At 41.8% G+C, this 144,179-nt stretch overlaps 1 protein-coding gene across 4 annotated transcripts; it reads right to left on the reverse strand.

Moving 5' to 3' along the window:
- Positions 1–7,424: 7,424 nt before the first annotated feature.
- IKZF2 (IKAROS family zinc finger 2) lies at positions 7,425–117,061 on the reverse strand. Of its 4 annotated transcripts, XM_086465010.1 has the most exons (9): positions 116,943–117,061; positions 116,625–116,708; positions 114,828–114,876; positions 114,000–114,104; positions 55,122–55,388; positions 45,331–45,498; positions 21,480–21,617; positions 14,049–14,192; positions 7,425–8,149 (listed from the first exon to the last, which is right to left on the reverse strand). In XM_086465010.1, exons 3-9 carry the CDS (start codon positions 114,859–114,861, stop codon positions 7,425–7,427), a joined length of 1,581 nt encoding a protein of 526 aa, XP_086321136.1. In that variant the 5' UTR covers positions 114,862–114,876; positions 116,625–116,708; positions 116,943–117,061. The 4 variants fall into 4 exon arrangements, with proteins under 4 accessions (XP_086321136.1, XP_086321138.1, XP_086321137.1 ...); XM_086465012.1 differs by lacking the exons at positions 116,625–116,708; positions 116,943–117,061 and having other exon boundaries at positions 55,200–55,388; positions 114,828–114,861; XM_086465011.1 differs by lacking the exons at positions 116,625–116,708; positions 116,943–117,061 and having other exon boundaries at positions 114,000–114,107; positions 114,828–114,861.
- Between the last annotated feature and the right edge of the window lie 27,118 nt (positions 117,062–144,179).

Genomic DNA, 144,179 nt, shown 5'->3' on the forward strand with positions numbered 1-144,179 from the left:
GAAGCAAATTTGGGGCTGGTAACCCCCACCCTGGAATACAACAGTAGTAAAACTTTTTTTAAAGCATTTTCTTCCAACAGGAAAAAAAAAATTATATGACTTTTTTTACTTTACAATTTTACATCTTTCTAACATTTGCATTAAAGTTTCCAGTTTCTCATAAAAAGATATACATTTTAGGGAAAAAAAAAATACAACCAGAAAATAAAATCAACTAAAAAGGAAGGCAAATATACAGTATTATAATTACATCACTGTGGAGTCATCTCGGAAGGTACCCTAGATCTTTAAAGTGTTATAAAGAGTATGTACCTTAATTTTTTTATCTCAAATCAACTATCTTTTTTTCTTTTTCCTGTTTTTAATACAAAACTACACTTGAGTACAAAAATATGTAAACAGACTGTACAGCCAATGAACAACAAGAAAAAAAAAAACACAACACAAAAAACAACCCCCCAAACCCCTAGACAGCTCAAAGCTACAGGAGATAAGAGCAAGCCCAGACTTAAAGCTTGGAGAAGGAAAAAGGGGAGAGAGAAAGAGAAAACAACTGAAAGCCAGAGGAGACTGCTACATGGCAGAAATGAACATGTTCAAGCTCTGAGGACACTTGACAATTCGTCAAATAATTGATCACAGTTTCAGAATCTGAACGACTACAGAAATAACCAAAAAAGTTCTTCCCTTATTACAGTGTGTTGGGGAACAAACATCCATTTCCAGTAAGCAATGTCAAATCCCAGTAAGTGCATAGTAGGGGATTCAGTGACCTCTACCCCTTCAAGAAGCTTTTCTTATTTGATATCACTTGAGGTAAAACTAAATGGCCTGATTTACTGCAAACTGGCCTCCTTGTGCCAATAATGGAGTTGTGCTCTCCACCATGCCTTGCAGGAGGCGTCCATATTTTATCCATGATTGATAATACAGACTGGAGGCTACCAGTATTCACGTACTGCCAAGTGTGAGGGATTAAGGCTACTACACAAAGGTAAGCGAACACATCTTCACCACAGAGCCCCATCACCGAGTGCTGATGACAGGGACCTAACCAGAGCTGCTGCACTGCTCCAATTAGCAAATAATTCCCTGATCTCACAAATAATGCTAATTATTAAGCACATGGTTAACTGCAAAGCTCCTTTGCACTTCCAGATCTAATCAAAGGGATGGCAGGAGGCTAATCATGTGCTCAAACATTTTCTTGGTCTGCAGAACTGTAAAAAATACTAGGTTTTACTACAGCAATGTAAGTCTTTGTCGAAACGGTCATTTCTGTCCACTGATCGATTAGGTCCCATGATCTGTATGTAAAGGAAAAGTTTTTATAGAAGGAGAGAGTACGGGCAGTTGTCCTCCAAAATGAGGATCCACATAAGCATACCAATAACCACTTTTCCGAAGGCTTGAAGCAAACAGGAACTCTGAATGCTTGTCTGCATGATCACCTGAAAAGCTAGGTGATTTAAATAGCTACCAGTTTTATTGGTATCTTGGCCTGTTAAGCATGCAGCATGGCAAAATGTCAGCACATCATCTCCTTCTGACTGTCCTCTATTCACTTCAGAACCTCAGTGGAGGAGGAGGACAGAAATCACACACTTCCAGGCATGGTTCTAGGAGGCTAAATTAGAAACCAGTGATCTTCTTGGCATGTACTTCAGGACAACTTAATGGGATAAAAAGGAATATATTTACTATAAAGCAAATTCTGCCTCTTTTCTACCTAATTGCTAATTCCTCCTCCCACATACTCTCTGGGAGTCCCACAGGCCCAGACTCCAGCAGACGGATGCTGAGGAGCTGGCACCGGGCCACCATTGGGCTCAGGGTCTAACGGAAAGCATGCTGGCCTAGCCCTGTCCCCCTGCTGGCGGGCTTCATGCCGTGCCCACACCAGCACACGTAGATGCTGCACACACGCAGGATAAGTAACTACATCTGAAACTAGGTCACCAACCTGTCAGGAAAGTACCGAAACAAACACTGCACTTTTCAGCTAATAAACCCCCATAACACCTACAGATGGGCTTCTCTCACCTCTATGTCGATTATTAGGGTGGCAGCAGTGTGACAGTCAAACTTTCAAACCATTTCCAAAGGACTTTTGTTCTTGCTGGATTTCTTTTTCTAGGTTGAAGCAGATGCTTTAAAGTCTGCTCCCATTTCTAAGTGGGAACTTAAAAGCACAGCAAAGTCCATTTTCAAGTGTACTTTACTTAAAGCTCTAGAGGGGGACAGAACAGGAGACAGCTGCCCTGGCACTCTGTAGGGCTCCATGCAGCTGGGGGCTTTTGCAGCAAGTCTTGGTGCCACTCTGGGAACGCTGTGTTGGTTGAGACCAGCTCCGAGACCAGCTCTAGCTGGACAGCTGGAATGCACTTTGCTAGGGTAATTTTGAGCCCTTACCACTCCCAAAAGCCAGCCGACTCCAGGAAATCTCACAGCAAAGTGCTAAGATGGTCCTCTCTCTCTGGGTCAAGCTGCCAAGGAGGTTGCAGAAGGGGAGAGGGATCTGCCTCGCTGTGCCGTGGAATGGATGTTTACTTTGGATTGGTTTTTGTCGTGCATTCTGAAAGGGTATGATATCATGAACGACATCACAAACTTCCAAAATGCATTTGAAAAAGGCACGTATACAATAAAGCATATATCTAATTATATGATACCATATATCTATAAATATACTTTCTCATAATCTCCAGCTGCCCTAGACCGCAGGCCATTACTACCATCCATGTTTGTTTTTAAATGATACTAAGCCAAGCTAAGATGCGAATTTATAGTGTCAAAGCCAATTTAATCCCATTTTTCCTAAAATCCCACACTGAGTTTAGGCAACTCAGTGCAGCATCCCTTCTCCCTCCTCATTACATTATAATGCACAGTGAAGAGTTAAAGAAAGGAATATTATCTAGCAAAGAAACTATGTTTTGCAGCTCCTGTCCTTGGCTGAAATAATCACCTTTCCCTAAATTATCTTCAAAGTTTCTTTCTGGTGGAAGGAATGTCTATTTTCTGGATTCTTTCAAATAATAAAAAGCTAGCTCAGGATGTAGACAATAGTAATAATGTCCTATTAAAGGCCAGATTTGAAGGACTTGGTTTAATCCCTGGCCTCCTCTTCTGCCTATCAGCCCCAATTTAGGAATACCATTGTAAACAAAGATATTTGGAAACTCTTAAAACTAAGACTTTCTTCTCCTTTTACTAAACATACTTCAGTTCCACATGGCTATCTTGTGAGCTGTGTCCTCACATTGTAGAAACTACTACTATTAAAAATCAGTCAACAAATTTAGATTCTTTCTGCCTAATACAGACCATAGAGGTTAATGCCTAGACACCTTTCACATCACATCATAGATGGAAGCACTTTTTAAGGAGAATAAAATTGGTTTAATCCCATAAGTTACTGAGTAAAGAGCTGGCTTTACTGAAAAATGCTATATATTTTGATGTGCACTCCTAACTGATTGCAAAGAGAGGTGGCTGTAAAATTTATCTGCCATAATAGCAGATATATAGATAACGCCCTTTGCTCCAACAATATACGGATCATACCAAGAGCAGAATAAGCAGTCACACTTCTTCAATTAATAGGCTTGTAATTCTCTAAATTGAGTCAGAATCTTGCCATATTTGACGTAAAAAGAAGTGAAAGGGTTTACTGGCAGGGATGTGTGCAGAAATGGCTTTTTTTTTTTTTTTAAATGAAAATGGGGAATGCTCACAAGAAGCCAGTTCTAAATTTGCAAATGTATGTTTTTAACTGGAAACACAATTCCAAGAATTTCAAGAGAGTCAAATAAAAATCAGGTAGGTTTGATTTCAAACACCAAATACTTAGAACAAATGGATCCGCAGGCCAAGGATTATCTACTGAAATTCCTAGTACACTGTGAATGACTAATGAACTTGACAAAACTCAAGAGTTTTTCTTAGAAATCTGCAGAGAGCAAGCAAGGAAAAAAACGTCTCTGAGGCCAAATTTTGCACACTTCCATGTAGGGGCAAACTACTTTATATAATACCCTCCAATATTTTCAGTAGGAAGTGAATGCTAAAATAAATGCTAGTCCAAAACTTCGTTCAAAATTTGAACTAGAATTTAAGTTTTCTCCTTTCCCTGGCTTAGGATGAAAAACTTCAGGGAGTGTTCAGAAAAGGACATTCACAATAAAAATTAATGCATCCCCTCAGCCTCTTGCTCTCCAAAAAATGCAGTTTTGGGAAGATAACTAAACCATCATGTCTCCCCACTGCCTCGCCAGTTCTCTGTGCCTGTGATACCAGGACATAACAGTGCTCACATACAGATCTCGCATGCTACCATTGGAACAAGAAGTTGGGCTTAACTGAAGCCAGGTACAAAACCACTTCACCTCCTGTCTGATCATTTAAACATCTACAGAATATACACCACAGGAGGTATCAATGAATCATCAATGAATGAAAGTGCACACTAACGAACTGCAGATATAATCGCAGCCAACTTATTTGTAGATACACAAGAGATTCTCTGCCTTTCCCGTATTCCAGTGCTTTCCTAAACACAGGCAGAATTTTTTGACACTTTTTCCCTGGTGCTAACTATTCCAATAAACCACAGCCCCTTTTCTTTCTACTGACCACAGCGGGGAGAATGGAGTGTTGTCCCCCAGAGACTAAAAGGGATTGCCGGCAACCCTTTTCTCTGGCCCATGCAAGCCTAGTGACCTTCAGGCCCAGCACCTTTATCTTTGCACATTCTTCTTAAAAGACCTTTCCTGCCTCAGCTGAAATCACAGAAATCATAACCTTTTTTTTTTTTTTTTTTTTTGGTGGCATGCTGTAAAAGCAAACCCCATTTTCTGAATTTCCAAGCACATCCTGATGCAGAACATGGCTGGCCGCCTCCTAAGCCAACCTTCATAGCTACAGAGAATCAGCCATACGGAATAAAAGTGATGCCCCCCAGCATCTCCCTGTTTTTGTCCTGCACAAACTCCTTTGATTGCAGAAAGCACAAGAAAATGAGAATGGTCTGGAGGACAGCAGCAGTTCATTTGCCTGGGTTTCCTCTACATTAGGACGAAGAAAGAAGGAGGGGGAGGAACCCAATGACATTAAGAACAATGTTGGGAATAGGTCTTTAAATCTGTCTCTCCAAAGCCCATATATTCCCAGCCTTAATAGCTCTCACATTACACGAGATGACATTTCTCTCCATATTGTAGTATAATTAATAGGTTACTGCAGGACTTTACCAGCTCCTACTTAATAGCATTTCAGTGCTGGGAAGTAGTCATCAGGTAATCTGGCCATGATCTACTGTATCCTTTCTAAACACAGGTTCTAGCTGCCAAGAATGTCACCATAAAAAGATTTCAATCAATACCACTCAACTCCTACTTTCAAATGCTCCAGGTCTAGGAAGAGAAGAAGAAAAAAACCCAGCACCCTCAAAACGAACAGCAAACTGGCATATGCATTGAGTACGCAGATTGAAGTGAGCAGATGGGAATTCATTATGGCCTCATCTTGCTCTCTCTTTTATACTTTAGTAACTTTATACTTTGGAAAAGGTCTCACCAAGCGCATGGAGACCACGTGCACAGAGGGGGTTAAACTCATGCAGATCTTTCCATTCTCAAGCTATGCTCTTGTTGCCAAACAACAACATTTCAATTGTGATTGGTACAAACAGTTGGGTTTCAATGGCAATCTGTCACATAGGTTTTAGCCCAGTTTTTACTGATGCAACCTGCAACTTACTGGGTGGTTGCTAGCTTATTGGGAGGAAAGAAACAAAACAGATTTGGTGGGTTTTTTTTCTTGTCCAGTCTGTAGTTCAAGGACTTGCTCTGGAGTTTGTTTCTCCATTTGTTCTCCCTACAGTGAAACTAATAAATTAGGAATAAAAATGAAATCTACAAATCCAAACCAAAGCACAGCACCTGTATCTCCATGTATCACTTTCTGAAGAAGTAGGGAAGGTTATATGGAAGCTGTTTGTTTGCAGGGCTTCTGCACTCTCTAAGAGCAAAGGCTATTCAGCAAAACCTGCAAACACTTCTATCCCTAAATTAAAGCAGGATTAATGACTTAAAACCAAAAGGAAGTCACTGGTTCGGTTCAGCAAATTAGCCAATAAGATGTCAACAGAAGAAAAACAGTCAAGGCTCGGATCCTGATGTAGCTGAAGTAATTGGGGTAGCCCCATTAAATTCAATGGAGCTAATAGGATTAATGCTGGCTAAGGACCTGGCTCCTAGCATTCTCCCAGCTGCAAGTCTCAGTTTAGGCTGTTGTCTAGAGGTTAACACTGTGGTAATAGAATGAGAAATTATTTATATAATTATATATCTATATATACCTATATTTAAAGAACACTTTGCTATTAGTACTTTTGTCATTTTAAAATTCATAATTTTTAAACAAAATTATTTCAGGAGAGCAGCAGAACCTCTTGAGTAAACTACAGACTCTCTCACCCACTCCTAGGCCACTTACTGTCCTAGAAGCAAGTTTAAATATTATTTCTAATTGCTATTTCTTAAAACATAGGGTGCAACTAAATAAGCAAGGCTCACAAGGGTCTCTAAGAAGCCAGTGAGTCAACACATTGTCATGGAGTAATAGTAAATCAACAATTCTAAAAAAAGGTGCTTCATAAGTTAAGGAAAATAAAAATACAAAGCCTCAGACTTACCACAGAAGGCCCTCAGACTTATGAAACTAAACTGCTGTAATGTGGTACAGTGTTAAGACATACTTTTTTTTTTTTTTTTTTTTTAACATTCTGAAGGGGCAATACACACTGAACCCAGGAAAACAGCTCACCCTAGAAAGTAATTTTGAAAGGAATACTGACTTTAATTCGTGCTAAATCCCTAACAGTTTTGCTTTAAAAATAATTGTTCATTCTGCAGAATAAAGTTCCCCGCCTCTCCTCCAGCCACTGAAACCCTGCACTGTATCTAGATGTTTGAAAAAGGCTCTCCTCTGAAACATTTCTACCTATTCATCTGAAACTGTAAACGAGTGGCATCTTGTCAGGACTTTAAAGGACCTAGCAGGGTTGAGCAATATCCCAAAACAAGACACGATGTACAGCTTGAGACTGAGACAGAAACAGACTGTCTTTCAATTCCCACAGAAAGCGAGGAGGGTCAATCATCAAAAAATGGTGGCAACAACAAACCCCTCTTATATCCCTTCCCTTCCTTCTTTCCATTTATAAGCTGGGCAGAGCAAATGAGGTTAGGTCCACAAAAAACAAGGTTAATAATAATAATTAAACAACAGCAACAACAACAACAACAGCAACAACAACAAAATAGGCGTCCCAACGTCTGAGGAAAAGTAGGATTGTAAGTGCAGTATTTCTTCATGTGCAGTTCTTCTACTTCATACAAGTCCCCTTTGGATGAGAAGGCCTAATGGAATGTGTGCTCCCCTCGGACTATGTGCGACGAGAACTCATAGCGGTCCTGGCTTCGGTAGCCACAGATGTTGCACTCTAGTGGGTCCCGGTAGCCATGGCAGCCCATGTGGATAGTGTACATGACATGGTCCAGGAAAAGGACACGACAGTGCTCACACTTGAAAGCCCTAATCTGCTCCCCTTCTCCGTTGATGACCTTGTAGATATCCTTTAAAGAGCCCTTAGAAGCTTTTGTGGCATCCAAAGCCTTGGCGTCCTCCTTCATATAAGCCGGGCTTGGCTTCCTCTTGGGATTTAAGGCAGAGTTTCCTTGGTAGGACTGACGGTCTTCGTGGCTGCTCTCTGAGTCAGTAGAATCCAGGCAGCTATTGCTGGGTGAGCCCTCTCTATCCTGGGTTTGACTCTTTGGTCTGATGAGGGAGATTGGGCCATCCATGTTGTTCTCGTGACTGTCAGCCGTTTCCCTGCTAATGGGCCTTTCTATCCTGTTAGGATGATAGACCTGAGCGTAAGCTGAGCTGATGACCGGGGCCACCTCTGCAATTGTGCTTGGTTTGTGCTGCATCAGGGGGTGAAGTGCCTCAGCTCCAAGGTAGGTGATTGCATTGTTGATGGCTTGGTCCATCATGTGAGACTGCATCAGCTCAGCCTCCTTCTCATAGGTTAGGTTCATATCAAAGGGAATATCTGGATAGCCAAATCTCATGAGCTTTTCACCTAAGGGACAAGAGCAAATTAATGAGAAAAAAATCAACATAATCACTCCAAGGCTTCACTGTAAAAGAGGTGGAGAGGGACAGAAAACCCCTGACTTGGGGTGAAATTCATTCCAGAGTCCAAAGTTAGCCTCCTTCAACTTCTTTACTGACCTCCTACAAAGTTTCTGTCCTGAGATGGGTAAAACCGCAACCTCACCAACAGCATTTTCTTTTATTCCAGGTGAAGCATATGGCCGCAGCAACCTCCAGACTAATTCCAAACCTTCCACTGTGCCTCATTGCCCATGCTTCAAGTTAGGAAACACATGTTAACTGGTAAAAAATGGGATTGAACTGAGGTCCATGAATCTTCACCGGTTTATACCATTAGAAAACTCCCCCCAAATTAAATGAGCCAGTACTGCATGTCCCTTGCACTCGGAGATGCCTCATACATACCTTACCAACAGGGCTTAGCAAGAAACCTAAGCAACGTGTACAGGGGGATGGTACTTAGAGACACAATAGGTAAATGCTTCAACCAGCATAAAAAATGTAAAATAACCACACGCGGCCACAGAATGGAGCAAGTAACAGAAGCACTGTGGGCTCACCTGCCATTGCCATCTCACGCTCAGGCTATAGTATCTTTGCAGTTCTCCCGCTCAAAAAAAAAAAAAAATAAATCCTATCCCAATGTTTTGGGCTGAGAAAAAAAAAAAGACACACCCCCACCCCCCACCCCACACACACCCCTCCCAGTGTCTATTTAGGCAAGAAAACAAAATAGAGAAACTGCATTTATAGCTTAGCTTCATTTGGTAAAAGGCAAAAGCAACTTTCATTGACACAGGATAAATAAGTACATAATGATGATGAACCTGGCTGATTCATCACTATGTGAATCCAAATTCACATTCTTGTAACCTTTTTAAGTCAATATCATTACAGATATGCAAAACCAGAAACACACGCTTGTAAATCACACTAGTGACTGAGCATGTTACATATCACAGCTCTCCTTTGAAGTTAACAGACTTAGCACTACTTACATCAGGGCTCAGCTCAGCAGCACTGCTTTTCCACTGATGGCTTTACAGTGTCAGTACAAGGAAAGTTCATATAATAACTCTTCTTTTTAAATAGAAAAGGTTATAACTATATGTGTAAGACACAAGATACACACATTCATACATGTTCGCACACACGAATATTAGCTAGTTGTTGACAGTTCACTTTTTAAGCTGATTTTACGAAATCCGACAAATAATTTTGGTTGGTTTTCATTGTCTTCGTTACTTTTCACTGCCTTGGTACACAAAACCAGACTTTTCTTCACTAGTGTAAGCTAATAAATTCAAGGAGTCACTATATACAACTAGTCTGGCTATCCAAGAATTAAAGAACTCAAGAGTCTTCTATCACCTTTTTCCAAAATTGCTTGGAACAAAATGTGTATAAACCACCATAAGAAAGAAACAGAATTGTAATCCCAAATCTCTTCCAAATAGCATTAGTACATTTCAACACAGCTATCACTCAGTATTTTGTTTTTGACTACAATAATTCTCTAGTGTGGCTTAAAGTGATGCATAAAGCGAGAAATAATTTTACACTTCCCATGGAACAATCAGGTTATCCTTGGAAATGATGCATCACTTTTGGTTGGGAACTTAGCCCTAATTAGCAAGGTAATTAAATGCAAGTCTAAAGTGAAGCACATGAATATTCCTACTTTCTTCAGCAGTACTGCTTACACGCTTCTGATTAGACCCCATGTTCATGTACCTCACTACACTTCCCTATAGCCAGCTGTGTTACACTCACAGCTTACTGAAGGTGAAATGTAGAAAACTGTTCGTTACACATTAGATATCTGGAGAAAATGAGGGAAGGAAGAAGCAAATGGTGCTACAATGATGGCCTTTGTAATCTAACGCGACCTAAGGATGATTCTTGCCATCAAACATCCTCTTTTCAGTGTTTCTGCTGTGGGTTGGCAGTCTTGCTGTCTGTGATGTCTGTCCTGCTGCTGATAGGATGGACAACTCTGTAACAGGAGGTGGCTCCAGCCTCACTTGAAATTGAGCAGCTCCTTCCCAGGTGGGACCAAAGCGGGACTGGAGGACAGCCCTAGGAGGCACATGGTGTCTTTGGCACAGTGTGAAGAAAGAAATGAAAATTTAAAAGTTCATTGGTCCCTCCTGTCACGTGCTCTGGCCACCTATATCATTCCTGTGTTTGATTAAAGAACTGGATCTGATGAGAGTCTGATCAAGCCTCCAATGTCCATCCTTTGTATGCTAAATAGATCAAGAAATAATACCTCTCCTTTATGGATTACTTGGATGAATGATGCAAATCTTATTTTGATTCCTTTTATCTTCCACATTTAGTTACTCCACCGCAGACAGCAGAGTACAGAAAACTGTAAATTGCCAGTGACCTGAATTATTCATTCCTTTAATTACAAACCAGTTCCAAAGATGTCAGAGCCTTAGAAATGGACCGTGACATAAAGAAAGTAAAATAACATGGGAAGGAGAGGATGTAAAACACAGAGCTTAGAAGATACATTAACAAACCAATCCAACATGGTTTTCAATTTTAATTCTTCTTTAGCCAAATCTGTACTTTAACTAATCAGATTCATAATTTTGATTTTTCAAGCAAAATCATGCTTAAATTCTATTTATTCTTGCCCTACATTAGTGAAGTAGAAGAGGAAACATTCTCCACTGTGGTCATCTTATCATATGACATTCAAAAACCTCCTTAAAACAAGTATTTGAAGCTAGATCAAAGTACACAGACACAGCTATCCTGTGACACCTGTAGACCATCTCGTCAAGTACCTAAAGCAACTGCAATGCCAGACACATAGAAAAAAGCTGCAAGAAATCTTGGAGAATGCAGTTACAGAAATTACCACCGGGTAAATTTCTTCCCAACCCCCATTAACTAGAATTGACTCTAATTTTGAAGCCGGATGATCTTCATCTGTTCTGAGACACGTGTGTATTTTTAATTCTTACTATAACAACCGTGTTTTACCATGAGCCACATAAATGTCTCCTTTTGTATCCTGACAAATCTTAACCTCAGTAAGAGTAAGCAGCACGTTCAAACCAAAAATATGTGAATCTGCTTCGTGTGATCAGCTTGAAGATGGTTGCTTTCAATTTCACTAGTGTCTGCTTCTCCCTTCATTGAAGGGGAAACAAACAGAAGTACTTAGACTCCTGCACACCATAAGTTATAATTTCTGCCTCCACTATTTCAACAGGTTTGTTAAGACTAGTACTTCAATAACAGGTATATGACCTAGTCTCTCACTCAGAAATTAACTCAATTTGCTCCAGGCTGCTTCCTTTCCCCCTGAAATTTCTGCCAGAGTAGAGACTGTGGTCCACAACCAAGGTCCCTTGGAGACTGCTGATCAGAAAGAGCAGTAAAGCATTGATAGATGTAGCACACAAAGATTTTAGCTTATGCTTACATGACCTTCTCATAAACACCATTAAGTTGTTTTGGACAGGTGCCACAGTTGCAGTATGCACAAGAAAATTTCCTGCAAGCAAGAGAACCATTACAAGATCTTCCTGACAGAGTTTAACAATATTTCACTGGGGAGAAAACAGGAAGAAAAGTAAGGTCATGGTGAAAAAAAGAAAAGTAGCAAAGCGGAGACTGCTGGTTTTGAATTCAAACACTATGATGTCATGAAAGATCAGAAAAGGCAGAAAAATAAGATTCAGTAAATAAGAAACAGGAGACATTTTCCCTACAGTTGGATCTGGATAAAAAGCTGCATGTCACATAAAGCCCTGAATTCTTATCCCCAGAAAAATGAAATACCAAAATGATCTGTTACACCTATAGAAGAAACAGTTTATCTAACAACAAAGTAGTATACTGTACTGAAGAGAATAATTATCTGCTACAGCATATCTCAGGAAAGGATTTCCAATCTGTAAATTTGCCTTTGAAGACAATAAGAACACACAGTTAATTGCATGTGAGTGAACAAGTAAGATAACCTGCCTGGTCTAAAAAAGAAACCATAATCTACAGCTTCCAAGAATGGATTCAGTTTGTACTATCCAAAAAGCGGGTTGCCTCAGTTGCGAGGTATACTTATAATCAGTAAACTATACTGCTTTGAGAGCAGGCATGCGAACATCAGAATTTAAAGGAAGGGAGCACGGTCTCCAGCACTCTCAGATAAGTCTCTAGCCCCTGAAAAGATACCCTTTGGAGGTATTGCAAATACAATACTTTTCAAGTCTGTGGACAACCTGGGGGAAAAAAAGAGTGAGAGATGTGAACTGCCTTTCTTCCTTTTAAGGCTTTAATGTTTCTGAGGTCTAAACACACCAGTTTAAGTGTCAGCATGGTTAACTATTTCACTGTTGATCACAACCTGCAAGAACATACAGCACTTGCTGACACAACACTAGGGAAATCTGCTATGATGGGGCTATGTTTACAATCTCATAAAGCTGTATTTGGCTTGTCAGTAGAAAGTCCTGCTTCCATTTCCACCCTCTTCAACCCCACCTGTTGTCACAGCAGTAAATTAAATCAGAGTATAAATCCTCCAGTTCTTATCAGCTATGCAGTAATTCATATCAGACTACTCTAAAAGACAACAGCCTAAGAATTAAGCTTTTATCTCAGAAGGACTAATAACCATATAGGAAATACTGATGCCTTCTAGAGTTCCTCCTGTGGGTTGGATTGTTCCTGACCTAACCTTGGCTTAGCACTGATATTTGGGAACGGTCAGATAACTGAGAGCAGTCAGGTCAGTGTGTCAGTGCACCCCAGGTGAGCTGCTGCATGTTGCTAGCCCCCTACTATTCAAAACCATGTGGGTTAGCTTAAAAACACCTTCAGTGGTGATTTAACATATCTATCTGAATCTGCATTTAGCTGAGGGGCAATGACTTTTCTAAATGGCTGTGTTAATTGCTTACAGTCCTCTGATCCTCTTTCCGTAAGCATCCTCAGCATAGGCAGAATGAGTATATGACATCCTTAAATTCTGTACAACTGTCCTTCCAGGGAGTGAGTGTGGAAAACACGTATTACATGACTTTGTAATCTAGTAGCATACACTTACCTCAAATAATTCTCTGTCCCAGCTCCCCTCCTAAGAAGTTTAGCACTGACTCAATAGCAGTAAGAAGAATTTTTAAGCTACAGCCCAATGAACCTAGTAAAAATTCCCCATACTGTTTCCTGTTAGGAGCTGAACAATTTTAAGATGTCAATGCACAAAGCAAGATAGGAATTCTAGACCTAGAATTCTGAATTTGGTAACCAAAAGTCATCCAATGCTGTTTTATATTAACGTGTTCATAAGTTTATTGTGTGCAGAACGCTGCACTTGGAGCAAGCACTCTTCCAATAGAAATGATGTGATTTTACTTCCTCATGCTGGTATTATCAGACCAGTTGTTGCCAACTCTCAAGAACTGAATACAAGTTACAAGTCTTGAGATACTTGTTGTTTGTTTTTTAACACACATACATATGGACACAGATAATTATATGAGAGTCTTAGTTTATATTTGCTAGGGCCAGGAGAGAGAAAATTACAAGTCTAAATCTCAAAAGTGCCAGAGAAAAGTTAAAAAAAAACAACAAGACAGCCTTAAGGCAAAAAAGCTCAAGATTTTCTAAGCAATTTTCATGATTCTGGGAACCTCACTTTTGAGTTCCCTGGGTTGGTAAAACTAATTCAATAATTTTCAGAATTTCTTGCTGTGATTTAGCCATCTCCATTGTTGTCCCTCCCCATCGCAACCAAGTTCTCAGAGTACTACTTTTCCCCTAGTTCTTTTGGCTCTTACAAATAACAAGTAACCTACACCTACACACCAAGAATAATGAAAGGCATATTTCAAGCTTACCCACAAACTTCTGTGGGGTGGAGCTTTTACGCTTTCCCATGTTGCTTGTCAGCTTCTCTATAACAGCAGGTCTCTCAAAAGGCACCAGAGAAATATTGTTGTCCATCACAGGCTCTTGTTCCTTACAATCTTCCATAGGAGGTACTACATAAAACCAAAAAATTGTATCAGACAAGTCTGGTCTATGCTTTACAGACAACACAAATCATTTGAGACCTGCTGATTGTGCAACAAGTGCAACACAAAATAAAGCAAGGTGCAAGAACACACTGGGCATCAAGACAGCAATCACCTTTAAGCAGAGCCACACTTACAAAATGCCTCTCTTTGGGATCATCTTATTTAGCAGCTGCCCAACTTTAAGCATTTATTAAAGAACTTGTTTTGTTCTGCATACTCAAGATCCTCAGTGGGGAGGGGACACTTTTGAAAACTCTCTCTGTAGATGAGGTTTTCTGTTATTCTCCCTTCAATACGGTCACCTGTTGCCAATGTAACTTTTTAGTTATTCATTGTGTATTCCCTTAACTACATGGTTATCATATGACATGCTTACTGTTCTTATTTTTTTCTTGTGATAATCTCAATGACTCAAAAACATACAACGCATTGATGACTTGTGTTTCCTGGGCCTGGCTGTGTGTTCTCCAAGATAAAAGCTTCCTGAATGAAGGATCTGTTTGTTAAAGCACGTTTCCTCTCTCTGTACATGAGACTATAAAGTCAACAAACAGTGTACTGGAATTACAGGATTAACAACATATGGAAATTCCCTTCAGAATCAGTCACAGAAACTATCCGTTTTTTGATTAATATTTTATCCCTTGAAACACAGACCTAACAACATGTGAATGCAAGTCTTCTGCATCTGTCTTCCCATTTTTTTGGATCATCAGGGAGCTCTCTTGTGCTAACCATGTTAGGGGAATGCTCATACGTTGTCTTTGAGGCAATAACAAGAAATCAATGACCCCTTCTGTCTTCACTCCCTCCACTTTTCATCACTTTTTGGGTGAAGGAATAAGGTGCTAGAGCAAAAGAAGTATAGGAATTGCATGGGCTTCCAACCAGGGTGGTGCCCAATTCACACAGAGCTTTACGTCACTTGCTGATATAGCTATTCACCAAATACCTACAAAGTACTCAGTTTTTGTTGAGCATCTTCTTATAAACACCAAGAAGGGTCAGGGTCTCAGCGCCAGAGAGTCCTAGTCATTTGGTATATATGTCAAGTATGATTCCACATGTAGCTCTGATCTGTTGCCATGAATTTAATACATGGCGTAGTTGTCCCACATTCACCTTCAGAAGGTAGCAAGAGAAACATGAGAAGGATCAGCCACTAGTCCATGTGCTAATGGGATGGTTGAGGTGTTAATAATTATTTGAGGACAAGAACGTATGGCAGAGAAATAGAAACTGAGATGATCTTGCACAGAGTTCCTACAATTTGGAAACTGTGAGCAACCCATTACATTCTCTGTGTTAGATAAATCTCCCAGTGAAGTCACAGGTGGTATTGCAGAGGTAGCAGAGAAGGACTGAAACCTGCACCTTCTGCTAGTCCTGCTCTGGTCCCTGAATACAGCAGCCTTTAATGTCGCAGACACCTTCTCCCTAGACTGTGCCATAAATGAACACCACCAGACTACTTTCCCCCCAAGTAACTTTACTACCTTCAGGATCCTAATATGGAATAATGACTCCCCTGTTCTTAAACATGCAGCTGTTTGTTAGCACATACTATATGAAAAATGGGGTGATAAAAGCCTTGTCTTTGACTTCTTTCTAGTAAGAAAGAGCAAATACCAGGCAATTACAAAACAGAGTATCTGCTCAGGTGAACTTCTCAATTCAGACATTCATAATAAGAAAACATGGCAATTTATTAATTTGATTCCATTTGTGCCTCTGCCGCTATGGAAAGTTGGGTACTTTGAGGCTTAGAATCTACCATATGCTATAATTTTATATGATTTACTCTGCTGCTTTTTTATTTGTACAGGATGCTCCCTCTGAGAAACGCAATGGTTTCTCACTTACAAGGCAGTCCTGCTGGCATCAGTGAAAGAGGGAAAGAAAGCATAAATATGAAATTAATCGAATGCTGCAACAAAATGGGATGCAGTGTTCAAGTGACCTAGTTAATGCCCAGTGTAGACTGGGAGGTCTAGAATACTTCAATAGTTAAGGTTAAATTTTTAAGATTATTTAAATACTGTATTTGGTCAGGAGCTATCCGCACTGGTTCTACTCAAGTATCTACTGAGGAGATTCTGGAAGAAAGGAGAGATTATGTCTGTTGATTTTCACTGGGAACTGGCATTTGACTGTCGTTTTGGCTCACCAAAAATCAGCGTATGCATGCACATGCACACGCACTCTGTGTGAAACCCTGGACCCCTGCTCAGCGGCAATACCCATCCTCACTGCAATAGGCCAGGTTTTCACCTGAGTCCCACTTCAAGAATTTCCAGCTGTTGGTGTACAGGACACATAAGTCCGGTGTTGGGGACCTAGGGAGGTGCACAGGGCTCTAAAGCCCTCCTAGGAAGACTTCCTAAAGGTATGCTGGCTTTATAAGACTGTACTTGCCCTCAAAATTGGTTGAAAACCTCCTGATTACTTTCATAGCCACCTGATTAAGCCCCAAATGTAGTGACATTTGTATGTCTTATAACAATTAAGTAATAATTAAATAATTCTACTGTTGGGCGTACGTGTGTAGAATTTCCTAGACAGAATTTGAAACCTTTCTTCCATGAAAAATGAATAGTGCTAAAAAAGACATCTGCTCCTCTCTAAGTCAGGCAAAAATTCTGCTTGGACTCCTTTTAGAAGTAAAATCATCACTAATAAAAGCATTTTCTTTTCTATCTTTCATGCTGCACACACTTTTTCTCACCTCAGAACTCAACTCTATAATCCAGAGCATGGCCCTTTTGCAACAGAATCACTGAATCACGACAATATTTGTGTTGCAGTGGGAATAAGTTACCAGAATGTGTTTTGTTATGTAGATTTCCTGGGAGAAGGGAGGGATGGAAATATTCTAGTTTCTGAAATCATTTAAATTCATGCAAAACTGGACCAAAAAGGTGAGATGTCACATTTTATAAATCCAAAGAGTTAAGCTAAAGATCACATTGTCAATTCTAGATACATGAATTTTCATTTCAATTTAAAAATATACAAATGAATGACAAATAGCCCAGCCTGCATAGTTTTGGGGTTGATTTTTTTTTGAGAAAAACAAAATTAAAAGGGGGAAAAGCAAACCTATCACACACAACCAAGAGTTATCACAAACCAGCTGCTCTGTGGTAGAAGCTCATGTGTACACATTCACCCTGTGGTAAATGCCATGGCTTTTTTTGTTGTTTTTCATTGTACTTCATTCCCTTGGTAGTAAGAGCTACTGAAGAACAGCTGACATGTTATAACTAGCTTTGATACAGCAATACATTTTAGGCTGTGAACCTGCAGTCTCAGCTCAGGAAAGCTTTTAAAGTCTAAAAGCTCACATTTTAGTACGTTTCTGTTCAGGGATGCTCTTAGTCAGCTACCAGGGTATGCTCCTGGATTGCCCATGCAAACGTTCACCACCTCTGACACTGTTATGTCTTCAACCGCAGTTAACACCAAACGTTGTTTCTAAGCCCAAACTCTCAATACACAAACATGGATGGTCTTCTTCCCTGAAGACGTTTGTCTTTCAGTCATAGTGCTCAAAGTGACTGTCTTTTAGTTTTTGCTTTGTAGTTTGTAAGAAACCACACATACGATTTAAAAAGTTTACGCTGTTCCAGTGAGGAAAGAATAGGGAAAAAAGAAGTAGTGAAAAAACTACCCAGTGAGCATTTTGCTGATAAATACTTCTATGTGCAGACAACAGACACTGGGCTAAGTCTCAGCTGCTATAAATTAGTATTACTCCATCAACCTCAATTTCCTTTCCTAAGCTCGCAATATTGCTATTTAAAAAAAGTGTGTGTGTGCAGAGAAATTACAGGAAATATTCCCACAGACCCTGGTGTGAAGTCTCCTGTGGGACCAGCATTTTAACGATGTTTTAAGCAACTATGTAAGAGGGAAGGACATAGGGCCATTGTGTGTTTTATGTGGAGCTGCCCTTTGAGCTTCGCACAGCCTAAGGCTAGGCTTCTTCCTCCTCCTCCTATAAAAAGTATCCTTCTCCATTCCACTTTAAGGATTTCCCTGGACTTTTTGCCTTGTGGAGATAGAGAACAACATATAACCAGGTGTAAACCATAGCTAGCCTTCAACATTTCTCCGTGTTTGTTCCTGCAAAGGCCATGTTCTTGGCATTCAGAGACTATCACTTTTGTCACCCCCAACACACTGCTAGTAGGAGACCGCAGACTAATTTCCACCTCTGAGGCCAGCACTGCTTAGCTGAAAATTGCCGACAACGAAGTCATGGGAGCTCTCGTGCAGCAGCCATCGGGCTGAGCAGGGAACAGGACCTTAGCCACAAGGACGGGCAGTTCAGTAAGCAAGTGGCACCCTGTAAGAGGATGGAGAGAGACCTGGAGACTTGCACATTCCTACCCACACATTGAAACTAGACCTCCTTCCCCTCCTCTTGCTTCCTCTCGCGGCTTTAGTCAAGTGATCTAGCCATCAAAGATAACTGAAATTAAGGCCTCATCAGGCCATGGCAAAAGCACTCAAGTAGATGTCTGTAGCATGCCTATAAACTGATCGACTTGAGCACAAAATTAATCCAAACTCTCTAGGGGCTGCCTCCAGTTATCTGGAACAATTAATCTGTGCAGAAATAATTTAGACTAATGTTAAATATTGGCCATATTGGTTAAGACCCAGTATAGCTGCCTGCATCCTTAAAGCAGGATGTCAGTAGGGATAAGAAAATCGTCACACCTCTACCTAATTTGTGCATAATGGTGAGGTTATGACCAGGAGTCACACCAAAATGCATTGAGAGGCTTCAAAACACTCAGGAAGAACAAAATATTTAAAAAGTATTTGGAAAGAGAGTCAGGAAAACATAAACCCAATGTGAAGCAAAATAAACCAATGACAAAATCTCCAAAGCATACACTCACTCATCCTCAGGAATATCCTTCCCATGTGTGACAAGAGACAGAAGGAAATTAATACATTTTTCAAGGTTAAACTAAGACCCAACTTTAAGCTGAGAAATCATTTGTATACTCTTTCCTGGAGTCTTTATAGTCCCAGGAGAAAGGACTTTGCTGCAGACCTCTACAGGTTGGTGCTCATGACCCTCATGACGATGCTGAGCTTCACAGGTGGGAGTGATGCTGGGATGTGAGATGCAATTTATTACTCAGCTGAATTTGGAGCTCCCTGTCGCTACCTGTCCTTGCTGTGCCCTCACTAAACAGCTAAACGAAGACAGTGGATCAAACATCCCCTTAAACATTCACCAGGGGAGATTTAGACATATTTGCCCAGAGCAGAAAAAGACACTAGTTGAATTCAAAGTGCCGTTTTAAGCTAATTTTGTTGAGAAAAGTGGGGTGGTTGTGTGAACACTTCTATTTTAAGCCCAAGTAAAGTCAGTCAGGCTGTAAATAAAAGAACTGTCCACCTAGGGTTTGCACTGGTTTAACTTCAGTTGGTAGAAAAATCAATGCAAGGTCAACCATTACAACTTCTTTGAGGAAACAAGGTTAAGGACTTACCGTTCTTGTCATAGCATTAAGCAGCTTAGAAAAAGCTTTACATTTCCTCAGAAGTACACTATCGGCAAGAGTAAACCCAATTTTAATAAACAACTGAAGAATAAACCCAGATGTGGAGTGGAATTTGGGAAGATCTCTGAAACATCCTGTCTGTCCTAATTACTTCAGCCTACTGTTATTCCTCTGGGTCAGGGAAAGGCTGACCAAAATCATCACCTCGCTGGTTAGTAAGACAGGCACACTCTTGTAAAGTGGAGTGTGCATTCTGTTGGGAATGGAGTCTGTGGTTAAACTCTTGCTGTCACCTAAACACTCTGCCTAACAGACTGAGCACACAACAGGTACCGGCAAAAAGCAAAGCCCTGAAATCAGCCTTTCCACTGACTTTTACAAGCATAAAGTCAAGCCCAAAGTAGATAATGACCAACTTCAATGTCTTTAAAGTCATCCAAAATTTTTAAATGTTGATTTCAGTCTCTAGGGTGTCTACAAAGATAGTTATTACTTAATAGTGCTGTACGAACATTTTGGCAATATATATTAAATACATTTAGAATGCCTTTATAGGATTAAATTGTTCATGGAAAAGTACTCTAACATTTTTTTGGCATTTTTTTCCACTAAATAGCCCGTATTAGAAATGCTGAGTAGATTTTACTTCAGCTTGTATTTTGTAAGTTTTTAGAAATGACCTTTCAGAACTTCTACATAATTAATTTCCAAATGAAGCCATATGACTCCACTCAACAATGAAAAGCAAAATGAAAAAAAAAAAAAGAAGAGGAAATGTTCTTTTGTCTTTTCATTTACCTACAATCGAACTTTTTGTTATTCTTAGGTATATGGTAATTTTTAATAAAAATGGAAATTGTATAATTTTTATATGTTCTGATTAGTAAGAAATTTTAAATACTTGAAGTATCAAAACCTAAAGACAACTTTTCAAAGTTAAAAGACATTCAGTTTTAGAAGAGTTTCTAAAACACTAATTCTGAATGAAATTGTAACAACTTTTGGACAGCTACCATTTAGTATTTACTGCTACAGATAAGCCTATAACCCTGCAGTCTGAGACATTATGCTCATTATCCATACTAATAGCTACAGAAATTTTTGAAAACAAATTCACAGAGTTTGACATTTCTTGCTTTCAACAATCTTTTGGCAACCTTCACATGCAGTGTTATTTAACATATTAATACTAACACATGTAAATGGATATAAACATTGGTTTTTTGGTTATAACTACTTTCATCAACACTGTTGAATTCCATTCTGCTCTGGAGATTTTCATATCTATTCCCCTCCTTTTTTGGGATATAAAATAATATTACACGGTGTAGAAATAATGACTTCTTAATAACTCCACCACCTCTATCTCTTATATTTATCAGACACTATCAGAAAGGAAGGGGAGAGGAATCATACATTTATACATGGCTTAGTCAATTTTTAGGGTAACTCTGCACAGGTGACTTTGCTTTACTTTCATGTCTGCATATTTATACATACTAAAAAGTGAAATACTGACTTAAAAAAATAACCAGCAAAACCAGTACTGTTAATTTGGACACAGTTCGGATTTTAGCCCGTCTTTTCTCCTCCTGCCTATCTGAGTATAAGCAATCTGTAAGATGGAAGTGATGCAAAGCTGAAAGGAAGGAAGAAAAACAGATGGAAAAAAACCCGCAAGAGATGCTCCAAGTCCAAGAGACCTCAAAAGGCAGTTTCCACCCACCGTGGTGACTCATGACCTGCCCAGCAGCCTCCATACTGACATTCTGCAGATAGTTGTGGCAGCGTTCTTTGTGCTCCTCCAGCGAACTGCGCTGCTTGTAACTTCGGCCGCAGTAGTTGCACTTGTGAGGCTTCCCCACTGTGGAAAGAACGAGAGCATCAGGTCAAATCCACTGCAACCCACTTTGCCATCAAAAAATCAAACCTTTGCAACAAACAACTCTTGTGAGGAAAGACATCTAAGAAAGGTTACTCAAGTTCCAAACCTCTCTCCCAGCCCCATTTTCCCACCGCACACACCTCCTCCCACCCGCTGGGTACTTTGCCCCATCCATTTTTCACACTAATGCACAGTATCAGCAGAAGGAAAAAGAGGCAGACTTGTTGCTCGCAAAACAAATAAACAGACAAGAGGGGAAAACAAACCAAACAGCTGAATCACATCTCAGCACTGCCTGTGTGTCACCAAGTCTCGTGGGAAAGAAACTTCTGAGACATTTTGCCCATAGCACAAACAGTTGTGTTCCCAAAAATGAGCTGCCCCAGTGGCCTAATTCTGCTCCCAGCTGTGGGGAAACCTGTTATGTGGCCCAGAGGAATAGTTCTTTCATTGAAGAAACTTTGCCAAAATTACTAAGGGAAGGTTGGGAAATAAAAGACAACAGAAAGTAACTTTGGTACCAGCACTGCTAGAATTGAGCTGCCACCAGTAATTCACTGAGACCAGATAGTATTAAATTATAAATATATATGTATTAAAAAAATATAAAAGGTCATGTACAATGAAAATCAAGCCAGATTAATGCAATACGTAACTCCAATTTTTAATTTTTAATTTTTTTCCCCACTCGGCAGCTTTGTGAGCAAATGGCAAATGCCTCTTAATACATGCAAAACCTGGCACCAGATCACTATAAAGAATATCCTTTTCATAGCACGTTATTGAGAAACCACAAGAACGGCCTAACCCAAGGCCAGAAAGCTAGCCAGAAGTGTATTTTGCCAAGCCATGCTAATAAAGGCTTTTAATATAATTTAAACTTGTAGAACATGAGCATTTATTCTCTAATAACTAAAGAGCTATTAAGTCAGTACTCTAAGTCTAGTAAAACACCATTGGCTGCAATTTTCAGAGCTGGCTGAGGGATGGGGAAGGTCAAACTTGTTTCAGAGTTTAGAATATCTTAGGTAAAAATTTTAGTTTCCTGCCAAAGAAATTAACATCCTCTATTGGATAACATACATGTTTCTGTTGGGTTTGTGTCATTATTGAAAGCTCTTCACAGTCATTTACTTAATGAAATCCAAGCTGTACTCATTGGAGCCAAAATGCACCATCACCACTGGGATGGGAAAATGCAGGGGAAACCCACAGCTAACAAAGGGGCTGGGTAGAGGGCTCCTTGTGTTGGGGCTGAAGCCCTAAACACGAAAGACCCAGAGTCAGGGAAATTCTCTGGGGTCTCTGCACAGCTAGCACATACCACAGTGTGTGCCCCACATCACCCATATGATGGAAGATGAAAAAGCCTGAGCCTCCAATATTGGAACTGGTCAAAAAGTTTCAAATGTTTCTGTCTCAGAGAAATGGGATTTGATGAAAAGAACACGTTCACAGAAAGTTTCTATTTTTCTCAAAATGTTTGTGTGTGCAGTTCAGTGACACAACCAAATTTTCCACCAGGGGAAAAAAAAAAAAAAAAAAAAGAAAAGCTGCTTTTAATAAGCGTTCAAACAGTGGATTTGTTTTTCTTTATTTAGAGATAAGGCTTATCCTCAGGAAAGTATTGTGTCTTAGACCAAACAGTTGTTGTGGTCTTTATTTTATTTTGCTCACCAGCTGACACTGTTGCTGTAACTGGTGCTGGTACTGGAAATCTCAGTGGAGGCCAAGCGTGAGGCTCATTATCATTCCCAGAGTATTTGCCCTTGATGGGGATGATGTGATGATCTGGATCAAGCCTCAGCTTTTAAACATAAACCAGACATCTCATTCTGGAAGCACCTTTAGGAAAACACACTGGTGGCTCCCTAGTTTGGAAAGACTTTTATCATCACCATTACAATGCTTCATCATGCATCTAGATGGCATCAACGTCTGTCAGTCTGACACCTTTATTAGAGGTTAACTCTGTGTCTAATCAAAAAAATCCTATGCAAGGTAACTGAGCTGAGGCAGGGATGAATTAGCCTACCCAGTTTGGCCACACCAGGTTATCAAGCAACTTAGATAAATTGTAAGACACAAGGGAAAGGCATTATCTCTTTCAGCTATTCAAGAGGCAACTACAATTACATATATTATCATTTAGCACAGAGAAACATATTCTGCTACATTACAGCACAAGAAAAAAAAAATTGATTCAACAATCAAAAAAAGTCGTATTACACCTCTTCAAATATTGTTCCCTGCATTGCAACAATTTCAGAAACTATTCATACACAACAAGGATGAGCTTTTCCAATGGTATCTAGGACAGTCAGCTACCTAAATTCCATCAAATTTCAAGGTTCATAGAGATGATAAAAACTAATGATAAAGGCATGATTTCTACAGGCAATATGGGATTTGAGGAAAGTAACTCCCCAAGGAAAGGAATACTCCAGCACACGCACTCCTTCCTCTGAGAAGATAAGAGAATAAACAACACATGACAAATATTAAGTCATGTTGCATAATACACAACTGGAAGCTGCTCAGACACAACCATGAAGAATGAAGTTTGTGAGCTCCAGTTGAGCAGAATTGAATACAACTGTCTTGGGTTCATTTCTAAATTCTGTCCCCCCTGCTCTACAGATACAAGCACATCATAGCCCCACACGTGTAAAATCTGATTTATACTAGGAAATTACACAAAGTGACTGTGACTTGGGTTGCAGCATAATTGATCAGGTCAGACCACAATGGAATCAGTTCTGATAGCAGCACTTTGCGTCACCAGCAATTCTCACAACCTGTTTGTTAGCCGAAGTAGCAATTTCGGTCTGGATTTTAGAAACCTTGTCGTTGTGACACATGTCAAGTCACTGAAATAGCTGCAAATTTCCCCTCGTATTCTCAAAGTAACTAATGACAAAATATGTATATATTTGTGGACATGGACATTGCCAGTGGGTGTACCTTTTTCCATATTTCATACTACCCAATTCCAGTGATCTTTGTTCCACATAACAAGCCACTATATGAAACCGCATGACTGCCAAGAGAGATTTCAGCCTTTGACAAATACTGAATAGTAGGTAAACATTAATAGTCAACATTTGCCCCCAAAACATGTGGCTTGTACTACTGGGCACAAGCAGTCTTGGATGATAGGCCATTCACTTGAAGGCAGAGAGTTCAACAGTGCTATAGCCTATCAAAACCTCCTCCAAACCCCCACTGAAGGCTCTTGCCACCATGGAGCCATTTCCATTGTGAAGCCACACAAAGTTTGGCTCAACTTGCTTGGTACGAAGCTGCCTTCTCCAAGATCCTCACTGAAGACCAAGTACACGGACATAACATTCGGCATTGTATGTAACCACTGCTGCCAATGGTAGTGGCACCTAAGCAAAGCCACTTTGGAAATCCCTAGTTTAGAGTAATTATTCCTTTACCACCTTTTCGGGGTAAGCAACCAGATGAAAAATTACCTTCACTCATTCTCATAGAAATGACACAATACAGTGGATGCAAACAAGCTCAAAAATCTTGAGAAATCGTCAGTCTGTTCTTGAACTGGGAAAGACCAGGGCACTGGGCAAAACCCAGCGGCCATGCCTATGAAACAGCTAACTTGAAGAACACAAAAACCCACTTTATATTTCTTACTGAAATGTCAGAATTTCCATGCATTTAAGCCCGGATTTGTAGAGATGACAATGTGGCACAGAAAACCCACAGTGGAGTCTCAGCCTCAAATGGAAAATATTATGACAGCCACAGTGAAAAAGACATTTAAATTTACAGTACAATTGTTACCGTGAAACAGGTAAACCACTTAACGAAATTCACAGAGAAACAGAGTTTGCTTGTGAAATTAAAACACTTATGTGGAGGGAGGAGGGGGAAGAGGAGGAGGACATAAAAGGCAAAGTGTTTCTGAGTTAGGAATACTTTGAGTCCTGTGGGTGAACTTTGATAGCTGAGAAGTCTGCGTGCAGCGACAATGAGATGGTGTAACTCTAAGGTCAATATTCAAGACAGAGAGCAGATTTGAGCCTAGGGAAACTTCTTTAAAGCCATAAAAAAGGTCAGTGAAAGAGAAAGAGCCCGTAAGGCATTCGTGCAGCATTTTGTTCTCAAAAGAGGTGGGAGCGCATAGCAGAATATAAAGTAAGTCAAAAGGAAATAACAAGGCATCCCAGGTAATACCTTGCCATAAGCATATAACATGAGAAAGGCTGGCAGAACAGGTTAAGAGCAACGACACACTTCGCTGAGCTAAATCCTGCCTCTATTAAGACCAATGATAAAACATGCAGTGGTTTCAGCAGTCAGGACTAACTACTCCCACATTTCTCTACTTCGAGTACCACATTCTCCTCTGCAGCAATGCAGAGCAGAACTTCCTGTCCACCTGCCCATGTCCTGAGTCCCTGTGACAGCTCAACCACTAACGCAACCAGCTCATACAGGAAAGGGCTTTACTATGGCTGTGCGACGTACGTCAGCCCAAGTACTAGAGACTTTGCACTGAGCTTTGTACCAGCCTTTTATTATTTTTGCATTATTGCCCCACCAGGGCCTTGGAAGGGAAGCCAGCCAAGATTTCTGAACTAAGTGGCCATCTGACGTAGCTACTTTCAGTCTGAGGAAGTCCCTCTGATATCAGTGCAACTTATTTCTGTAAAATCTGAACTACCACTCAGGCCCTAGCACTCCAGAGCTCGAGGAAACTCCAGTACTCTCCAATTGAAGCTTTGTGAAGCAGCATCAAAGAAATTAAAATGTTCTTTTGGGATGATACTTATCAGTGAGATTGCAGAATTGTCTGTCATGATCATAACCAGTATTAATTCATTATTTCTTCTTTCTTCCCTAAAACTGGAAGCTATCCGGGAAAGGGGAGCTGTTCTGCAGTTACATGGTGCCTACCACAAAGCAGCCCTTTGCCTTGAACAGGACTTATCACAATAAGATCAGTTTTAACACAGAGGTAGGAAATACGATTAAGGTGCTGCGTTGGGACTAGGGAGTGTAGGGTTCAGCTTAGTTAGGCTACAGATTTTGTGACTGCAGGCAAGTTATCCCGATTTCCTGTGCTTCAATTATTCATACTTATGATTAAGGTAATAATTCCCTTTTTCACAGCATGTAAATGAATTCATGCACTTTGCGAGATGCACAGAGGCTAATTTGGTGAAGCTCACACAAGTAGGTAGACACAGAAAAATATGGTCTATATCTCTACTGAGAAATTAAGGACTTAATAACACACTGTGATTTTATTAGGTATGGGAGTGAACATTAAAGAGCGGGAGGAGATATTTAGGATGGTGCAGAGCAGAGGATCAAGCAGGAATAAGAAAATCAAATAAGAAAAAAAAAATAGGTGGCATATAAGGTAATTTGCAGGCACAGTGTCCTTTCAGGTCGTGAAATGGTCATCCCAGGGAAATATAAAATGCCCCTGAGCTTGGTGACATTTAACACCACGCAGGACAAAAAGAGAGTGTGCAATAGTCACAAAAATGTGGATAAAATAGCTGCTGCAGTCCTTCCCACCTTCAGCTTTCCCGAGCCAAGGAAGCAATTGTCAGAACAGGGGAGGGCCGAGGCAGTGCTGAGGTTTCGTCAGGAGGGCTGAGGCTGCAGACAGGTGACACACAGTCCCTCCGGTTCGCTACTGTAATTAAAGAGCACACTTTGGCTTTTCTAGAGCTGTGTAGCTCAAAGCTTCACACACAAAAATATTTACATGAATAATAGACCCCTGAACAAATTAATCACACAAAAAAATTTAAAGTGAGACCTAAGCCCATGCTGGCTCTGAGCAGCACGTAGCTTTGCAAAGGAAACTGCCTCCCACTTCGACACTGTGCTTAATGACTGTAAATGTGTTCATTGAAATTCATGGGGGCTCTTTGATTTGTTGCCTTTTTTTTTTTCCTGGGAGACTACACACACACAATAATTGGTATATACCAGAGTTCAGAAATAACAGCAAGTCCCACAGCTAACCCAAGCTTGTCCAAGACAACCTGCATGCAGAAGTCACCATATGTAAACATCTAAAATAAGGCTCCAGGCTGCTAGAGCACACAAACACACAGGCTTGCAACACACAGTGTCAAGTACCTCCACTTCTGAGTGCTCAACTGGTGACATCTTAAAGCAGTCTGTTTTTCAGGAAGCACTAAATCTCTACTCACATTATGAAAACTTTGCCTTAATCTTGTAATGCTTGCCAGTCCAAGCAGGGGTGGCAATAGCTGGGGTACATTTCCTGGGATGCAGATACATTTCTGGACCTCATGGACTTGTGATGTCTCCATTCTACAAGCACTTTTTAGATTATCGTATTTTGGGCCAAGTTTTAGGGTTTGTGAGGTCATGTGGTAAAGGACAAGTTCACTAGATCATGCAGTAGAGGAGACCATACAGGTTTCTGGGCACCTCAAAAGGTTCAAAAACCAAAATGCAGCATTACAACAGGAGAAGCCTGCATGCATGCCACTAAGCGACTAGTACTTTCTTGACTTGGAGCTTGAAATAGAGCACTTGACTCACTTCATGACCTCATGGCCCAAGGCCTCTTAGTAAAGGTTATTATCAATTGACTATTGATATATATGTGACAGTTCAACATTTTGTGAGCCTCCCAGCAAATGAAAAATGGCTTGTCCTGACTTTTTGCACAGCAGCAGTCAACCATAAGTTATTTCTGTCGACAACTACCACATACTATCACAGTAGCCCCATGCAGCTAGCAGTGAAACACCACTAGACACGCTGGTACATCAGCATGCAGTAAAACAATGGCAAAACATTGCACCTACACACTCACTGTTTTCTAAGCACACGTGACTTTCCTATAAATATCTCCAGGGCACAAAACAGCAGCTTGACACCTGCATCTACCTGCCAGTTGTTTACGGTATTGTACAATAAGTGGCTAGTGGTGAAATACTGTATTAGTCCTCCCTTGATCTTCTGTGTCAAGCAGCATTAGACATCAGATTATATATAAACTCTGAAGTCTTCACCCGTGCTACATTTTGACTAGAACAGACCACAAAAACATGCACATGCACACGTGGTAAACAACTAAATACACTAGTCAGGACAAACTTTCAGGCATCTATACCTTCTCTACATATAAAACCATAGGCCAGAATCTGGGGTACATCAGTAAACATTAGTGCTCGTGTACAACAGCTAAGGGGTTGGGGTCTTCAGTTGTACCTTTAAGGCAGTCTGTCTGCAGCCTTTTATTACTGTAGTAGCTCATTACAATTTATCTTGCAGCTACTGGAGGTTCTGTTATTTAATCTGATTCATCAGATTGTGTTTATTTATTAACTGATCTGCAGGATTTCACAGATAAAACAATGTTTCAATCTGCCACAAGGGTTATAAATAAGTAGGTGGCATTTTTGTGCCAGAAGTTTAACAAACAAACAAACTCCTGTTTCATTGGCACAGACACAGAATTACTGAAAGCTCTCTAACTGTCCAGGTACTTGCAGGGCTCCTGCCACAGTCTTGCAGCACCCATTAAATAATTAAAAACAGAAAAGCAAGACTCTTACACCCCATTTTCTTCCTTTGCAGCACAGAAGACAAACAGTTCACTTTTTAAGTGTGTTATGTTGTATCCACGTATGCGTGAAAAGTGAAGGAAAATGTACTTGTCTGTGTGAAACCACACAAATAAATTACATACTAAATCAAGGAAAACACAGATAAGGACACTAACATTGTATTTAGTTCTGAAAAAAATGAAATACATGCATGCGTGCTCCAATTCCATGTCCCAAGAAAAAAGTCGCAACAGATATGCTGAAGGAAATACAAGGTAAGGCAAGAGACAACTAAGAGATTCAAAGCTGGCAAATGGCACTTGACACTCATTTCTACTCTATGTTAATAGCAATGGTGCTCTCAGATCCCCCATATATATCTGAAAATCTCAAATGCAAATTTTCTGCACTTGCGCTGGGGCTACTGAGCCAGGCACACTGCCCTTGTCCCATACCAACATGCCCCGGTCCTCCAGGCACACCTGGCACCGGTGGGATTTCCAGGGATTTTATGCCAACTCCAAAATGGTTAAATACTATTAAAAACGGGCTCTTTAAATAGCACCCTGGTGGTGAGATAAACTAACAAAACCCAGGAAGTCCACAAAATAACTGGGTGTTTTATCACCTGGCCAGCTTCAAAATTGCTTAAAGGCAGCCAGGTTTATGGCAACTTACTTTCAAAGGGGGAGAGGCCCTGGAACGAATACAAGAGAGATGACTTTGGAGTCTCCTCCCTGCATTGCCTCCATGCTATCTGGATGTGGGTGGGAACCAGCTTAAGACAGAGGTTAAACCTTAACTGTATGTACCCACTCTGTACTTTCCACTCCACTTCAGACCTTTAACATTATATTAAAGTTGTCTTGAAAACCAGAGCATTAATTGGTTCACACAACAGACTTTCCCAAACGTGCTTGTTGTTTTCTCTTCATTTTAATCCTGCTCCAGCAATAGAGCAAGTAGGAAAAATGAAAACAAGTTTAGGTTGGTCTGTTGTTGCTCTCTGCCCTGTCCTGTCCACTCCCCATCAGTGCCACAGCTCAGCAGGAATTTAAGGAGGTGACTGGAGATCCACATGTCATCGCAAGCTGAGCTCCATAGCGACAGCTCACACACGCAGTGCAGGGTGTGGGTACCTCTGTACAGATCAGGAATGCTGCTGGACAAACACTCCCTTGAGAAGTGTTTTTGTTTGTTTTGGTTTTTTTCCTCTTTGGGTTAAAATAAGTGTAGATGTTGGGCCAGATTCATAGGTAGTATCAATGGAAGTAATACCCTAAAGTCAATTTATATCAGCTGCTTACAGTTTATATTTATTCCAAGTGCTGTCCCTTTGCATATCTTACAGAAGCCCTTTAGCATTATAAAGCCAACAGAATCTAGAGTTATTTGAAGCAAGCAGTGCCAAACATAGTGTTACCAGTTATTTCATACTCTATAAACAAAGGGAGACAGACAGAATACACGACATTTAACTTTCACTAGATAGCTTTCTCCTGCATAAAACCACTGAACAAGCCCTGAACTACCTAATTTCTTCTCATCCTGTGGCAATGAGTTCCACCATTCCACTTACATGTTCCTGCACAAGAAAAAGCATTTCTTTCAGCACCTGACATCTTTCAATTTTAAGTCTCATCAGGAGATAGGAAGGACATGCTCCTGTTCCCCTTTATGTGTTTTCCCTTTTCTTGTCACTGTCATAAACAAAGTTTTGGAAACAGACTATTAACGCAAGCTGTCATGAAGATAACAGCAATATGGGAGGAATAATATTGACAGGTCCTCTTCTTTTCCCAACGACTGAAGTTGGGAGTTTTCACTTATTTCGAATAAGGCCAGCAGTGAAGGGAACCTTGATTCCCCAAACAGGTCAGGCTGTGAAACTAATGGGCTCCTTTGGGACATGAAAATTTTTTATTCATACTTTCCTTACTGCCCAAGAATCAGCGTGGTCCATGTCTTTGTGTTACCCTCGTAAAGGTCTGCTGTTCAAATATGTGGTTTTGTCATGTCTTGCACAGATGTCAAATGAGGTCAAAGAGAAAAAGAGCTGACTGACTCTTTTTTCCTATGCAGTTCTCCTACTCCTCCTGTTGCTCTCTGCCTGACAACGTATACATTTACCACCACTGTTACAGAGAGCTCAAAATAAGGGTGGGACTTTTCTCAAGCAGACAGCACTGAGCCAAGCTGTGCAGCATACTTTGGAAAACCTCATATGCCAAAGGCTCCTCCAGGATGAGGCTTTTTGGGCCAGCTCCCTGCTTCCAAATGCTCTTCTCAACACTCAGAGCTTTTACTCCAGCTTCCTCAAGGCAAACGAATCTGCTGCCACCAGGGCCAGACAGTTACCTCCCTTCCCTACCACGCTTGTCACCAACACTTGTGGTCTTCACTGCTCCACATTCAAATTTAGCCGCAGTATTTGGGGCAAGGGAAGTCAGGACCATTTTTTATGAAAACAGTTCTCAGCACAACAAAAATTAACAGTAAAGATATCTTTTAAAGGAAGATGGGATCCTTTAACTCTCTGAAAGATGAATCTGGGATACTGGACAGCTTCTGTTCTAGCACAAATCTTTACATCAAGTGTCTATGTTTGATATTGAAGCTACATTAATCTTTTCTGGGTAGTAAAATTCAGCAATTCCTGTTAGCCTCAGTACCTCTCCTAGTTGACAAAAAATAAATAACAACAGTTATAGAGCATTTCCTAAAACCCAGGTTTTTTTAGGTTTTCTCAGCGGAGAGAATGAGAAGGGAAGGAAGGAGGAAAGATTTGGGATTTTAGAACGCTTCTTTCTTGGTGTGATTAGTTTTGCACTACAAGCCCTGGACAGATTCAGAAACTGTTACCATGGCTGAAAGGGAGGCAGACAAAATGAAAGGAAATTAAATATGGGTGTGAAATTAAACCAAAAGGAAGAAAAAGCAAAGGAGGAAAGAAAAAGCAACTGCTTGTGCTGAAAGTTAAGACAGAAAAGCTGGAGAACACAAACCAGAGCTCTCTAAACATCCAGAAGTACTTTAAACAGGCTTCCTATAAAAACAGGGAATTTAGGAAACTCTGAATGTACTTAACTGCATTCCTTGATGGAAACAAACCCAAACAAAAATTCATACTGAAGGTTCCGCTAGGCTATTAAAGAGAGGCCATTTCTCCGGGAAGTTTGAATCAATATTGAAAGAGTGTAAAACTTCCCATTTCTCAATACCTGGGAGAAGAAAAACCTCTTTTTCTCATCTTCTTACATTTTTTTTTTCTTTGTGTGTGGACAGTCTTGCAACTCAGTCAGCAGACACGGATTTAGGACATCTGCATTCATTCCTATCTGTGACACTGATGTCTTGAATGCCTTTGACAAGCCCTTTTTTTTTCTCTGTACTCTAGGTTCATCCTCTGCAGAAGGTGGTTGGGCAGTAAACCTTGCTTTCTTCTTGTCTTGGGCTTGAACAATCTGAGAAACTACTGTCTCTCTATGACTTATATATTACCCAACACAAAATGATCTTTTCCCTTCTCTTCACCAATGGTCAAACTCACCAGCCAGGTCAAACTCACCCTGAACTTCATGCTGATCAAGGCAGAAATCTCATGCATCTCAACCAAAATTGTACTTGCAGTCTCCTGAAGCTGGCTCATCATTAGCCCTTAGGACAAACTCATAGCTTGTAGAAGACTAATGATATGAACATAATGGACACATTTTTCACAATACAGCTAACGCGGGCATTTTACTGTGGCCCATAAAAGTCAACAAAGCACTTCTGGTGGGTGATCTATTCTTTGAAGCTGAGCAGATTCATCCTGAGAAAACATGGCAAAAATCCATCCTTTGATGCTGCTCAATGGAAACATAGGTATGGATATTGAGACAGGCCTGATACTACAGTGTTACCAACACCTGCAGTTTCACCCTAGGTCAGATACAATGCTATGCTTTCCTTCATCTCCAGCTCCAGGAGTCAGCTGACCAAAAAGAAAAGTTAGCTTGCATGTTTTCACACTCCCTCCCCACTCATTAAATAATATCATAAGGTAAATAAAAAGGCAATTTATCACCTTTCACTCTCCTCATTTATAAGTGTCTATGATCCAGGGGATCCAGATTAATTCCTGAAGTTAGAAACATATTAATGGCGTAAACTTTGAGGAATCATGCCAGTATCAATGGAGTTTCTTCAGATTAGTACAACTACAATTGGTATCAAAAGCTCAGTCATTTTGTTCAAAACCACTTTCGTGAACCACCTATTTTCCTACTGGAAATTTTCTACTCTCCTGTTGTTTTGAAATCCAGTGGAGTTAAAAAGGCTTTTCTGCCTAAATGTGCTCTTATTTACGCCTTAAATCATTTTGCCATTCCATTTGGGTGTTTTATAGGAAGAAAACTAATATTATATATGAATCACAGAATAAAGTGCATTCTAGAAAAAACATCACTCTATTAGAAGCAGATTAAGTGGCACATTCACTGTACATTTAGTTTTCACTTACATTATGCAGTCTATACCCAGCATGCTGCCTGTATCAGTTTTTGTTTTCATAACCTATTCCTGACACCTAACAAGAACTGGGAGTGCTGCTCCAGGATTTGGCAAGAAGGAACAGGTTGCGGATGAGCAGGTTTCTCTGACTCACCTATAAAGATCAACAAGGAAAAGGAAAAATAAAAGCAAGAGGGTGGAGACTGCCAAGGGAGAAGGAAAAAAAAAAGAAAGAGAGAGAGGAGTGACGTGTTCCCTCGGATGCGCTGTGTAACACAGCTGGCAGACTGCCTGCTCGTGGTGCCATGGAGTTCCAGACATGCCAGTCCAGCTGACTCAGCTCTTCAGAAGAAGAAAAGAGAAGGGAGAAATTTCACAAACGTTTCTGGTATCTGAGGGACAGGGATTGCTAGGCTCTCCTTGAGGATGTTCGAACCTATCTTTCACACCAGGGACTCGAGCAGTGTCCCCAAGGGAGAAATGCTCACTCGATAACCTTGTACAAAATTGCTCATGCTTGTATCAAATCATGCCTCTGTGGTTGTTGGAAAATTCAGCAGCACTTCATCCCACAAACCAGATATGTCAGGCCTTCTCCTAGTCAAGGCTAGCTGCTTTCAGACAAGCTACTGTCTCCAAGGAGACGAGCAAAATGCATGCACATGAAGGGTATCCAAGTGAGAGAGAGTCTATGGCCCATGTCGCTTTTCTACATAAAAATTTCATCATCAGATTCTCAGCAGTGTATCCTTTGCATGTGATTTATTTTCTAGGAAGAGCTTGAAACCCTTAAACAATCTGAGCTCTGCCTACCTTTGAGGCCAGCTGTATCCCATGATAAAGTACTGTGCCGTAGGCAGCTCAGCACAGCCCCAGTCTTGTTTGGCTGGTGGGAGACTCTGTGCTGTCCTAGACTTCCAAGCCAAACTGAAGAGGTAGGAGGAAGAAAGTACCTATTTCCCAGCAAAAGGAACAGAAACACAGGCTAATACCCAGACTGTCAAAGCCCCTAATTCTCGCTGAAATCAAGCAGACCTCAGTGCTTTTGAAGACAAGAGCCACTGTGAACTGGCCCCAAAATCAGCACTAGGATGAGCTTGTCTTAATTTTCTGGTCAGGATCCTCACCACAGGCCCTCGACCATCTCAGAGCACATGAGAGCATTCACGTCTGTCTCGCTGGAAGGGAGGGAAAGGACATTGCTTGGGGAGCACATTCTCCTACCCTTAATACAGAGTAGCTGGTGCTCTAGGCAGGAGTCGTCTCAGGGCAGCAGCAGCATCCTAGTGAACTCTGTTGCCTTACATTGAAAATCCTACCAAATTACACTGCCCCACTGATCCCTCACAGCGCTTCCCATAGAGGTACAGTGACTCTTGCATATTTAATACAAAAAGAACAAACAATCTTTAAGTAGAGGCTTTTCCAAAAGCGAGTGCTTTGCAGTGTACAGATAACTGTGTGGTTGGGAAGCGTCCCAGCCAGATGCTTTTTATTAAAAGTTTCAACAGGCAGGGCCTCAACAACATTTCTCCAGCTTCAGGAATGAAGATAGAGATCTTGTCTCTCTCTTGTAAGGCATGGAGGGAACTTGGGGCACCCTGTCTGAAGTCAACACAGCATAGTTATGAAAAACATGTGTGCAACTGGCATCTCTTGTGTAATTCTGGCTGTAATCAACCTCTCTAACCACTCCAGAAAGGAAGGAGGGGCAGAGGGTGGAGAAAGTTCACACTTAGATCAAATAAGAAATGGGAAAATATCCAGAGAGCTTTAGTCAGGTAGAAACACAGTTCCCTCTCATGGGAAACCTTCAGGACCAGTTTCCTTGAACTTCACACAGGGTTACAAATAGGAGGAGAGTCACACTGAGTTCAGTACAGGTTCACTGTAAAAAATCTAGACATTTTCACTTTGCTTCTTGAGTGATATCCATCAATATCTTAGCTGCAAGACAATTCATAATTGCAAGTTGCTGAGAGCTCAGAAGAATACATCAGTAGCATCTTTCTGCAGCTTTGCCATATTGTGGTGTTAACTGGGTTATTTTTTTCCCCTTTAGTTTCTCTTGGCTTCCTTTCCAGATGGCAAAAATACCTCTCCTACACCTTAAAGAGCTCACATATTATAAAAAACGTCAGCGGCAGTTCTCCATTTCACACTGCCCCATAAAACAGCTCTGAGATAGCAGTGAAAGATGGCCTGAAACCACCATTTGATTCCAAGCTCAAACTTTCTCAAGCGGAAAGGTTTCACAAACTCCTTTGACAAAGGCCAGCTCTAAATGCTGGATGTCATTTCCTCAGAAGCAACATGCAAATGCTTTTTGTCCTTGATAATAATTTTCTCAGGGGAAACAAAAATTACTTTTTTCCTCCTTAGAGCTGCTGTGGTATTTTGCTGCTCAGAGTATGTGCAAGAAGTGGTCTTGGTTTTGCTAAGACGTGGCTTTGCCAAGTCAAAACCATATTCTCATCTCAAGTGCACGAAAAAGCTCTCAGTCACCTCTTGGATCTCTGTTCTGCAAAAAACACCGCAGCTACCTCAGAAGGCTGCCTCTGGAGCAGGAGGACTCTTGATGCACTGCATCACATCCCTCAAGCTTATTCTGATGCAATGGGACACCCAGCTCCCAAAGACAGTTCTGGAGCCTGACCGTGCAACGCCTGTGTTTACAGCTGCACCTCAAATTCTGGTTTTGTATATACATATGCCAACTTGAGCATAAAAATACTAGATTTGTGAAAGAATCCCTGATGACAAGGAAAACAAGGCTAAAAGAGGCCTCTGTAACTTGAACTTAAAGAAGCAAAGGACTACATGTCTTTAAATACCTAAGCTACTAGACCATCACCTGCCAGCCTGTCCATAGTAGTTCTGATGCAGAAAGACAAGTGATTCTCCTGAAGCTACTTTGGTGCTTAGGCCCCTGAATTTGCAAACTGGGTCTCAGAGGGTTTTTTCCATTTCATTTTCTGATCACTGAAAAACAGATAAGAACAAGGCAACAACACATACCCACTTAACACAGACTTCGGGCTGATGAAATAGATAGATTTCGTAAAAGAAACAAGACGCAAAAATTGCAGAATAAGTAGTAAGTCCTTTAGTATTATGAATAATCACCTTACTATTGTATCTAAGATAATCATGCCAGTATCAGGGTATAATACCTCAGTGGTTATGGCAACAACACAAAGTTATTATTCCTTCCACTTTGTAATTATCTTATGTCACTATAGCACAAAGGCTAACTAAAACTAAGAAGATAACGTGCAATGCTATACAGCAGGGGCATCAGCAGCATGGGAATACTCTGTTACATACTTCCCTGACCTTCATTGCAGCAATACATGTGTGCCTTGTAATCATTTGTGCATGTGCCCTCTCACCCTCATGACAAGGCTGAGAAGTGCTCTTTATTTTGATTTCACTGACAGGCAACTGAGGCAGAGATGAAGCTAAGTGGTCTGCATCTGTACTGGCCCCTCTTTCCTAAGCATAAAATGGCTTTGCAATTTAGGTCCCTCACAAGTGAATGAATAAGAGCAGCAAACATTTCAAAATCAGTAATTAAAAAAAAAAAAAGAGATGAGAGGCTTGGAAGATAAATACAGACTAGAACAGAATCAATGCCAGACATACCACTACAGCCTATCAGAGTGAAACTCAGCACAGAAATTACTCACAGTCACAGAAGATAGTGTTAGGAAGAGCAATAATCTGCAGCAAAAGAAAGGATAGTTTAAGTTAAATATCAGGATGAGAGTCAGAGCTATAAAAAGCAGATGGGAAGTGGAATTGTCTCCCTAGGGAGGCCATGGCGATAGAAACAGTCTCTGGATGTTTAAAAAACCAGGTTAGGCATGCTTGTTTAGAAGGATTGCTGCTCTATATGCAGAAGTCTTATCACATTCATCTGTTTTTTTGATGCCATTGAAATCCCACATACAGCACTGTGGCAGACTAAAAGCCCAGAGGAAAAAGAAAGTCACTGTCTCATTTGCTCCTCCAAAGCAGGATGGCTGGTGTAAGAACTGTCATCACCCAGCAGTGGAGAAGTGTCTGTTTTCTCTCCAAATAGCAGCCCAGTAGGGCAGGACCAGGTGCTTCATTCTGGTTGTATGTGGCCTGGGGAAACACAAAGAGGGACAGAATCTGGCTGACGATACCAGGATGAGAATTGCTAACGCGGAAGGGAGACAGAAAACACACAGAAAACTGGATGTCAACAGTCCCGATCCAAACACACACTTCCATCTTGGCACATGCATTCCATCAGGAAGAAAGCAACTGGTAAAATTAATGAAGGATGATCCCATGTGAATCTTACACCATGATGATGCTGTCTAAACAAGGACCTCGTCACTCTTAAGTACTGCGGTGCTATCTGACCTTCTGGATGATGTGCCAGCAGGTTCAGGAGGTCTGAAGAAAGGGGCAAAGGACACCCCATCTCCTCCTTGTGAGCATCTTGTTGCACTACAGAACTAAAATATCACCTGGGGAAACTTTCCCTCATGGTGAAGCTTCAGTGATGACCCATTAGTACACTTCCCCATTTTGGGATGCAGGACCTCCTGCCTTAACACAAAACTCTTCCTTGCCAAGGGTCCAGAGACTTAACCTGACACCAAACACACAATTCTGCCACCCTGTCCCATTAAGAAGAGGAAACTTGGATGATCAGGGAAAGGAGGAAATGATGCAACCTCCTTCCAGACCTGCTCTCTGCCTCTTTTCTGCTGAGGAACGAAGGACTTGCTGGTAAATCTGCAGGTGGCAGAGACATAGTAAGGCCATATTCCACCGAGAGATATAGCAGAGGCACAAGACTTGTCTCACAGATACCACGGTAAATCTTAGCACCTACTAATCTTGCTGTAAACTGATATTTAGAATGAGGATACTCCCATGGTGTTGGTGTCTCTCATTGCTGGCAGAGTGGGTGCGTCTTTCTCTATTCAACCAATTTACAGGCAGCCCCCAAGCACTAAAGGAACAGCCCACCTCCTGCTTACACTGGGGCATCACAAGAAGCAGGGAGCCACACAGCGTCTGTTCTCCTCTCACCTCAATCACACACCCGGGGGGAGGTGGAACTGATACCCATTCCTAAGAGAGAGATATATTTATGATGCTGGTACACAGCAAATCTACTTTTGCTCACCAGGACCATTTCTCCTGTTTCTCTGTCTTATCTATTGGAAACAGATCTCCTGGACTGAACAGTCAAACACTGATCCATAAGTACTGCAGATAAGAGGGAATCTTTATGTAATTTCAAGACTTTTAAAAGTCCAACAAGTAAAAAGTGAACACTTCTTGCTTTGTGTGGAACCGTATCTTTTCAGAAGTTCCCCACGCAAACACAGCCCAAATGTGCTTTTTCTGGAAAGATCATGATCCTACACCATCTTTAAATCAAAGAGGGTTTCTCTGTGATAATTCTGGTCTGTAGAAAAGGCTTAGCATGACAAAACTTGATAATTCTGAGCACATAAAAGACGATCTTTTCATACAGCTGACACTAATACTTATCACAGCAGTACTCTGGAAGTGAAGAGGACCGCACCACTTCAAGGACCAGGTTCAGATAGGGCTTTAGTGAAGCACAGCCTGCCCAGGGAGGTGGTTGAGTCACCACCCCTTAATGTGTTTAAAAGGTCATTTAGATGTGGTATTTGGAGATACGGTTTAGGGGTGTACTTGGTAGAGTAGAGTTGATGGACTTTATTATCTTTATTATTATGAATGACCCTACGATTCTATGGGATACAAGTTGGTTCTACAGAGAATTAAACTTTAAATAAGGATGCCTAGTGAATGAAAGACCTGGCATTCCAAACTCCTACCCTTGTACACATTTTGACCTTACCTTTCAAAAATGCACATACAAACAACATAGAAAGCAGAATACCAGCAATTTTAGAAGACTGCAACACAGAGTGAAGGCCTCTAGGTACTGGAAGCATTAATGAGAAAACAGAGCTGCTGCAGTATTGTGTACATGCTAATAACAGTTTGGAACCTGGAGTCCGATAAGAAAGGCACAAAATTATTTTGTGACGAGGTTAATTCCACTGAGTTTAACTGAAACAGCGTAAGAAAACCTGAGAGGAAGAGCAGCTCTGCCTGATTAAACAGAGCTCTAAGTATCAGATCAACAGAATAAATGCCCACCAGCTCATCACAACTGAGGGAAAATGCTGTTTGCTAACTTATTTGCAGAATTGGGATTTGTATGCAAAACATCCCCTCGCCTCTTCACATACTTGCTTCATTTTTCACAGATAGTGTACTACTTGCTCACAGTTATTCTTTTTTTTTTTTTACCCGTTCACAATGTGTTTGAGTCAGACTAGCTCAGAGTGTAATGAGAATTTCAGGTCCCAAGATTTTTCTAATTATGATGTTCCCATCCTCAAAAACATGGTTACAGAGTAGATACTGGGCCTTTTGAGAGTAGAGATGTTAACAGTGGTAAAAATCTCTTCAAGATGAAAAAAGCTGTTTAAAACATTGACTCTTCATTATTCTTAATAACCATCCTTGCCACTGTTTCAATAATTCTTACTGGCTTTTGACAGGCAGGACTTCATGCACAGCATTGTGTTTTTCAGCACTGTGCTTGTTCATCCAATTCTTCAGCTGAACTGAGACACAGGTGGGACGACTCCCAAACATATACTAAGTCAGGCAAGTCGTCAGAATCAGGAACCAGGTTCCTTCTGCCTCTGGGCACAGCTACACACAGGTAACGCTTGTCAGTTCTGCCAACAACAGCCATGCAATTGCAGGTGTGTAGGACATCTCGAATGGCTCACTATCACACAGGTGGAGCTAAAAAGAAAGCCCTTTGAAGAAGAAGAGATGAGATAGACTTGCAAACCAAGAAACATAGAAAGAGTTACTAAACTATCTTTCCATGAACGGAGCATTTACCTTTTTAATTATGCATGCCTTTTATCTTGTGCCCTGTACATAGTTAGCTAAGATTGTGCTTTTGGGAGTTTTTGCCTAAGCCTTTCTTTTCAAAACAAATGCTTCGTTGCTTTTTCTTTTGCAAATAAAATGATACCATTAGTTCAGTGCTATTGAAGAGCTGGGCAGTAACAAACAATGTGCAGCAGCAACGCAGGAAGAAGAGGGGGAAGAAAAAGCAAGTATTTGTTAAAAGCAGAAGAGGGAAAAAAAAGCATTTTCTAAACAGGAAAGAAGTAGCTTGGCAGCAAATTTTAAAATGCATTGTCAGGAAAAGCTTCTGTGACAGGAAAAAATAATGATCCGACTGCCCGTTTTTGAGAAAGAAATAAACAGTAAAACTGCTTTCTCATATGAATAACACTTACATTCTCCCACAGTAAGGGAATGTGACTGAAATTGCCAAGATAAAGAGAAAACCCAGGAAATTCCAGAATTAAGGTTGTCTGAGAAGGCTTCACATGGCCAGTCTGTGTGTATGCATGATGAGAGAGTCTTAATCACAAAAAAAAAAAAAAAAAAAAAAAAAAAAATCACAAAATAATTTGCCCAAAGGACCATCCTTGCTTAGTGCAAAGGACAGATGGTTGGTTCTCACTTAATCAAAACCTGTTCTGTGTTTTGTTTTCCCCTTAGCGAGTGACCGTTTCCCTCATTTACGGTTTACTGTGCAAGCCCTGCTCTGAAAACTAATGCACTAATGTTTTCTATGGGCTTTTCCAGATTGCTCATCATTGCAGCCTTGACTTTCTTAAAAACTATCAAAGCATTTATGTTTACAATAGCATTATGAGGAGAGGGCTGATTTGGCTCTATGACACAAGAGAAATTCATGTCAAAACATAACTGCTCATTTTACATGCCCATTTGAGGATGCCTGGCTTTTCAGGGTAAAACAGCATCAGGTTGCATACCATACCTTTCAAAGTACAGAGGTCAACATCTAGGTGCTGCAACCAGCAGATTGATCTTGATCTGTCAGATCAACTGTCTTCCTCAAAACTTCTGGTTTTTGTTCATTAAATCGCCTACAATAGAATTGGTCTGATTTTTTGTATCTGCTTTTGTCTTGTTGTGCAGTTCTAGAGACAATGGAGAAGACGGGCACGTCTCAGTGTGAGATAGCAGGTATTCTGTGACCACCATCAGATGATTAGCTTTGCCTGGATGTTTTCCTCCTTCAAAACAGCAAAAGCTAGGCAAGGTGAAGCCCATCCTTGACGGTTTGCCAAGTGCACCCTGCAGGAGGGAGCTACCAACTTTTGCCCCAGCCCTCCACAGCCTGTCCTTACACTCACATCCTGGAAGCCCACTTGAGCACCTCTCCTGTATTATCTGTGTTGTGGAACTATGGAGTTAATTCTGAAAACAACATCTGAAAGTCCTGTAAGTACCTTGAGGCTAATGCCCACTCTTAGTGTAATTCTGTGCATGAATCTCTCCCCAGGCGTTATCCTACTGATGTCCCGAAGGCATCATTATATTCCTGAAATCAAAGAAGCTGCACGTGGGAGGAAAATACGGACACAAAATTCATCAGTCAAAGGTAAATAATCACAGGAGCAAACGGCTGCAAGATACGTCCTTAATTACTTAGGGTTAAACAGCAGCAGCATTACAGATGAAAATATTTTGTTAACCCCTCATCCTGGGAACACTTACACAGTAAGCTATTATTCTGCACAAGAAGAGGAAGCAAAATGTGGACGGTGATGCTTAGAAACATTTTCAAATCAATAGGAAATAAAATTAAAAAGCAAGAACAAACAATCCATTCAAAGGAAAAAAAAAAGCTGTAATTTTTTAAAGTTAATAGTAGTTTCAGCTATTTCAAGTATCTCTGAGATGCTTCTGCTAATTTCTATTTGCAATTACATTTCCTTCTTTTTTCACCTTTCCTGTCTTACTGCACGAAAACCCTGCACTAAGCACAGGAAAAATTGACTAACTGGCAGTAGTGAGAAGGTGTAACTGACTAAGTGGTGACACAAACAAAGTGCTTTCAAATTCACAGATCAAACTAGCTGGGAGAAAAAAAAAGGTATAAAAAAATTCTTCAATTCCTTTCTTGCACACTCTGCCTTCCATAAAAAATTATGCAGTTTAAAACCTTCTTGCGAAGGGAAAGAGTGCAGCTTTTTTGGTTAACAGCACTCTTATTTCAGGGGGAAAAGGACATACAACATAAATAAGGAAATTGGTCTTGCATTTATGAAATCATGTACCAGATTCTCAGCTGGTGCAAAACAGCAGTACTTTCCTTGCTTAGGGGATGTAATTCCACTTTATATTAGCCAAGGATTTAATCCAAAGAGATTTTCTCTCATAAATATAAGAACATATTCAGACCCACCTCAATTTAGACATTAAGTGTACCAGATTGAAACTGAAGTATTGTATTTCAAAATAGGTTTGCAACCTCTTCTTGCTGTATTTTATCCGATAGCCTCTTTGCTGCTCAGAAATAGCAGAAGATGTATACATTCACAGAATCATTTAGGTTGGAAAAGACTTTCAATGAAGTTTACTAGATTTGTGATACCTTCAAGGTCTACTTACAGACTTTGATGTGTGCTTTATTAAAGCAGAAAGTGCTTGCGTAGTACACTGATATAAAACTGTTTAAAATCTCTAGGCAACATCCACTCCCCATCTTCTCCATGAACCAGGTTCACATACATATGCATAAACCAACCAAGCTTGCCTATATGACAGGGACAGAAAGACACCTTAACTTCCATGCTCACGTTCAGATCGTCATTTCACCTTCGTGTAGGTGGGTGCCAGGTTTTAAGGCAATATCCCAAGTTTTTAACTCTTCATTTGTGAGTGCTGCTCTAAGAATTGTCTTGAAGAGTATTATGGAAGCAGTTGTGTGTTCCTGCTGGCCCTCTGCTGAAAATTGTTGTGGCTGACAGCTTAGAGGGGTGACACTTTCTCCACTGAAAAAAACCCATAAAATTCCAAATTGAGCATAGCTAAGTACAGCTAAGTCAGTTAGGGAAAGAGCTCCAGGGGAATTCACGTGCTTAAGCAGCTTAGGTGCCTTCTGAAAATCCCACACCTTTACATTTCATCCTCATGCAAAAAGCCATGTACTTTTCACACAGGAAGAACAAACAATCCCTATCAGTGGCTGTATCTAGGTAACAAAATCTATGCTCATATTATGAAAACAATCTTCAACCGCAATGCTTGTGTTTTGTAATGTGGGCTATTTTATGTCACAACTCCCTTTTCTATTTTAATTGTGAATATTTTTATTGTGTTTTCTTTTTTACTAAATTTCAAGTTGAAACTACAGTTAAGGTCAGATGTGTGAAAATTGCACCTCACAGTTCCACAGACATTTTCCTTTCTGACTTTCAGATCAAATCCTCCCGGATGACAACTCTCAAACAATTCTCTCTCAGCCTAGTCCCACACTTGCACTCCCTGGGAATCTCCTGCTTTCTGTTAGCAGCACGTTTGCATTAATACAGCCTCCTGTGTACTCCAAAGTCTATCTGGAGAAGCTTACTAGCTTATCCTTTCTGATTCTTGGAAATGCCAAGGGAACTCTGTATCCTAAGACCAACCTAATGCTCACAAAACAGAAACCTCTACTGAAGTGAGGCTGGCCCTGTAGAAGAAATGCGTATAGAGAGTCAGGAAACTCCATGATTACATTTTGACATGCAGAGTTTCTGTCTATGGCTGCACTTCAACCACTGTGTTTCAGTAGTCACACATTTGCTAAGACCTCAGAGAAGTTCACCTGTAATGCTGTCACTCGTAACCAGTCCAATTATCTCTGTTCATTCAACAATGAAAAACACAGTCTCCTATAAATGGCCTGGACACAAAAGTTGAACATCCTAGGAGATAAAAAACACAGCAAGTTAAGATCTTACTCATTTGTGTAGGACTCCTGAGTAAGTGGGCAGAATGCGGCCCCTTGGTGTAGTGTTGAGACTAGAAACACTTCTGATCCTGATCATCAGGGCTACCAACATGACTACTAACATGCAGTTGAGCGACAAGTGTTTCTTTAGACTATATCAAGAAACTATATCGAGTAGACTTGATGTAGACGTGATACTGTCAAGTAGCAAGGTAAGACAAACCCAGTCTCTCTCCACCACCTTCTGCTCTAGGGTGAGTGCTGTGGCTGCCATCAATTAGGACTTTACAGCAAGATGTAACTGAATCAAAAAGTCAATTAAGAGGGTTTTGAAAGATGAACAAGTATGAACTCCACCAGCATATAGCATTTATTAGATGAAGAAAGGGGCATGAACTGCAAAGCAGGCTTCCAAGAGCACACAGTTACTCTTTGCCATCTTTGGAATTTCACAGCCACTTTGGGGCTGAGAGCATCAAAACAATCTGCCAGTGAAGCCTGGATACACCCAAGGACACATTCAAAGGGAAACGCGATAGCATCGGCAGAGGAGCTCAGTTATACAAAAGAAGAGGTGTGGCTGAAAGAACTTTTTCTGATTCACATCAAGGCTTTCCTAAAGTTCAGAGCTGCACTGTCTGAAGTGGACAGTACAGACCCAGAGCCACCAGGAACACAGAGTTATTTTCACAGCCTGCTTCACTTGAATGGTAATAAGAAAGGAAAAAACATGAGGGAAGAGAAGACAAGGTGAGCTCACCAGAGTGCGTCCTGAGGTGTCCTGTGAGGGCGTCCCTCCGTCGGCAGGCGTAGCTGCAGAAGGGACATTTGAACGGTTTCTCCCCAGAGTGCAACTTGATGTGCCTCAGCAGGTTCCCCTTTTGGGTAAAAGAAGCTCCACATTGGTTACAGTGGAAGGGGCGTTCACCTGGAAGGGAAATGGAAAGGAGAGCGCCGTCAAGAAACACTGGAAGATGCATGGAGCCTCTTATCCTGCTCTTTGTAACACTGCCATTTTGCATAGTTATGGTCACCACCACCACCATCACATGACACTTGCTGAAGTCAGAGGCTGTTTCTGTTGCACAATGGGCAAAGCCTCCAATAGTGGTTTGAGGCACTTTCCTTGAGGTGATTAATGCAGCCTGATTTTCTTAAAAGTTCTCCACTTCAGAGGTTTTATCCTTCATAAAAGATGAGCTCTGCTAAAAATTTAGATCCACAGCTGTGGTTTTGTAGTATTTATCTCTATGTTTTTTTATTTTTACTATAGGCCAAATCCATATGAGTATTTAGAACTGATCATAACAATCGGACAGATGTTAATGTCTTTGCTTCAAATCAAATCTTTTGCTTACGTTATACTTTAATTGAAATCCCTTTTTTAAAGGCTGCTTTGCATTGCTAGAGTCATATTGAGAAAATCAATGCAAGTGAGGCCTACAAGCTTTGGGCAGAAGCAAACACTGAGAAAAATCCTACACCATTAAACTGTGAAATAAGCAATTTGTGCTGTAAGTAAAACTAATTGAAAAGACTTGTTTGATGAAAAAGAAATAATTAACAGAAACCCTACACCTTACTCTCTCCCTTCACCCCATGCGTTCACACACACATCCAAAACTTATTTTGATGTTAATCTTTTGTATTTGCCCTGGACAGTGGGGATTTGGTCCCTAAAAACAAACACCTTTTTTCAAAAAATTATTATTTAGAGGAAAAACCTTTACAAACTTACACAGTTTCTGTGAAATATTATCAACACCATACCCTATGTCAACATCTGTTGAGGACACTCAGTCTGTTCCAGCATTCTTGGGCAGGCAGTCAGCTCTAATCATGTGCTACATCCTAGTGTGCAAATCAATGGGGCACAAACATATACCTGTGCTAGCCACTTGCCTACGCACTTTACTGCAGCTGGGCTTTAGATGCAGAAACATTTTCACCAAGTAGGGCCCCTGCTCAACAAGGTCTTGAAAATCAGATTTCAGACATAAGCAGCCTCATTCATTTTTTCAGTGTATCACCTATGATGGAGCCTTAGTCAAATCCTGGTGGGACTTCCTGAGGTTTAATTCACCAGCCTGAAGCACAGATCTCATTGAAAAAAACCCACGTTCTGTGATCTGACACATGTCTCCAAAGCCTTTTTAATTGCTTTAAAATTATTACTGCCTTGCTGGACAGAATTAATGCTATGTTTTTATCAAAGTAGTTCACGTGCCTAGTGTAAAGTCCAAAATATGTCTGTAGATTCAAATAGAAAGAGAGGGAGGAAGAGAGCTCTTACAGATGTTCACAAGCAATTCTTGCTTCAGCGGTTTAAATCACTGCCAGCATTATGATCCTGCCAGGAGGGCAGCAGAAGGCAGTCGTGCCATAGATATGCCATACCTCTGCAACTTCACTTCACATGCGTGAGCTGGAAATTACATCCAAAACCACTGCAGATGCACTGAAGAAGACACTAAGGTTTCTATAATCTTGCCAAGAACATTATGGAGTAATGATTAAAAAAAAAAATCAGGGCATAAAGCTCTTCTTCAAATACACTGAACATGAGCTCATTGGAATTGATAAAGAGTTTGTGGTTTCCCTTTCAAACTCCCACACTATACTTAAAGGATCTGTTTAACCATTATCTTCTTTTACATCATTTCAACATGTCCATAACAGAGGTATGTAAAGAGATTGCAGTAGAAAAATATATGGGTTTTTCATCTTTTCTGTTTTGCTTTTGCTGTCTGAGAAAACAGGCAAAACCCCTTCCTTTGACAGTGTTTCTCAGTATTCAGGAATAATAGCTTCAGTTTCAGGATGACAACATTAAAGAAAGTAGTGAGTTTCTTATCAAGTCTAAAGTCTTTCCTTTTACTCCTGCTGTATTTAAAACTATGCAGTTAATGTGTTTTACCTGCTACATCGCTCACTTACTTTTGATATTTTGGAGGCCACATATGAGCCAGTATTATTCCTCAATAAACTGGCAGCTGAAGAGATTCTGCAAGTCTTCAATCAGGAATTCAAATAGTCACTGCACCACAGTCTGGTGGCAAAGATGACACGAAAACACCACAAAGTCACTGATAGTCTACTCCTCTCTTGCAACAGACAGAATCTGCTACAATAGCACATTTTACCTTAAATAACCTTTGTATCTATTTAAAGCCAGCATGAATTAATTTTTCCTACTGGCTTAATTTCGGGTAAATAGCTGCTTTGATCTGTTTGTTATATTTTTCTCCAATCATTTGATTCTTGCTTCTTGTTTAAGCTGCAGGCTTGTGAGATGACTGTTAATTTTAGTCACACATTTGTGCTATTGATTAGCAGCTTTTACATTTAGCACAGCTAATCTGAGACCATTATCCAATAGAAGGGTTTGCAAAAAAAGTAAAGACTGAATAATAAGAAAATTTTTCTCTTTTCCCCAAGAATCGTGCTGTCTGATGCCCACTCCATATACTAGCAAACCAGCCTTCTTTATCACTTCAGTGCCTTGAGAAGACTGTTTTCCAATTATTTCTCCTGCTGCCTTTTCCTAGTAGGTTGGTAAGCAGTTCTCCAGTATTAATATTTCCTAATAGCAAAATAACAACCGTGACATCCTTATTCACTTCCCTTACTCTTCTGTCAAAACAAAAAAAGTTTTTATCCATAGGCTGAATTTAATCACACTTCAAACTAAACATCCACTCACAAAAAGTCTTTAACTAAATTTATTCTCCACGTGACAGTCCCTGACTGTGTTTAAAATGTTTTCCTGTCTTTGGGGGTGATGGCAGCACAGGCACACGAGAAATTATAGACCTACTAAACAGGTAGCACACAAAACTATGAGAGGGTAATGACAATTATAAGCATGGTGCATTTTTCACCATTTATAGTTATGTATTTACTGTTTGACTTTATATACTTACACTGATTTATTAAAATAAGAGCTCCTTGTAAGAAGAATATGTATGAAAGGTGACTAAGCAAGCTTTTTGCTTTTCAGCACCAGAAACTATGTGACTGCAATGTAACTGCAAAATATTTTTAGTCTACTTTAAGTATTAAACATTTTCTCTATTTTAGAGCTAAACCAGGGTAGAAAAACCTCACACCTTAGTGATTAAAAAAACAAAAACACACACAAAAAAAACCCCAAACCGACAAAACACAAAACAGTTCACCAAACAAAAAAGATATTTCTTTTCAACTCCAGATTTAAGATCTAAAGCCAGACAAAACCAAGAATATCTAAAAAGCCTTGTTCTCCAGCACAGGGAATTTAATTATCTAAAGTTACTTCAGGAATAGACAAGACAAGCCAGAGCTCCAAAGTATTCCCTTTCCAGAAGGCTTAGTAAGAGGTGTTTGTGCTAGGGAACAGTCCTCATAATTAAATTAATAAATAAATCCATGGGGTTTTATCATTTTACAGTTAAATAAAGTATTAATTAAAAGGTATGATTTCAAATATTTACCACTAAATTACAGTAAAACACTGCTGAAACTTCACAGTTCAATGTTTAACATGCATACATCACAGCTATGTCTCCTCCAGGAAAAATAATAATGAAATATTACTGCTCTTTAGCTATACCAGTATCTAAAATACACAAGTTAACTTGCTGTTGTGTAAACGAATACTGAGATGAAAGGTGAAGTAGACCAACGGAGTCAGGTTTTTTAGCAAGACATGGACCTTTCATAAGTATCTTTAATATATGGCAGCTGGCTGGAGACTTCTTAGCACAAGCTATGAACACTGTCTAGCTGATACAACCTGAAACCAGGCGAATGAACTGATTAACTTCCTACTAATAGCTTTCATATTTTACTGTGTATATGTCAAATGTTATTTCAAAATCAAACCAACTCCTTTTTCTGCTTAATTGGAAGCTTCCCTGCACAATAACTCTCCTTTACCGCCGCAGCACAGAAGTGCTGCGCAGAAGTTTCGGTATGAGTTATCCTTCTTTGAATCTCATACCGGTGCAAAATACACCAGTGATATTTTCTGTATCAAAACAGAAATTCGGCTGAGGACAAAGAGCCTGCAGACCTTGCAACCAAGCAGACTTAGATTTTTCATAACCCTTGAGTGGTAACTTTTGACCCTTTGAAATCAAATAGAGCGACTCACAAAATAATGCACTATTTCTCATTAACACCGAGGCCTGGTTATTTCTACAGTAGTGCTTAAGTCCCTTCCCGTGAATGTTTTAATTACCTTTTTTTAAAAATCACTGGTTTTAAAGTCTCTTCACAATAACAAGGAAAGCCAGCAGTCCTTTCTACATGTAAGAACCAGGTCCAGTGGAACTACATTTAACATCTGTCCTGGCTAAATGTGTATCTAAGATCTCAGCCTTTCTAGTTTGGCACATACTTTTGGTGTGTAAGCAAAGGATAGCTTAGGTACTTCTCAAACAGGATTTTTTTTTTTTAACCTCTTAATGCAAAATTACAGTGCCCATGCTGCCATCAGAAAGTATTTGCTCATACTAATAATTTTTATTTTCACCCTTCCATAGCAGGCTTTTTGTTAATATTCAGTTAAAATGAAACATTTCTCCTGATTCATCAGATGCTGCAACTACTCTGATTCTGCTCTGTCCCAGGAGCACAAAAAAAATATCACCTGCACTACCAACACACTGACAGGCAGAGTTGCAACCTGCCTTTACCCAAGCGAGATACAGAGCATCAGGCTTTGCTCCATTTCAGTATTTGTTATTCTCAGGACCATCTAGTCTGCATACGTACTTACGGTTCTATCAGATTCACTTAACAGGCTGCACAACACTCGAAATCAGTGATTTTACTGCGGTTGTTTGTTGGGAAAAACCTACTTCCAGATAGGGCAATTTATTACAAAACAGTAGTGACAAATCTCTCAGGAAAAATTCCTGGGAAATCCTGAGTGATTTCCAAGTGTCCTCTGTACAAAAATTTATGAACATATTCTTAAAAGAGAAAATTCCTTTAAGTGAACTGCCAAAAAATATCAGAAGAGTTTAGCTACTGAGTACTGTGAGCAAAACACATCCTTATGCAAAAAGCAATTTTGAAAATCTAAGCTCTTCTTCATATGCTTAAGTAGAAAATGAGACTTTTGGAAAAGTTATATTTAGAAACCTAAGTAAAAAACATCACTTCTAGAAATTTGGCCCCGCAATTTTTGATTCAGTGCCAAAACGATTCATATTGCAAGAGGTAGGAGTCTGCACTAGGTTACAAATTACATGAAATAAAACCTTTCTACTAGAAGAATAAGACAGGCAGTACAACAGAGTTAATTGTAATGTGTTGATATGATCATTTGTTTAAATTTGTTCCTGGTTAGCTGCTTTAGGGAGAAAAGTCTTTTTATACTGAACAGCACGATTGGGATTTTCCCCCTTTATTAACTCTGTCACAAAAACTTGAACTCTGCATTGAAAAAAAAATATTAAATGGCATTCAGAGTTCCAGTGTTGCATAGGTTCACTTATAATGCTGTGGATGTTAAAGCAGAACTTGAGGATTTTCCTCAAGTTCCACATATCATATCTTATTTCACTGACTTCATGGTACTAAAATGCTTGTGGAGTGCAAGCAGAGATCCGAGATGCTCCTGTAGTTAGCATCCCAAAAAAAGCCTAAAAACAACCTATTAGAAGCCCAAAGAGGGAGTAGGGCAAGACTACTATCCCTGCTGCATTCTGTCCTGTACCCAGAGACCCAGCTTTGCTCTGCCACTGTCCCACTGCCTCCATACAGAGAAAGCATTTAACCTCTGGCTGTTCTTAAAACAACGAGGATGATCCCAACCCTCCCTTAGAAATAAAAAGTGTTTCAAAATCCAGCAGTGGACTAGATAATAGACTGGATGTTACGGTGGAGAAAAATCAAATTCACAGCGCAAGGGAGAACAACATGCGGACCTTTCAGATCACAGAAGCAGCAGCACAGCTATACCGGCAAATGGTTACTGCTTTCCCAGAAATAATGAGCAAGGAAATTTTAATTGAGGCTCACTAACAGGAGCCTAAAGAGGTGAGAAATCACTGGAGTTCCTTTTCATCAACTCAGACAAACTGTATTATTGACTTTATCTTCTTCCTCTCCCCTTTCCTCAACATTCCTAAACAAAAGCCCCCAGAGTATCCAGTGGCAATATTATGTGACAAGCCATCTCCTGCAGTAACAACAAACTCTGATAAAGATGCTGCAACTCAGGGCGTATGCTATGGAATACGAAATTTGGACCAAAAGAAGATAGTATGGGAAAGGAGGAAAATAAATCAAACCTGACACATGCTATTTTTCTGACACAAGGATGTAGCACATGAGGGAGGGGGTGGGAGGGTCACCTCACTCACCAAAGCACAGAGTGCATCATGCTTAACTCCCACATTGAGTGTTTTATTTATTTTCTGTCAGCAATGACAAACAAATAAAAAGGCCTTCTCCTGATGCCCATGCAGATTACAAAAACACTTCACCTGAATTATCAGTGTTTTAGAGAAACAGGTTTGGCAGTATGAGATGAGCAGTGCCACGGGCTCCATGATGGAGGTGCCGTGGGCCAAAGCACCGCTTGCACGAAGGAGCACTCGTGCAGATCCAAAGGATGAATGGGAAATCCCCAGCTTGGTCTATCATGGGAAGGGGTGGCTGCAGGCATCAGAGGAAACAGATGTTCCAGCATGTAAGAGATGGGACACCGAGCTCATCTAGGGCATAGATTATTTTCCCTGTTCCTATATCTGTTTGACCGAACTACCATAATACGGCAGGGAAGACTAACTGCTCCTCAGGAACAGATGAATAATGGCTGGAGGAAACTGTGTCCCTTTATGTGCGTAACGCAGCCAAAGCCATATGGCACAGCTTCTCGCAAAGCCTGGGTCCCCAGTGTAAGGAAAGCCACACTCTTGTCCCAACATACATGCAAATTACAGCCTCTACTATGGACCACAGCATTTTGTGTGATTTACATAGAATGCTGACAGGTTTTTTGGGAAGGAAAAAGGACTTCAGCTTTTGCCAATGCAAACAACTGGCCAGACCACACTTCAGTTGTGTACAGATAAAGAGGAAAGTAAGGTGGGATTCAGCTCCCAAAACATACTTAAATTGGCTTTGAGAGCCATTACATGCCAGTTGCATTAGTTGATAAAGAATATCACCCACTTCCACTTACTAGGGACAACCTCCCTTCCCTCTACCATTCTCCCTTGGGCTGCAAAACCAGACTAACCACAGGTCAGGGCTCATTCCAGAGCTGGGGCCAGCCCACTGCACCCAGCTGCCAAGGAAGTGGCAATATTTTTTAAAAATACTGCACTTTATAAGATAGATACCAGCATGTTAAAAATACTCCTTAAAATCAAGGATGTGGAAATCCAAGCAAACTTCTCCTTCTATTGTGGACAGTGAAGTAGCAGCATGTATTAAAAACCAAACAACGGCCGGGGGGGGTGGGGGTGGGAGGGGGAGGAATGCCATGTAAAATTTGCCAACTTGTTTACTGAGAGTAGAGCACTGAGCTGAACGTTAAAAGGAATGCCATTTCTATATGCTTGAAATCATCTGTATAGAACAATACATCACAGCTCCTCTGCTCAGATGGGAAAAGAGTCAGAGTTCTATGAGGAACCAGCAGTAGCCTGAAGGAAAAAGCTACCAGTTATGCAATTCCTACCCATGCACTCGCATACAGCTGTCTTGCCTGCACGCAGATGAGATTTTGTTCTGTTCTCTTTGAATTTGCATGTCGTCTTTAACATGAAAAAGGCAGCTTGTCTGTATTTAAAAGATGCACTAGCTATTCAGTATCTCAAAAGATGCAGACCATTTAATTAAGTACCTAAATCTAAATTTAGCAGGTCTAATTTAGCTGCTCAAGTTCAAATACGCGGACTCTGATGCACCTACAATACATATGCTCAGACATGTGCAAACTTTCAGGGACACTGAAAGCTGGGGACTCAGTCTGTTACATTCTCTATTCTTTTTCCCTTTCCTAGTAATAGCATGTCAAATAGTTAAGATTTTGGTTCTCCACCTAATGCTTTTCCCCTGTTGCAATTGCTGTCTAAAATCATGACTGCATACTTCAATGCTTTGCATTATACATTTATGTTATTATCATACAACTTGTATACAGGGCATTAACTATGTAATATATTATTCCTCTGTACAGAGGTTCTATTGATTTCTTTCCCATCAAGAGCACACTACTTGACTGCAAACTACCAGGTTTACAAAGGGATTACACAAAGTCTTTCTTACTCTACCTTAAAACCCAACTTTTTTTAATGTATCTTGGCAGATACCTCAGCCAGTGTCAGTCTCCGGCCCCATTAAAAAAATAAACAGCAGAGAAAGATAAAAAACAAAATATCATTTTGTCCAAAAAAATACAAAGAACAAACACCCACTAAGGCTCCAACAGAGAAACCTGTGCTTAACCTTAAGATTTAAGAGCGTATCTTAAGTTAAGCACATATTGTAGCATCTGAGATCACTTACATGTGTTTAAATCTCATAAAAATTAAGCACAAGCTAAAGTGGTTTTTTGAATCAAAGGCTCTGCCAGGTAGACCTCTGCAAGACCGAAGAGCACTGTCTTCTGGCACCATTGGTACTTTTATCCTGTTGGAGGTAACTGTCACTCCCGCTTGAGAAGCGGCAGAGGCAAGCGAGTACCAGCCTCTTGGGCACCCCAGTTTATCATATTAGCCAAAACTCCCCTGAAATTTCCTGTTTTGAACTTGAGGCCTCATCTTTCAGGCCCCAAAGACCTGCTCGATCAGCATATCACAAAGGTTTTTTCTGCCTCTTGAATTCTCAAATCCATAAGCCTAGTAAACTGTTTTGGTCTCCAAACAGTAGTAATACTAATAGTAACATAAATAAATGATAGGAGAGTGCAAGCATTGAAAGGTGCCACAGAAATGGTATCTGGATGGTGAGGGGGAGCCATAAGAGCTGTTTAGGTGAGGTTTCCCTGATGGAGTTGTCGCACAATGAGCGTCAAGCCCACCCTTGCATCAGGATTGCTTGGTAATGAACATCCCCTGTGGAGTTGGCTAATTTCAGATTTGCTGGGCCACCGGCATCATGTCCAGACACCTTCAAAGGAGATGTGAGATCCCCAGGAAGCCGCTGGCATTGTCCACACGTGAGCACCTCCATGGGAAGACCATCTAAGACTCACCTTAAAGGCTCAAAAGCCTTGCACACACACACACACGAACACACACACACACCCCCCCTCCCCATGCCAGAGAATGACCCTTACCATCCTGCCCCTGGTCAAGAACAGTAAAAAGGCAATTTCCAGACTTTTGTGCTGTTCTTAAGAATGAAAGGCTAGAAATCAATGTTAAGGAAGCACCAGGCTTGCCAGAAACAGCATCACCAGAATGAAGAGAACCAAACCAATGAAGCCCGTCTTTCCCCTCCCCAGCTTCCTGCTACCCCATGAATAAAAAAGGAAGAGAGAAGAGTTGTCAGGTAATCAACATCAGATGCCACAGGCACTCATCAGATTTTCTTTCAGCTGCTTACCAGTGTGGCTCCTTTTATGTACCATTAGCACATTGGGCCCAATGCAAACCATGCCACAGACGTCACATTTCAGTTTACCATTCGGAAGCCGGATTCCTCCCTCGCTCGATAGCTCCTGGATCTTTCTGTTATCCGCCATCTCGTTACTCTCAGTGAAGGGCTCTTCCAGGCTGCTTCCTTCATCATGAGCCCTGATCTCATCTTCCTGACTCAGGGCCTTCCTGTCACATTCCTCATCACTTTGCATTTCTAGCTTCACTGAATTTGCTGAAATAAAAAAAAAAAAAAAAAAAAATTAAAATTTGTATTTTCTAAGTTCCCAATCGCTAATATCATAATAAATTTCTGCTACAAGTTACAACTGCATATTTCTGCAAGGTCTTGTTTGTTTTTTTAAATTCTTAATCTCTACCTCTATTTTACAGCTTAGAAACTAAGCCACAGCGTGATCCAGAGACCCACCAAAAGTTGCAGAGACGCAGCAGGCTTAAGAACTGACTTCCTGTTTCTCAGCTTGAAACACAGGAGCCCCCTTCCTTTCAAGAAGCCAAAGTCACAAGAGCAAAGGACATAGCTGCAGCTGCTTCTTCCAGCTCTCTCCTGCCTAGGCACCAAGATGCAGGGTTTCCAAAGACAGCACCACCACAACTCACAGAATCAAGAACCCTTTGCAGGCATGTTTGTTCAAAATGCAGGGACCTAGTGAAGCCGTGCTTGTGGGCTGTGTCAATAATCTCCCGATCACCCGGCCTGCATGTGCAAGTTTCCTGACAGTGGGGAGACCAACCTCTGGATAAGCCTCTAGTACTTTTTTGCTACCATCTTCTGATTCACATAAATGGAACACTGCCAAGGCAAACAGGTCTGAAGCAAGGACTATGCTGTTGGCTTATTTATATTTGCAAGTGAAATAAGCACAGTTCAAGATCTTTCATATCTGCCTGGTTAGACTGATGGGCTCACCACTGATTTTTGTGATCCTCAGGTCACAGGATAAACCTCCACTAACTATCAAGAGCTTGTGGGATCAGCAAATCTTTAAAGAAAATGAATGCATCAGGCTTTTTCACGTAGGGGTGTCGGTGCAGGAGTGTTTTAATCACCAGACACCCCCAAGTCAGTGCCTCAATGGTTGGTCGAAACTGCTGAAAGGCCTGTTCCAGAGTCACACTTTACATCCACAGTCAGCCAGAAGGCAAGCCCACGTGCCTGCTTCCCTAAGCCTTGATCCTGCTGAGGGGTTTAAAAAGGAGGTGATTCAGCCTTCATATCTAAGCAGTCTTTGACCTCTGTACTAAGGCCATTAGCATGGGTGGTGGTGACAGCAGCAGACCCAGACTGCAAATACGTGCCCTGGGCCCAGCCGGTGTCTCCGAACCCTGGCCAGGTGTGCTCCAGAGCAGCCACCCAAGAGGCCCCTGTTCAGAAGCCCAACGGAAGAGTTAGGAATAAACATGTGTGATCGCTGTGAGGCATCACGGTTTCAAACAGCTCGCCTGGAAATGTCAGAAGAATAAACCCTACTACTTAGACTTCCTCCTTCATCCTCCTTTCTCCTCCTTCCCCAGAATTTACAGTTAAAGAAAACACAAGGTTCAGACACTAATGTTGATGTTGCAACTCTGAATCACTGTTGTTACTCCCAGGCAAAGCATAATGAACAAGGCAAAGGCACCAGAGACCAAGTAACGGTAAGATGCTGCTTTTTAATCATAAAATTGTTGAAACACATCTTCTGCTATTCATCAAGGCACTAATGGGAGCTACGGAATGAAAGTACTATTACAGCAAAGCGCATCCAGAGCAAGGACACAGGCAGATCGGATCACAGCAGCCTAATATCAGCACAGGCACTGTCATCGGAATAGTCTGTAACGACAACATATTTGAGAGCTTCATTTATACAACAGAATTGATATTTTTGTTGCCACAGAGATACATTTATTATTTAAAAAAAGAAACAATGGCACAGACTGAGAACTTAACCATGACCTGGCCCCAGCTGGTGCCTGGGGGCAGTGTGTGGCTGTGCTGGCCTGGGTGCAGGATGGCTGTCCCAACCTGCACTCAGGCATGGTGGAAGAGCACAGTCCCCTGGGGACAACTCTCTGCTCTAGAGCGCTAACCCTGGTACCAGCAGCACACGCAGGGAAATACATGGATGAAAGCAACCTCTTACTGGCCTTGAAAAAGATGCCCTAAACTTTATGTAATTGCAAGTCACCCACAAAGAACAAGATATAGTTTTCCTAATAGCTTCTTCCACCACCCCAACAAGGGGAGGAACAAAGGCAGAAAGAGGTCAAGAGGAGGTTGTTTCCATGATGAGCACGAGGGGGCCTGCCCCACCACAGCAGCAACAGAAGCAACGGGAAGCTATTCAATGCTTGTGCGGAGCCCAAGGTATGGTGGATGGCACAGCCATCACCAGCCTCATCACCAGGAGGATGCACCCTCAGCGGAAGGGCTGGTAGAGTGGGAGCTCTGCCAGCTCTGCAGGCTGGCAGGGAGAAAGCTGAGGTTCTAGTTCTGCCTCCCCATGGAAAGCACATGTTGGTGATTTACGGACAGCCCACTTTCAGGGCTAAGGAATGGCAGCTCCTGCTAATAATAGCAGCCTTTTGGGGTATTCAGCAAGTCTGAGAATGAAGCCCAAATGAACAGTTTGCTGTCTTCAGGAACAGGATTTAATACACTTGGCCACACAAGTAGCTAGGGTAGAGCCAGAAATAGTGCCCTGTGCTCCTCACCTAAAAGCCCAGGTCACTGCCACAAGCCTGCACACTCTCCACGCACAGTAATGCACAAAATAACCAAAAGACCTCATACCAATTGCGTATATTTATACGTACTCACAAGAGAGCTAGAAAGCCTTGTATCTTACATGTCTTCTTACGTATATAAATTTTTGTCTCTATTTCTCTGACATGGAATAATAAACACTTGATTGCAGTAAGTGCTGAGCATTACGAGTTCCCATTCAAGTCTGTGGACCTCTGCCTGCTTAGCATGTTTGAAAGCAAGGCTGCAAGAGCTTACAAACTGGACGATCACTTTATCTTTCCCTAGCATTTCTTTCTGCTGAATGATGGCTTTCATCCAACAGGATAAATAGCACAACAAAACAGAGCGAGCTGTTCGTGAAATGCAACCTCCCCACACATTGCTCCACAACCCCTGCAAACGTAACTCACAAAGCCCAAGCAATTCATGTTGCATCTTTCACAATATGCCAGCCATTCTGCAAAGCTGTGCAGGCTGTTTACTCTTCTTACTTCCCGCACCTTCACACACACACAGAGCACTGCCATTGCCATTTTCAGAACCTCTCTGCTAGCTCTTGTTGCTGCCGGAAGGTTTCCTTCAGCTAGGAGTAGTCACAGGTCTCCAAGGAGGGGTGCACTGGTGCAGCAGGGATCTCCTCAGCTCATTGTGAGGGCTTTGCTAATCAGGTCACCTCTGCTGCCTTACATCATACTGGTGTATACATTAGGCATGTGTGGTAGCCTGCATACAAACATGTGCTTTAAATCGCATATAGTTTGTTTTCTCTGTTCTCAGCCAGCCTTTGAAACTACAATCACTGTCTTTGTTTTCACCTACAGCCACAAACTCAGAGAGCATAATGAACTCTGCTTCAAAGAAAAAAGAAATACTCAAAGGATGTTTATGGCTATCCTGCACTGCATACAAGTCTCCATGTCAAATTTCACCCTAGGTTCCCTTGCCTTTCTTGCTCACACACTTGCTAAAAGTGCCAGGCTTTCTCATTCCTTGGCAAAGCAAAGCATAAATAAGTAAATGGAAAAAATTTTTAAAGTTTTTGGCACTCTTCCTAAAAATCATAGTAAAAGAGAGAGCAGGGATAAACTGTAATCCAGTTCACTGCAAGAGCATGAGCTTGAAGTCAAACCATTTCCTTCCAGTGAATACAAGTTCCTTCCACTTTCTCCCAGTCCAGCACAACACCTTGTGGGGAAAAAAAAAAAAAGTTAAGCAGCCAGAAAAGCTTCTACCTATGAACACAAAGCTAATGGCACATATTCACCAGACCACACAGCAGTGGTTTTGTTTTTTTTTTTTGTTTTTTGGGGGGTTTTGTTTGTTTGTTTGTTTTGGGTTTTTTTTTGTTTTGTTTCAGCACACCAACCAGCTGATCCTGAATCACACTTTATCCTGAGTGGTCAAATTGAATACAATTATTGTTAATGTCTCATAAGTGCTAATTAAACTGCAATTAATACAGCATTTTGGCAAGTTTTTAGTACCAAAATATTTCCTTCACTCACAAATTACAGTAGCTACAAACCAGAAGTTGGAAGATCCACCTAAGAAAAATACTCCTAGTATTTAATTCTCTGTCATGGCAACTTGCTTCCCTCAAAAGTGAGATCTGGGGAGAAAAACCACTCCTGTCTTGCTGAGAGATTTGATCCCCAGGTGGGATGTGAATTAAAGCACTGGCCATCTTTTTCTTAAGCAAGCAACCTAGAGTGCAATTCCCACTGCAGAACAGAAATCCTTCTGTCCAACACACCAGAGAGCAAGCAGCAGGCCTGGGCCCCTCTGTCTCCTCCACTGTCTGCTGTCCTAGGTCATTGCTTACTTTGTCTGTGGCCTTGGAAAACCAGGCTGGCCACTGTCACCAAGGGTTTGCGGTCTCCAGCTAGAGGTTAGCCTTTCCTGGCAGCAGCCATGCACCACCAGCCTCTTCCTGCTGCCCCCGGAGCAGCAGAAAAAGCAAGCCTGACCCCTCAAGTCCTGCTGCGCCCCTTTCCCCATCCCTCTTCTCTCACCAGCAGGAAATGAAGCTTTGGCCCAGATTCAGACACTCATCCTTGAGAAGGCAAAATTCAAATCTGCCGCCCCCGAAGAGCCTTGGGGTGGCTCTGTGGGTGAACACAGAGAAGGACATTTGTAGCCAATGCGGACACAACATGTTCTCTAACCGAACTTGTCTGACAACAGGGGGCAGGTGGTGCATTAGCTCTCCTGGGGTCTGCTAAAGATTCCCTGTCCAGAACACAATATATACAATATTCAAAGCCTGGATAATGTGTCTGTCTTTACCCCAGAATGCAAAGAAATTAAGAAATTGTTACTTCCCTCTGGAAAATGAGACCTAGCTCTAACTACCACAGCACAGTGACAGGCAGCTACAGCACAACCTTCTGCATATTGTCTTGTCAATGGTCAGTGACACCGTCTGTTCTAATCATGAACTTCTTCTAGGCAGCGGATTAATGACATTGCTAATTGGCAGCTAAAGACAAATAAAGGATGATCCTGCTTCTTGCATGTTTTGAACCTGGATACCTAGCTCTTACATATCGCAAGATTCAGATGTGGAGTGCTTCTATACCCTTAAGTGCCCTGTTTCTATACTATTAAAAGCGCTCAATAATGGTGAGTGGAATATAGTTAATTTTAAGACCTGGAATGGAAAACTGATAAGTGTTTTGTAAAATGAAAATTCAGGGGGGCGGAGGGGGGGGGACACACACGGATGGTCGAGGGGGGGAGAACTCTTCCCTCTTGACAGATTTTGAAAATCCAAGGTAAGGAATGCCAGAAGCTGGAAACAATGAGCTTTGACTCTTGTTCAGCCTAAGAGCACTCTGGTAGCAAAAAGGGTCCTTAAAGAGGGTGTTTACAGTACTCCAGAAGTGTAGTGAGACTTTAACCCATGTTTAAACATACTTTCCTCCTGGAAGAGCATAAAGGGGTCTTGGTGAAAATTTCATCTTCGAGTTTCTTGTTGCTGGTAGAACTTGGCTCTTCATTAACGAGGCTTTTCAAGTCCATTTTGCCTTAATTGTGAGCTATTAAATGTGTAAACAAGGGAGCACCAACAAATCTTCCCTTTTTACAAAGGCACTCGTATAAAGGGTGAGAATGCCAGCCAAGCAGCTGCAGAATCAAGGGATTTGCTCTTTTGTCACCTCATAGCCACAAAAGCAAATTAGCTGGAAATTATATTTATTTCCTGAGAAACGAACAGGCCTCCCCCTTCTCTGTCCTCCTGCTGTGCTGGTGCCAAGCAGGTTTTGCTCCAAAGCTGGGTAGGTGCGATGCTGAAGAATAAGGAGAGTCAGGTCTGCTCAAGGCATTGGCAGCACATCTGCTGCTTTGGGGTTGATAACTGCAATCTCCAGGAGAAAGGAAGATGTCTGTTAAATGACACCTGTGGGCAACGCTGCCCTAACAACACTGTAATGGAAAATGTTTCAGTTGGGGGTTAGAAAGGTGTATTTCAAAGGAGCCAGTTCTGCTTTCATAGTAGATTGAGTCTTTCTGGAGGCTTAGAGAGAAGTGAAGCTGTATCTGGATGGAACAAATGAGGGTGAACGTCACCTGCAAATAAAGGGGAATTACCCAACTCCTGTCTCGAGTCAAGCGAGAAAAGCCTAAGCAGGGCCTCTTACATTATACACGGACATCCCCGATGCTGGGTGTCAGATTTGTTTAATCGCAAGCTGCCAAAGATTTAGCTTTTGGCCACTGAGCAAGTGCGAATCTTAGATGGCAACTTCATGTTGTCATGGTGACCTCAGCAGGATTATGTCCATTCGTAACAGTTAAACCAAGTATTTCATAACTAATACAAAAAAAAAGGGAAAGGAAAGATTTAGAAGCTTTGTGTGGAGTCCTTTTCTGCATGCTACAAATGGAATTCTTCAAGCCCACATGTAGGTAGTTCTTGCCAGAAATTCAGTGAGAAATGATCAGCTTATTTAAGCATCCTTAGAAATTTTTAGTTTTCACATTGAAGAATCTCAGTTTAAGCCTGCTGCCTCTTAAGTCAATTTAAACTCTCACTAAACGCGACAAAATACTTATTTCATATCTTCTGGAGGTGGTGTGTACAGCAAGTGTAGACTAACAGTTCTGTTACACCCAAGTTTAGTTTAAATTATGATGTGGTTGCATAGCTAAGCCAAGCTTCAGTCAGGTTCTAGTTGACACAAACCATGGTTGCCATCCTCTCATTCCCCACCCCCATCTTTTATACTGGCACCAGTGCTCATGGAACTGGGTGGTAAATCACTCTGGCTGAAAACTACCCTTCCCAAGAAAAATCAAGCCTTTTCAGCTGGATCAGGCCCCTGACCAGGCATACTGTGCCATCACGAGAACCAGCTTTGGCTGATGCGGAGCAGCACCTTGGATGTCACTGCATGCTTTCTGTAGCAATGGCTTTAAAATAGCAGGCAGCTTCTCTCAACTTCACTGTCCATGGCCAGACACAAGGAATGAAGACTACAGCATTGAAATCTGTGGAACAACTTATATGCTCAAATGGCTCTACAAGCTTATACAAATATTAAGCTGAAAAGACCACAGCTACAGATGGAAGGGCTCTGATTTAATCACACAACATCCCAGCAAGTGCAGCATTAAGACTTGAAATTTCTTTTCTATCACAGGACTAAATTCTGATGGTTTTAATGATTTTTGAGTCAGATTCAGTGAGTACCCTGCCGAAGTCCAAAGGGTGAGTAAGGAGTACCTTAGTATAAGTAAGGATGGCAGTATCTAGACCAGAGTATGCCCCAGATGCCCAGGCCTTAGGCATAACTCTTTACTCACCACAAGTCACCCATGCTGCATACCTCCACCCAGCAAGAGTAAGAACTCCTAATTGAAGACACACGATTGCTCAGTGTCGCAAGATTCCTCTTCAAAAGGACCTCAGGCCAAATTTCACCCACAAATACATCTACGCAACCTGTACTTACACAAGTGAGAGTCATGTATTCATATCCCAGGGTAGGAAAAGTACTCCTGATGACCCACCCTCCCCCTCCTTTCTTGCCCATACTTACAAAGTAATTATGGTACAACAAGTATTGTGCTTAACATAATACGAGGTTTCTGCAGTTTCCCTACAGATGCAAGGAAGAGCTTCCTCACCTCCATGCCTTTCTATACTTTTGCAATGTCAGAACCTGGCCCCTGTGAAGGGTGAGTGGAATGCAACGGTACTTGGCTCCTAGCTGCTGCCCCCACTACTGATGCTCAAACTAAGCCAGTTCTCAGGCCTAGATTCATACATTTTTCCCTAAAGTCAAATTAGGAGTAATTGTTGGATACCTGTTTATTCGTTCTGCTACTTTTTGGGCTGTTTTGATGGGGCGAGAGGGAGCAGAATTCTTCTTTTTCCTCTCCTTTTTCTGTTGCATGAAAGATGCTTCTCTGGGCAAATGTCATCTAGCAAACTTTTGGCCTTTACGCAACACCTGGTCAGCCCTTGTGCTCCCCTGCTCTCTCCTGCCACATACTGTAATCACTAAGACTTTCTGCCTTTTTTTTATATATATATAAAATATATATATATTTTTATATATAAAAATATAAAATAACTCTTAGAGTATTAACTTTTTTTTTAATGACTTTATGCTTGTTACAAACAGGCAGGTGATGGGGGTGGGGTGGGGGGTGTGCTGTGGTGCATAGCAGGTGTTCTCCAGGGCCCCTTCTCATTGTAAACTTTCATCTCGCAGTTACCATGAACTGCAGGAGGCAGGGTTTGGTGATGTGGGTGGTCTTTCACAACCCTTTCCCTTGCTGATATAAAGCAAGTCTCTTACTGTCTGCAACACGTACATTAAATACTGTCAGTTTCCTCTCCTACCACAGCTCTTTTTTACTTCAGTGGTTATTTCTGGTGCGCACTGGAAAGCAGAGAGAGGAGGAAAAATAAAACCAGGCTCAGTCCTGTAGCGAAAACTCTGTCTCTCGAAGCATTAAACTATGAACACCTTTTTAAGATCGGTTCAAATTCTAATAAAGGAGCAGAAGAAACATATACCTATTGAGCAATGACACAACATTCACCTCTAAGTGGATTTTCTAAGAGGCTGCTGAGAGCCTTATATGATACCCAAAACTAGAAGTTTGTAGTGGAAATTGCTGACAAACTACAGCTATTTATGGATCATCTCTTATAAACAAAAATAAAGTGATTTATAACATCCATTTGAAGTGACCAAAACCTCATTGCTCACTCATTGTCATCACTGCTTCTTAAACAGTGCTTAACTTCCTAAAATGCTTTCCAACGTACATGAAGGGTAGTAATAATAAGAGTAATGATTATTTCATTTATAAGGAACTTTCCATTAGCGATCTGCACTATATTTGAAAATACACCTGAAAAAGTTTTAAGCTGATGGAATGATGTCTCTGGGTCTGAACCAGGTACTTTCCTGCATTTTTACCACTGGAGACATTATTTTAAGTAAGCGAAAGGCTTTCATTACAAAGTTACACCTTTGGATCATTCACAGCTTTCATGAAAAGATGTATTTATTTTTAATTATATAAACTCTAAATCATCTTAATGCAACCTGACCTAGCCATGTCCTCCTCCTCTAAAGGAGGCACCTCCCCTGACCCATCAACCCATGGAAAATTGTAGGATAAACACCTGCCACAAAAATATTTTCTGTCTTTGTCACCATATTGCAAAAAGGAGATTAACAACAAGACCTGTTTCATTTACTTATTTGATGAAAGCCTTGTCTGCACCCTTGGAGGCAGGTGGCTAATACAAAGCAATGGGCAGATCCCCACGTACAGGACCATTTACAGCCCTGGATCACTGCAAACATCTGAGCGTAGGGACTTCTCACCATTTCGACTGCACAAATTGAAGGAAAATTCTTAAAAGATAGCATCTTTGTAAACGCTGAGTTCTGTCAGCACAGTGCTGCTTTGAGATATGTATTTTTACTGAGACTGCTGAAAAGGTGCATTTCACTTACTCTTTTGTTTTCTTACTGATTTCAGATGGCCAACAGTGACCAGGATTTGGGGATCTGGAATCTCGAAAGACTTGCTCAGAGTTCAGAAACCCCAGCAGTATTGAATTCAGCACATTAAGGCAGACTTAGAGCACAAAAATTCACCTACATCTAAAGATGCACATGAAAGGGCTACTCGAAGAACCAGGCACTGACAGTATGTTACAAGCATGGCAGAGTCTGGTTTAGTCCCTTAACTTTTCCACATTTAGAGGACAGAACAGTTTATAATAATTTTCCACTTTCAGAAGTTACTTCAAGCATCTAAATCTGTTTAGACCCAAAATTTAAGATACTAAAAATGGGGGGAGGGTATCTCTGTTGCCTCTTTCCCACAATTTAGAACACACCTGCTATTAAAGCAGCAAGATATTTAAATGACTATTCATTCTGATTTTTTTTAAAGCAGTGTTAGGCTTTCACCTGTATCATTATTATGTAGGCAGTGACAGATGGCAAAGGAAAAATATAAAATAACTCTTAGAGTATTAACTTTTTTTCAGTACCGTATGTGTCAGATTCTTTAGCATAAATAAATGGCATTACACAGTCTCATTAAATCTATACATCTGTGTAGTAACTTGCAATTTATGGATATTTTCTGACACAATGTTCAAACCAACAGGTTTAGCTCACATGTTCTTTTCTCACCATGCCATCTCCAAGTCACCAGAAAAGCAAAACCCTACAGTAAATATTCCTGAAGAATTCTGTGAGAAGATTTGCTATTCATCATCTACACATATTTAAGGGAATGAGAAGGTAAGAGGGTGGTAGATCACGGAAGAAAGGGGCTGGAGTGAGTTGGCAAGTAAAACAGATAATTAGGTACCTAAAAATTTACATATCCAACAAGTAAGAAATGTTTCTTCAAGTTAGATTTAAATAAAAAGGATGGGGACACACACACACATTTTCTTGTCTCAACCACTTAAACACCAAAAGCACCCACTACTCTTTCACCACAGTACCCAAGAGTGCTAAGCAGATACCCCCATCAACTGCTCAAACAAGAAAGTGATCTCAAGGGCTCCAACAAGGGATTGCAGGACCAAACCCCAAGCTGAAACATTTCAGACTGCTGGGGAGGTCATATGATGCACCATCACCAAGCAAGATGAAAGATGCTGCAAGTGGCTTTGAGCACCACTTGATATGATTCAGGAAGAGTCAAGAAGATGGAGACATAACAGATTCATAGACTGAAGCATTTGATACTTCCTCAGGAAATACGTGACCCTCTCCCGAACACATCCCATAAACTCAGCTACTCCATGGAAACCACACGTTCAACCACCATGCACAGTGGTGCACACAGCCTCTCTGATGGACGGCAGAACTATTTCATTTGTCTGTCTTGAGTTAGCTGTAAAGCAGTGTGTGTCCTTTGTTTTATTAAGGGGCTGAGGCTGGGCAGCATCAAGGAAGGTCCTTGTTTGCCTTGTTCTAGCTTCTGCAGCCCAGGTTACACAGGGAGAATGGGGACACTGCTCCTTCCAGGGCACAGGGCCCTGAAGAAGGTGGGATGGGAGAAGAAGGCTGGCTTGTACACTTGTACATACAAACCTACTCCTGGGAGCACTCCCAGGCCCACCTTCATTCATCCTTGAGTATGAGCAGGGCAGCTGCAGGGACCTCACAGTTGTTACAGTCTGTCCCAGTTAGAGTCTCTTTTTGGACAACCAGCTGTCTTTGGGAGCCCTCCCTTTAACACAACAGCCCGCTGGTCCAGGCTGGTGGAAGAGGGTGCAGCACCACTCACTGCTACTAAACATTCATTAAAGATGTCAACAAAAGATAAAAATCCATAAACATAGCCACAGTCAAAGGACAAGCACCTGCCACAGAGGAGTACAGGAGCCCTGCAACTACATTCCCAATTGCTGTGTTTCAAAAGGTACCTCCTTTTTCAACTCCTGTGACAGTACTTTTGGAAAGGTTGTCCAAAGAGCTCCAATAGATCTGCAGAGCTGTCAATTCCTACAAAATATCACAGAGTATCTATCAATAAACCCTCCTGCTTGAACACCAAGTCATATCTTACAGACAAACTCAGACCTCACATATGTGACACATTCCCATTGGAAAGCTTAAATTTGGCATTAGCAGTAACTTCTGCACGTCACCCTTTTGTTTCCTTGGGTAAAGGATCTGTTGGGAGCTATTTACGTACTGGCTCTTTTCCTCTAGGAGGAGCCGGTACCTCTGCCTAAATTTAAGATTGCTTGACACTTCCTACGATGAGGCCCTGTTTTTTTACTTGCTTATCACTTTGCCAGAAACAATTTAGGCTGAAATGTATAGGCAATATTTTAAATTTTTTATGTGAAACTGCAATCAAAACAGTTCAACTGACAAAGAGATCGGAGAAACCACCACCACTAGCTAGCGTTCAAGTAAGGTGATCCACAACAGCCAAACCAATGAAGCCTGCTTTTCTATGGATTTGTACCCACCGTTTCTTTCAAACCCTCTTTCCTTCCAGTAACCTTAGTTGGGCTACCTGCTGCCAAACAGAACGAGTAACAACCGAGTTCCACTTGCCCTTCCCCTCACTAACAAAAGTTAGCAATCCCAAGAGATTCTCTGACCAGGCTCCAGATTTCATCTCATGGGTACACTTCTTCTATTGTATCAGTTCAAGAAAGTGAGACCCAGAGACATAAAACATCACTGACATGCCTTACTTTGTTTTTGAGGATGGGTCATGTGCATTTAAAAATCATTATTCACTGCAATGAAAAGAAAAAAAAAAGAAAGAATTTGGCATCTTAAAAGCCTCACTAACACTCTTTAAAGTGCATAATTCCATCACCGTACTGTACATAGCATACAATCTCTGAGGGGTAATTATCCATGGATTGGAAGCCAGTGTGAATATACACACAGTGAGTCAATATGATGTTGCACTTGCTGCTGCTTCCCTTTTTTCTTTTTCTTTTTTTTTTTTTTTTTTTAAATCAATTTTAAGTGTTGTGGATCTATTTCTGCTAATAAAAGAGAGTGAACCGATTCTGGTCGGATAGATTTCTGGATACGGAAAATGAGTGAGCAAAACATGTGAGAGTACTTACTGTATTACCAGAAATATTTATAAATGGCTCTTCCCTCCCTCAGCTGGCAGAATATCAAAGCACTGAGGAAGCAGCATGGATGGCTTCTAAAGGGATGGAGAAAGCAAAAGTCCACTCCATCATCATCAACCTGGGAAAGCAATGCCACAGAGCTCCGGCAGAAGCCCAGACTGGAACTGCTGTAACAGTAACACCTTCCCTTCTCCTCAAAGGGCTAACGCTATTCTGAGTGCAAACTGTATTAGCAAGGATCACAAATGAGCCTCTACAGGGAATACATAATGTGTCTACTGGGTTATGACGACATATGAACTGGAGACCCGAGGATTTTTGTAATTCAGATGCAACTCCCAGGACTGTCAGTAATTCCAGCTAAGGACAATCATATTCTCTGAAGGCTTGATGCCTACACCAAGACCAACCTAGACTCTTTGGGCTTGACAGTAGTGTGGCCTTCCCTATAAAACACAGCGCTATCACAATGTATTAGGTGTATTTATATCAGCAAACTAAAAACATGGAGATAAGCATATTTTCAAGAGGCACACAGAAAATCACCTATACCCTTGCATGAGAGCTTGGCTGAGAAAGGACACTGCACCACGAGGTCCTGCAAACAGGGTTTCTGCAGAGGGACACACTCACGCAGAGCTATAGCAGGATGCAGATTTCTGGCACGGACATGTGCTTTTGCATAACTCATACCTGCACACAGACTAATGAAGCTTTCTAGAACTGGATTAATGAAATATACACTCTAAACTTTGTCTAACATCATGGTTTGTTTCTACATATCTCATTTATGTTAATGCAAAGGCACAAGGTCTACTGTGGTTTGCAGATTTACCTGGGCGGAGACGATCACTCCGTTGAGCTCATGTGCTCCCAGCTATCTCTGTGCACAGACGGGCACTTGCAGTGGCAGCCGGGCTGCGGGAGTGTCCCGAGCCTGCTGTTCGTTCCCATCAGTGAAGAACTACAATAAGGTGCACCACTTCCCAAGTCAGCTTGTGCATGTGAAAATGCCTGGGGGTCCTGATTCAGTGCAATACTTAAGCAATCACTGATCTTTAACGTTAAAGTCAACAGGACTTCGGTACGTACATAGGTAATTACATGAATTCATCATTGGGCTGAGCAAGCATGTTCCAGCTCACAAACGCAATGAAAGGACAACAGGCAGGAAGAATGAAAAGCCTTCAGGAAAGGATTAGTAGTGTCACAAGTTAAACATCTCCTCCCTGATGACATACAGAATCGGGTCAACTGTGCAGACAAGCGAGAACGCTGTAACATGAAGTTAGAAATGGTAATAGCCTGCTCAAACTACTGCCTGTAGTAGCATTTCAGATAAACACAGAATACTAATGTACAATATGCAATAGTTTTATAGCTCTCCTGTATAGAAGAGGTAGAGATTTTTCAGTGTTTAACTGCACATCATTTCTATTCCAGGTCTCCTACTTGGCTGTTTTAACTTACCTAACAGATTTAAGTGTAAGAAATAACAATAAACTTCTCTCTGTAATCAACCTGTGAAACCTTGTAACTCTTGCTTTATGGTTCTAAGAGTCATAACCTAGGAGGGCTATAACCTAATAGCAATACGCTGTCATTAATAGTCTACCGAATTACAACAAATAATGTGGAAGGACCTGAGCGACAACTCCGCCCCACTATTTTAAAAACAGATAACAGGAGTTTGGTGACAATACAAACACATTTCAGTTATATAGTACTAAGTAACCCACCACTAGTTATGACCAATCTTGGTCTTTAAAATAAAAAGCATTATTTTAAAAAAACGTCGCAATCCACACAAAATATACAAATCCCTTGGATGATTATGTCTCCTCATAAGTACAAGAAATACCAAGAATTTAAAGCAGGTCATTTGAGTACCCTCACTCACAGCAAGCAGAAAGTAGTTCAAGACCTGCTGAAATAATTGCCAAACAAGGAAAAGAAAAAGATCTAAAACAAATTTATTGGCTGTCTAGCAGACTTTACATTCAATTTTCTCTTGTCACATTCTCATCAAGTGTATGTACCTGCACAATTCTAGTTGCAAAGGTTACGATCAGAACCATGTCAGATTCAACTACCCTGGTACCAAATTTGATCTGAGGGGTTCAGGAAGGCAGCATGCATACTCCCAGGTAGGACATATCATTTTATACATCACATGCGATGCTTCATTTATCTGCTTTCATGTGCATAGTGGACCCATTGATTTCCTTTACTGTTCCCGAATATTCCTACCCACCATTATGCATGCATACATGCTAAACAGTCTTTGCAGAGAGTGACTTGTTCATATAAGCAATGCTTCATTACTATTCTGTTGTCAAGTTTCCGGCCCAGGACTTTGGGATCATTTGCTTTCTTAGAGAAAACATAAACAGGGGATTCTCACTCTAGGGTAAGAATAAAGCATCTACCATGAAGTAGAGCCTGAGATGCTTAAAGCTTGGAGATTTATTTTAGGCAGCTGCACCCCACAAACAAGGAGGTGGAATATTCCAGTCTCCAACTTTCAGTTCTGGTGGGAGACATAAGGAAAATCGAGTTTTTGTAGTGACTACTGAAGACAAAAAGAAAGAAATAATCATATGGGTCAAACAAACAGAAACGTTTCATTTGCTGTGAAAATAATTTGACTTGATTAGACACATTTACTTGAGCGAAAAGAAAATAAAACATTTCTGAAGTTGTATAACCTCCCCCTTTCAAGTGCTGGCCCTTTTGAGCTGAAATACATAATTTTGAAACAAACATGGAAATGTTTTCTACTTTCAAATATCAAAAGCCATTTCAATGCTGCTGAAGTGTTTTGTCCCAACATTTTCATCTAACTTGACTCAAATTTCATTCTGGTTCCTCTCACAAGCTGCCTTTTTTGACAAATTTATTACTTGTCATTTCCACCTAGCAGTTTCCACAGCAAGCTTGCTCCCAGCAAGCCATAAGGATGCAAGTCTCGAGCTAGTCTCCTGCATCAGGAACTAAGGAAGCATTGAACTCGTTTAAATCAAGGAATTTCTGAAACAGGCAATATTTAAAATTAAACAAACACATTTTTAAAAAAATTAAAAAATAAAAAAGGAAGCATTTGAAACCTCTTTATGTCCTTAACTGTATGATGGTGTATAGTTACATGTTTTGGAGAGTGAAACAGCTGTGCCTCCTATCCCTTTCTTCAGCTCAGATGGTTAATTTAGAAGTCTTCACTGGGTTCCTGGCTGCCCAGCCAGGATAGGGATATAGCAACTCTGCAGTCACTACAACTCTCCGGGTCCTGGAGCCATACCCTCTCTGCTGTGTTTGGAACAGATCCAGCTGAAAAATAACCTGAGGTGGGAAGGGGCTTGCTGACAGAAGTGTGAGGCTGGGAACAAACGGAAACGGGGAATAGTGGCTGTGAATGCCTGCATGAGTAGTGCTGTTCCCAAACGCAAGCTGCTGGCTCCCCAAGGACCCAGCTTTGATCTCCTGCATGCACTCTCTGCCCACCATGAGGTACAAGTCTGGGTTTGGCTCTAGCTGTGCTCTCAAACACAGGTGAGACCAGGGAAGTCAGCACGAGGCTGCTATAGATACTCCAGTGTCTAGCTGAATTTATAAAAGCCCCTCATTTCTCTGGGCCCTAAACTTCCACTCAAAATCAGTTAAGGCACTTTCATAAATCTTACCCAGCATCTATTTGCATCCTTACGTGCCTAAACACATGTTTAAACAGTTCATCTACAAAATAGAGGTTGTAATTCTTTATCTTATGGGGGTTCAGCAACAATAAGTTGATTAACATTGGAGATTAATGTTTGTGTGCTGAAGTCAATGTAAGTAGAAACAAATCCTAACTCAGCGTGACATACACGGCTTACAGGAATCCCAGCATTTGTAAAGCCAGTGCCTTCTCTATCAGGGACAAGATACATCTGCTTACAAAGAAACTTGCACAATTTTCACTCCATATATTTTGGCTCAAGCTAGTAGTAGCAGCCTGCCTCTTATGAGCCCTTCAGAAAAGATATCTCTGTATATCCTTTAAGTGCTTTACTGTTGGGTTCAATGAAATTGATACAGAAAAACTTGGAATGTAAACTCAAGCAACAACTGAAGTTTAACACAGGCTGCAAGAAAAAGACAGGCAGGCAGGACTTTGCATGTGTTCGCACAAAAGAGAAACTGTTCAAGCGAGTGGGAAGAAATTTCTAATGCTAATGTCTTATAACATGATCCCATGGCAGTTGAGCTGTCTTTCACAAAGACCACATCATTTGCTGTCGATTCCATGACTCATTATTTCCAATATTTAAAAAAAAGTATGGGTGGATACTGTGCTAAGGAAGAAAATTAATTTGTGTCACTACAGTAAGTTTTTCGTATGTTGCAAATAGAATACATCGATTACCCGCCCCCCCCCCCCCCCCAATCTGGATGTTATTTTAAGGCAAAATAGGTCATTAATTGTAATTTAGAAAAAAAAGTAACTACATATGCTAAAATAGTATCTACTTGAAGAGACATGGAACAAAATCCTGTCTAATATTTAACATGTTTTATTCTCTCCCTCTATAAACACAGCATGTGACCAGTGCTGGCTTTAAAGACAGGTTATATTATACAGAAAATGTTAATTCTGTCATTGAGAAAACCATGAAGACGAGACAGACCCCAATCCAAGCAGAAGGAAGAACCTCTACCATCCTCTAATGCCTACAGCAACACTTTCAGCACTTGCTCAGGTTGACTGAGCACAAGCTTTCCATGGCACTGCTACAGCCTCTACCTTCTAAGCTGGCAAGGGTGTTGATCATGCATCTGTTTTCATCAGAAATTCCATCTGGATTTTAGAAATCTTCTCAATTTAGATCTCATCAAGACTTGCACACATCTGCAGAGCTTTGATTTCTAGACACCAAAGGCTTCCAGCATGAAAAAAGTTCTGAATAGTTTCCCACCCACTCTTGCAGCAAGACTGATAACAGTACATTTGTGCATGTGCTTTTGGATGAAAAAGGTACACACATGTGCTTCTGCTGGTGAAGTTACGCTGTCTTCTTAACTTGAGTTTGGACATCTTTACTTGAAAAATATCACAGCATCCTGAACTCATCAGAACACTATGTGCCCTAGAGCCCAGTCCCAAGTTTTTAATGAGGAAGTGCCTGTGCTGATAGGTTTTGTTTCTACCATATCCTCATCTGCTGGTTGGAGAGTTTAGGTGCAGGAAAGAATGTGGATGTCAGCTGGATACCAAACATCATTGGCCACTGGTAAGTCAAGCAAATGTCAGGACTGAATGGGATGAATTTGACCCAGAGGTTACCAACTCTTCAAAATATTACATATGACCATTCCTTAAATAGATTAGATGACACACTTGCAGCCAAATACAAACCAGGAGGATAGCAATACTATTTTCTATTTGCTCTCTTCTTAGAAAAAAAGGAAGGGCAAACTTTCAACCTTCTTAAAAAGGCAGTGAGCTTTCTGCATTCCTGGCCTTTCACTTGCAGAGGGAATGCTGATTTCTTGCTGAGCTATGGCTCTGATCATCCTTGCCAAAGCTAAGATGTACACGAGCTGGCTTACCCTTGTTTCCACTGGCTGCTGGAGCACGCCAAAGAGACTGTGTGCCCTACTACCTTAAGCACCAAACCAAGCAACGTAATACTTTTCAGAACCTTATATAGCACTTTAAGAGCTGTATAGAGGAGCTCAAAACAGAATGACATAGAAGGCAGTGCTGCAGGGAAGTTGAGAAATGTCTTGTGCTTTTGCTCTCAAGCAGATCAAATGGTCAGTTCCAAAGTGGGGCATGATAAACACCCTAAATTTTTGGAGTCAAAAGTTAGTTGAAAGACTAGAATAACACAGAGTAGGAGGGGAAAGTGGATGTGATCACTCACAGTCAAAAAAAGAAGGTTTATTCAAGCATTGCAGTATGACAATCACACATTGCAAACGCCCCAGTGAGGTGAAAAATTGCCGTTAGTACTGGAGGACTGAGGTTTCAGAATTCACAAGGTAGCTCAGCTAACTGAAGCACTCCAGGAGCTGCCTTTACTGTGTCTCCCAGTAAGCCCAACAAGAAATACTTGTGCTGAACTACTACTTTGAAGTACTCAAGTTACTGTTTGAATAGACTTACTACTACCCCTTCCATCAGAGCTTTGCCTACAGATCCTAAATGACGACAGGGTCCCTTCCCGCCCAGTGCTCTGTTTTACCCAGCATAAGAAAAAAGGTGCAACAGCAGAAAGTCAGGAGGTCTGTACCTGCAGTGCCCAGTTGTCTATTCTGTTGTTTAGTGTCGTGCCTAACACATGGTGCAGTCCTATGATTCTACTTCTGAATGAATAAAAAGGGATCAGAGTTTCATTTTACCATCATTACAGCAGATATCTGGGGTGCTCTCTACCAATATCAGCACAGACACACAGACAGAAAGTATCCTCAGGTCTGAGAAGATAATTTGGCCCAAGATGTTAAAGGGTTATTTTAAGGAATGCTCCCCCCCCCCATTTGTTTGTTTTGGAATTGATACCAGGAAAAAAAAAAAAGTAACTAGGAAATAGAATACATAAACGCCTGAGGTGATGTACAAGAAGTTTCTTTGCATTCTCTGACTTTTTCCTGGTTAAAACCAGTTTGCCTGGGGATGGGCCAGCTTGGTTTCAGCTTCTCCTGCTTTCCCAGCATTCCACAGATGAACATAACCTTCACTAACTCAACACAGCAACTGGATCCATCTAACAAAATCCAACACATGTAGGCACTTGTCCCCCTCGTCCTCAAGTGTAGAGAAACAAGGATACAGTTGTTCCAAAACTGGCCTTGCCATTTCCAATCCTTATCCTCTTACAACAGATGCCATCAAGGCTGCTCGTTGTTGGTCAAATGCTGCAACAGCTTCTCTGCACCCTTTCTGCTCGCTGGATTAATACCCAGTTGCTTTCTTAAGGAACTGCGGGTTTAGTGAGGGAGCGTCATGAAAAATAGTTTACAACAAATGATAAATAACTAGTAGCCGGCTCTATACTTACTTGTGTTGGCTGGGTGTCAGGGTATTTGTTACTGAGAATATGGACTTATCCCAATTGAAAAAAAAAAAAAAAAAAAAAAGAACAAAAAACCCTGGCAAAACCAAAAGCAAATCAAGCAACAACAGAAAACCTCAGAATTGTAGCAATCTGGACACGGTTTGATGGATTAGGTGGGGTGGGGGAAGGAAAGATCTAGTTAGCCTGAAAAATTACGTATCTGGAGATGCAACAGAGATAGTGGGCAATGCACCGAAGATAACAGACTGGCCTCATCTTTTATTATTTATTCAAACTTTTCATGTTTTCAGTAGAAATTCCACTTTTAAAAAGTCCAGTAGCTATCAGCAGCAGAAAGCAGGACACTATTATGAGCTTAAAAAAAAAAAAAAAAAAAAATATCTCTCTTTATACCATTCACACTCAGGAGCAACACTCACGAGCCCAGACTCAACAGCAGTAGGTCTTATATGCTGCCTACATCCTGCTGCCTTCAACAGAACTATTTTTCTCAATTTACAGGCTAGTGAACAAGAGAAGCTTCAGACCTAACAACTCCAAAATTTGACTCTGTACCTCATCTAGAGCAGAGTAGCACAGTACATAGAGGGACTGCATTATTTTATTGACTACGTTGTTTGTCAGGCTGTACTATTACTTGTGACAACCTTACAAATGCTAAATTGGATCTTAATCCACAAATGCTTCTTCAGTGAAACCAGCCCTTTGCAAAGCGGCTGTGCTGTCTAGCTACAGACCCAGAGGCAGATGCTGAAGCCTCGCTCTAGATGAAGCCTAAAGCCATTCTGAATCAATTCAGCTGTAAATAGGTATCTGTTTTAACTGAGACAGAGAACCAAAGGCAGCCGGGTGCAATGCCAGTCCGGTCACTTCCCTGAGGAGATGAAAAGTGGCACACCTCCTGCTCAGGGGCCACGTAAGACAAGGAAGACCCTTGACATATTTCTTACCATGATGTAAGTGTAAGCCCTTTCCAGACTGGGACCCTTTCCCCCATTCCTTCTTAAAAGTGACAGAAAACTCCATAAAGTCCACAGACTAAATAACCAGAATGGAGATGAGCAACGGGAGGTAGTGGAGGGATAAGCCTGAGTGAAGTGTTGCATAAGGAGCATTAGGGTTTTAGTGGGGTTGGTTAGTTTAGTTTGTCTTATCACCAAAGTAAGCAGAGAAAAGTGACAGTGTTTCATACTTACAAAGTTAAATAAATACTTCTAAGGACTTTGCTTCTCAGTAAGGATTCCAGATACCACAGTAATACCAGAAGGAATAAAAAGTAACACCAAGCTTGCACAGGAGTTGCTATGTCTCTGTTATTTGAGCAAATGCAAAAGTCTGTCTTTTTTATCCCCGGTTTAATCTCAGACATAATCATCTGGTGGTGCGTGTATTTAACCAAACTCTCATTACAGTGCATATCAGTTCCACTAGCAGACAGCACCCTGGGTGATGCTACAAAGATCATTACTGTTATGAGCATATAGTATATCAAAACAACCACTGCATTTAAAGTAACCAACATGAGAGATGTCCTCTCCACACTCAAATTCCAGAATGGTTTTGTGCATACATTCCCATCTGTCTTTGTCCTTCCCCATAGTGAGTTTAACTATCACCTCACCATTTACTGCTGCAAGGGCAAAAATTTATGCCACCTAGTTTTACACATCTAACAGCGAGCTAGCCAAGTCTCAGCTAGCACTGTCTAGGTTCCCTGTGAAGTCAATCCAAATACATAAGCATCTCCAGAGGGCAAATAATTTCATCCCACCTGTTCTGTGAGATTATGATTTCTGGAGGAGTCTACAGAATAAGATGAAATTACTAGTTTGGACTAGATATCTAGCTTCTGCAAGGCTGAAGTTCCTCAAAATGAACTCTATGTGGACAGGATTATTCAGCACAGAACTTCACAGATCCTTCCACAGAAGCTGGAAAATCTTTTATCAGTGATTTCAGTTGAAACCATTTATTACTAACACAACAGTCCTAAATCATCTTCAGAGCAAGTCATCCTCACTAGATATTAAGCAAAGCTGGACCCTATTGCTATGCCTTCCCAACTCCAGATTGCCCACCACCACCTCCATTCTACTTTCTTGCTTGTTTTATCCCTTCAAAAATCCTAAAAGGACATGGCTTAGCCGTGCCTTCATTTCCATATTTTCCACATGATGATGAAGTAAAGTTCTTACAATATTATAAACCTTGTACATTTTTGAGAAAGTTTTAGTCAGAGTATTTTATGTTAGTGGAATTTCTTATACCAAATTCCCTTTTACAGATCACAGATTAATTTATGCCAGAAGAAAATCTTGTACTTATTTTAATTGCTTTATTAATTCTTGGAAAAAGAAGCACAAACTCAAACTGGGAAGAGGGAAAGACTGTATGCCTTCCAATGACACTAGTTTCAATAATGCCTGACATATACTCTCCTGCTCTACAGTGGTAAAAACCAGATCCTTTTCTTTCCCCTGTTCCCATGAGAGAAACAACTACAGACAAACAGCAGGAGTGAAAAGACGTGGAGAGACACAGTCATCTATGAAAGCTTTCATATACTACAACTTTGCAGCGAGGGTACAAGCATTCACACAATGCATCATATGCTGAGACAGAACCTACCATTAAGTCACTGTGAAATAGTGAAAAGAAAACCACCAATAACAAAGGGGTAGGATGGTTTGAGAAATCCACAGTCAGGTAGGATTTGAACACATTAAGATCAGAAGCGGTTGTTACGATCTTCTAGTCTGACCTCTTTACCCACAGAGCCTCTCCTATCAATGTCTGCACAGAAGCCACAGCTTGTTGGCTGTTATCTTTCCCTAAACCACTGACGCTCTTACTCTACGAGTGCCAGAGGCAGGTAGTTCAAAGGTTTCTATCAATATGTTTCACCCCCTTGTAAATGACGAGCACACTACGTACACAGCTCTTCTGAGGACAGTCTTGAACTCTAATGGTGTGACCAATGTAATTAACTCGGGATTCATTACAGGCATGCTGTGATCCGCCCTGAAAATACCAGGACACGTGGCTGCCCACCATGCTAAGTCTTCCTTCCCGTCAGGCTTCCAGCCAGGACACTGAGCAAGGCCATCTTGAATCCCAGGTTATGAACATGTATGAGAGCATACCACTGGAAAAAGAGCAGATTAATAGAAGCTGCAGTTCCTCCTAACTCCAAAAGTATTGCTAGGGCAGAAGTCCTGCAAGCTGACTCACACGTTCCCCACCCTCCCTGAAAGAAGCAATCATGTCAGAGACACCTATAAACTTAAACAGAAATGAAATCCTACGGGTTTTCTCAAAGGGAAAAAAAAAAAAAAAGACAGAAAAAAGGTCCTAAAGAAACACTCAGAGAATTTAGCTATGCCTGGATATTTTCTAGGACATTAAAAAAAAAAAAAGTAATAGAGAAAAATAACTACCTTCTAAAATTTAAGAAATTCTGAGTTTTTAAAGTAATTTTTATAAAAGCTAGTTAGCGCTCAAGAGAGTCGTACTGGCTATATTCCAAACCAGATTTGCAATATAAAAATTAGAAATTAAAAAAGTCCTCTCCTAGAAAACACTGTGTTTTGGCTTTTAAACTCTGGCTTTTCACAGCTCCAGGTTTTCTTGTGATTTTTGAAGCATAGCCTGGTCACACATAACTCAACCAGAAGAACAGGCAGTGCACAGCCTGTGGTAGCAAGGATATGAGAATAAGTAGGCAAGGGATGAGGGTCCTGCCCTCTCCCTGTTGCCAGCAACACTGCTGCTCGAACACAACTGTAATGCTGCGCGAGCCTCGGTTCTGATGTAAGGGATGGAAAAAATAATCATGTCTTCCTACAGTGAAACGGCAAAGGATCAACAGGTTTTCTGTGCTATTTAAGGGGGAAAACAATGACTGGATTTTATTAAGAATGGCTGCTCTCAGGTTAGAGATTATTCTAATAGGCATTATCACTAGCTGGTTTGAGTCCTTTGGTTGCTGCCTGAGCAGAGCTGGAAAACAGATTTTTACTCCCTGCAATAAATTATTGACTGCTATGACTCTCAGGAAGCCCAAGGTGTGGTCCTTGCTGGCAGGTGTGAGGGTGTTTGTTTGCCAGCCTCTCCCCCAAATGGAGGAAAGGTGCTTGTAAAGTAAAACTGCAGAAAAAAAGCAAAAAGTGAGAACCAGGATTCCCCTAAGTGACTTTTCGGTCTTCAAGAAACATGCATATTTTGACCACATTGAAAAACCAAAACATATTTCAGAGCACAAAGGCACCCTGCACCAGAAAACTTGGGTTTATATTCGTCTGTATTAAAATGCACAGAGAGGACTGACCTTGCTACATCTCCTCCTTCAGAACCACAGGTAAATGTGATCAGGAATGCAGAAAGCACAGATCCCGCATGCATCACGCAGACCAACTACAGAGCAAATAAGGACAGACCACTGCTGTGTATCAGACCACTGTTAATAGCCACTACAGAATATTCATGACCTGTATGGTGATGTTTCCAAAGATTCAGGTGGGATTTAATTAACTATTCCACCCAACACCCATCCTGGGAGGCAGGCAGGGAAACATCCTTACCCCTTTCCTTGCAGAGGGAAGAAAAATGAAACAGAAAGGTAAGGCAGCTTGCCCAAGTCTGCCCCATGAGCAGAACTAGATTTCACCACCTCCTGCCTCCCAACCCAGTTTTCATTCCTGCAGACCACACCATCTCTCAGATCTGCTCAAGGTGAGCAGGTAACACACATGTACTTCAAACCACAGAGGAGGAAAAATCATAGCGAAAAAAGACTCAAGGATTTGAAGGTTTGGTGTGATTTATAACTAAGCACCCCGGGAACAATGGAGGCTGATGATATTCGAAAGTGAATAGGTAAAAGCATAAAATTAGGACTAGAGCTAAGGTGACATGCTGAGTGTGACAACCTGACTGCAAACAGGAACTCCTTTCTCATTTCTCCAGTGCCCTCAGAAGCCTTCAGATACAAGGTAATTTGGATTTCATTCATGAACCCCTGGTACTACACCCAGTTAACATCTCAGCACCCTTTCCCCACATTTTTCCTCTTTGTGCACCAAAAGATTAATTATAAGTTTCAGGAGAAAAAAAAAAAAAAAAAAGTCTTTATCAATGGTATCATTCCCTTAGGGCACTGCCAGTACAAAAACCCAAGGGATGTAAAATTAAATGCATTAAATGCCTTGTGTCCTTAAATCTCGTAAAGTATATTTCCTAGGGGTTTTGGTTGCTGAAAGGTTCAAATGACAGCAGGCTGTTCAGTGTTATCCTTCACAGGTGTTTTTGTTGTTCTGGCCTCCTATTCTAAAACACAACTGCCAATTTCTTCTAGTTAGAAACAGGAAATTTTAATGAACTGGCCAGCTCCACCACATATAATTATAAAGTAATGCCCTTGCAATCTCCTGATTGTAAAAAGTTGGACTTTAAAATAGATCTTACACTTTGGAAAAAGACAGATACCATGCCTAGACTTACAGCAGCTGGAACAATACAAATATTCCAAGGTGAAACGCTCTATGGCCAGAGGGTCTGAAAAAACGCATGCTTAACTCAAAAGCCCTGAAGTTACAGGCTAATTTCAGTACTTGGTGAATCTTAAAATAAAGCCTCCATGTAAACCCTTTTAGGATCGTGGCCCTCATTTGTTTCTAACTGAAAGAAATAAAAACTATCATTATATAGCTCTGGAAACGGCTTATTCCCAAATAGATCCTATTTACAGGCCAAATTCTACCCTCCCATGTTTACATGCAACTCCCATAAAAAAAATTAAATACTGTCCCCTGAAGATCATGAGATCGTGAAAATACACACAGGCTCAATTTGGCCAGAGCCAGCTTTACAAAGGTTGTTCTAAGGCAGCATCTGTCGTTCCCTTGCTCTCACAGGTACCAGTGCCATGTTCACAGTGCCTGCGGGCTCCCCTGGGCTGCAGTTGGGGTCGATATCCAAAGCACGCTAAAAGCCTGCGTGCTAGAGTGCAGCGCTGGCCCTCCCTACACGTACATGTAAGCTAATTCAGAGCCATCCCAGGTAAATCTGCAGCAGCTGCATTGGCACCTCTGACCACACCGTAGAGGCACTTTGAGGGGAGCAGAGCGACCTCAAATTCTTTTGAAAAACTAGCCCTTAATGGTCTAATTTCAAAGACAAACTTTTTCACTTCAGACCTGACAAATTTACAGTTACAGAAAAATGAGTTTCTACAGACAAAGGAAGGGTGCTGCATTTTAGCTTATTTAAGGGTTAAGACTTTCAAGATCACAAGCATTTTCCTGTCTCCTTGAAAGCACCACCTCAGCCATAGCTTGGTGGGTCAACACAGGTGAAACCAAAAGAGCACGTCAAAATTTTAAATCAAAATCACTGCTTTTCAGGATGACGGACTGCAGCATTTTTTGCTGAAAATAATTTTCAGTTTCTTTTGATTAAAAATACTTTTTTTTTTTTTTTTAATACTCTTTGTGAGTAAGCAAACCTGCCTGACAGCCCCCTCTCCACGGTGCCGCTGAATTTTGATTGCATGGGGAAGATGGGATGCCTGTTAACCTCTGTATTGTTGGGTCAGCATCGCAACAACATGCTCCTCCGACAATCCTACACCTCTGTCAGAGCATTCCTCTACCTCCGCTTGTTTTTCCAAGTTTAATTAAAACCCACCCCAATTTTTTCCCATCTGTTCTGAGGGGTTGAGCGCCTCTGCCTCATTTCTGCTTCAGGAAAGCAGCAGAAACAGAGGGGTTAACATACTGTATTCAGAACAAAAACCACAATGCTCAGGCAGATCTGCACTCATCCAATTCGTTCCCTGACAAAACTTGTTGCTAGTCCTGTCTGCACCATCCTAGATTTCCCAGGTTTCACTGGCTTCTAGCCAAAAGTGTCGTTTTACTCTCATAATGAAGGGGGCCAGAAGGATTTATCTTTCCCAACCTCTCCCTACTTTATGTCCATCCCTGCAGAGCAATCTTCTTGTTTTTCCACATTTTCTTGCGGTCTGAAACCTTCCCAAGGGCATATCCCCAAGGATCTCCTGAGACAAGGGCTTCTCAGCTTTCAGCTTCTGCCTACAATGCTGTATTTAGCCTATTAAAAGTCCCAATAAGGTTACACATAAAAGCTCCTTCAAATTTTTGGCCCTGACGCTTTACTCCTCACCTTCTAAATTAAGTTATGCCTTATTTGAAAATCTTTAGAAATTGTTTGGAGGAGTGAATGACCTATTCTGAGGCTTTAAAATTAGATCAAAAGTATAAAGCTGCTTCCTCCCAAGCCACTGTATTACTAAACAAGGAAACAGTCACACAATAAAATTTCCACAAGAAGACTAGAGTCTGTAAACTGAAGCTGTCACAGGTGAAGTAGTAAAAAAAAAAAAGGGGGGGGGAGCCTTGCCCATTGTCCAACTTGTATCAAAAACTGCCTCCCCCAAAACAACCACCCCTCCAAAAAACCAAACCTCTAGAGTCAAACGTTTTCACTATAAATCAGGTGCAGGCTGAAAGACTCGGGTTAATGGGGGGAGATGCCAATTCTACATTTATCTACTCGAGTAGCCTGCCAGAGTCAGGGAATTACAAACAAGTACAAATAAAGTCTGCCCACTGGACCCCTCCTTTCCCTTTTCAGTCTCTTTTCTCCCTACAGCATATCATGACTGAGTTAGTCGCAATATTCCCACTGACTCATGGAAGCCCTCACAAAGCGCTGAACGCACACCTGAAAAGCAACCAAAAAAATCCAGCTCCATACAATGATACATTAGCTTTCTCTGAAAGGATTTATTTTCCTGGGCCTGGAAGACTAATCCAAGATTTAAATTGTTCTCTTCCTGGCCTGTGACCAAAAAAGTCAACAGTAAAACTTCTGCAGCTGGAATTTAAGAAATAATCCCATTGACAAGGCACAAGTACCTGTTCTTCTAACGTGGCAGTTACAACTCTACTGGCTCAGTCAATACTACAGTTGGAGTAGAAACATCCCTTATTTTTAGGCAAAGTGAGCAAATACAAGTCTGAAAGCAGGGGGAAGGATCCTGAAGCCAGTAAGCGCTATTTTTACACACCAATTGCCGATAAAACCACACTTAAAGGGAAGAATGAACTTCAGCAGCATATCCATTGTTCCCCATTGCCATGGTCTACTGAAGGGAATCTGAACTAGATTGAGCCTGCCTTGAGTTTTACTTTGTGTTTTGATTCCAGCTTTGATAGGGTCACACCTTAGAAGAGCCATGCACAGTGTAACAGATGGGAATAAAGCTTTCAGCTACTCCCAGACTCCGCTAATAGCATTTCTAAGAGAAGAAAAATCAAAATTTTTTTATATCTATATAAATAGGTACAGGTTTTCAAGTTACTTTTGCTCCCACCTCATCCCACCAACCCACACGCGGATGATTTCTGCTGCAGTGGAGGCTGTAACAGCTGAGAGTGCAGAGGCAAATACCCACTCAAGCAGGCGGAGTGCCTGCAACTGCCTCCCTCCCCCCCAAAACCGTGATCACGCCTGGCCTCCTCTCTGCTGAGGCACAGTCCTCAGGGAAGCAACTCCTACCATGACCTCTGCAAAGCATCCAGATTCCCAAAGCCAACCTCTCTTATGGTGTCAAAGACCAGTTTATGCTCAGACCTTCCTTCCCAAATAAGCCAGTCATCTGCCACTGCTGCTCTGCTCCTGACAGTGATTTCACACTCTGAATACACCTGTCTGAAGCCTCAGACCCGTCCTTCGGTCTCCCTGCTGCTGCCAGCTTGGGACCCAAGCCATCTCGGGTGACATTGGTAAGACAGCAACAGTGTCAACTACAGGATATACTACAGAATACTAAAAAATAAAATATATATAAAAAAAAGTGAGATAATGGTGACCTAATTTCCTAGACTGGCTGTCTGCTAACCACAACTTTAAGGTTGCAGAGACTTTGGCTCACTATCAGCTTGCTCTAAAAATGCCTTCTCTGCAAACCAGAAATAAGCACATATTACATTGTTTTCAGATAATACCATCCCCAAAAAAAAATTAAGGAAGGCCACAAACTTGCATCCCTGTAAGTTACAAGCCAAAACCCCTTCTGTATTCATATCAAACTTTTAAAAGAAATATGAGTTTTTATATAGAAAGGAGCTTTACTGTAGGCCATTATAAGTATGATGCTGTCACACAAATGACCCTGTACCAAGATTTCTACAGCACATGCTTAATCTTCACTGAATTATGTCAGAAAGGCCTTCAGTTTAGCATCACTTTTTATCAGGCCAAAAGATAAGCAATAACATTATTAGCCATAATGCTGAAAATGAACCACGGGGAGAAAGTTTTGGAAACTGTATGCCAGAAGAATGAAACGCCAGGAAAATGTGGAAAGTAATGTGCTTAAGACTGTGGTGGCTGGACTGAGGCAGAAGAGGTCATGCTTAGCAAAGCCTTTGGAATTCCCAGGGATGGTACTGCATGACGTGAAGGAATTTCGGGGGATGTTGTATACTGTGAGCGCTAAAAAGCATTTCACAAGATTCTGCACCAGACAGCAAGAGCTAAGGTGAAGAGTTTTGGAAGAAGATCTAAAGTAGGAGCCTGTACAGTAAATAGAGCTAAGAGCAGGAGCCAAAGGGTACCAAAAGTAAAAATATTTCAGATTGGAATGAAATCAAAAGATCACTCCAGAGGTCAGCTTAAACCTCTTTTAAAAATATATGGATACTCATTTATTTATACAGGCTCTTCTCATCTATTTATGTGTTTGACATAAGTATAGTAAGTCCATAATGTGGTTTTGATTCGCTCTCCCCTTCACGTTTCAGTGTGTTACATTTGCACATGACTTTACAGTTGCTAAAAAGCAAAATAACGAAACTAAAATGAAACAGGACTAGATCAGTGAAGGAATAGAGCCATCATATGTTAGATGATATTTGATAGAGGTGAGCCTGAGGTATCTTCATCAATATACAGCCTTGCATGCCTAAATAGTTCATACTTGGGGGTTAGCTGTATTCAAAACCACAACCCAGTACATGTTTGTCAGGAAAAAGACCAAAGATTAGGCTTCATTTACATGGGTCACAAAGACGTTTGTTCTGGAAACTAGCAAAGGTCTACAAAAGCTGTGGAGAAAAGGGGGCAGAAAGCCTGGCTGAATTAAAGATGGAGCTTAAGGGAACTGAGACACAGTCGCCTCTACCACGGCTAAAGACTGTAAGGTTCTGCCATTCTTAACTAGGGATCATGGCAGAATTGTGGCTGAGAGATACCAGCACCATACACAGGAACCAGTAAAAAAAAAAAGCAAAGCATGCAGTTATTCTTCTAGAAGGTTTCATTCAACAAGGCTCTTAGGTGCACACTTACATCTTGTACAAGCTAAAGGGGCTTGCTCGTGTCTTCAGGCCACTGGTGAACGGGTAGAAGATTACTCAGAGGTAAACAAGTGCATAACTGTTAAACTAGTGTGCTACCAAAGTCGGATCTAAGGCATTTGCTAAATACCCATATTGATTAACTTGTATAAATCCCAATTCAGTTCCTCAAGGATATACCATTACTATCCCAGAAAGAATTCAATGAAAAGCAATCAGGAAAATGCCAAATACCAAAAAACATACATTATGAAGAACAACTGAAGGAGGCAGGTTAATTACCAGCGAAAGAGACAATTTCTAGGAGACGTTTTTGAAATTTTTGATCATTACAGGAGGGACAGACATCGTTCACACACCAACTGTTTCATAGTGGTGAAAGGTCCAGAAAAGAAGGAGCAGTGTAAAAAGAACAGAAGTAAACAGATTTTCTTCAATGCCTGGTTAACTTGGGCAAAAGTAACTTGGAGAAGAAAAGTGAAATTTTTAACGGAGTTTAGAGGAGACTTACTCAATAGAAGTTCTGGATGAATCCACCTAAGCTCCTGGATCAACTGGTTTGTGTTGGTCCAATCTCTGCTGAAAAGCCATCAAACAGCAAAAATCCAGCTCCAGGAGCTCATAAGGAATAAAAAACAGTGAACATAGGACACCTGATACTTTTTTCAGGAAAGAAAAAAGTGAAAAATAAAATTATTCCAAAGACTGTCTCCTTTCCCTAAAGCGTCCTCAGGTTTGCTAGTTCCACCAACATCAAGCAGACAAAACCATCAGCTTTGCTTATTTGCACCAAGCTAAATACCTCAAATGCTGCAGATCATTGACATGGTTTAAGAAAAAGAGAAAACTTACCATTCTTGCCACAGAGCATTTCCTACATCCAGCTAAATCTTAGCAAAGCCTTTAGCGTCTCAAATATCCTATACCTAAACTGCAACCATTAGCTTCTCTAACATGTCACAGCTGTTTGCCAAGTGATTATTCAGCAGAACTACCATGAGAACAGAGGAAGATGCTTCTCTGTTTCCTGGCTTTTAGACACAGGTATTTTTCAAGTCAACTGTTTCGCTTTTCTTCAGCTTTACCGCAGGCCATGGGCATAGAAAAATCCTGGACATGTCAGGTCTTACTAATATTGCTAATGCAATATTTAAAGGATGCCGTATTACACAAAGGTCTATTTGCACCCATAGACCCCAGGAGCCATTTTTGAGCTTGCCTTCAAACAAATTCCTTGATTTTAAAAAAAAAAAAAAAAAAAAAAAAAAAAAGAAGAGATAGATTACATTAATTCTTCCATTTAAAAGAAACAGGTAAAAACTCCATGATAGTTTTCAACCAAAATGTGCTTTTCCTCCTCTTGTCAAGCAGCCCTTGTAGAGATAGCAACCCAGCAGTGGAAATAGGTGTAGACACAGAAACAAATCTGCAAGAACTGATCCCTGTTTGTCACGTTGTCCATAAGATAATGAATTAACATATTCCAAGAACCAACCTCAGAGTAAGTGGGTACTAATCTGTGGTGCATCTTACACCAAAAAAAACCCACCAAACCACCAAATTACATTCAATGCATATACATGCACAACTTCTTATTGTTCAGGTTTAACAGACAAGATATCTTGAGGTAAGGTGGTTAGAATAGCCTTTCTCCTGAATAGCACTATAGATATATTCTCCTACATAAATATAATGAACATATTTATCTCCTAGAAAAGCCCAGCCTGTTTCATTGTCACATCAGGCAGCCCAGAAACATGAAAATTCTGCAATAAAAGATAATTTTGAAAGTTTGTTTTGGTTTGTTTGTTTTTTAAGACCAACTTGTAGTAGTTTCTTCCAGTATGTATCTGGATACAATAAAAGCTGAAAGCATTAGGAAACTCCTATTCTTAGTCTTTAAAGAATACAGTAATTCTTAAACATGTGTCCAGAAAACTTCTGACACTTAAGGGTATGTTTTCAAAGCAGCTCATTGGAGGTACACGTACAAATCCCATTATTTGTTACAGGATTAGCCAACACTACTTTGAAAATATATCCCAGGCTGTTTTGGCAGTATCACGCACATTTACAAGTCTCAAAGACGTTATAATTTATTCTTCATAAGAAAACACTGGCACTAACTATCGTCCAAAAATTCCAATGAGCCAGTCCCAATTCATCCCTTGTCTCATCTACTATCTGGGCAGCATACCTTGTTTGTCTGAAAGAAGTGACATTGCACCATCCTATTTCATAGTGGAGGAGAGGTAGATTGTAAAACTGAATTTTTGTTATTGATGTACGTTCATGATTTCAAACATACTATAGAATAATACGTTCCTTCTCTTCTTATGATAAATACATGGGAAAGGAAACCAAAGAATGTTTCATTACGGAGCTTTATGTTAAATTAAAAATGATGGCACATTTTAAAAAATGAAATAAATGATAGATAGTAAACTGTAACACCAGATGCTCTAAATCAGAAGCCCTATATTAGATCTATACTTCACATCAAAAGAAAATTTGACACCAGCTGAGGATTTTCATTCTGTACAAAAAGTCTTCCATAAAAATCAAAGTATATTTGCCAGAATATTTATATACAACTTAGAATAGGTTTTATAAAAAAAAATTATATATGGTTCAGTAAAAATTTTCATAGCCATTAGAATATCAGTTAGCCAAGGAAGAGTTAAATCTCAGTGTTCCAGACACAGGCCTGAGCCTTGATTTCTGCCATTACTGCTTCATTTAAAACTGAAGATGGGCCTAATCTTCCCCTGAACAAAACAAATGGAAAAAAAGGAATGCACTAGTTTTCAGACTCCACACCTACTGTCACTCGTCACCAGTGAGGAACACTGAATCCTCAGACTTACTCTCTCAATAGAACTTTATTCTTGTACTCAAGATTAGGTTCTGAGTATTGGGGTATAGAAAATAATATGAAAGTCATTCAGAATGCACATAAGGGGTATGAAACAGAATTTTCAAGGGAAAAATGTCAGACTAAAAACTATGTATTTTAATGGTATTTATTAGAAATAGGGACATATTGTTTAAAATGTTTTTCTCTACTCGTTCTTCCCCTTCTCAAAATATTTAGCCTGCTGCAGGGCTGGCCTCAAGTTTGGATAGCAAGGGTTATTATAAAGAAGTGAAGTCACCTTGCTCCCAACAGCTAATGGAAGAGCAATGCTGAATAGTGCCAAAATGTCACATCATTTAGACTCTTTCCATAGCTGCTCAGTGAGATGACTTTTCTTCTTGCACCTTCCTCTTGTAAGGAGAGGAGGAAACACAAATGTCTGAAGACTTTCATTTTTGCATTGCCTTGTAGCACAGCAAACAAAAAAAGAAACAGACTTTTAGCCCTCACTAACTCCGAGCTCCCCCAGCTCTACAGTAAAATATGGAACATCTCATCCAGCCAAAGGGAGCTCATAATCATGCGTCCATGTATCTCAGGGCTTCTTGTAGGCAGTTGCTTCCTTGCTATGCATCTAGTATAGGTCTTGCCAAGGAAAACTTTGGTTTCCCTACTGGAGCTCACGATAATCAACAGGGTAGCAAACTCATGCTAGAGTTGCAGAAAGTCGTGAAAAGTACATGGAGACGATGTTTCTGCTGCTGCACAACTGAACTGTGGCCCATGAAAAGCAAGACCTTGTGTAGGTGCACAGACATTGCAGGCCTTGGCTTGGACTTCAGAATGAAGAGAGACTGCCATCAGCTTTTGAGTGAGAATTTGAGAAGATGAGGAAGGCATTGCTTATTGCTCCACGCAGGCCACACAATTGATGACCTCTATAAAGAGAGAAAGTGCCTTGTTGCCCTACGTGACTTCCAGCCCCTCACTGTCAGGCCATCATGCCATATGATCCCATTCAGAAATGTGTCAGACTCCTGCCCACATTCTGGCAGAAGCAAAAGGGTAACTTTGCTTTATTTGTTGTCTGCTGCTTCTCGTGTCAATTTTGTAAGTTTATATAGCTTGCCACTCTATCTGATATTTACCCTTTCCTGTAGTTTTCAATGGGCCCAATCCCATGCCCTTTCAAAAGGTTTAATTTACCATGCTGACTAGACGTGGCAGAATACACCTTCATTTCCTGACAGAGAGGAGAGATTCCCCAACTAGTTTGCAATGGGACTTAATGAAACAGAAGACGTCTAGTCACCGAAGCGCAGACCTCTGCATGGGCTAAGCTACCCTGGTTCTCAGGCTTGTAACACAGCGTCAACATTTCCCTTCTCCACTGGAAATGCTTTACCTGCAATATCACATCATGGCATATGCCTTTTTCGTAACTTTATCACGCTGGTGCCTGAAAGACATCTTGTGCCACCTAAAAACGTTCAGATCTTTTTCCTCCTCTGTCATTTTCAGGCATGCAAGTTAAACCAGAAATTCTTAATAGTCCCAGTGTGTCTGACCTTGCACCATGCACTATCATGTTTCATCTCATTTTCTTTGCTCCAGCCTAAGTGTGTCAATTCTTTCTATACAATTTTCTGATTCTCGTTCATGTTGTTGTTGCCTTCTGATTTGACTTCGAAGATACATCAGCATCTCCTCATTTCTAGTGGCAATGCATTAACAAATATTTGAAACAAATCAGTTTTGAGGCTGAATCAGAAGGAGCTTGCAACCTTCTTGTAACCTGATAATTCCTATCTATTATAGCCTGCCATGATCTTCCATTTAGACATTTTCTCATGTGCTTTATAATAGCCATATCAATTCCTGTATTCTTAGTTTAACTAACAACTTTCTCTGTAACAGCATATCAGCTGCTCTACCAAAATGCAGATAAATTAGGTATACTGTGTTTCTTGTTTCTAAGATAAATATATTTTGTTGAAGAGAAAGACACGGTGAATCAATTTATAATCAAGTGATTTAATCACCTTTTAAAGATGGCATTTAAAAAAACAACCAGGAAACTGCAGTTTAAATACTGTAGCTTAACCTTGTCTCACATTTGGACTTCTCAGTTGTTTTCTAGGCAAAACCTATTAGCCACAGAGACCAGTGATTTTGCAAATAAATTGTAAGCTTTATAGGCATTTCTTTTTGTTACCTCAGGGGATATAGCCTATGCTTTTTAAAAAAGCTTAACATTCATTTATTCACACTTTTGTTTTACATGTTAACATATTAAAGATAATTAACAGCTTCATTTCCTAGAAGATTTTTTAATTCATTATTTATGTCAACCTTATCCTGAACACAAATTGGAATTGCCCTCACCCTCTTGAACGAGTTTTTATTCACCAGCTTGCAGAGGAGAACAAATCTTTTTGCTTTTTTGTCTCCTAGCCATCTTACCCACTTCGACTGAATTCTGAATAAACTGAAAAAATATCCCTGTATGAACAGAAAAAGCTATTATTACTATAGTAATAAAGCACTTTCAGCAACAAGCTCTGCTTTTAGGTGCTGATTTTATGACATCCCCAGTTTTAGTAGCTAGACATCCTTTAACATTTCAGCAGCAAATATTTAAGCAGCACTTTTGCCGCTATTTAAGTGATTTTTCTGTTAGTCGATTTACGGTTTAAAATAGGCTCTCTCAATTTCAGACTAAAGCAGGGTTTTAAAAGAGTTATTGAATCAAACCTGAAAATCCAATTGACATTTTAAAACTTCCTTTTTAAACTATTAGATATTTATGTCCTCTGGTGTTCAGCTTGCTCAGCCTGCCTTTGGACAACTTTGGTTGCACATGTTCCTGAAGGCATCTTAAGGCATTTTTCCCCCTCATCCTCTCTCCCTCCTTTCTCAATTCTTTGTACCACTGAGGTCACGCTAACCCAGCTGTAGTTGCTCACATGACTTTTGTCCTGAGATATGCCAGTGGCTACTATGCCATCCCTGTGAGTGGCATTTATTAAATTATGCCTTTGTGGACATTTATTTATTTAAAAAAACCAGGCTTGTGCAAAATAGTGTTAGCTAAGAGGAAGTATACAGAGTTTAATAGACAGGGATGGGCATGTTTTACTAACTAGCTAATCAGACTCAGAAAAGCATAAACCCATTTAAAACTTCCTGGTAAAACCTGGTGCTGTCACAACCAGCCAGTCACCAGAGTACAGAGGAGTCGCTCTCCATATTGGCCTCCTCCCTTCATTTTCTGCTCTGTTCATTCTCTGGGTTCCTGCTTTGAGCAAACCATCATTTAAGGCAGCATGAGCTGCACTCATCTGCACCAGCTGGCCAGGTCAAATAGCTTCACAGGGACACTTAACATCTACAAGAGCTACAGGATAATCCTGGAGTCCTGCCCAGCATTCCTGCTCTTGCTTTCATAATCATACATAAATTAACAGGTACTAATGAAACGTTCATAACTGTGTGGAATATTGTTGTGTGCCTAATGCCTATCTTCAGGTGCATAATTAATTGCTCTGTGAGGCATTTTGAGGCAGGGGGAATAAGAGCTCAGCACAAATGCTGATACAACACTCTGTAAAGCCAGTGGACTAGAACAGAAAGGCCTCTGAGATCAGTAGCTTTCAGCTAAGACTCCCGCTATCGTTATGCAGAGGACTAATTAGGATATTATTTGTTACCATTTGGAGGAGCAGCTTCTCAGTTTAGTTAGAGGTGAGCACTAATCAGCTGCTGAAATCTAAACTGATTATGTCTGAAGTGTCGACAGATGCAGAACTCCCCAAGTGAAGAAGGAACATGTGTCAGCTTTTTGCAACAAGCTAAGGGAATACTCGTTTAACAGAAAAAAAAAAAAAAAAAGCATATTATTTAATACTGTGCAACAGTCATGCACAAATAGAATGAATCATGTGGAGAACAATGGGATTGAATGTACCGGTCTAACACACAAAGTTAATAATATAAAATGTCCTTTTTCTTCTCAACATAACCAAACTCTTTCCCTACCGATGCTTTTCTCTTTATAGAGTTGTCAGGGGTAAGAGAGGGCAGAAAAAACGCAAAACCTCTCAGACTTGTCAGCAAAGCATCCTGGCTCATTGCTCTGTAGAATGTGTATTAACACTGTTGTCTAAACAAGCGTTATACCGTTTTCCATTCCTCAAACACTAAGCTCAAATCCTTCTCCCAATCCCAAAATCATCTGTGCACTTACATTTTTACACAGTAACCTACTGCCATCCCATATATCTACACACAACAAAATAGCAATCTTTGCCCTAAGGAATTTAGAAGGGAATTTAACAGTAATACTCCCATCCCTGCTTCAAGGCAGTTCAGAAGTAGCAGAAAGGTCCTAGTTCTAACCAGGACAGTCATGCAGGCAGCCAGAGAGGGCTGCCTAACTTGGCAAGCCCTAAAAATTTTTTAAATTTTGCCAGAGGGGCACTCCATCCTGTTTCCAAAATGCCACGGGACTGAAAGGGAGTAAAAACCAACCCGTTTCCTTTGATCTTCTCCCCCTGAGCAGTGGGGTCTCATTCAAAGTACTTTTGTAGAGTCAGGACCGAACAGCTCAATACCTAGCAAGAATAAACATCAACACTCTATTTGATACAAGTTACGCAAAGGCATTAGTATTTGCAGGGCTGGGGCTTCAAAGACAACATTCAAAAAGTGAAAAGAACAGAGGGATACAGCAACAAAAAGCGCATGTTTCAGCATAGTTACCTGTTCACACAATTATCAGATACAAGACAGAGCAGTTGCAGCTGTCATGCTCATTGCATTAAGCGAGGCAACAAGTGGCACAGTTATCCTGTCTGCACTATGCTGGACCAGGTATACAGCTAAAAATGTGCAACAGTTCAAACTGCTCTTTCGTAAGTAATATGATGAATTATAAAGACACTGCAAAAGCATCTAAACTATGTAAGGTGCTGAGCATATATATGGAAAGAGACAGCCCATATCCCAAAAACCTTTAATCCTCCTGAAAATTAAAATCCAAATGAATGTGTGGGTTTGAAATGTCATTGTTCAGCACCAGCCAATGAGATATTCCAGTCTGAGTTTCTGAACCATCTGGTAAAGCATCACAACAGCTTTAAGCATCCAAAGATCTGTCAGGGGCTTTAGTTTAGAAAAACTAATAATCCCATCATGTGCAGCTCCTGCTGAATGGACAATATACCTACTCAATGATTTACTCCCCCCCTCCTTTTCCCAACCAAGCCAGGCAGAATTAGCCTGAACAAGATTTGCTGACATGTCTCCATTTGAATACAGCATTGCTTAAATGATTTGAGAGCTATTACCCTCCTTCAGCTTATGAGTCTCAGCAAGGACCTTTGGTGGTCCAAAAGGGAACAACAATTTCCAGGTCAAGCATCCAAGGAAAAGAAAGCATTCTGCTTTGAACTACTTCATTCTGCTGATTTTATGCTAGGGATTTCTTTCTTTCTTACAGGTTATCTTGACTTTTAGAGGTGACATTTGGAAAAAAAAAAAGAAAAAAAGAAAAAAAAAAATGACAAAATAAAAAACCCACAAAGAGGGAGGAAGCTTCCTTAAACACATTTAACACATCTACACTACCCACAGAGTGAGAAACGCCTGTCTGGTGAAGTGAACTCATAGCTGGAACACAAGCGTTTCAGCTTGTTTGTGGCTCAGTTGCTGACTCACTGCATGTCACTGACCAAGTCACTTAGGACCAACTCTTGAAGAGTCCAACTTCATTCATTCTTGACCCATTTTCAAATGGCCTAGCAATCCACGCTATCTCCTAAAGTCAGGCCTACAGTATCCCAAGTAAGGTGTCCCAAAGACAGCTGGCTCTTGCTAAAAGAAAGGGTAAGCCCTTCTCCCACCTCCATTCGCTGAAAGTACAGAGAATGCTGCTTGTTCATCATTCAACAGGGCTTTGAAACCTTTGGATGAAATACCCTCTCTGAACCTTATTAGTGCCTGCGAGCACTAATAAGGGGGTTTGGGGATCTTTTTCCCTTTTAATTCCAACAGAGTTTAAGCCATGTCTACAAGCATAAAATTGAACTAGCAGTTTAGGACCGTTGGCCCTAACATGTGGCTTGTGGTCAAACTGTTGCACTTGGGAGGCTTTGATAATGTTCACAGGAACAGATACAGAAAAATGAGGTAACACAGAGACACAAATATACAATACGTTTGCAGCACTGTTATTGCCCAAGGGGTTAAAGGAGCTGGCGACTGTTTTCTAGAGCAGGAGTTTGTAGTCACTAGAGCACGGGATACTCCTATGGGAGCATACACACAAAAAAGAAGAAATGCAAAGCTGTTACTAACCAGTCTTAAATTCTCTCAGTGAGACCCATAGCTAAGATGCAAAATGGTTTCAGGTCTGGAAATTAAGGGGGGAAAAAAGATTGAAAATAAGCACTTTTTAGAAAAAAACAGCCTTTGAAAGTAGCCTCACAGTTTAGCCTCACTAGAAAGGCACTCTAAGCCTAATATGCAGAATCTTCAGAGAAGTTGTTTAAAAATACTTTGTACACAATTAACTCTGACTTATTGATTGAGATGGCATCTCTTAATCATTCAGTTTGTTAATATTTCTCTTTGAAGAATTTTCTTTCCAAAAAGCCACTTACACCAATTTCTATAACTTGCCAGTCTAGCTATCAGTGGACAGATAAACATTTGTAAGAGTTATACACATGGTGATGACATTTTAGTAGTTTAAAAAAAGCAGTAGCAACAACAAAAAGCAAAAAAAGTTTCTCTTCAAAAACCATACTGGAAAATAACCACTCACAGGTAATTCTAAATAGAGACTTGTGAAGTAAAGACAAATGCAACTGAGAGTTAATAAAGCCCTATCTGTTAAACTCAGCATCCTGTGAGCCGATACTGGGCTTTTAGCACTCACCATTCTGCAAACCACTGGAAAAAAATGGTAATGGGTAAAACCCCAAAAGATGTGATAAAAGTCTTCCTATTTCACTGAAAAGCCACATGTCATTTGCATGAACACTTCAGCAAATCATTGCAGAAAAATCAGCTGTCAATCAGCTGCTGCTTATAGATCACAAGTTGATGTGGGGGGCATGGAAAGTGGTTTTCAAAACTCAAGAATTGTCTTGATGTATAAAAGCCATTGATTGGTACATGGGCCATCAGAGAAGTGACGCAAGTTGCAAGGTATTGAATTAAGAAGAGTCAAAACCCACAAAGTGCCAGCTCTTGCTAAACGCATATACTACCAGCATCTGAGCAAGAGGAACAGTTTTAGGTAAATGAAGAGGAATTCTTTATTGATGGGAAAGCAACCCAGTATGGGGTTTGTGGCCTTAAAGGAGAAAAAAAAAAAAAAGCTCAATTCACCAGACAAAAAGTCAATGCTGAATTCAAACCTATTGAACACAATTGACAAGACAAACTTTTTTGGCTGGCATCTGGGTCTTTTCCTATTAGCATCACAACATCACACTTTCCAATGCAAACCAGTGAAAGTCAAGCTGCCCCACAATAAAGCCATAAGTGAAAGCTCTCCCCATACAGGATTACAGCCTTAAGTTGTTTTCGAGCAACTACACAGATGAGAAACAGTGTTTGGCTTCTAAGTGTCCAGTTTCACACATCATTAGTTCTTCCACACCCTCTAAGATGCAAGCCTGTGAACAATGAAATATATGAATAATTCTACCCACGTGAGTATTCCCATGGCCTGCAGCAATAAGCCAAGTACGCATGTGCCAAATTACCAGCACAACTTACGCTTTACACTTGCTAGAGCTCTGGACATAACCTGAGATTCTCAAATCTCAAAATGAAAGATGCAGTGAACATGCTGGTCTTTCTCTCCCTCTCAAAGCTGAAAAGGCTGGTGAGCATCCATGCACTACATGACAATGTTCTCAGCACACTAAAAGGTTAATACTGAGTTATCATGCCCATCCCAAGCTGAGCATGCCTCCTATTGGGGCAGATGAGAAAACAGAGTGAAATTAGGCCTGGACAACAAATATAGAGGTTAGATACAACTCTATCATTAAAGAATGCCCCGTTTTTCCAATCAACAGCAGAGCTGCCTAAAAATGATAGTAATTTAAAATCAAACAGAAAATTAAGGTGTTTTTCATTGAAACTGATTTTTCAACCAGCACTAACAAAAAGGAAGTAGAGAAAGAATGAAAATAGAAGACATGGAAATGCAATATTAAAAGTACTCCATGTTTTGTGGCTCTTACTACACTAATAGCATTTCCCTGCCCCATCCACAATTTTCTTCGCAACATCAAAACCAGACCAGCCCAGCACCTCGCTCCGTGTAATTTAGCCTTCCACTGAGAACATAAATAATACTCTCAGTCTCCCTCATACAGTCTACTATTTATCAGCTACAAACACCTTTACTCTGAGATAAAGTGGGTTTCCAGCTCTCTAGATCAGGGGATAACTCATAGCAGCATTTTGAAAACATGTCTGCCCAACTGGGGAGAATTCAGAGCAAAAAAGGAAGTTCTGCAGGATGTGCTGGCCTCCAATAATCAAAACTCTGTACTGTTACATGAAGAACCAAGACCGAATGAGGAGAAGGAGTGAGGAAAAGGAAACGTACACATACCACGACTTCGCACTTATACAACACCTCCTCTCCACAGTCCTCTACAAAGAAACAAGGCATGATTCTTCATCATCCCCACCTACCAGGGATGAAATTGAGGCAGAGGAAAAGGGGAATTTCCCCAAGATCGAAAGGGTACTGGGGGGAGAGCAAAGTTCACACTAAAAAGTTTTACCGGCTCTCAGGATTACGCTAATACTACACCCTTGTTTTTTCCAGCAGAAGAGTCCTATCACATAATCACTTCTCCAGCACAGCAAAGGACATTGAACTTGGGAGTTCAGGGAATCGTGAGGATGGGGATGGAGAAGGGGAGACAAGCAGAGTTTGAAAACTTTGGTGTGTATTTATAATGTTGTAGAGAAACTGCATTTCAGGATGGAATGATTATTGATTTCTTAATGGATTACTGCTGCACAAATTTACACTCCCCCCAAAAAACATCAATCTTAGGATAATAATTATAAACCTACCACAGTGTATAGAGCATTCTGACTGAGTAGAAACTTATCGCTATCTGCCAGGAAATGGCCAGTTTTCTATTTCTCCCACTCCAACCACATTACAGTATGGCAAGGAGCTACTGAAAAATGCATCCTATTATAAAACAAAGTTTGTAACAGCCACAGGACATACCTCCAGTCAACTTTCATTAGATGTACTCTCTTGAACTGCTGCCCTTAAGATAATGCTTGATCCATTAGTGAACAAGTTAATTAGTTATTAGATTCTTTTTATGTTATTTTTATCATAGTAATGAAGCAGCCCCAGCATAGAGTGAGAGTCCTTAATGGGCAACACACATTCACAAACCCACACACCCTCACTTCTTCTGCTTACCAGCCTACAGTCAAATGTTTCTGTAGTTAAGTAATTTTTTAGCAAAGACATCCACAGAACAGCTTTGCTACAAGCAGCATCATGTTGCAAAAATGACTGAATTACCACAAGGACTCCCCTTGACTTCAAGAAGTGTCAGACCAAATCACTGGTGACAGGGCACTACAGAAATTTAAAATAATTCTGAAACAAAAACCTCAATACCCCAAAGTTTGTGCAAGGTGCAGGGATGTGGAAGATAGAAGTCTGGCTCTGTTTAGTGGTTCCCACCCATAACACCACTTATCTTCAGCCCACTGTTTAACTAGAGACATTATATGAGGTTATAGTCCAACTGTGAGCCATGAGCTAAAGGTGACCTGCAAAAGGGCTGGTTGAAAAGCCAGTGCCTCAGCTACTGGCCCCATCTCTGCAAGAGATGACCACCATTTGCACCAGGGCAGTGGCAGCAGAAAAGCCAATTTGCTGCCTTCTTGACCAACACAATTTACATATCTGTTAGCTCCAGACATTAGCACAGTTCTGTGTACCTTTGCCTCGCAGAAACATCACCAACGGGAGCTCCCACCCCTGCTCAGACACCACCCTCTCACTGTGTGAGACCATGCAGTAAACTGGATCAGTGAATCAATGCAAGCTAAAAATACCCCATTTTGTTGTTTGGTTTTTCTTTTTTAAAAAAACTGCTGGCATTGGCATAGAGAACAAGGCACGTTGAACTCTGCTTTGAATGCTTGCCTTAATAGTAGTCGTCTCTGGTAGAAGGGCATGTGGAGCACTTGCCAGTCGTAACATCTTTAAACAGTCCTAACTGATGACAGCCCACACATCCAGTGCCATTAAAACACATGCAGATTAAAATCCAACACACAACACATTTTCAAGTTCTTGCAGCACTGTTTGACTGCAGTTTGCTCCGGAGCAGAGTTGCAGTTACACCCTGCTCAGCACCAGTCCCACTCTATCCAGTGCCGATCCTCGTTGTAAGCAGTGGGTAGGTACTAGGATAGCTCATAGAAGCCAAGTGCTAGAATTTAAGTGGAAAGACAAGGTACAACTTGATTGTAATCTGGCTGTTCCCTCCCATGCCTAAAACAATTTCATATACAAATGTAGCCAGTTCATGTTCCCCCCGCCTAAGCTTGTCACTGCCTACAACTTGCCTCCACAATAGGGGTCCGCTCCAAAAGCACATGGGACTAGATGGAGAATCTCCCACAAAGTGCAGTAAGCTTTGGACAGGTCCTAAATTATTCCTGAGGAAGGTCTCCAGCTACACAGCACAGGATCAGCACCTCAACTTTCATTTCTCTAAGAGGCTACAATTCAATTAGTGCAGCAACTTCTCCCCTTTCTCAGAATCCATCATTCCTCCCCTAGCACAGGACCTAGTGATAGCTGCTGCAGGACAGCAAGAGCATCTCCAAAGACCTCATCTACTCAAAAGGTGGCTAACAAAAAAAGAAAACAGCCAAAGAATGCAGCGTTCTCCAAGGTACACAGGCCACACAAAATAAAAGCAAAGGGCCCAAAGCGCAACACTTGCCATCAGCTTCAACTAGCAGCAAAGTGGGGTTTGGGAAAACAAGGGCCTCTTCAGAGCTGCTATAGGGCAAAGACGAAATCCCAGAATTAAAAACAAAATCCCCACATGCACATTAATATTCTGAGGCAATTACCTTTCAGCTTAAAGTCAGCCAACATGCATCTTACTACAGCAGCTCTTAAAGCAATCTTGTTTGCAATTGGAAATGGATTGCATTATCTCAGCTCCACCTATCCACATAATGCAGAGCAAACTGTCAAACATAAAATTACAAAACGGTTATTGTAAGGTATCCCCTTCAGCATAAGAATTAATTTGACCTATTTTATTACTAAATTATTACTCCCACACAATTTTTCTATCATAGATATCTATCAGTGCTGACATTTATATTCCAGCAAGGCACTCTCAGATGCATATTTTCTTCTTCTCCATCTCAAAGGTGTATTGAGCAGATTTGATGTAAACAGCCTCCTGCCAAGCTAGTTAAAATCTTTAAACTTTATACATACAATTAGATTGTGACAATAACCATTTGTTTAAAAGAGAGGGAGAGGGAGAGAGATGTATATAGTTTCAGATTCTGAAACAAAAAGCTTCACAACTTAAAGCAACGACTAAATTCAAGGAGGACCTACAGATATTTTTACTGCGGCTCTGCCAGGTTGTTCTGATTGTAACCAAGAGACATGATTTGACACAATGGCCCTGATTAAGAATGTGCTTAAGTCCTATTAAAGCCAATGGAAGTTAATCATCTGTTTAAGAGCTTTGCTAAATCAGGACCAGAACAGGAGACATTTCCAAAAAATCTGGGCCTAAACTGAACACACACTAATTAGCTGCATACACCAATTACATGATTACGGATGAAACGCAGTTGTTTAGCATTTACAACAGCACACTTTGTGTGGAATCATTTAGAAATAAGGTCTAATTATCATTCTGTAACAGGTCCCACAATGCATTATAACCCACATATACCATGGTGATTTTAGTTGAAGGAATAGCTTAAAAAGAAAAAAAAAAAAAAAAGAAAGAAAAAACCTTCCAGTAATATTTGCCCAAATTCTCAAGTGGATCAAGATCTGAGCGTTTTGGAACTTCACGGTGTTCACAGTGAGAACATCTGAGCACCCCAGCTAAGCTCTGTTTTCTTATTGCTACATTTTGCTACAGAAAAATATTCACTCTTGCATTTCAAAATGTAACATTTGTATTCTATGCCACCTAATGACTTAAGCCCTGCACTCAGGAAACAAACAAATTGGCACAGATTTGCATATCCAGGATTACAGATATCAGCAAATTATTTCTAGCAAATTATTGTGCGTACAAACCAGGAGTTGCTGAAAGTGTAATTGTGAATCATCTCAACTGTTTGAACTATTCAACATTAGCCAGGATTGCCAAGCCTCACTTTTACGTCCCTTAGTCTGATATTTACTGGGTTTTTAGCAGCAAGATTTTCAGATAACTGACTACAAGAGTCTCCACTTTCATTAAATTAAGAAAAAAAGGCATTCCCAAACCCGGAGATTGCCGAAAAGCCATGCTTCAGTGCAAAACACAGCTCAGAAACAAGAAGGTACATTAAAAAAAATTACATTTACTAAACAAACACACACACACAAAAAATCTCATGGCATGTAAAGCAATCTTGCGCTTTAAAACTTGACTCATGATTGTGAAAGTTTGGAGTTGGCATGCCAACTTGGTGAGCCATCTGCTCACCAACAATTTATAAATAAGACTGCTGCCAAAGCCACCCGATTACTCAGTTCTAATATTAGTGATGTAACTAAAACATGCTTGTAGGGTTTTTCTCCCCATGAACCAGAAAGCACAAGGGAAAAAAAAAAACCACAACTCAGATGAAAAGTTAAAAATAAAATGGGTAAAATGTATTTATGCTCATTGTTCCTTTTTGATTAGTAGGAACATTCAAGATTAATTCAATGCTTCAGTTCTGCAATTTCCTCTAAACCAAGTCAAAAGGAAAAAAATCAGTACAGCGATTACAAATGATGAGACAAGGTGAATTATATTCTGTATACAATGTCCATTTCTTTGTTAATGATTCAAATGGTATTTGTTAACATAAAGCATACTATGATAAACCCCCCAATATCTCATAATAGCACTTAATATATTTTGACAATAGATTTAAAAAAAATAATCAAGAAATGGTGCATACAGGCTAGCAGGTACAACTGATGATTTTAACAGTGATGCTAATGTTACCATTAGAACCAGGCAACCTGGGACAAAAACACTACCTTATTTAAACAATTCCTTCCTTATTAAAATTCCAGATTACATATAGCAGTGAAAAACTGCTGGATGTTAATCTACAGTAAATAATCCTTGGGGCAAAAGACACTGTAATGAAGTAATGAAACTGCATGGAAAATTACTCAATCATTTTTAAAATGTTGAGTCACAATTCAGTTTTGTTGGCCTCAAACTCCAGATATATCTCCATGGCAAGTCAGTAGCAAATCCCAAAGCACAGCCAGTATTCCCAGAGCTCAGACATGTGAATGCACTGCTACAGTAGTAAACCCAGGAGCATGCAATGTCTTACACCAGCACTTCCACTAGCACCTTCTTCCCATTGAAGTAAAAAGCAGTTTAACCACTGCCTTCTATGTGAGCAGAATTAGGACATTTCTGAGTGCTCTATAGGGGACACTAACAAGACTGAAAACACAGGCAATCCTGCTGGTATTAATTAAGAGGACAACGACAGTGATAAGCATCCTGCTTCATTTCAGACACCTTGCTCTACCATTGCCAAAAGGAGCAGCTTTTAAATCTGCATTTTGAAATTAAATGCATCATCATTACAGTTACCGTTCTAATTAGCCTCCTCAACAACAGATCAGCTTTATTTACTATTAATTTGGTTAATGAGTTAGTTGTAGTTTTATCTGACAGATAAAGGGAGAATTATAATTGCTTAATCCACACAAAATTTTGTGGTTCACATAGTGCAAAAAATTTTGATAAATGTTTCTGAATCCTAGCCAACAACCACCAGCACATTTTCACTATCTGAAAGCAGCCAAAGCTCAGCAAATGTTACCATACTACATTATAGTAGATTAAACTGTTTATATATATAATTAGAATTATTATTATAAACTACAGTAATAATTATAAATTGAAATTTCATTGCCAGCTTCATAAGGAAGCTTTCTGCCTTCCAAAAAACCTGGCCAGAACAATTAATTCAGGTCATCTCTTTGATGGTCTACTAAGATCTATCCATTTAGATCACACAAGAAAATGATGCAGAGACCCAAGCTGAAGAAGAAATCGTCTTGCCCACATGTCAGGCGTCCTGTATATCTCACACATTTGTCCATATCCCTCCAATGAACTCTAGCCTGCCTCTGAAGTCAGTTTAAGGTCACAGTCCTAGTTTTTTAATTAAGCATTGGTTTTAAACCATCATCTTCAATTGCCACATTGCCACCTTCTTTCAAAAACAGTTTCCCTTTTCCAGACCCGAGTACTGACCCCGCAACAGGAGAGACATCAGAAATTCCTCAAAGAGACTCTCACACCCCACTAGTTTCATAAGGGCATTCAAATGCCACAGCAAAGGCAAGGAAAACATGACAAGCTGAGGCACTGAACAACATTCACATGTTTGAGAAAACAGAAAGGATGATAGCGATCAGCACAAGCAAAGCAGAACCAATACTCTAGTGCAATTCTCCTCTTCTAGCGCAATGGTCTGTTGCTGGGGTGCTATCAGATGCAACATAAAACTTAAGGATCTCCTGTATACGGTCACTAAGGAACCTTGGATAATAGTACTGCAATCATCATTCATGTTTCTACAACACAAACACTGTTTTCACTCTTTTCCCAAGGCACTGCACTCTGTTGTTCTAGGCTGTTAAAAAAACCAACCAGAGTTCCACTGCTGGAACGGCTGCAGTGGGGACACAGATAAAGCGCCTTGACATGAAGAAAAGCAAGTACTGTACAGAGCATCATTATAGATTATTTCCTGGAATGCATTGCAGTTTGCTTTGGTTTTGAATACATATGTGATACATATTTACTAGAGCAAAACTCTCACTACTATTGATTTTTCTATAAATATTTAATGGTTAGCAGTCAGAAGCTAAATTTAAGCAACAGTAGAGCTAATGACATTAAATAAATGAAGCATATTAAAAGTGTGAGAAAAAAGCAAATACCCCTTCACAGCATTTTAGTGCAAGAGCAGTAAGACAGCAACCTGAAACAGTGTTACACGCTGATAGCCTGAGTCACGTCTGGTCTCATAGTCTGACCAGCAAGGTGTTTTTGCACAAACATCTAACAAAAAAGTAGGTCCTGCGAGCAGCAGACTTAGCAGAGACTGGCTTCCAACTGCTTTTTCCCATGCATTTGACATTTGAAAAGGGTGGTGCTTAATAGCTTTTCCTTCAGCAGAGGCACAATTCACATACCTCTCTCCTCTTTCTGGCTTCCTAATTTCATGAGACTTGCATGATTCCAATATTTTTCAAGCCTGTACACCTCTATAGTATGCGATCGAAACTCTCTACAAGTGCCTTCAATTTGAAGTTACACACACTGCACATGTACAGGCTTGTCATAAACCAGGGCTGGACACATTTTCGTATTTTTTTCCTCCAGCTGCAAACATTCTCTACTTGATATTAGCTAATTTGGGGGCAGCTGGCTGGTGATAGCATTTATATCCCGAGAACACTCTGGTTTGGGATTCACATATAAGCACATGGGATTTTGGAGAAATAAATTGCGCAGCTGATAGAATCCAAATTTAAAAGAACACAAGCATAAACTCATAGAGATCTCATAGTCTGCTAATGTCATATACTACTTGACCCTTAAATACACAACTAGTACATCATTCTTCTGAACCCTTGAGAGCTATCTATGATCCAATATTTTGAAGTCATACACAAATGATGAAGCTGACTGCCTCCCACCTATAGGAGCTGAATTCATACTAACACTAATTTCTGCAATTTTTCTCCACCTCTTCAGCCTATAATTTTATTCACCCATTTGTATCTCTTCAACTGGCATCTTTTGTGAAGCTCTTAAAGATTTATTGTTGAAAAAGCATGATATAACGAGGAGATATTATTACATTACACCCTACAAGAATAAATTATCCGAAGGATAATACCTAACAGTGATGGAGAGAGAGGCCTGTGTATTTAAGCTAGAGGAAATTTCCAAACAGGCTGTTTCAAGTAAAGCTGATGCCCCCAGTTGTTCCTCACAGCTGCATGGAGATGTATTAAACTCACCCAGGAACCACCTATGCTGGTAACAAGGTCAAAACAACTCCTAAAGTTGACCCAATTTGGGGAGATTAAACCATAAAATTATTACACACATCTATGTCTTGGACAGGCCTACATCTGAGAGGTGATGAGGACTGAGGCATGGTGTGAATTTAAGGTGTATTCTAAAATATTTCTGTACTCAGGCAAACTCTGAACAGGTGCTAGATCACTGCAGACTCTCCAGAGATGCCACTCACCACAACATTACACATGCAATACAAAGGCTGTACCTAGGAACAATTAAAAGCAGTATGCAAAACCACTAATTAATAAGATTTGTTCCCCTTCAGGGGCCACTACATGGACAAGGCAAAACACACATAGCAGGATACCAATTTCTCAAGAAATAAGATTAAAAACCACCAAAACCAAACCCCATTTTCTGCTGTCCTGAGTTTTCTGCCCCTATCACAGACCTGACTGCTAACCCGAACAAGGTCTTCAATCTTTTTCCTGGAAACTTTTAAACCATCCATGTGTTAAAGAGAATAGCTACTCTTTCCCAAATGAATAGATCTCATATCTCTTCTCCGTAAAAAGACACTGTTTTCATACAGAAAGACACAACTTCTTTCATTTTCAAAAGAAGCGAGTTCACACCATCCTGTTTGCTGCTCTTTGGACAGAAGCATTCATGCTACTGGGGTTTAAAGGATGCACAGGCACAGCTACCAAAGACTCTGTGTTTTATGGCTAGACCATTACCTAAGTGAGCACATTTGCTTGCAGACGGAATCATAAAATGTCCCAAGGCCAAGGTGAGGACTAGGGAAGAGTAGGTATGAATTCTTGCATGACTGCACACATACATTTCCAAACCAAACAGTAATTACGAGAGTAATTAACACAGACTTGGGCATATCACAGGCTTCTCCAGCCAGCTTTCCAGGCCACTCACCAACATAACTTTCAGATTGAGGGAACACATCCCTTGAGAGAAACCAGGGCAACATCACTTTCTTCTGATGGAATTAGGGTTTTTTGGAAGCTGAGGGGAATGCAAGGGAAACGTAACTAGTAAGGAGCTGAGAAGACTCCAGCCTACTCTTGAAGGGCACAGCATTGACTTCTTTTGTCCAAGTGGAGTAACAAAGGGGATAAACAAGAAAATATCCCTCATCACAAACTCAAGCTTTGTTAAACGTATGTGGTTTAACTGCACATGGAGCACCTCTGTTGTAAGTCCTGCCCAGATCTTCCATCAGCTGGAGATGAAACACAGTCTTAGTTCTTCACAGAAGAGGAAACGTCCTGTGAAAAGAGGCGATAGACTGGACAGGCAGACAAGGTGAATGGATTTTCTGTGCTTCAGTATGTCCTACCTTCTTTGGAAACTGCTTCAGACCCCCCAGGACAAAGGATCTGACACCGACAGCACCAAGATGTGGCTGGGTCTTCTATCCTCACCGCATGAAGCTTCAGGGCAGACAGCAGAACTCAGTCCTCAAAATACCTTCTCCAGCCCAGCGATAGGGAAAGGACTCTGATACTCACCCTAGTCTTCCCTTTCTCCCCCTGCTACTGCAGTGACTACACCAGTGCCAGAACAGCCTCACAGGTGGTACCGATATCTCAGCAGAAAGAGGTGGTGAAAATAGTCTTTGCAGCTTCTCCAGGTAATGCAAAGCCAAAGTGAGGAGAGTGGAGGTAGGTCTGGAGTTTCCTTGGCTGATGCCTTGTGCAAAATCCACAGCCTACTAAGAAGAGAGACTCCTACCTATTTAGGGAGATGATGCACTTGAATTCTGCTTTTTCATTCACCACCGGCTGGTAGATATTCACACCCTCTACACCAGGGCTGGGAGTGCAGTTTGGCCCTGGGACTGACCTCCAACCACCTACAGGTGTTCCCCCCCATTCCCGTGGGGGCACAGGGATCCAACCAGCAAGCTCAGCTTCACCAGAGGGGAGACTGTGACCTCTGGACAGCCTGACACAGAGCAACTATGAGCTAAAAGAGAGGGTACAACACACACGGAGCCCACCACTTCCGTGGTGCTATGCCTCGGCCACACAGCATTATAGGAATAAACCCCAAAACTAGAAAGCAAAAATTACAGGTGCAGAGAAAGCAAAAGTCAGGTTGGTTTGTTTGTTTGTTTGTTTTTTTAAAAAAAAAGGCTCTATTTCACATATTTCACAGATGTTTACATGACCTGTCAGCACAGAAATGAGGGGAATCAATCAACCCCATGCTTTTCCAGGAACAGTGTCTCCTGTTTCACAGTATGCTCCAATGTACCACCTGTAACACCATTTGCAGGTGACCCTGCCAGCCAGGGCTATGCTCACAGCAGGAGCTTCTGCCAGCATCACTCTGCTTGTGAGGGATTACAGCTCTTCAAAGCCACAGGCTGACACAGTGGTGCCAGCAGAAGCTGGTAATGTAGACCTGGCTCCAGATCAAGGGCACATTTTGACGGGCAGTGTAAACGGGGGTTTGTCCACACACAGACCTGGTAATGCTCAGCTGTATGGGAAGAGTTAAAATGCTGTGGTTGCTCTAATGTAATCACACCAGAACAGGGTGCTTTAGGACTACTACAATTATTTCTGCACAGGACAGGAAATAAGCCACGCTGGTATTCAGGTACTTCCGAACACATCTCATTATGGGGCAGCAAAAATTAAATGTAAAACACCACCTAAGCAAAGTAGGTACTGTAATAAAATTCCTACTTCTGACAAGTGCCATCCAAACCCCTCCATCCCAAGTGATCTATGGCCTCTGTGGTTCAGAAAAAAAGGCAAGAGGGAAAAAAAGCAGCACAGAAACATGAAGGGACTCCACCACAATGACAAGAGTTGGGAGAAAAACTGGGCGTCCAGTCACCCAGCCCAGAGCCATACCTGTCAAGCCTCATTGCTTCTCAGTGATAATCGTAGCCGTGCCTCCTTCCGTTGGGATGCAGCACCCAGCCGCCTGGACTCCAAACAAGCATTCACCACTCTCCACAAGGGACAACACCATGGCACAGGCTCCACACCCAGGCTGGCAACAGGTCTTGTTACAACACAGAGCAGTGGCACTGCCTTCTCTTAAAATTTTCTACAAACCTGCTTCAAGGTGGATCCCCTAAGGAGTTTCATTCACTGGGATCACTGAGGGGCTATGCCTTTTCCTCCTGGCTAGAACAGCATCATTCCTTCAAGGTACCCTCTTGGCATTGGAAGGAGAACAAGCACTGCTCACTCTCAGTAAGGCACAAAGATGACACAGGTAGCTGCATTTCCACCTGTAAAACCTAGTCCTGCAAAATGTCACTTAGCTGGGGGACTAGGCAGAGGCTGAGGCCCACAGGAACAGGAAACAAGCCCTCGATCCAGTTTCCCAGGAGAAAATACCCATTGATTTCAACAGGAGTGACACCTTCCCCCAGGTTCAAGGATGGTAAAGCCAGAGTGCTCTCTAATGGGTATCTTGTCATCCAGCTGCTATCAAAGTGACGCATTTCAAGGAAGATGATGATTGCTCTTTTCATCAACATACCTGAAAAGACACTGAAATTCCAGAAGCAAACACTGAAAACTTGCTGACTACCAAGTTAGCCAGAGCATGGATTGTTGTAACAGGGTGTGTACCAAGGAAAGTTAACAGAACCTGACACTCCAAGAGCATAACAGAAGCTCCCTAAGAAAGGTGTGTGCTGCAACAAAGCCTTGGCAGATAACGTCTCCAGGGACTTCCATCAGAACGAATAGAAACCTATTTAATGAGATTAACTGATCATTTTGCTCCACCCTCATTATAACACTCACCACTGAGAAAGAGGAATGTTTTTGCAGCAAAGTATCTGACTCCATAGGGAATGGCAGAGAGACTCTGACAAAGGGAACCCTCCACCATTGGACTGTGAGCTACAGGTAGTAGTTACTTAAACACTACTAGTTTCAGCAGCTACTCAGTGTTTATTTACACACAGAGTTTGTATCAGAGGAACTATTTCATGATTTTAACCATACCAGTGTGGAAAAATCTAAGCTGATATGGATGAAGCTACAATAATTGAAGGTGCACCCCAGAAGGTACTTCATTTCAAGGTAACTCTTTTTTCTTTTCCTATCTTTTAAAAAAGAAACAAACAGTGTAACAGTACTCTGCAGAGCTTTGGTTTCTTAAGTGTGAACAAAAAACCTAGATTTCTGTTTAAAGCCTGACCATCACCTTTTTATTTATTATTATTTTTCCTCCTTAAACTTCAAGAAAGCTAAACCCATTGGCTAGAACTTTGATGAGTGTTAGTCCCCTGGCAAATCTCAGGGAGTCTAAGGTTAAAAGACTGAAGCAAAGTCAGTGCTCCTGTAAGGGTCAAAGCAGCTCACTTCTTACAGTTCCCTGCCACACTTTATTGAGCTCATCCCTTATGTACTAAGTTCATCTTGGCATGGTGCATCTTCACCGCCCTTCAACCTGTAAAACCACCGGTACATCTGTATCAGGCACCATCGTGAAACTCCACAGCTGAGCTCTCTAAACATCAAACTTTCAAGGTTGGAAAGTCAGACACAAAGGACTAGAGGACATTCAGGTGACTGTCAAGAGTCTACCTCCCTGCACCAAGGTAGGATCAAAGATACTCAGACCAATAGGTGTTGCCTACCCTACTTGGTAGAAAGAGATTCCTCAGCATCTCGAGGTTATCCAGTCCAAGTTTTTAGCACCATATGTAGTGTTTCACACTTTCCAAGATATTTGGAAGGACTGAAAACCTGAGTCCCCCACTTGAGAGCACAGCAGTTTGGCTGCCAGAATTCTTCGTGCCCCAGTGCACGTGTCAGGGGAGTGACTGCCTCAAAGCACTAATTCAGTGCCTCCCCAATGCAGCCCAGCCCAGACAGCTTCAACCACCCTCCCTAAAGAAAAGCCTCCTGCAGAGGCTCAGCCTCTGTCACCTCATCCTACTGAGAAAACTCATACTGAGCCAGAAAGAATCCCAGTGCAAGGTCCAGCCTCACGTGCCCGGGCAGTAGGCTCTGGCAGTCGCAAGGCTTGTTTGCTGCGCAGCTGAGGCATGAAGTAACCTCTAATTTTACGGAGTTTCATTCCAAAAGGCAGGCTCCACAGTTGCATTTCTTTATCCATACAGATATGGTGCTGATACAGCTATGGTACATGAAACTTTCTGCTCAGGGCAACACAATTGTGACAGAACAGGGCATGTATGACAATTTAGAGCTGAAAAAAGAAAGTAATCAAGAAAGATTTGGGGCTCAGACATTACCACCAAAAAAACCCATGCAACTGATAGTCCACCCCGGTCTGCCCTCACCCCTGGGAATACAGTATTTGCTACGTTAATATAAGACCTTGCCCAACTTCTCTTTAAATACTGCTGCTGAAATCACTCACACTTGATATTGTCGTCCCAACAGCCATCTTGTCAGACAGCGCGATCACTCCCCACCATGCATAAAATGCAATTGCCTCATTATTTTCAGCAAGTCAGTTGACAATGCTGATTTTCTTAATAAATTATTTCTCATAACTTAGTAACACTTTCAGCTACTATAAACACATCCTGAAAGCGTATCACAATTTTAATCAGTTTCAAACATCACATGTTTGGTTTGATATTTATGATTGTTCTGACTTTGTTTCATTTAAGGGCTCCTTGTCTATGAAAGAAAAGATAAGAAAGTTATCTGGGACACCTACTGTAAAGCCTTTAATGTAAGAGGAAATTTCCTCTGTCACTGACCGTCAGATGCTAATAGCTGCTGTTATTATTTTCCATATGATATTAGGCAAGTGGTCTTAGGGAAGTATCCTTCATCCTATACAAAGCCATCATCGAATCAACTAACTGAAAACTGCCCCTGCAGTTTCTAAAGGAGACAGTCTTCTAAGTCCATTTTAACCCATAGGGGGAAAAAAACCTTCTCTAATAACTATAGTAAGAATTCAGTGTGGTATTACGAGGAGGTGACTGCGAATTTATTTTTAAAGCCTCTTTTATAAGGATTCCCCATCAGCCTTTAATTAGTATGCCAGTTCCTATTCGGAGGTTCCTGACCGCTTACAGCCCAGTTCAACATTCACTAAAGGCAACAAGACAGACTCCCTTGAACTTGGTAGGGTCTATAGGAGGGCTTCGGGACATGCAGGGAACTCTCCAGTACCAACACAACGTTAATGGAGCAGGCCTTTCATGCCCAGCTCTGGGTGTCAACCTTTGGAAGAGTTTTCCTACAGTAGATCAGAAGAAAACTGGACTTCCAGATTTGGGGCTATGTAAATGTGTCATCTGTACTCAGCAAGTAAAGCATTAATTTGTCTTTTGCTGTAAAGGAAAGTGAGATAATCTATCAACCTATTCAGTTTGACTATGTACACATATTTTAAATCTTTGCTTACATAAAACTTCAACAAAGTATTTTAAAACAGAGCATCTGCCAACATATATACAGTATTCTGCTAAAGGCAGATACATACTGTAAGGGATATGTAAGATCATTAGTTAGCTATGACAGGCGATTTACTGTGATTTATCTTTCAGGATCATCTCATTCACAAGGAAAATTCGAGTGTCAGCCCCATCCATAACCTACGCATACCATCTAGATATTTGAAAATGATAATAGGTGGAAGGATGCAGCAGAGATAACCCTCCAACACAAGCCAAAATATTTAACCCGAAACCTTTTGGAATAGAACCTGAAAACATCAGTAGCCCAGCCAGAACTCCTACTAACATGGATTGCCAGGGGCTAATGAACATCGAAAACTCTTTACCCAGCACATAATTTTACTGTTGCTGGGAGAGCACTGCTCAGTCATTTCAGTATGGATCCAGGAAATTTGTTTCTTATGGTTTTGTCTCTGTTCAAGCCAGACACAAATTAAGGCTAAATTAAGAGCTGTGGTTCAAAATGATTCAATGGAATGCAAGAACAAAGGTCAAAACTTAGATCTCTGCCTTGCAGGTGCACTTCCATAGCGCACAGCTCTATAGGGCCATCCACCTTCTGGGGATGACTGGCAACAAAACCAGGAGTGAAACATTTGGAGTCTGATCCATGTACCACCTTATGTACCACCTCCTCCATTAGCAAACCCCACCCAGCCAGGATGGCAGGCCCTGGGTTTCACTATAACAGCAGGCCAACAGCAGCTAGTCTCCAGTGACTCCACTAGAAATTAAACCATACTGAAATACAATGCAGCCACTTCCTCTGCTAACAACGAAAGATGATGGATCAATCCAACAGGAGCTAACAAATTCATACAAAATATTTTGAACAGCTATTCCTCCCTACTCTCTCACCTCTACCTCTCCTAAAAAAATACATTAAAAAAAAAAAAAGGGAAGTCGCAGGCCCCTGGTTACTGAACCTTTAAAAGGATTTCCTGTATCCCGCAAAACAGGTGGAAAGCTCTAAAGCACAGGCTGGCGATTTAGTCTACACATGTCAGATTCAAGATTTGGCCAAAAACCTTAAATGAGCCAACGTAACAGCTGCCACAAAAGCCGACAACCTCTAATCAATACCTTCCATGTTCAAGACAGAACAAAACACCTCTCTGCAAAACACTCTTATGCCTGCAAAGAGTAAATAAATTACGAAAAATTTAAGCAGCTCAAATTTTGCTTGGTTTGAGAACCCCATAATTTTTGAATAGCAGCACATGCTTCATGCAGAGCAGCAGTGAAGAAAGCAGTTGAAACACCTGAGAGATACCACAAAACACTTTTTAAAAAGACATTCACCAAGATTGCAGATACACATGTATTGCAAGAACTAACAAAGCTTAAAAACCATTGAAAATGCTAACACAATGAACAGGAAAATATTGAATGTGTTAAAGTATTTTTGCATGACTTCATCCTAGATTGTTTTATTCCCTAATTTGACTCTGGGTTTTAGTCTAGATTATAAAGAAGATTTAAAACAGGGAGCTTTTTTCTCCTTCCAATGAAGGCTTCTAATTAATAAAAAGGAAACAAAGAAAATGAAGAAAGTGAGTAGTAAAACTTTTACAACATAATAAAATATATCAGAATCCCAGTGCAGCAGGATTGGAATCATCTAAAGATGCTGAATTATGATCGGTTGTCATATAAAGTTCAGTCCGGAGTATTAGCAATCATATTCTCTAGCAACATGTATATAATTGGGACATCTTCATAATAACCTTCAGTTTTAAAGGCTCATAAAAACTGCGTTTTACTTGTAATTTGCAGGAGGAAAGTAGCATTCTTAAAGGAAAGTAACATCTTTCTCTCAGTAAGATAGACTCTGAAGGCAATACACTGTGTATTTTAAAGCAAGCAACCCTAAAAGCTCTCTTTCTTTCACAGTCTTCGGTGGGTTATTATACAAACACTGTTTAAAAAGATAAATACATATCTATAGTACACACACTAGAAAGAAAATCAGTATCACAGAGAGAGGAACCCTCTGAAAGTATACTGGAAGCAAAGCACGTTACACAATTTTTGAATTACAGAGTTAACTTTAAGGTAAATATCTTGATGTAACATTGTAAGCAACAGTAAGAGGAGCTATGGCACTCAGACAGACACACACAGAGAAAAGAAAGGATGTTGGTTTTACGCAATGTGTGTAAACTACATTTATCCATCCCCAAAATATAGCATGAAAATAATTATTAAAATATTATGAGCACTTGACTTGACACTCTGGGTAGATTCCCAAATGCCTCTACATTTTCCCAATTTCTCCCTTGACATTCTAAAACAAAATCCTTTCAGTTTGTTAGCGAGTCACCTACCGAGTGCCATAAACTTTCAATTATCCCAGCCACTTTTGGACTTGCCAAAGCAAAGCTGAGGTAATGAATAGGACGCTGAAGTTTCTATATGGAACAGTAAAATGCAACCTGCCACCAAACCCAGATGTTTTAACTTTATACTTTTGCCAGAGTAAAGCCTTTTTGTGAATAAAATGTGTTTGTTTTCAAATAGAGCTACTTCAAGCTGTTTTGGGAAGCACAGTAAGGAATAATAGTAATAACAACAAAAATTTCCATTTGGATTTCAAAACCTGACGACACAAAACCAGCACATGTTAAGCCTAGTGTTTTCCTACCTGGAACAGGTAAGGACCAGCTCTCAAATGCCACCTTAGGATAGTTCAGACTAGTAATCCCATTCATGTTTAGATGAGACACCAGCATGAACAAGAAATGAAGGGAAAAAAAAAAAAAAAAAAAAAAAAGAAAAGAAGTACTCTGTCCTCCTCTTCTTTTACTAGCACAGCCTACAGCAGTAGTTGAGACCCGGTAAGCAAGTCAAGGACCCGGAGGACCAGACTAACCCAGACCTGCTGCTAGAGAGAAACAGGTTTAAGAGACTTACTGCTTGCCATGTGACTGGGGGAGGTATGCTGCCCATTGGGTGTGCTGGAGGTGAGGTCAATGGCCATGCCGGAGTGCTCCCTTTCGGGTGAAAGCTCATTGTCACCTGCTTTCACAAAACAAGGCCTCCATAAGTTTCCATCCCCTTCTTCAGCAGAGTAACACAATGATTAAAAAGTATGACTTGCTCACTCCCCTTGCCCTTCCCTCCTTTAGCAGTGGAGTCTTCCACAGCCTGTAAGAACCGAACTCTCAGTGGTCACAAGTAAATGTTTGACCGATTGATTTTAAGAGACCCCCAAACCTTGTGTCACCAGTCTCCTATGCACACACCTGTGACAAACCTTGCCCCAGCTGCTTTGTCTCAAGAGAAGTTAGGATTACTTTTCCATTTGCAGACACTGAGAATTCTGGCTGGGCAGGAGAAGACTGAAACAGTTCTTCACCCTACAGACCTTCCCCCCAAAGCTTTGGGTTAACTGACAGTTGAACAAAGCACTTACACAAACTCTAACACGGAAAACAGGAGAAATGCATAGTGAAAGACATAAAAAGTTTTTTGGCTGCAGTTTGAATTTCTGAAGATGAACTCTCTCTCATTTGCAATATTCATTCATCCTCAACAAATATTTAAACCTAGAGGTACTCACCCATGCACCCATCCCCACGCATTTTTCAGTCATACACAAAGTTTATGCTTAAACGCTATTAGTTCAGCATCATCTCAATGCAAAGACTGTACATAAGGAAGCTAAAGTTTCAGTATCTGTGTTACAGAAAGGATAATGAGAAAAGTCATTCAGAATAATCAAATGAAATAACTACTTACATGTTATATATCCATCAGCAGCCTCTGCTTCCATAGTCAAAGTGCAGTGCTGCAAGGCAGAAAAGTACACCCTCAAAGACGCCTGTCAGTATCAACCACTAAATGATTAAACTTACTTAAAGCCCTAAGTAGTTGCCCATTTCACTGCTGTTGCAACCATTGCCTAGAGAAACACACAAGTGTACTGCATGTGCTCATTTGCAAATCACTGAACTCTTCCTGCAAATTATGTGAGCAGAGGAATGCAGCTGCCTCCTGCGCAGAAGGCACTGGGATCACCTCGGTCTGACCATATCCCTCTCTATCCCCCACTTGCATTTTTACCTGATCTGAGAGTTTTTTCCCTGACTTTCCACTTGTTTTGTTCAAGCTGGGATGGTAATGCTTTGTCAATTACCAGCTCTCGCAGCCAGAACAGACTGTGAGGAGATGCATACTATTAACAATTGCTCTTTTTACACACACTCCAAGAGACTCCATCCTGATCTAAACAAAATAAAGCCCTCCAGTGTCCATTCCCCTTTGAGAGTTATTAGAACTCTTTGTCTCACACTGCCATACGCGCACACACACCTGTACACACACCTGTTCACTCTAACCCTATTTATCTGCCTCGGCATGGGGCCGAATGTCACACTTAATACTCCCAGATTCTGCATTTTGTGGTGTGAAGCAATCTTAAAAGTTTCTGGAAGCACTTTGCTGACACAAAACAAGCTATTACTTTCCAGAAACCCAAGTAACTGTATAGAATGACACCCCCTAGCTATCATTTGATATATATTGAGGAAGGGAAAAAAGAAAAAAAAAAAAAAAGAGAGAGAGATCAATAATCATAACTATGTTCTTTTAAGTGGAAAAGTTAAGAATCTGACATGACCAGAGGAGAATTTTATTTCCTCTCTCCCTCCATGGCCTCTTTTTTGCCTTTAGTTCAAAACTCTCACTGCACCAGGCCGCTAAATTATTCACAATGAGCCATTTCTGTATTGATCGCCAAGTATATTTAGCCCTGGCTCCTGGAATTTCTCCATTACTTACTGGAAAACAGGCAGCTTCACTTCTTGTCTCCAAAACCACTTCCCTCCCCCTCCCTTAACCTGCTTTCCTCCCCCCCAAACCCCCACCTTTCCCCCAATAAATAAATACTTTTCTCTGTGCTCTTCTTTGGTATAAAGCAGATCAAATACCCAAGGTATTCAGCACATAACACTTAAATTTCAGCCTGCCCAGCTGCTACCAAACTCTCATCAGTTACTGATTTTCACATGATTCTTAAAAAACAAATCTCAAAAAAAAAAAAGTTTTCAAAACAGGTAAGCCGCTTCCTCAAGCCCTTCAAAATTACCTTATCTTCCCCCTAGTCCAGGTAGGCAGGCACACACTGAGAAAAAGAAAGAAGTATCAGAAGCAACAGGGAAAGATCATCCCAGCCAATGAAGAAGGAAAGAAAGGGGAGGAAGGGAGGAGGAAGAGAAAGAAAGACAAAAAGAAACACAGAAACATCCATAACCAAAATTAAAACACGGTGTGATTTTTATTTTTTATTTCTTCAAGGCGGGGAGGAGGAGGAAGAGGAGGGGGGAGAGGAAAAAAGTTTGGTCACCATTTTTAAGCTGGTGATGGCAAATCCCAGCTGCTAAACCACCCTCTCCACAACGAAGAAGAGAGTTTTGCTCGGGCTGAAGACGCAGCAAGATGGAGAAAGTTTAAAAAAATAATTTTTAAAAGCAAGAGAGAGACAGAAAGGGGGGGCGGGGGGGGGGGGAGGAAGAGGGAGAGGGGAGAGAAACCCGCCCCCGGCACTTACAGGTGGGGCATGCAGAGCCAGGCAGCCCCGGGGATGAGCCGGCGGGGAAACTCGCTCAGGAATGGCACATACTTTGAAGGAAGATGAAGAACAAACAAAAAAAAAAAAAAAAAAAAGAGAGAGAGAGAGACAGGGAGAGGGAGGTCAGCCGGTGCTACAGCAATGCGATTAACCAGCGGGGAGAGAGAGAAGAGAGAGCAAAACTTGATCCACCGGTTCGTTACGAATCGGCACGAAAACGGGGGGAGAGGAGGGGATGTGGGGAGGGATGGGGTGAGGAGGGGGGGGCCAGCAGAAGCACTCACACCCCGCGCAGGAAACCTAGGCCAACTTCCCCGGAGTGCTGCTCCGGCCCTGGGCGACACTGGGCTCCCCGCCTCATCCCTAACCTCTCCCCGCCCATACCACAACCTGTCAAAGTCATGGAAGTCCTGCCTCATTTGCCATTTTATTTAATTTTCTCCCTTGCCCTTCCACGCACACACCCCTGCCACCCCGTCTCTGCCTCCTCCCGCCGCCGCCTCAGGCCGCAGCCCCCCGGGGGCCCGCAGGTGGCGACGGGCGCGGAGGGAAATGGCAGTTGGGGCCGGCGGCGGCTAACGGACCGGGCGAGCCCCGCACATGCACCGCGGCCCCTCTCCGGCCGGCTTTTTACCGCTTTTTGGAGGGTTTGTGGGTTTGGGGTTTTTTTGGGCTAACAGCAACAAGTCATTGGAGCCCACCGCCGTGCGGAAGATGCGGCACGACCGCACTTTAAGCGGGGACCCCTCCACACACACACACGGAGACACACACAGGGAGCCCCGCCGCCCCGCACACCGGACGGAGCTGTCCTCCCCGCCAGGGAAAGAAAGACCGGGGTGAGGGAGGAGGAGGAGGAGGGGGGGGGGGGGGGAGGGAAGGGGGAAAAAAAAAAAAGAAAAAGAAATAAAAAGAAGCCAGGCGCAGATTTACCTCAGCCGCGCAGGCAGTGAATCACTTCCATCACCCTTTTGTTTGTGTTTTTATTAGTGTCGGCTCTCTCTGCCTAGTGGAGGTGTGTTTGTGCACGGCAGTTGGCTATGGAAACTAAGGCAGTGGAGCTGTAGCTAAGGGTAATCCTGTTTTTACTTCCTCCATCTTCAGAGAGCAGGGTTAGCCTGGGACAGCTGGTCAAACCCCGAGAAACCGATCCGGCGGCGGCGGCGGCGCCCGCACTCTGACACACACACACACACACACACACACCCCCACACACCCCCCCACCCCCACACGCTCACACGCGCGCACACACACACACTCTCTGCCATTGCCGCGGGCGCGCGCGCAGCCTCGCGGGCGCGCGCCGCCCCAGCCACCCCGCGGCGGCTCACCCAAGGGCCGGCACGGCAAGCGCGCGGTGGCGGGAAAGGGGAGGGGGGAGTGGGGAAAGCGGGGGGGGGGGGGGGGGGGGGCGCGGGGGGCGGGTGCCCGCGCCGGCAAGGCCGCTCAGCACGCTCGGCAATCGATTAGAGGACAAGTGCCGCCGCTGCTCTGTGCGCTCCGCGCCTCACGCGGACGGACACACGCGCGCGCCGCCCCCTCAGGACAGCCGCCGCGCCCCCCCCCCCCCCCCCCCCCCGCCGCCACCGTCCGGGCACAGCGCTGCCCCGTCCGTGTACCCCCCCGTCGCCGTCCCCGCTCCTCCTCCCCTCAGGAGCGGGAGCCGCCGGGCCGCCGAAGTTGCCGGCGGAGTCGTGATTCAGCACTTCTATTTTTAACCGCCGGGCGGCCGCGGGTGCGCAGCACCCGCCGCCCCTGGCCGCGGCGCGGCCCGTCCCGCCGCCCTCCCGCCTGCGGTGGCTTCGCTTTCATGACCGCCGCGGCAGGAGCCCGGAGGGCGGCCGGCGGGGAAGGGTTCGGAGCTGCTGTGCCTGTTAGCCAGCGGAACATCCGAAATAAATATGAGGTAATTTCTTTTCGTAAGCGTTACGCTCAGAGAAAAAAACCGGTAAAAACAAAAGCCTTCCCACACTGTCCCCTCTCCGGAGAAGTGGGCGTGGTGGGGAAAGGGGAAACACCGGCACGACTGTGCTGAGGAAAAGCCTTGCTCGGAGGGCTGGAGTGACACCTCAAGTGCCACAGTCCCACCTCGGGGCCTGAGCCCAACCCGCCGCAGCGAGGCAGCACCCTAAGTCTTCGGTGCCGGGGCTGAACGCCTGACATGCTTTCTCACAGGAGCTTTCCCTTGCCTTCGAGAGATCTTAGATCAGGTGCAATAGCATCATTTTTTTTTTCTTCAAGCATCTCTTTTCTCAAAGCTGAACTGCTGTGTGCTCATGACTCTCGTAGTGCCATTATTAGGCACCAGAGTTAAAGGTCCGTTAAGAAGCTGTGGTTATGTATGCCATGCATTATATGTGCAAATATTAAATTTAAATTTGGAAAGTTAAACACACAAACATGAGGAAGCATCAGAATTCGGGCTACTCAAACTCTTGAGCCTTTCCACCCAACACAGCAGCCGACAGGAATAACAGGGAGCTATCCTTTATTTTCACTGGTACCAAAGGGGAATAACACACAGGTTTTGTCAGTGAGTCTCAGACAGGTATGAGAGTACCTCCATCACTACATACCCACATTGTTTGTGTATGAAGAACCTGCAAAGTCTCTACAAACCTTTAAGTTTTGCTTTCAAGCAGCTCTTGCCCCAGCTACACACAAGCACTCTACTGTTGTTAGAGGCAGTAAAGTGAAATCCAGGTTTTATGAGCTCAGCCCCTTCACATAAAATGACATCCTGCTTTGGAGTGGCAGAGCCACCCTATCCTGAGAGAGGGAGACAAACTCCACTTTTAAAATTACCTTGAATTATTCAGCCAGCCAAAGACACTGAAGTTAATAGACAGCTACAAATTTTAGCTAATTAGTCATTATGCCACATCTGGGAAGTGGGTTAATTTAACTCTTCTCATTTTGCATAGGAAGGAGGCAGAAAGGTTAGGGGACTGGCCCAAGGCCATGAAGAGCACTCGGAGCTGAGCCTAGAAAGCAGACTTCTTGTTTCTCATGCCTACGTTTCAACAACTAGACTTGGCTTACCTACATCAGAAAGTAGACTGGCATAGCTATAGCTGTGTAATTACACCATAACAGTTCATGCCTGAATAACTCTCCTTGTGGACATTCTCCTCCAGATGGAAAGTGACTTCCCAAAAGCTGTCCAAATGAATTCACTCAACAGCACACTTCAGGCTTTGCCTCTTGATTTTGGGGGGTCAGAATTCCCAAGATGTGGGTCTCGGCAGCATTTTGAAGCCTTTGATCACTTTTACAGACCACTGAAAAGCAGGGACAAATGCAAAACATGTTATTGAAACACTACAAGTCTTGTCAAGATTTTTATGGTGCTTTTCATCAAAATGTTGAAAGCTGAAAGCTTCCAGCTGGCTGTCCTTACAGGTAATAATTTAATAGCTAACAGCTTTTCTTCCAAAGTTGCTGGAACCCGCTCGAGCCATGGAAGCTGATGGGAAAAGCCAGACCCATCCTCTACAGTAATTATTTCTGATTTTTTAATCCTGCATCTCCGTAAGCTTTCAAAACCAAATGGAGCTGTGAAAACAAGGAGGAGTGACCAAAGGAGAAGTAAGGGACAGGGAATAAAGCAAAAGGGGTGCCTTTAAAAAGCAGCTTGTTAACACCAAGACTGCAGAGATGATCAGTGCAACACTACAGCAACACAGGGGCAAATCACTGGTTTCAATGCAAAACTCTGCTCAGGGCTGCACCAAGAGCTCCACAGCTATTTACATCAACCACACACCTGCCCCAAAGTGAGCAGCTGTGATGGTTTGGGGATCAGGAGACCAGGGTTTACATCCAACCACGGTCAGAGATCCTCCACATAACTTCAGCCAAGTCATTATTTCTCTGTGTTTTGGTTCTCCATTTCTAAAATGTGGTGAATAATGCAATGAGAGTTTTTCTTCCGCCAAGCAACACCCCAGAAATGATTCTCAGCTTTGCCATGGATTTCTGCCACATTATAGAGGTCACTTCAGCACACCGCTGACAGAGCCATTTCTAGAGCTGCTGTGAGCCTGGTGGGCAGCCCCTTTCCCTTCTGTTTCTACCGACAAGATCCAAGCTGCCTTCACACAGCCCTGCCTGCCCCAGGTCAGCATCCTGCCACACAAGCCCAGCTGCCCCAGGGACCACAGCCTGCACCAACAGCAACCTGCTCTAGAGACCTGTGATATCCCTCCAGGTATTCACCCAGTCTCCCTGTGCTTCAGCTCTCCTCCTGTGTGCTGGAGATAATAGAGCTCCACCATCTCACAGGGACCCTGGGAGCAGAGTTTAACTCCTCGTCACTGGTCAGTAACATGCTTTGATAGGTCCATGATGGGCTCGGTCTGTTTTCAGCAATATATTTAAACATTTATCCCGTATGTGTGTGTGCATATTCACATGCACATGTGTGAGAATTACAATTCAAAACAACCATAATGCTTGTTATATAAATTCTGGTTTAAATTACCTAATTCTCCTTCTTTCTATGCCTGTATGAGGTCAAGGTATTGTAGGAGTTCACTCCTGAAAAGCTTATATTCAGTATTCACATAAAAGTAGCTCATCGTAGCACAAGCTCCAGATTTATATATACTTAGCAAATTAAAAAAATCATGTCTAACACACTGTTGCCATGGACAGCTATGAACAACAGAGACCCCTGCATCAGCTTTCTTGCCTTCAGACTGAACTCTCTCTTCTCTGCCCACAGAAGGGGCACTTTGAAGACAAACTGGATCAAATCCCAATATTCTTCGAGGAGGACAAATGCAGACCTTTATTTAACTGTGCATTGGGCAATCTAAAAACCATATAAACACTAATCTGCTCATTATTCCATCTCCTTTCTTTACTATAATAAAGCACTGTTTTATGCTTATATGCATCAATAAAAAGACCTATAAAGAAAATAATGAACATCCTTGAACATCTTCCGAGCATACACCCTATTAATTTTAAAAGGGACACAACATACTGTACCCCTTGTATTTCACCAAGATAAAAGCCTATAGATTAATTCCTGTTAAAACAGTTGGTATTTTCTGGACATGCATATATAATTTATGGAGAGGCACAATACTCGTAATAGCTCAAAGGCCATAGAAACTGTAGATCTGTGTCTGTTACTGTAGTTGTACAGGCATTCATTGTACAGAGAGCAGTTGAAAAGACAGAGTATGTAATCTGAATACTAAATTTCTGAATAGTTTCTCACTTGGGCTGGTTAGGCTTTTCAAGAGCAGCGGATGCTTTGTGGGGGACTTTGTAAAACATTCTGCTAATATATCACATGGTTGCTCTATTTTCTTCTCTTATCTTTACTGTTAGAACTTTAGTTATGAAGATACAATATTTGATTCTCAAAAGGGCACCAGCTCCTGCTCTGTACTCTCCACCTGAATTCAGTGTGCTCTGTAAGAGACAATTTTCACAACAAATACTTCTTCTATAAAGTGGACAACATTAGATGCATATAACCCAAAAGTATACAGGAAACAAAGATCCCTTCCATCACCCCCATGTATTCCAATTGCCATATACAAGTTACTTGGAAAATAGTATTGTATTTTCTGTTTTACTATCAATAATAAAAATGTACAGGTTTTCTCTTTTATTACGGAGATATAAATGCATATGGATATATCATTTATGAGGAAGGGCAATTCTAAAGTGTCCTAGCAAAATTTAATTATGACAGAAGCTACTAACAGAGAAGCCTTGAGCATGGGATCATTTTTATTATTTGCTTGTACAGCACCTAGCACAATGAGGATTTATGCATGACCTAGCTTCCCACTTAGTATTTCAACAAAAATAAGAATTAACTCTTGCTTTTCTTACGGCTGGAAATCACAGTACCAACAGAATTATGTACATCCAATGAACACCACAGAATTACAAAGTTTATATTTCAAATTATGAAGCTCATATTTCAAATTATAAGCAGTGAACAACACGGAATTATGAAGTTCTTGAAGCAGCCGATAGAAAAGCATGCTGGATTTATTTAAATTACTGGAGCTGCCGGAGGCATTTTGGCAGTTAGGCAGTTGTTACTCGAGCTGAAATTTGGCAAAACTATAGGTGTCAGTTGTCTTGAATGTTGCAGAGTACCAGAGAACATCCAGTGACAACCAGCCAGGCTCATGGGTTTGCAACATCTGAAAATTTGGTGGGGACAGAGTTCTTCCATTTCTCTATGACAGGATTAATATGAAGGTTGGCTCTCAAAAGGCCATAAGTTGCCATTTGGGTTTGAAGGACCTTCTACAATAGAGAAGGCTTCTACCAAATTGGGTTGCAAACATCATGGGAGCAGGTCCTGTAAGGCTTCTGACACACCTTCTGGATTCAACCTGATATACTACAGCTATATTCATAGTTCTGATCCTGGGTGAAACAGAATAGATAAGGCCACCCTCTGCATACATTTCTGACCTTGGAAAGAACTTCCACTACAGCTCTTCAAAGCTTGGCAAAGAAGTGAGGAATACAAACATTTTCCCTTTGAATCCAACATACCTGTAAGTGCACAGCATGAGCTGGTGGCTCTCTGCGGGCCAGGAGCCACAGGGGTGCCCCAGGCCAGCATGGCAGGAACCTCACCAGCCAGGGTCCATCCCACAACCCCCAGCAAGGGAGTAAGGCAGGCCAGAGATGATGGCCAGATCTAACCAAGAACCCTGATCTTCAGGCGAGTCTGCAGTGATGAGGCAGATCAGAAGTCAAGCCAAGAAGTTGATCAGCAAGGTCCATGGCTAGACAGAGTCACAACTATGGCCAAGAAGAAAACCAGCATGCCCCAAACAAAAAGCATGAGGCTGAACTTAAATGGGCTCCTGGCCCAGTGGCAGGCATGTGGGTGGAGGCCACAGCTGAGGCTGATCGGGGTCATTAAGGTCTGTTAATGCCTTCAGGGTCCTGACACTGCCGACCCAGCTTCACCTCTGAACAGCTATGGATAGGAGTTTCCAAACAAGGAAACTAACAGCTGACCTTGTCATGCAGTCAGACAGTCTAATGGTTTGTGCACACTCCTGCTCAGCAGGGGCTGTTAGGCATCCCACTCCTCCTTTGCTGAAGAGTAATGCTGTGCATGAGGGAATTGACTGGCATGTTTTAAGCTCACGTCTCACCTTACCTTGCAGGAGCCTGCAGGTCTCCCTAGAAGTTAAACAGGCTGTTTTCCCTGATTCTACCTGGGTGGTTGCATGATTTTCTTCAGGCTTTCAGGGCCTGTCTTCAAAACACCTGAAGGATGTCCTGTTTATTCATTTCACTCCTCACTCACCACATTTGCAAAAACACCATCACCTCTCTTCAGTGTGCATCGCTACAAAGAAGTCATCACGGATTTACTGGTGTGTACTTTACCCTTGTTAGTCCTTGTCCCTCTTCCTTCACTGCTTTTCAGCATCATGCTGGTGCTTGTAGGGAGCTGGGAAGAGGCTGTGGTGCTGGGTTGAAAACTAGTTGCTGTGGTGGTCAGGGACTAAACAGGTAAAACATCTTTCAGGCTGACAGCAGCTCCTGGAGGTGTGTGGCTCTGTAACACGACCTGAACCAGGGGACAGGCACAGCCATCCCAGGCCAGGGGAGCAGGTCAGGGACTATCCCCTCTGTGCTGCTCAGTGCAATGCATGGACGCGGAGCAAGCCGTTTGGTGTGAAGTACTGCATCTGCAGCAAGCGCTGGGGTGAAAAGCTGCCATCCAAACCAGTCTTCTGATCATTGTAGAAATGGTATGTCGTCAGAGTCTCATTAGTAATGAAGTCAGAACATAAAATTGTCTGAGAAAACAAAAACGCCCAGCCCTCCACCTCCAGAAGGGGCACAGCTGAGCCAAAGACTGATACTCTTATCTCGGAGGCAAAGGACAGCCTGGGGACTAAGCCCAGGTCTGGACTGTGGAAGACTCGCTCTTAGTGCCTTGCTTTGGAGGAGGATGTTAATTTCCCCCTCTATTTACAAGGGGTATTCTGCTGTAGGCACCTTGTTTAGCCTCCCATTCCTTGGCTCCTTCTGGAGTCCGTGGAAAAAACCTTTGTGTCCAGATTGCAACAGCAAACGCCAAAATTAGATTCCTGCTTGTAGTCACCCTCCAGAGGAGCATTGCTTTCTCCACACAGGGAGGCTGGGGGTATCAGCTGGCTAAATTAGTTATTTACAGTGGGTGAATATCCCTGTTCATGATTCCTTTATTCACCTAGAAAATAAAGCTGGTAGTATTTCTTCTCTGTCCACTGTGTGGAGTGAGGAACACCTCAGTGAGAGGGGCAGGGACTTGGATACAGCTGTGATGGAGGCCACGCGAGTGTACAAGAGAAAGCCATTTAAAAACCAGGGGGGTTGTATGCCTCTCTTGTGCCCATAACCAAAGTGTCATCATAGAAGTGTTCTGGAGTTTGATTGTGCAAATACAGTCACCTTAAATTAGCTGGCCACATAATCAGTTTTAAAGTGTAGCCAGGTTAACTTTGATTAACCACAAGCAACAATTTCGGTCATAAAAATAAAACATTAGCATCTTTTTACGCTCCTCTCAGTGTTACATGAAACAACATTTGACCACAGCTTTTTAAAGCTGCATGTTAATTTTTATTGTGACACATTCCTCTGTCTTGCTACAGCAGCAGAGCTGATGGAGTACTCCACAGCCTTTTTTTAGGAGACTGATTTGTTTAGTGGTAGAGAATTTCTTTATTTTTCAAAGTTTTATTTATTATTCTTATTTTACTACAGGAAAGGAATAACATTTCTCTACATCCAGACATTACCCACACATAACTGTGCAAACAAAGAAAACATAACTTCATTCTTGTGGTTTGAAAATGCCTCCTTTTTCCTGTTTGTTTGTTTGTTTTTAAGAGGGTGGCATTTCTATTTTTTAGTTCTCTTTTGGGGATTTAAATCAATGAAGACATCATTCGATCTCTGTATCAAAGAAGCAATCTTTTACTCCTGGCTACTGCCAATACAGTCTGGGTTTTTTTTGAGATCTGGAAGAACAAATGTTGCTTTCTGTTTATTAGCAACATGAGGGATTCCTCTAATTAAGATTTTGGGTGGTGGAATGATGGCTACAGAAGATGTCATTTTATCAGATATCTTTTCTTCACTGCACAGGCCTGAGCTTATACCACTAATATAAATAAAAATTCTCCTACTAACTTCAGCTGAAAAGACTCTATCTAAAATCCACAAAAGTAAAAAATAAAGATTCAAATTTTACAGCGTTATGAATAAGGACACAAATAGAAAAACCTTTGCAGATATTATCATCATCTTTGCCTTAAAAATTCTTTGAAGTGCTTTTGCTGGTTTACTGCGTCCGTACTAAAAAGTGTTCTTCTCATAACAAAACTTCCCTCCTGCAAAACACTCACAGAGTTTATTGCAAAGCCCTATAGAAGTACCAGGTCTCAGCTTACTCATTGCATTAGAAAGGCAAATGCTTTTCATAGTGTCTCACTGCTGGTTTGGCTTTGTGGGGATGTTTTTTAATTCAACAAGGGTATGATTTTACATTCGGCTCTGATGTTTGGTTAAAAATAGCTCTTGAAAATGATCCTTAAAATCTGAAGATGTTTTCCATGGAAATTGTATCCAAAGTAGCTACAGGTCTTTACTGTTGACTTAAGTGATTTCTACACTATATTGAGTTGTCTTAATTGGCTGACAACAAAATCATGACTCTCCAGGGAGGTTATCCTAGATGGCTTATGCAAGACTTTTGCACGTTTTGCACTTTGAAAAAGTATTTGTCTGGCTGTAGATGGTGGCTTCTTCTTTTGTAAGACAAAAGAGCTCTGCTGAAAACCCTCACTTAGTTGTCATCATCCTAAAATCAGAGATATCGAAAGAGGAAAAAGTAAGACGACTCCTCTAAGAATTACTATCTGTGACTGCTCTTAAAGTAGACAGAGCTATGAAAAAAACAAAATGCCAAACTGTGAGGCTGACCTTATATTTCTCCACGGGGATGTTTTTTTCCACTGCCTCCTTTAAGAGGTAGTTTCTTACTTTAGATAAGGGAAGCTCCATCAGCTGCTTCATAGAGCAAAACTGACACCCACTGGCCACCCCCAGTACTTGAAACATTTTGAGCTATTGAGCAATCCTTGCTTTGGGGCAGAGCAGGAGAAATGAGAGGTGGAACAACCTTCTAGCTCATCTCAGCCCTTCTTCCTCACAGTGCATGGCCTCAACTTTGGCAGTGGTAGCCCCAAAACCCCACTGCCATGAAGTGGGACGACACACGATGTAATGCTTAGGCTCCCTTTCGCTCCATAGGGAATCAGTCATATAAACTCCTTTTACATGACAAAAGCGCTCCTATCTCTTTCTGTAGGAAGATGGACCCGGTTTACTGACCATTTTTGCCCTAGAATTCAAGACATTTAATTTGATCAGTCTTGAGCTTACTGTGCCCACGGTCCACCACACTTCCCTGCATCAGCTAGTTGCAGGCAGCCATCCATGTGCTAGTTGCCACTCAGCCAGACTTACTCAGTTCTGCTCTGGTGGAGATCCGTCTCTTCTGTGTCCTACATTTCTCTGTGGTATCCTCATTCCTCATCACGCTGTCACCTCCAGTCGCTGGAGCTTTATTATTAAGGCTCCCAAATATAATGTTTCCTACCAAGTAGTGTTTCTTGTGTGTTGTGTAAAGAAGTGTCGCTTTCTGCCTCCCTTGTCACAGCAGAGGCCAGAACTACACTGGCATTTATACATTTATTTTTCAATCGCGTTGCATGCTCATATCTGATTTGCTATCCACTTAGGCACTTCCAACACGATTGCCTTGTAAGTAGCTCCTTCCTACCAAATTTCTTTGGTTTAGATTATATTTATCTCCTCGTGGAGAACTTCAATCTTCTCCAAGATTCAATCTAATTCTCTTGTTTCCTCCACATGTCATGTATCATCATATGCTACCCTCTGGTATTATTCCTTTCTCCTGTCTGGTCTTTGAAACTCTTCTCCACTCTATGTTACCAATTTCATACAGTACATTATATCCTACATGGAACACGTCACTTTGCTGAAGGGTACATTATTATTTTTTATGTAACCAGCATGCTCGTTTATGCCTTCATGATCAGTTTGTGCTTTAGCTATTTTAAACATCCCGATAGTGCATTATTCAACATTTAAAGCATGGTATCTCTAAAGCGCTGTCCTGTTTCTTATCACGGTTTCCAGGCAAGTAGAGTAACTTATGTCATTAAACAGGGAAGAATGCTTTTTAGCACTGAGCAGCTTCATGCATGCACACTCTTCCTGCCCGTGCCACTGTCCGAGCTGGCTCAGCCTCAAGGGAAAAAGGAAACCAGGGTAAAATGTGCTTTCCCTTTATGAACACTCATACATTCAGATTGTCTTACAAGGGTTTTCAAGAATAGGCAAGCTACTCTAATATTTTAAGTAATCATTTGTTAAGATGCCCAACAGAAATGAATAGTCTGACTTCATTTTACAGTTCTCCTTTTAACTTTTAACTTCTCCAGGTGAGCAAAGCATCACCTTGCATTGCTTTAGAGGAAGGTCAGGTTGGACGGGGCTCTGAGCAACTGGATCCAGCTTAAGGTGTCCCTGCTCACTGCAGGGGGTTGAACTAGATGGCCTTTAAAGGTCCCTTCCGGCCCAAACTGTTCCATGATTCTGTGATTTGATGTTTAATAGCTGGTTAATTAATAAGTTGAAGACAACACAGCCTCTCTAAGATGAATAGAGGCCACAGTGCTGCTCTGTATTTCCCCAGTGCTATTTATATCCACTTCAGCCTCAACAAATTCCTCTTGCCTGTGGCCTGACTTTACGACAGGCTGCATCACAGGCTGGAGGGTCCTTAGGGGACAATAGCACAAATACCTCTGACAGTTCTGTCAGAGGGAACCAGTCAAAGACATTAAGGCCACTCATTGCCGCATACCCAGCGTCAATACTACAAGGGAGGAAGATCCCACCTTTACTTTGTAAGTCCAAGGTGCAACTGCTTTGACTTAGCCTGCTTATTAGTCCAGCCCCAGCTCTGAAACATCAGCCTTTCACAGGGGTCTGTGAGGGACAAGTTATGTGTCTGGGTTAACAAGACAAAACCACTTGGCCCACAGCTGTACAACGATACTCATGAGCATGCAGAGATGCCCTGTTTACCTAGGCACTTGGGAGCAGCAGGGGAGGAGCTGGAGGGAAAGTCCCAGCTGAGTGCAGACATACCGGGAAGTATCGCCAGCTTCAGCAAAGTTATTACAGAAAGCGCCAACCAGGCATCATCCCTCGCAGTACAAATACTCTGCATTGCATCTCACTTTGGTTTCTAGTCTTGCCTGAGTTACAGTTTCTCCCAAATGAAAATGCACAGCATCATGAACACAGGATGAGGAGGTTACTGGGAGAATATGGAGCCCGTTCATCCCCAGATGTCACCATGTCCCAGAGGTGGTGGCTGCTGGTAGGATGGAAGGGATGCCCTGCAGCCTCACTGGGAGGACTGGGCTCCCTGAGCTCCCTTTGCAGAGAAGGGATCACACTCAACACTGAACTGAAGCAGCAGATATGTCTCCCCGGCTTTCCTGCTGCAGCGATAACACTATTAAAATAATATTAAGCTGCCATATACATGGCTGATGGCTGCATATCATTTATTGATTTGCCTTGCTTAAAGCTTGGCCATGATTTCAGGCATGCAAAAATCCATCACATCAGAATGATTTGTCAGTAAATTGCCTTTTATGTTGAAAAGAGAGGGGAAAAAAAGATGTTCAATAAAGAGGCCTGGAATTTTCAGGCTATGCATGGGGTTGTGAGAATATGGGTAAGTCCCCATCTCAATTCATGCCCACGCAAATGATATGCTTTCTCTGCTAGCTTCTGTTTGAAGATTCTTTTCCTTATTCAGACTAGATTTGTCTCTATATAGTGGGATTCCTGGGGGAGAGAATTGTTTATATAGATGAACCTCGTGGTATTTAGCTTTCAAATTTCATTTTTCAAAGCAATTTCTGAAAAGGACCCACCCTCCTGAGTATTTGCTTATTCAAGGTCTGCAAAGAGGGATAATTTGCTCCAGCTGTCAGCATGGGGGCACATAAAGAGGCTGTATGTTTGCAGAGGCACAGCACCCATTTTGGTCATGCGATTTTGTGGACATGTTTGAACACAGAGTCCCTGTGCTCTGCCATGCTATCAGGTCATTGTTCTGAAAGCCCAGTCCTGTTTGGATGCATGTTATTAGTGCGGTGTCTCTGCTTTGCAGTTTCCCAAGTCCATATTAAGCATATGGTGTTGATGTACAACCCTGATCTTACTAATGTTTGGCTTTCTAAAACTAGACATCACATCCAATCTACTGCATCCTATTGAGACCACTGTGCCATAGAGTGCAAGGTTTTATCTTACTACCCATGTTTCTATCTTCGCATGTTAATATCGAGCGAACTATCTGCAGCAACAGAAAGAGTAGGTTTTCCTACACAGCAACAAACGATGTGAGGACACTTCTGAAACACTTGCAGGAGCCCTTTGGAAACTGACAGCAACACGTTTGAAGCTTTGGATGCCAAGAAATCCCTCAGAGAGAGACAAGGGGAGACCCTTCAAAGTCGTCTATGAATATATGTCACTGGGATCATACATGGATGGAAATGGTACCCGGCAAGTTTGTAAAGGCTGATCACATACCTCATATGTTACTGTGTGTCCGTATATGCTTACTTGTTGGCTGAGGGTTTGGTACAAAATAAGAAGAACTTCAAGACTGTGAAACCCTGAAAAAAATCACGGGCTAACAGCCCTTCTGACTTCCCATGCTTTCACCAAGGTATCTCAAAATCTTTACGGAGACCCAGACATCCAGTCTAGACTTTCAATCCAGATACTTTCTATCAGTAATGTGAATTCAGGGAGGAAATCCTAAGAGCCAGTTTTAACTGTGTTTTCAATGCAAGCTTGTTTATAGACTCACAACCAGTATTTCCATAATTTTACCAGCTATGTTTCTGTTGTGAGACAACTGCTTGGTTTTTACTTTGATAACTAAGAACTGCAGGTGTGGTGGTGGTTTTTTCTTCCCCTGGACTTTCAGCCTTCCTTTCAGCTGCATGATGCATGTAGACTTTTTCCTTTCAATTTTCAGGTTTAGGTCTCCATCCAACAAAGCACTTAAACCAGCATCTTCGTTTGAAGTTAGCCCTTTTTTTTTTTTTTTTTTTTTTTATCAGGAGGTTGAATTAGATGAGCACCACAGGTGCCCCTTCCAACCTAAATTATCCCCCCCCCACATTAATTGTAACAGTACTTAATATTTTCTGTAAGAGGCTCCTGTGACCATCACAGAACAAAAAGGCTCAAAGATATTATAATCCACGTGTACAAGAAGCAAGGACAGGGAAAGAAAGGGCAGCATAAGGTGCAGAAAAACAGTTGGTTTCCAGTGGTCTAACGACTTTTTTGCACTATTATGGACATCAGGGAGAGGTTTCAAGGGAACTGTGTACTCATCCCAGGTTTTTGCCCTTCATGCATGTTTAAAATCCATAGCCGATTTCCAGTCTTTCAATGACTCTTCTGTTTTGGGTTTTTTAATATTATTTTTAAAAGTGTTTGAAAAATAAACACACTGATCAAAGTGTTTTCTGGAATTGTAGCTTGCTTTCTACCTTTTCATAAATAATGGAAATACACAGCCGAGGCGTAGTAAGCGTGTGGCTGTACTATTTATTGCTTTCCTCTGGGGGGCCATTTATCTTACAACTATTATAGTTTACTTTCGGAAATGTGTCTGATTGTAACACTTGCAAATGCATAATTTGAAAGTTGGCTCTGATAATTTATGCACTCACACTTCCAGATCACACATTGTTTTTAAAGCTTCACTTTTCACCACGATGTTCCCCATTTTCACTAAAACAGAAGGGGGGCGAAAGAAAGCCCACCTGTGATATACCTAAAGGGAAACTTATGTAGATGAAGACTAAAATCTCCATTGCATTGCTGTCTATATCACATTAGTCCTTTTGGGCCACAGCCTACACCATGCATAGTAAGATAAAAAAAGAATAGCGGAAATCTAGAATTTAGTATAAATTACTATAAAATTGTCAAGATTATTAGTTCAGAATAGAAGAAACAGAAAAAAAATAACTATGAAAGTTTATTGTACCTGAAGACCTGTCCTTTACAATTTACCTGAACAGATAGAAAAAAGTGCAATTTGGTGGAAGGTTTTCCATCAAAACCCCAAACTGTTGGGTTTTTTCCTCCATTTTCATTTCTGCCAAACTTGAAAAATGGCCATCTCAAACTTATGTTTTCAACTTTTGGAAACGTATTTCTGGGTTCGGGGTCTTCAGTTTTCTCAAGAAAAGAATCAGCACAGTGAATGGAAATTATTTCACTGTTGATTTTTTTTTTAGTTAAAATTCAAAATTCCTGTTTAAATTTTTTTTTAATAAAAATTTTCAGCTAGTTTTAATCTTTAGTCTTGCTTTTGGTCCATAGCTGCAGGCTTGGCAACAGGCTGAGGAGCGGACAGAAACAAGAAGTCTCCAGCAAAAGCTCTGTGAAAGGAAAACACACAGAGAATAACTAAGGAATAATATTCTTTGCCTTATTCTGATAAAGTTTCCAATATTCAATGATTTCTTGCCACCGTATTTAACAAATGAAACCAAGGCCACACCTGCAAATATCAGGGCATTCCAGATCATTTTTTCTCTGCGTACGTTACCCCCCACACACACTGAGGTTCACGTTGCAGAGCGTGAGTGCTTCCCATCAACCTGCCCTTACACAAAAGGCACTATAATATTTCTTGCCACTTTTATGTTTGCCAGTGAGAAAACCAAAGCGATATATAATCTCCTGCCCCTACATATGCCTTTTGTCTTAGGGCGTTACAAGCCAATTTTGGCATGGAAAAGGACATATTATCATATTTTGTGTAATATCAACTACTTCTCAGTGAGGGAATATACTTCATCATTTACAGTAGGCTGGATACCCAAAATTAATGTCAGATATTTTCAGGTGTGCATTTCTGAAGGACCGAGAGCAGATGCTAAAACGTTGCACCACGGAGGTTGCCTTTGCAGTTGCGTGCATTTGCAGGGAATCTCTTTGAACATCCTTCCAAGGCAAAACACGCTCTGCATCTTTCCACTAACTTAGCTCCTAGTGCTCTCCAGATCTATGTTTGGTGTTACAAATCCCTCATCCTCATCCTTCCCAAACTCTTCACCATCCTCATGAGCATATCCTGATAAAATCCCCACAGGAGAGGAATGAAGGGTCGCAAGCGCCTCTCACAAAACCAGAACTAGGGAGCAGATGGGCTGCTTGCTTTCTTCTCCAGCCTGAAAACTTTCCCTGGCAAAAGGTTTCAGAGCAAGAAAGTGAGGGGTAGTTTACAAAACAACCCCCAAAACTTTCCACAACACTTGAACTTCCTTTTTTCTGTGGTAAAAGGCAGATTAATTAGACGTTTATTATCAGTTTTTCCCATTGTCATTGTGCAGAGTTAATGTAACTGCCATGTTGTAGTAATAGACATCTGCTCTTTGAAATGCACCGGTGAATGTCAGTTAGGCAGTATTTATGCTTTTCATGGTGTCAAAGTAATTAACATCCCCTTCGTTTTAAGTATGTGATACAATACATTAAAAGTTCCCACAGAACATACCAGAAAGGGTTTAAACAGTAGAAAAAAACCCAAAGCCATCACCATCATAAAGATCAGGGCTGCATTTCAGCACCTCGCTTTGGGTATGGTGAAGTTTAAACCCATGGCAAAATCCCACTGATGGGAATTAAGCAAGAGGTACCCGGGCTACACACCAGCAGAGAGATGAGGATGGAGGAACATAATTTGCTGAGGCTCTGGACTAGAGACACCTGAGCTACTTGAATTCCCTTTTGTTCTTCATTTGTCCACCCTAAAGCCTGTATCTTTTTTTTATTCATACAGCATTCAGTTTCATTAAATGTTTATGACCCTATTACAGGATACAGTTTTAGATTACTATAATAAAAGGGAGTTGATAAAACTTCATTATCTGTGGTGGCAGAGGAAGAATAAAACCTTACACCTTCAAGTTTGTCCATAACATTGGTTGTAATAACTTTTTTAAAAGCCAAAGAACACACGCACAAAAAAAAGCCTGGAAAAGGCCAAATAACTGTTACTGGATTCAGTGTCACAAAGTCACCATTGGAAACCGGTATATCAAGCATATAAGGAAAACTTTACTAAAGCCACAATTTCTTAGGATTTGTTTACTATTTTGGGACAACACCTTTTTGTTCCCTGTGTTACTAGGGTGGGAAGTATACAGTGGTTAAAGTACAGGAGTATCACCTCAGCAAAGACAAATTTATACCTGAGTTGGGGTGTGGAGCTTGGAAATTCCTGTAATCTTTTCCTTTAAAAAATAAATTTATTCTACTTTAATCATTTATCAGAAGGAAGAGAGCGTTTGTTTCAAAGGCGCAGAATGAGGGCTTTAAAATTAAACTCTGTTCATCTTTGGCTTCTGAGTGAATGCAGGAGTAATAAGTATTTTAAGATCTGCAGAGATGTTTTAATTCCTTTATGTTCTAGAGGTTAAAAATAAATAAATATATCCCTTTTCCCCTCTCTTACCAGGTGTGCAGAAAGAGACATTTTGATAAAATGCAGTTCTCAGTTTTGAGTTTTATAAAATAAGAAAAAAATATTACCAACACAAAAATGCCACACTAACAGCTCCAGCAAAATACTTGCCCCTTCCCCTCCCACAATATTTTAAGAGTCTGATTTTGTTTAGAGGATGGATTTGGCTGGGCCATGCAGTAGGGATGCTTAATCACCCTGCTGCTGGACCAAAATACAAGCTACCCCTGAGAGGTACTGCACGTCCCCGTGGTCTGGGGAAGGCCATGGGGGCATCCAAGATGCTCAGCTCAAAATGCCTGCAGGGATCAGGCTCTGACACCCCCGAGGGGGGGCGTTGAACGCTGCAGCACAACCGAGGGCAGGCAGGGAGGAGCAGGGAATCGTGCAGTTGGGGTTTGGGAGAGGGTTCTGCAGGGGAACCCGCTGTCCAGGCTCCTGCAGAAGGTCTGACCAAGACTGGTCTCAGAGGAGCATATTGGACGAGGCACAGAAAACTGGTCTTAAAGGATTCTGTGAAAGCAGAGGGCTGGGCAAGCTACCAGTTACCCCTGAGCTCAGGGGCAACCAGCCTGACTGCAAAGGCTTGAAAAGAAACAGGAGGTGGTGGCTTCCCCAGCTGCCCTGCTCCAGCTGCAGCACCCCCTCATCGCCTTCTCCAAGCCTCCACCTATTTCTTGGGCTTCCTTCATTTCCCATCCTTTCCCCAAAACTAGTTTTCTCTGCATGCAAGAGCCACCACCACTTGACGGCAGGGCAAGCCGCAGCCCTGCTTGCCAGCTGTGGGCTCCAGATGTGCTGGTGGAGAGCAGGCACCTAGCTGGGTGCCTCCCCTCTCCCCAACTGCTCCCGGTCACAAAAACTGAGGGTGCTGCTTGTTCTGACAGTGGCTGCCCCTCCATCCTGCCAAAACACTGCCAGGGGCACTCAGTGGGTTGGGGGCTGGTGGAGAAAGCAAAAGGGAGACACCGTGCAGTTGGGGTGTCCTCTGACCCCCAGCACTGTGCTGCAGGCAGCTTCCCGTGGGCAGAGGAAGGAAGCCCACCAACAAAAGAGAGAGGCATGTGTGCAGGGGGAAGGGTGAGAGGATGAGAGATATGGGGCAGGATGAGGCCCTGGATGGGAAAAGCTGCATTTAAGGAGCTATTTTCATACCCAAGAGAGGCAAAAGGAGCACACAGCTCCTTCCTTACTCGTGGCACCATGGCCTGTGCGTTGGTATTGCCCTGGCTTGGAAAGCCTTGGTCACACCTCCTCTGCAGAATGCCAGGGAGCATGAGGTGACCTCTGCCCAATATAGTTGTCCTAGATTTAATGCTGGTTTGATTTGGACTAACAGTGCTCTGCGTTGCCAGGGCTGGGGAAAGCTGCTCCCCCCTTCACCCACCTGAAAATGCACCTTCAGTTTGTGGTCCTGGTCCTTGCTACTGCTCTGGTTTGGGCTTTCAGCACACACGTAGATCCCATGTGGGACTTCAGCTGGAAGCACAAGGGCTAGAAAAAGCTCTCATTTAAAACCCTCTTTGAATAAGAAGAAAAGCTGTGAGATTTGGCAAAATCAGGAGCTTCTTTGGTTGTCCCATTTTTTGGTAGAAGTCAAAAGGGAAACTTAGCACATTCCTGATCCTGAAAGGCCCAATAACCAACTTCTTATATTAGAAAAACTCTGTTGCACACACAGGATCATGAGTGTATAGTCTAGACACAAGATCATGTGTGTGTGCTCTAGAGCCAACAGCCTTGTATTGTAAAAGCAAAGCAGGTCCAGGCTTTGGCTCTCCCAACTGGCACATGTGCAGATGTCCCACTGAGGCACCTGGTGCTAGAAACACAGCAAGTCAGCAAACAAGCTTTTGTTCCTGTCTGTGAAGAAGACTGGGAGGTGGAAAGATGAGGTTGAGGGGGAAAAGGGAGATGTTTAAATGGCCTTGGAGTAAGATCTGTTTTCTGAAAGAGGAAGTAACCGTCTCGTGGTTACTTCTCGATAGTTAGAAGCGATCAGCTCCTGCTGTGAGAAATTAACCCCAGGTACACTTCATATGTCAAGATAAAATGTCAATTCAATGTCTTGGATAGAAACTGCTCAGCATGAAAGAGGTAGTTTCACACAGATGGCATTAGGATTGGGGGTTTCTGACCACATGCAAGAGAATGGAAAGCTGCTTTTAAGATGTTGTTTGAGCAGCCCCATTTGATACATCGGTTTGTGGGATGGACTATGCCTCTGAGGGTTTAACAAAGGTTTTAACTTAGTGTAGCTTAAGCCCCAGGGGAAAGAGGGGGTTCAGTGAGTATCTGCCAAGGCTCCTCAAAGGTAAAAATGAAGTTGGTGCCTATTAGTTAGAAACCACCACAAAGCTGCAGAGCCAGAGGATGCTGAAGCCCTGGGCATGCTATTTAACACCTGCCAGCTTTCAGTGCAACTGTATCCTATGAGGTTGCTTTCACTTGCATTTGTGGTTAGCAAAACCAAACCCCAAATCTTCAGCAATTATCACTTTATCTCCAAGGTTTCTGCTGAAAAGGACTGTCACTTGCATGTCTGAACCTCAGTGGGAAAACCAGGTTGAATGCTCAACTGTATTTTTATATGGAAGCTTTGGTTTCAGGAAAGACAGATGTGGTTCAGCAATGGGGAGAAAGGGATCAGGGAGATGAAAAGACAGCATAAGAAAAGGAGACTGCTGAGAACGCATGGCCTCTGCACAGTAAAAATCTTTCTGGATACTCAAATTCCTTAGAAAATCCAAAGCCACATGGATAAGGCAGCGAAGTGCTTCTTTTAAAATACCCTCCAGCTTGTGACCATTTGAACAGGGGTTAAGGAGGGGGATTAATACACACTCTCCTAAAGCAGCCTCCTGCTGAAGCCCTGCCTGCTCCATCCTGCTCAGCTCCTGCAGCCCAGTCCATATGCATACAAAGAATGTAGCCTAAGCTCCGTCCTTTGGCTCGGAAATTTGCTCGCAGCTCCAGAGATGCTACTTCACTGCACTCCTTTGTGAATTTTGCTGCACTGAGGGTAGGGTGGGTCTGCTTCCAAAGCCAAGGGAAAGCCTAACAGACCTTGACTTGCTCCCAGGTCAGGGTGCAGGGAGGGGAAGAAAACAGTAACAACTTTTTGGAGGGAAGGAAGTCTGCTCTGCACCCCTACCCAGGGAGCAGGGGAGCTGTCAGAGCTGTGTCTGCATACGCAGGTCCCTGCTGGCCCCTGTCCCTGCTTCAGAGCAATACAGACTGTATGGACAGAAGGTCCTTAAAAAGCTTTGGAAACAAACATTTTTAAACTTAAGCATCCCAAGGGTATTCCTCTTTAACGAGAGAAACTAGAGGAATCAGGCACTTGGGAGCAGAGGCAAATATTTATGTATGAGCTGCATTTATTAAATTCCCTTTCATGGTTGACCTCCTTTTTTCTTTTTTTAAGGGGTTAAATAGCTTAAAAACAAACCCTCTTTGGATCAGCGTTTCAGGCTGCTCTAGACCAGGTGTCCCCAGTAATCCTTTTTTAACTGTGAACACAGCTCATTGCAGCCCTGTTCCCCACCAAACATCTCCAACTTCTTAAGCGGGAAGCCCTAGCTTTGCCTCGCTGTTAAATTGACAATAAAATGGAGGAGAGACGACACTATTCAGCAATGTCAGCCCTGGAGTTGCTGGGCTGTTCAGGAACAGTATAGCCCTCCTCCATCATTAGCAGATGGCAGAGGTGGGGAGAGGATGAACACAGCACAGTGCAGGGGAAAAAAGGAGAAAAAAAAAATAAATCTATGTCCCATTCTCCTCTCTGTAAACTGGAGGGCTCGGACAAGATGCCCACATGTTTGGAAAGAGGTGGAAGTAAGACACATTAGTTAAGCAAAACACCACATGCAAGCTCACACAAATGTAGGATTTTCAAGGATTGGTGTGTTGGAAGTGATGCAATGGTCTAAATTGAAGCTCTGGTGCGATTCTGCCCTGACTGAATTAAACCGATGCTTCTCCATGGCTGCTGTGGGATGTGCTGGTGCCGTAGGTCAATGGCTGCATGGCTGGTATCTATACATTATCAGTGAGAACAGTGATACCTATTCACAGAAGGCTTTCCTTCTGGAATGAACCATTGAGAGAAAAGAGCCCCAAACACTAGATAACAGCAGCAATGAACAGACTCTGATACTTTAGGCCTGCTTTGACTCCTGAGAGCAATTGGTGGCCCCTGAGGTATTTTGATGGTGGCATCTGACCTTCATCAGCTGTACCTCACTGAGCAAGCAGGCTGGGGTTTGCATACACATCCATGTGGGCACCTATGGAATAACATTTCAATACCATCCTGGATTTCACATGGGGTTTCACGCTATCCCGTAACCATGGGGGGTGACTCCAGTGCTGTACTGGGAATGCTTTTTGAGAAAGCTCCCTGCTCTGCTTTCGCTATCCCAGCAGCAGGTGGGTGCCATACCTAGACATGACACATGTGTACAAGAAATAAGTCCGGTAATATTCTTGCACAACTAACATTGTAAGTTAGACTGCATTCCTGTCTTTCAGCTGTCAGGAGAGTGTGGAAAGAAGATATTTATCGCATTAGCCCTGCATGATCAAGGAGAAGCCTGGCTGTTTAAGGATGCCTTATTAATGAATGCTGGAGGACATCTACCCCTCCTAACGTACAAGTGGCTCGTTACTGAAAAATGCAGGGAGATAAACAGCCAAGTCCTCTGTCTTCTGTGGCTGTTCAGTAGGTGTGTTACACTTGACATGGGTTATTTATGAGTCTCAGATAGTGCCCAAGGCTAAACCTACCTTTGCCATTAAAAAATAAAAGGAGATGTAACCGACGGTGTTCTGCTGCTGCTGTTTTAATAACATGAATGTCTTTCACATGACTTAAAAGGCCCGATCCAAAGGGTATCAAAGTCGAGGATAATTTTTCTATTGACTTCAAAGGGTTTGGGATCAGGCTTAGTAACACAGCTGGTACCTTGCCCCCCTCTCTCCCGCCCTTCTCCCACCATCCCTGGCTGGCTGGAGGCGTATCAATAGCATAGACAAAACCAGCACTGTGTGTGCGACTGCTGGTGCTTACTTGCTCTGCGTGAAACATGCTTAGCTGCTGCTGGGGCACTCCCCCAAAGTCCTCATCCTTCCAGCAAGGTGCTGGTGCCCTACAGGGCGTGTTGCCCGGGAGAGCAGGGAGCCCGAGGCATCTTCCTCCCCAGCTGACTTTTAGCAGCACATCGACAGCTCGTGTAAAGCTCAGAGCGGGTCAGCTCTCCTACCTTCCCCAGTCCTGGGTGTTGGAAATGTGTCCCCCTCCAAAATGCAAACATGAAGGTGTGCTGCTATAAGGGAAACCCTTCCGCAGGGCTTTGCCTGCCTGTTTTTCTCCCTCTTCCCCAAATCCTCACACACCTACTAAATTCAACCCACAAATAGTAAGGGGGAAAAAAGACCAAAATACAGTAAAATACACTTTGTGTTAAATGAGACCTATTTACATCTATAGCATTCCCTATGGCCCATTCAATCCTGCTACAACTGATCAAAGGGCAATCTTGCCATTAGAGGACACATAATGACCCTAGAGCCGTTGTATACCATCCTATAGCAACCTTTTCCACTCCAGCAAAGGGGAGCAGAGCAGGCAGGATTGGGTAGGCAATATACAGTTTCCATACCTTGCCATCGCACTGCTCACTCCCTCCCGTGCCAAGGGCTTGGATTTTTACCAGCCAACTTTCATTTCCATGGCAAACCATGATACAGAGGCCCTCGTAACCACATGGCTCTGCAAGCTGGATAGTTAAGGCTTCTAATTAAAACTGAAGGAGCTGATGGCTCTAAGTGTCTCATAATGCCTGCTGGCAGACTGGCTGTGAGAGGGGGCTCTGCTGCCCCCCCCGACCTGCACAGCTCTGTGAAGGCTCAGGAAGATGCCCAAAACCACCCTGGCTGACGGGACGAGGACTTTGCAAGCAAGAAGACAGGCACGTGATCAGTCTCACTGGAAACCACAAAACCAGTAACACCAGGTATGCACGTGAACACATAAAGACTCTTAAAACATAAAATTAATGAAACTCCAGCTCCTGACGAGCTGTTAGTATTTCAGCCCTCCTAACATGAGGGAAGCGTAAGGGCACCAGTGTGCGGAGAGTTGTCCCCAAACCAGAGAGGCTGAGGTGTCAGTGGTAAAATGGCCTGGTCACAGCCAGCTTTCTGGGGCAAGGAGCTGCAGCAGGGAAGAGGAGCGTATCAGAGCATAGCATACCCGACAGTGGTGGCTTCATCACAAAACTGCTTTTAAAATGATATGACTGACAGAGCTTCCACCTCCCTCCCAGCGCATGCTTGCTGCCAACACATTGCAAGTGCTCTGGAAAATGCTGCTCACTTGCTCTGTGGTTGCTCATGACAGCTTGATTTGGATGAGAAGAGAGAATTAAAACAGTCTTCCGAAGAAGATGGATGACCTGCATCCAATGTACCTTTTTTTTTTTCTTACTTATTTTTTCTTTCAGAGCAGTGCTGTCCTTCCAGGGGCCAACTCCTCATGCCATCGTAAGCACCAGTGCATTTTCAGGGAGGCAGTCGCTGCTCCTTAGCTCCCCTTTTATTGCACACACTGTGCGCAGGGAGCACAACACCAAAATAAATTCAGCTATGACTTCTATCATAACTTCATGACTTCTGTGCCAGACCCCGCAGGCACATCACCCCCTTACAAACGCCTCCATGCAGAAAGGAGAAATCTGCCCTCCAGCAAGTGGTTTTGGCAGCACCGCACTCGTGTGAACCCCTCCAGACTTATCCCACCACACTGGATTTATCCCACCATGCCAGGTACCAGGGATGGGTTAAACCAAGCCCTCCCTCTTAAAACAGGAGAGCGCCCTGGTCCCAAGAACGAAACTCCTGCAGCACATGCAGATGCTCATTTTAATGACTCTACTTTGTTGTAATGTTACCAGATATTTTAAAGAGCGTATCACTCTAGCAGAAGCCACTGCCATCTGTGCTTCCCCAATTAGGAATGCAAGCAAATATGTATTTTACAGTAACATCAATAAAATGTAATGCACAAGTGATGCATCTTTGTGGGTTTTTTTTTAAAGACTCAAACTAGGGAACCAGTCAGTCTTGAAACTGCGGAATTCCCTTGCAGGAAGAATGGGGTTTTGTAACCAAAAGAACAATCCAGGCAGGGCCTCTGTCGCATGGATTTTAGTTTTCAAAGCAGAATAAATGGGCTTTAATATATTTTTTCAAATTTTTTAAATGTATCATCACTTTGAGAACATGGCCTACACTTTAAAAAAAAAAAAAAACCAAAAAAAACCCTAAAAACCCAAACCCCAACCCTGCTTGCCAGGCTATTCATTAGTGAGCATCCCATATGATACGCCTGAAACCTGCCTCTTGTCAGAAGGCAGGTGTTGAGCATTTTCCAAAATCTTGGCTCTTTCTTTTCCCCACTGCTGGCTCAGATTGGTCACCCACAAGCTGAGCCACTGTAAATCAGTGACTCGGGGAGGAAAATGCTTTCACTACCCCGTTACTTGCAACAAGGAGATCTGGGTCTCTGCAAATATATTTTGTTATTTCCAGAAGGTCCTTTCCCTCTCAAAACTGGGCTATCACCCTCCCCATCACCCCACAGCACCCAGCTCCCTGGGGAAAGAAAGAAAAGCTTTCAGAGGGTGGGAAAAGAAAGAAAAGCTTTCAGAGGGCAGGAGAAAAAAATACCAGGGGAGAAAAAACAGCATTGCAGAGGAGTAGAGAGGGTGGAGTTCTCTGGTGCAGGGCTGGAGAGCCCAGCTCCTCAGGGGGATGAGGAGATGCCTGTGGGGTGAGGCCGGGTACGGCGGGGGGATGCCAGGTACTGCAGCATCTCTCACTGGCGATGCTTATCACGCTGCAAAGTTGTACGTCGAGGGCTCGCTGCAGGCTGGGGAAGTGTTTGAAGTCGGAGGGGAGCCGTTAGAAACCTCCAGCCCACCGAAACAGTGCTTTGCACTGCGGTCACTTGCCTCTTTCTGCCTTTCTTCTTTTTTTTTTTTTTTTTCCCATCCAACTGCATCTTAAACTGTTTCTCTAGAGCAGACAGCCCCCAAAGGGGAGGGGGGACCAACCCAAACAAAGTAAAAAAGCAACATATTGTCTGCGACTGCAGCAAGGCATCCCCTCCCTATCTTGTGCTTAATGCGATAATGAATCTTCCCGTAGGAGCTTTTGTGGTTTAAGGCTTACTGAATAATAATGTAACACAGAATACACACAAAGCCGCATTTCTCTCTTTTTTTCTTTTTTTCTTTTTTTTTTTTTCCCCCAAAATACACATGTGATCAAAAGCCAGACTGCAATTAAAACATAGCATGGTTCAGGTTTTTTTTTGGTTGGTTGATTTGCTTTGCATTTGTTTTGTTTTGTTTTGTTTTTCCGAGGCCACTAGGTATTATTTCATCAGCAAATGAAAGCTAAGACAGAATAAATATTTTCACCACAATGGTAATGAGAAAGGTTATACTTTGTAACCTGCTTGTGCTTTAGCACTTAGCCCTTTTAATAACATTTTAAGTTAAATTATTATGCAAATAACTAAAATTTGTTTGTCACACAGAGGAATTATACCTGCTTCACTACAAAGGGAGATGAGTGCAGGACTTGCCTTGCTTTGGCTGAGTTTCCCATTTCGGCATTCCTTGACCCCACCTGTAATTGTCTTGCACTCACGTGTGCGTCTCTTCCACCAGCTTAACCTTGAATAACTTTTGTCCACTGAAGATCTCAGAGCACCCCTACATGACGCCGTAAAGACCCAGGAACTATGTGCATTTTAACAGTACGGAAAGCCGTCAAGCTGCTGCCATCTTTGTCCAGGTTTTTCAGCAACTTAATAGCAGAGAGAAGATCAGAATAAAGTCCTTCTATAGCCTCTTCTCTCTCTATGCTGTAACTTGCTCTCTGTCTGCGCGTTAACATGCTCAACAGACCCCTTGATATACCTGGAGGTTACACACCACCTAAAGGAGCAGATATTGGGTAGTGAAAATGAGTAAGTGAGATGCAAGAACCTCACAGATATTCACCACAGAGCGGATGGTGTCAGTAACGGCATTTGAGAAAATACTTGCAGGACTGGAGCATTAATTGTGTTTTCAGTCTCTTTTTGTGTAAGTCCAAGTATAAAACATTAAGCTCTATATTGATGTGCAGAGATCCTGTCTTCAGTCCATCGGTGAAGAGGGACGTTCTCAGGAGGAGCTCCTCTATTTTCGTCAGCTTGAAAATTTTCAAACATGAAAGGAAAATAAGTCACCAAATCTTCACTCTCCATATACCTTCCTATATGCTAATAGTTACAGTCTTCTTCGTGGGATACAGATGCAGTATCTCATTTGAAACCCTGATAGAAGTCATTCATATGCACATTTAAAATTAATTACATAGCTGTAGAGATGTTCCTGAGCCTTGCTAATAAAGAAATAATTCAATTTGATGGTCATCTTCATTTCTATCTTAATCACAGCATGTAAGATTGAAAATACATGTGTTTCACTTCATTTAATTACTCTGGGCATGCACACAAATACATGTGCTCCATGATTAATCACTCAGAGCTCAGTGAACTTCACAGGGACTTCGCCACAGTCAGCAAAAACCCCACTTTTCTCCACAATTTGATGCTTGAGTTCCCTGTGCCCATTCAGGGGCTCCGTCCAGGGAGAGGTGGGTACGGGTCTTTTTGGTGGTCCAGGAGCCACAGCCACACGATGTGCAGCCAGCAGGGAAGTTGGGTGAGGGAAAATGCCTGCCTTCCCCTCCTCAGCCACCTCTGATCTCAGCCAAAGACAAAATACTGGGC

The sequence above is a fragment of the Leptosomus discolor genome, chromosome 5 (assembly GCF_034619465.1).
Source record: "Leptosomus discolor isolate bLepDis1 chromosome 5, bLepDis1.hap2, whole genome shotgun sequence".
Taxonomy (NCBI): domain Eukaryota; kingdom Metazoa; phylum Chordata; class Aves; order Leptosomiformes; family Leptosomidae; genus Leptosomus; species Leptosomus discolor.

Coding starts and splice junctions, on each gene's coding strand:
- IKZF2 (XM_086465011.1), bottom strand. CDS start 114,861: ATGGAAGCAGAGGCTGCTGATGGATATATAACAT. Junction 21,618..45,330: donor ACACCTCAGGACGCACTCTG/GTGAGCTCACCT, acceptor TTCTTTCCACAG/TGGGGAAGCCTCACAAGTGC. Junction 8,150..14,048: donor CACCCCACAGAAGTTTGTGG/GTAAGCTTGAAA, acceptor CTTGTCCCTTAG/GTGAAAAGCTCATGAGATTT.